The following is a 122,740-nucleotide window of genomic DNA, read 5'->3' as shown; positions in this document are numbered from 1 at the left end:
AGGATAAGGAAGTACCAGAAAATATATAAGAAAGGTTAGTGTATATAGGCAAAGGATGAAAAGATATGGGGAAAAAGAAGGGGTGAGCTGCACAACAACAGGAAAGGGTAAGCAAAAGAGAAAAGATAAAGTGTGTGTGGTAAGAAATAAAAGAAGATGAGATAGAAAAGGATGAATAGGAAACTGAAGAAGGAGCTAAAGGAAAGGTGAAAAAGGTGGAAAGGAGACAAGTAAGAGATGAGCCTGAGGTCGAGACAGATGTACACACTTGGTCAGTTCTCCCTGAAGCACTGACAGGTGAACATACGCATGCCCCAGTGGAGAGCTGCAAACTTGCCAGCCTTTTTATATCTCTAATGTGAGTCGGTGTCTCTCTGCTGGTGTGTATGTGTTGGCACATGTGTGCCTGTCTGAGTTCAGATGTGCAGGGACTCTGTCTGCGCTGTCTGGCCAGCTATGCTTCATTACTTTCTTTGTGTGCTTTTGAATCTGTTTATGCCTGAATTAGCTCTGCCAGTGATCCATGCGCAAAATGCCAGATTAGCCCACAGAGGCCAGTCAGGGCTCCATTCATCTTTACCTGCCTGTTGTCACCTTACGCCATGAAACCCTCACCTGATATAACAAAACTGTGACAACAGTGACCGAACAACACGAGAGAGCAGGAGGGAGGCAGCTGTTAAATGGGTAAAAGCAGGCAAGACACAAACAAATAGAAGAAAATTAAAACAAAATTCTAATTAAATTAAAGAAGAAGAAGAAAAAGAGAAAAACGCTTACAATTTAATTAGACCGAATGCCAAACTGGGACACAAAGTTTTAGGAAGAACGATCAGAAATCAGTCTGCTGTCCTCCTCTTGTTAAACAATGTCGGATCGAAGACGAAAACTGCTGCTATCGATTAATACCCAGTGAGCAGACGTTTCCCATCAACGCAGAGCCGGCTGTTCTTGTTTACTTATTTATTCGTGCTGATTTCACTTCTGATGTGAGAGACGTTCGCCTTGCTGCGTTTAAATAAACCCTGATGTATTCATCTGTTACAAAAGCTCACACAGTAAGGGAGTAATTGCAGTGCAGCATTTAACACTCTTTAATTCACTGTAATCATATTAGGTGCTGCTGGTATGTCTGTGTCTGTTTGTCTTGACCTGTCTGTTGGGAAAAATTGCTAAACACAGGGTTCCTCCCACTCTGCAGAGCAATTTAGTCTCCTTTGGCTCATTGTTTTGGCTTTCAAAACTGCAACTTTATCATTTCTGTTAAGTTTCCAATCATAAACAATAACCAGCAGGTGGGTGTGACTCCTAGATAGGAAAGACGTTTTGCCAGACTATTCACGATAAAAATCAAATGCCTTTAATACCCTAATACCCATTCCCCTTCTGCAATGAACAGCAAAACTTCCATATACCTTCTTAAAAACGTGATAACTATTGTGACCACCTACATGAAACATTTGACTTTTATCTACCTCAGTAATAGTGTTAGATTTTGATGAAAAGATTCAGTAACACAGAATAGTCCACCTGAATCATGTTCCGAAGATAAGCAAGAACATCCACTTCTAACTGATGTAAAAACGTTTATCTATACTGTTGCAAGAAGTATGTCACATGCTTCACTTTCAAGGCAGACTCACAGAAGGATCATATAATGGCTAAATCTGTGAAACACAAGCATGCGTACATACAGGAGGGACAGTTTGTGTTTCTAGGAGCATCTAGATAGGAGCAGGGGAGGTAATGAACATCTCTGAGGTTTGTAGCTTGTCAATGTGACTTCCAAACCCACTTAAATGTCTTCACGCTCTACATCCCTTCCCATCTCTCATGCCCTACAACCTCACGAAAAGAGAGAAAAAAATGGGTCTATGCAATAGCTTGAAAATGAAAGTCAAACTAAACTCTGCCCAAAGGAGGTTTCCCCTTGATATACCTGGACATTTCACTTGTCTGTGTGTGCTTTCTGGGGTAATTTTGACCAACTGTCTCGGGGAGAGTGCGTCTAATTAGGGACCAAAATTGATGTCCTCATTTGAGTTTTACCCCAGCGTTCAGCAGATGTAAAGTGATTTCTGTCTTAATTGTTAAGGTTAAGGTTAGTAATTGAGGTTAAGGTAAGGCTGATCCTCCAGGGAGAGAATTTAAATCAGTGCCCTTAAAGTAAAGTATGCTACACTAAGGTGCGATTGCAGGTACAGCTGTGGTCAGAAGTGTAGATACGCTCATCACGGATGGATGCCATTGTAATGTTGGCCTTCTTTAAATTGTTCGTTCATATTTGAATTGATTTTGCATGTTCTCTAGCCCACACAGGCTCAAAAGTATACATACATTCACTTATACCTTAATAAGTGGTGCTGAAAGTTCTAGAGTGTCTTTTAACTAAACAAGGCCAACGCCTGTTAACTTCCCATTTGTGGTCAAGATTGACTACAGCTAGTAGTAAAAGGCTTTTATATGGCAGCACTCACTGGATTGACCAGTAATCAGAGCATTGGGAAGGTTCAAAGAACTCAATGATGATCTAAGAAGAAGACAGATTACAGATAATTGCTTCTTTCTTAATGTTCATGCCATGTTTCAACATCTCACATGTGTCCATGTAACCTTTTATCATAACTAATCATATGTTTCGAACTATTTTTGATAAATACCCTTTAGTCTCTTTTTAAACAGCTTTTACTCCTGAACCTTTATTCATTTATACCTTGACAAGGCCATGAAAGTCTAACACAGAATAGCTCTGCTTACTATAAACAGAGATAAACACAAGAGCATAATTGCCTCTAAAAATAATCAGACGATTGAAACTGTCTGACCCTCAGAACTGCAGCTTTAAAGGTGCCGTCTTCTCCAGTGACTGACATGAAACACCTTCCATATCCTTTTTTATGAAAAGCAATCCGCACTAAATGAACATCGGTGTCTATCAAAAGCCACGTGTCGAGCCAGTCGGAGAGTCTGTATCTTTTGAGCCATCATCTACCATGCGAGGTTTCATCTTTATTCAAGTCATGCATCAATATGCAAAACCAGAGATGTGAGGAAAATGTTATTAATTGTTCACCCGCAGGAGATTTAGATCAAACTAAATCAGCATAATATAAAAAACTATAAATTCCCACGCCTTCCTGAGAGCACACTCTGTGCATGATGTGTGTGAGGATTGTAATATCACTCCTGCTTTCTAATGTTTCTTTCCTGTAGGTAGACACAGACTAATAATATTCAGACTCCACTCGTCTGTCCAGAAATGTACAGTGTCTATTACAGCTCGGTCTCTCTTTTGTTTTCCCTCCAGGGCTCAAATGAACAGAGCAGTAATGGGAATGGGAACTTCACTCGTCCATCTTTCTCTTCCTCTCCTCTTCGCTGTCGTTCTTACACTTCGCTTGGAGGGAAACTGAAAACTAAGAGGTTAACAAGGAGGAGGAAGTGTCGTCTGGCTGTGCCGCTGAGCACACAAACACACGCATAAATACGACACACACCACACTTCATCCTCCAGCTTAAAACTGAAAATGAGACAGTTTTTTCTTCTTTTTTTCTGAAAGGAGCGAAAAATTGTAAATGTAAATTAAAATGTTATTAATTTCAAGTAAAATGTCAAAGCAGCAACTATGACAAACCTGTCATATGTCACCATGACCAGCTAGTAAGGATTCGGATTGTCCTTTTTCTTACCAAACTTAATCCAAAACTATAAATATAAAAAAAAAACTTCTGTGAAAACTTTATTGTCATTTGTCCAGCGTGGTTATGGGATAGAGAATTGCACCTGCTGAAACGCCTGCTGTTGCTTTAACAGATGCAGTAGCCGTGAAAGTCAGGCTTCACAAGCACTGTCAGTTTTTTGTTGTTTTTTTTTACACCCCGAGAAATGGGGTCTTTCTTTTCTAAAAGTTCCTGTGACCAGTGATGATTTTTGATTTTCCTAATGATGATGAGCAGCATGAAGCAAGTCCTCCTTCATAACTGTTCACATGTATTTGAAGTGAAACATTGTTTCTCTTGCATGATTAATAATGACATTTGCAGTTTTACATTTAGGAGAGGTAATTTTTTTTTTTTATAAAGGGTATTGCTGTATTTATCTGTTTTCACAGATGTATTGCTATGCTATTGTGTACAGACACAGAGGATGAGTTCAAACAATGTAGAAGAATGCCTTTTCCTTTTCCTATAGCTGAGTGAAAACCCACGCAGGCACAGGAGAACATAACTACTAACAGTAGTTGTCTGCTTGGAAACAGTGCCTAGATGCCTGCCTTTTTAAATGTTCATTGTTTACATGCAAACTCCACACAGAAAGGCCCCAACTAGTCCATGAAACCAGGACTCCGTTGCTGTGAGCAAGACCGTGCAATGCAATACTCTACCCCAATGTCCTGTGCTTGTTAATAGTAGCATGCCAAAACTGACCTATGGTAGTTTTTGTAGTTCAGTGCATGACATCTGTAAGCCTTTTGCTACAAACCATGAATGCAGAAACATCTGGAATTTGTGGAAGTATTTTGCTTCAATGTCTGGAAGCAAAGAGATCTCCTGCTGTCTGTGAATGACCCCTTATATTATATATATTATTCTCAATAGTAACACTTATTTTTTAGGGAAATATTACTTGCTATAAGTAGATGATATAAAGATAATATTTTGTCCTGACTCAAATCTTTTATATTAAGAGCGCAAAGCATGGAAAAAGTTGTGAATGCAGAAATTGACTGAAATGGGATTATCTGCATAAATGACAAAAAATGTAAAAGAAGGACAGCATAAAATATTAAGTGGGAAAGCAAATGTTTTCTTGTTGCCTCCTGTTACCCACGGTCCAGGGACAATTTAACCTTGAAACAAATGCTGCATGTCTGTAGCGTGAGCGGAACACATGAGAGGTTAGAAGAGACTTTTTGTGTCCGCGAGACTGTCTGTCTGTGTGTGTGTGTGTGTGTGTGTGTGTGTGTGTGTGTGTGTGTGTGTGTGTGTGTGTGTCAGTAGTGGTATGAGAGGATATGACAGGTCAGTGCAGTACTGTGTAGAAGGGAAGAATCGACCTTGTCTGTTTTATTGAATTAAAGTTTTCGTTTCAGAATAAAACATGAGGGAGAAGAAAAGGTCAGTAACATTTTCATGAGCTTAATCTGGTACTACAACGTGCACTTTATATTGTTGATACAGGCAAACTGAGGCCAATTATGTGTTGTCATAGTACAGCCTTGTTTAAACAGTAGTAAGAGTTGTAGAGTTTCTGTTAAAGCTGGTGCCAGTGTTACATTCAGGGAAATGTTAGAGGTGTTTCTGCATTGTTCATGTTGTTATCACACAATTTAATTTATGAAACAAGTAATTCTTGCTTATTTCCACCACCTGAGCTATTTTAGTTGTACGTTTTTCTAACATACTCATGTGAAAACACCACAATTTCCATCAATTCCCAAAAGAAAAACATGTAGCACTCTCTCTCCCCCCCTCCACACTGTGTGTATACGTACTAACAAGCTGCTACCTTGCAAAAACTACAGTATAAAAGGGGCTTGAAACAGGAACAAACTGAGAGTAAAGCATTTGCATTGGTAAAAATGCCACAGCGATACAATTGAAGGGTGTTGTTTAAGGCTACACAGAGGGTCAAACACATTTGTAATGTGTGGATGAGCTGCCACAGAGCAGCACTACCGGGAGACTGGCTATATTTGCAGGAACAGGAGTCAAGCGAGATCACAGGGTGATCACAGGCTGGCAAGGGGGATGTGAGAGTGGAGCAGAGGAAAAGCTGCAGGGTAGGGGATTGGAGAGAAAATAGACTTTTAGACCTAACTGATTCAACTGCTTGTTATTTAATAGATATTAAATAAAAAAGGCAAACATTGTGACAGTGTTACTTGTGTTAACTTAAATATTAATACTGAACTATCATTAAATGCCCTGGTGAGCTCCAGAAGTAAACGCTGGGGGATAAATAGCTTATCATTTAGATCGCTAGTACTCTGACAATGTATTTAATGTAAAAAGTGGTTATGTACATATGCAGCTGACATTAACTGACTTAGTATGTGATACTCATACAGCACCACAGACAAGCTTTTCATGCTTGTGCAAATTTCAAGTTCCTTTTTTCCCTTTTTAGCACTTGAAGTGTTTGCACACAAGGGTACAAATAACACCATCTTCACCACGCTGCCGGAGCCAGCTGAGATGTGGCAGTGTATTCAGCTGCTTATCTGTGGCAGCTCTGCTTTCTTCGGGCTGCTCACAGCCAAAACATTTCCAAAACTGTCAGATATTAGAACTCTGAGCCTGATCACACACTCACACAAATATGTGTGGAACAGCGTCAGTATTCCCTCGAGGTGAGAGAAGTCAGCTTATCAACAGCTGAGGTGACTTTATCTGCTGGAAGTTTGGAGAAACTGCCACTGTAAAAGTTCCTGCAACAGCAGATGCAGAAGTGTGACTTTACATCGCAGCATGAATGCGATGAAGTGCGTTCTTGATTTTTACTACTGTACCTGCTGATTCAGCCTGGTTAAAAAAGAAGAAATAAATAAATAATTCATTTCAATGTAGGAAGTTTATTTATTTCTCATTTATGTTTCTGAGATTCTCTGAAGGCAATGCTTCACCCAGGCAGGGAAGAAAACTGGGCTTGTGTTTAGACTTAAAGAAATGGATGTTGTAAAGCTGTTTTTCCTAACCATGGAAATAATTCTGTCATCATCCACATTAACTGTCTTCTGTGGTCTTTAAGACCTTATGGAGTTACTGAGCTGCCCAGTGTAATTCTTCTCTTTTAAGAATGCACTTATAAAGTTCTTGTAATCTCTCAAGCAAGTTTGTTTTGATTTTTCAGCCTAATGATGGCCTGCTTAACTTGCACAGGCATTTCTTTGGACCTCAAAGTGAGCGTTTCAGTCAAAAGCTATAAAACACAAGCTCAAAACTTATAATCAGCTCCAAGACTTTTCTTTATTGAATCTGTTATGGAATAATCAAGGAACAGGCTCGCATGTGCATGGAACTAATAATCAAACTAGTCAACTGTCCGATTACTTTTAAAACCTCTGAAAATGGGGGGACTAATCTTAAAATCTTCTCCTGTATTCACATGGTCACTGATTGATTTAAAATTAATTGTGGTGCTGTACAGAGAAATTATTGTGCGTTTCCGTTAACTGCCTTCAGTTTTCTGGACGGTGTAACTTCACCTGCTCTCAGTCAGACAAACATAGTGGGTTCGTGGTAAAAACCTCCAAAGGTTCCCTTTAATCTCAACAAGTATTCTGAAAATGTCACATGAAATATTTGTATTTAAGAAGGCAAAAGAAAAAACAAAAATAATAAGAATGTAAAAAAAGTCACATTCTGGGGAGAAGAATATGCACATTTTCTCTGCTTTAGGTAGCAATTTTGCCACTGAAGACACGGCGTTCTCTAACTGGGGACAACAAATAGCCAGAATGACTGACAGGCATCCGAAAACTACATCAGAAACTGCAAAAAATAAAATATGTAATAACATAGTGGGAGTGTTAAACAGTAGCTCCTCTTGCCCAGATGACCCTTGAGTGTTTTTCGTCCCCGAAAAAAAAAAAAATAGCAAACCCAAAGCAGAACTGGAAGATGGACGTACTGACTACTCAGATTCTTTCACACACACACACACACACACACACACACACACACACACAGTCATAGGCAGTTCATTTTCTACAGGCCAGCCCCACAGTGTCCTCATGCAGGCAGATAGGGTATCAGTCCCGTTTGCAAGACAGTCGACACATGAGGACAACTGTCTCCCCTCCCTTCTGAATAAAACTCCATCTCAAACGTTCTCTGCATTCACTCTCTGTTCACTCACGATCTTCTAAAACACTGTCATGTTAAAGTCAGCAACTTTACAAACTGATAAATAGAACTGTGGCTTGTCTAAAATCAGAATAAATATATTCTTTAGGTTGTTTCTCATGTTCAGGGTGACGAGTAGTTATGTCATTTTTTCCCCCTGTGCATTAAATTTTCTTAACAATATTATGAAATTTAATTAAAAAATTAAGGAACTCACATCCACTGGACACATCGTTCATTGAGTGATATAAAGAGTTTCAGTTTGCTACACGGGTTTTATCTATCGCAGCACATCTCAGCCTCTGATGCTTTAAAGTCATTCAGCTATTTCAGCTCCCCCCCCCCACTACATTTTTCCTTCTTACAGCATGAAGTAACTTAACATTTCATCACTGAAATCACTGTACAGTTTGGAGAGATTTCTGCACTCCATTACAATCAAACTGAAGCTCTTAGAGAAATTGCAGTTTTATGCTGGAAAGCTCTCCGAGGCCGACTTAGAAGTCAGAATTCTTTGAAGCGTGTTACAAAAGAGGATGTGTAGCTTGTTTTGCAGATCATGGGACAGATTACTGCACAGACTTTTTGCTTTCTATGGCCTGAATCAGATTTTAGGTTATGTTTACAGATTATGGGACACATTAATTCCATTCACTGCCAGACAGATGGGAACCCAGAAGGGGGGGTCTTCCAAAAACAAAATCCTCCCACCTGTCCGGAGACATGACCTCCAACCTGGAGTCCACCACAGAGCTGTTGACTGATTGAAGCAGATGGGGAAGTTTTACATGATCATACTGATCTTTTAGTAAGTTTTACCTCAATAATCACAAATAGCATGATGACTTCTTCCACACTTTCTGATGCATTACATCTAACAGCCTGCATAAGAATTATTCCAGAGTTTTTAAAAGTGAGGAAGCTTCTCTTTTTCGTAATTTGAAAATCTGGAGTTCTGGATTACAAGAAAATAATCTGCGATCGTGACATGCATTTTCAACGTAGCGCAAAAAAGTAGAAGCCTCCAAAAATAAGTATATATGGCACTTGCAGGTTATGCATTTTAGTTTAACATGAATTGAAGTTTATGTATGTGTTTCCTTTAGAAGTCTGTTGTAATTTATAGAAATTTAAGCTTAAGTTTGAGCTTCAGTCACTTGATCAACCAAATCATTAGGACTCTGGGGAAAAGTCTTTAACTGCCAGTCTAGTAAAAAGTTTTAAATGCTATTGGGGCTTAGGGACTAGGCTGGGGATCATCACAGTCAGTAGGATTCTTCTGGGGATCATGAATGCCTGTACCAAATTTTTTCTGTCCAATTGTTGAGACATTCTTGTCTGGTTCATCGACATCCCTCGAGCCAACTGATGTCACTTCAAATAAAATGATTCTTTCGTTTGATCTTTAGATTTCAATTGCCCATCAGTTTGCCAGCCCCTTTAACTATCTTTACAATCTCTGCTCCTACTGAGACGTGACATCCAGCATGTGTTATCCACCAACACTGAATCCTGCAGTGAGTGTGACCCAGAAGAATGGACACAGTAAATCTTTTCCTGACCCTGGCTGTCCCACTTGAGGAATGGCTGTGCAGACACAGATAAAGTAAAGCTATCCTTCTCTCCCCTTTACAATAAATATAAACGTAAGTGCCAATGAATAAAATCTTTGCAACGAGAGAAAAAAACTAATAAAATGATGAAATATTGCCTTTTTTACCTGTCAGTCATGTGAAAAAGAAAGTAAGATTAAGTGCACCCGTATTCCCTCTGTAGGAATTTAAAAAATTGATTCCTTTTTAAAAAGGCAGGTTTTCCTCCCTTTGTAGAAAAAGAAGTTTTGGCAGTTTTGCTGGTCTGGAGCATTCAGGTTAACACATTGCCACTATCTTCTCAGAAGGGGGTGTCCTAGCCCATTTACCCCAAGGTCAGGCTGTGCAATGCAAAAACCCTCAGTTAACATGTTAAAGTTTGTGGCAGCATTATTAAGAAAGGAATGAACAAGTATGATTGGTTTAGAAGGGCTGCTGGGAGAAAAGCTCACTAAAAAGAACATGGCAGCACAGCTTAGGTTAGAATAGTTGCATCTGAGCAAACCCCAACACTTCTGGAACAATGTCCCCTGGACAGACGAGACCAAAGTTGATGGTGGGATGATGATTTTGTCTCAGTTGTCAGCCACAGGATCTGGGCACCTTGCAGTCACTGAGTCGACCATGAACTCCTCTGTATACCAAAGTATTCTAGAGTCAAATGTGAAGCCATCTGTCCAACAACTAAAGCTTGGATGAAACTAGGTCATGAAGCAGGATCCCAAGCAGAGCAGCAACTCTACATCAGAATGGCTGAAAATGAAAACCCAGAGCTGAGCAGGTGTCATGTGTCCAGATTTCCTATAAAAAGCAGCTTGTATGTTTTTATTGGCCAGCAGTGTAAATGTACAGCAAATGGCCTAAGAAACAAAGAAACCAAAGCATCTCAGCGAGTGCTGGGAATACGAAATATTTTCAAATATGGATTCAAGTCCAGCAGGGCTCTGTGGTGCATGTCCGTTTAGCACTTGTGTGAAGTCTTAAAGGCTCTGGGGTTTTATTTGTGGGCTGACTTTTAAAAGCTGATGCACAGAGTGAAAACTGAAAAGCTAATCATAAAAAAAGCTCCTTGTGAAAGGGACTGGGAGGATTGGAGGCTTTCTTTGCAACCTGTAATTTCAGCGGTGACACAACCCTGGTTTTAGTGCATAACAGCAGCTCTAACAGACAAACTTCAGGGTGCAGTTCACCTGACGAGTCACTATATCAGACCTCTACAGACAGAAACGGGCAGAGGTGGACTGCAGTGATGGAGTGGCAAAGCAGCAAAGAAAGAAGAAGCGTTTTTGCATAATTTAGAGCATTTTTTTTGGCTTTTTATGAAATTTACCTTCTAAGCACTTCACACCATCAACATCAGCTTGATCTGAAAGCTGCTTTAGAGGTCACCTTTCACAGGAAGTATTATTTCCTCTCCTGCTCTAGTAATGTTGTGAAAATCCAATTTCAGGCAGGGCTGTTTCTTTGCCGTATTCATGGAAGCTGTGACATTAAATATTTAAAGCATCATTATTTGACTTTTGACCAGAAGCTGACACGTACACAGCCTCTTTCAAATCCAGACTTATATAGAGTTGTTATGATCAACATGCTCGGTAACACACACAGCAGGTAGGGAGCAACATTAGCATTCAGTATGAGTGGCATTCCTCAGCACTGTCAGTTGAATATTGATCATTCTTTGAGTTTTTTATGCTTTATCAACTACATAAAATATCAGCATCTTTAGTAGCTAAATGTTCAGTTATGTTCAACACAATGTTATTCTACAACTTTGTGCATCACCTGTTTGGTCGTGTAAAGATTGTGGACTGCGGCTGCATGAGAACTGCGGGAAATTGTGCTTTGTGTTTTTGTTTGATTTTGGGATTATTTAGAGCTATTAGCTATTAAATTGCTGTTAGGTATTTTTTTTTGCGCTCTTACTCTTTCAAGACTTTCTCGTATAAGTGTCCTCACCTTCCCCAGAGTTTCCCTTAGTGTAAAATTGCTTTGTATATGTGTGTTGAACTTCTGCATTTAAATGTTTCTTCCTTTTTCATTTAATTTGTCCCCTGTGTGTTTAGTTTTACTTCCCATGGGTCATTAGTCTTATTGGTTTCACCTTGTGCCTCGTTACCATCCTGTTCCCAATTTCTCCAATTACCCTCTGATGATTTCCTTTCTCACTTTCTTTCAAATTTATGAGTGTGTTACCCGCCCATCTTTGATTTTTGGTTAGCTTGTGTATGGTCCTTCCTCTGTGTTCATGTGGACGCTTCTTTTCTTTTCTTTTTTTACCTTTTTGACTTTTTGTCTTATAGACTTTGCAAACAGCCACATTAAAGAGTTTACTTTCTGTTTAATCCTGCCTGCCTTTTGAGCCCACGTTTGGGTCCTTAACCTGCAAACCGTGACAGATACAGCTGCCTGCTGCTGCTGCTGCTGGATTAAAGACTGATAAGAGTTTGATCAGTTTACACTGATAAGCTACAGGATACCGTGAGGAAACATAAACCTGCAGAAAAAAAGATTATGTTCAAGCTACTGACTTAAGAGTATTTCTTTTGTTATTTCTGAGTGTTATGTTTTGTCACATACACTCCCATTCATTCGATACACCCTGCTTGTATTAAGTTGAACCATCTTTGTATTTAGAAGAGTCTTAATTTCTCATGGCATAGATTAAACAAGCTGCAGGAAACATACCTTTGTGATTTTGGTCCATATTGATGTGATGGCATCACAATGCAGTGTTTCATGTCCACTTTAAGGTCGACATAACAAAGTGCTGGAAAAGGACATCTATCGCAGTAAATTTCATCATTCTTTCCCGTTTAAAACAAAACTCCTAATACACGTTATTTATGCTGGTTCTCAATTTTTAAGTGGATGCCTTTACGACACTAACTTGATAAGGTAGTACAGTTACGAGGAAGCTTTTTAAACACTTATTTCACCAGCAGATGTTACAGACATTTGAAGTGCTGTTTACCTCTTAGTCCAACTTTCAAACTCCCCTCCCCATTTATCCCCGTAAGCAGTACATGACAAACACAATCTGAGAGTTACAGCAGAGATGCTGCTGTTAACTTGCTCTTGGTCTTACTGTTAATGTGCACAAGCTGCTGCTGCATGTCTACAGTACATACCCACTAGTATTCTGCATATGGCTATTACATCACCGTAGGGTATGGCACTCTTGCATAATGCTTTTTCTACATGAATATTCTACACCCGACATATGCTTAAGACTGCACAAAGGAATGTGGTCTCTGTTCGCCATTAATAATGTGCTGTTGTTAGAGATTTGCATCTGCCTCAGGTGAGCTTTGTGGTTCGGTATTGAGCAGCTTTAAAAACAGATTTTTTACATGTATCATTGCTATTATTAATGCAACACAGCACATCCCTCCCCAGCGTGCACACACACACAAACACATTCCCATAAAAGTTGCTAAAAGTTCAGAATTTCTTTGATCAGTTGTTACCAAAGCAATTTTACACTGAAATTACTCCTTTTCAGAAACCGTGCTGACTAAATTTCTCTCAGAGAGTTACCAAGAAACAATCAATAATGTGTAAACTCTAAAGCTCGATCTTCTGAATGCATTTTTTGTCCAAGCACACTTAAAAAAAACTGGGAAAAATTGAGCATTAATATTTGAAAAGTGTGTTTCTAAACAACATATAAAAATCACAAATATTACGCATCTCAGAAGATAATATTCAGAGTATAAATATGTATTAGCTAGCCAGTCTGATTTGTCGAAGTACTCACTGCAATGTTTTATCCCCACTGCCTCAGATTTAGATACAAAAGACACATTTGCAAATCAGAATCCAACTCTTCTCGTTCCACAAACACAGACACGTTTCATTGGCTCAAAAAGCACTCATTCACTCAGTCATACTATAGATATGAGTTATTTCAGTCATTGCAGGTATTATGTTTCTGCGCCTTAGGCAGTCTGCTGTGATTGATAACTCAGATGATTACGCTTCGCCAATGGGAGATGGGGGAAGAGCAGAATGGGTGAGGGGAGGAAGAGAGGAAAGGAAGGGACATAATGATGCTAATGATAATTACAGAATTGCTAATACCTGAAACTTCAGCAAAGTAGCTTTGCCTGCAGTCTTAGCCACAGCAAGATATAATGAACCCACCATATCATCACATTTAGCCAGTGTATAACATCAGTATAAAGGTAATAGCATACACTGTACATTTCACTAAGACTGATGTGGAATTACCACTGGTGATTTTCAAATCAGTTAGAACCAGCGTCATCTATCCCCCATAAACCATTGCGAACCATTTTTGCAGCATTTTGCTTTAATTGTTTGTGCATTGTGTGTCCATACGTCTGCTTTGTGTCAGCCTTCATTAGGAGGCCACACTGCCCTCATATATGCGTTTGACCCTGTATGTCACAGAAGCATATGGGCATTCATTTATGGAGAGTGACATTTTAATGAAGACGACCCTTTTATCACCTGTGGATTGAGTGGATATGCATGTGTGGGCATAGTGTTTGTCCAACCAAAAATAGACCACATAGTACTCACCTGTCTTTCACCTGTTATTGCTGTTAGTTGAAACACTGCTTCACCTTTCTGCCTTCTTCTTCTTCTTTTAAATGTATTTTTATTAAATTACTTCCTGTGTCACCCTTTGGTTATGTCACACCAAAGGGTGACATAAAATGTGAGGGCACACATGTAATCATATCTTTACAAAATAGCCTCAATGTCATGTGGCATACTGACAGTTCTTTTGATGTTATAATCAGACAAAGTCATTTTGACAGCACATTTCCATTTTCTGAACCTACCAGGACACCTGCAGTTGTTTTAGCTTTGACTTACCTGGTCCTAGCAGACAGTTTTCCAGCCTCCGGTTGAGACCTAGCACTCTTTTGAAGCACTTTTTCTCCCAAAAGGGATGTTTGGTTTTCGAATGCCTTCTTAGCTTGCTTGGTACCATACTCTCCCAACCTTTTAGGCTGACAGCTTCAGACATCTCAGGTAAAGCTGAAGCTATAAAACCTGTAGCTTTTGCAATACTGCCTGACATTCATTTTCCTTCTTTGCTTGAGGCGATAGGTCGTCTGTACTGATACTTACATGTTCTTTTCTGTGATCTGTTTTCCCTCTTATTAACCTTCTCACTGTCAATCAGAGCCTTTGATGTGTTGTGTCATCTCATACCTTCTGGCTGCTGTGTATAAGACGGGATCGTTTTGAGTGTGTTTTGAGTGTGCTGCTGCACTGGGAACAATTGGACTGATTTGTGTTTTTAATAAGATAAGATAAGATCATCTGAATCTTAAAACTACCTACTGTCCAAAGATATCAAATAAAAAAGATTAAGTTTAAAAAAAACGAGCAGATATAAGAAAGGATGTTAAAGGATTTCAAAAATGTAAATATAAACGTAAGCGTAAAGGCATGCATGCTCTCCCCTCTAGTGACACTCTTTAAATTTGCTGCTACAGCTGCTGTGTATTACTCAAGCCTCAAAACAAACACCAGCAGCCCAACAAATTAGTTTTCCCTGAATTTTTGCTGTGTCACTTTGGCAGCCCTGTCCCGACACCGTGCTTCTATAGCAGCTTGCTAATTACTGGACAGGGGCCTGGTTCTCCCAAACCAGACCTGACAGTGTTCTGTGGCACAGTCATAATGTCACAGCAGCTAAATGAAGAAAGTGAAGTCAGTGAAAAGTCCCTACGGCGTTCCCAGGTGGACAGTCCTGCTGAAAGCAACATGGTCTGTGTGTATGTTGGCCCTTGCGGCTGCTGTCAACATATCCTGCAAAGTCTGGACATCCTCACCCTCAATGAACTTAGCCTCTGCAAGAAAATTACTTTCAGCATGGCTGAAAATTCTGAGAAAAGTCACAGGAAGCACACACACACGCAGAATAATGTATCTGAGTGGGAGCATGTGTGCTCTGTGTGTATATTAGCTTGTGTGTTTGTTTCTTTTGATGGGATCTGGCTGTGTTCTCTGTTACTACATGTTTGTGTTTGTTGTTGTGTGAATGACTCACTGCAACCTGGTGTCAGTCACACTCCAGCAGCAGCAACAGGCTGATAAACAGCTTCCAATTACCAAGTCTGAGGTCAGATAAACCGAGAAACATGCATCCAAACACAAAACAACCACATAATGGGCTTAATCAAAGCATTTTTTAATATTGTTGCATCCAAATGACCTTTGTCCCTACTACGTACATGTCTTAATTTGTGCAGCAAAGGTCAAATTAGCATCCCGCAGGGTTAGAACATGCAGTGGACAGACTTTAAATCTGCAGGTATAATGTAATACCAAGCGGTGTGCGGAAATATCTACAGCAGTCTGTTTTTCAGTGAGATAAATCAATAGGAATACTCTGTTAATCCACCCACCTGTTTCGTACAGGGTGTAGGTGGGATAACTGATAGATATGAGACAGGATTTAATACAAAAATTAAATATAACACAGATTTCTGTTGAAAGTGTGATTAATATATATTTTATATAGTCAGTAAAAAAGGCTCATCAGTTTAAGTGAGACAAGGTGAGGCTTAAAAAGAGAGCTGGATAACTCGGCTCTCAAAGAAAGGGGAAGAATCGAAGACAGCACAGGGTGGGATAAAGGTAACAAAGGAGAATAATAACGGGGCGAAAGCAGACGAGGATGACAGAGAGAAGATGAGGCTTATTAACGGAAGGTGGAGAGGAGCTGTTTTTGTGCCACTCTGTGCCAGAACCGCTCCGACCAGTCCCCCTGTTTTGGCTGGCAGATGGGTCTTGTCATGGTGCCGCCTGAAGGATGGTGTGCCACGCCGACACCTTCCCGGGCAACACACACACATGCACACACACACTTTCACAATGTTGTCTGGCAATTTCACTTCCTTTTTTGCCAGAATGGCCACAGCCCTGACAGATTGAGAGCAAACAGGCAGGCAGGCAATCAGCTCAGACACCTGAGAGCGCCCTGAGGACCCTCACTCTCGCTGGCAGCCAGAAGGAACTGCTGGCTACGCTGCAAAACACCAATTAGGTTCTTAAAAAAAAGTCCCAATAATAGACCAATTAAAGCACTATTACTGAGTAATGAGAGGAATGATACCTGTTAGGTCTGAACCAGCCGGAATCAACAGAGATAAAGCAGACGCATCATGTGAGCACTGCTGTTTCATAGGACAGCCACATGTTGCTCAGCCACTGAGGTTGTACTGACAGGGCACAATGACAATACAAAGGGTTGCAGCTTGTTATGATATCTATTTCTACTAATTCGCTTTTATAAGTTAAACCTCATACTACCCCGAACCCACACACACACAGGCGAAGCAGATCTGCCAGAAAATAAACCTTAAATGAAGGCGTTCTTGTGACATAAAGTGAACCACAGTTGCAGTGGAGCACATCCAGGGAATGAAGAAAAACAGTGTCGTGCAGAGCAGTGATGAAGTGAGCCGCCACTGAATTCCCTTTTCTGTCGTTAAAATACGGTGGACTTCAGAAGGGCACGAAAAAGAACGACTCACAGACCGAAGACTGCAAAACTAAAATTGTTGTGTAATCACTTAACTATGTGATTACTTTCCATTTCTATCCACTCATGCGGCCTCTCTAGACGGGTGCCTGAGTGAGTGAGTGTGTGTGTGTGTCAGAGAAAGAGAGAGTGAAAAGACAGACAGAGACAAGTGTCCTTCTGCTTGATATCTCATCCTCCATCAGCACCAATCAATACAATCTCTCAGAATTACTGTCACAACAGAATGAATTGCCCTGCCATGCAGAGAATACTTACACACACACACACACACACACTCGCTTTCCCTCTCGCTCTCTCTCTCACACACACACTCAAATTTTGTATGTTGCTCATTTGTCCCTGAACACACACTGACATTTACTGCATGTGTATTGAAGCAAGACATTGTGTAGACCTGTTTGTTCATTTGATGCAACCCTGGTCTTAAAAAGAAGCATGTCTACCATGCGCTCTAAAGAGATGTGCAATGTGCTCCCACCTCCTCCACCTACATAAGCGAGAGCAGAAACTGCTGCCATCTTGTGCCAGTCGTGTCATCCACCAGAGTCTGCTCAGCAGTGACTGGGTTATGGACATGTCATCGTGGTCCTGCTTGTGATGTTCTCATACATGCTTTCTTTATTAGCCAAATAAACCAGAATTGATAAGAACAGTACGTGCTATGACAGAAGCTCTTCTTTTCCTTCTTCTTTTTCTTTTCTCTTTTTAGCGGCCACCACACCAGATCATCCTCCTCCTTCTTAGTGAGGATTCACATGTTTGTTATGGGAAAGATTTTACACTAAATGCCCTCACTGACACAACTCTCCCAATTTATCCAGGCTCTGGACTGAGACTAGTAATACCATGGCCTGTCGACCTCTGTGATATATAACGGAGCAGAAACCATGTTAGCAAACATGGAAGAGATGGGGTTCTTAACCTTACTGATTACCCAAACTGCCAGTCAGTGTTTACCAATGTTTACTGAAACTTGGAGTGTGTAGTAACTGTCTCAGAGGTGAAGCCAGAGAGGTCATCCATCGATATAGCTTTAGGTGGGATTGTAGCAGGTCTGAATGAGGGCCTTATCTGGGAATCTGGAGGACGTGGAATACTGGGTCCATAACTTGGAAAAATGAGACTAGAAATACTAGGCAAGCTTCAGTTTGTTTGTTTGTTTATTAATTTATTTTGATCATGTAAACAATATACTAAAATTAATTTAGTAAAGATACTACACTTAAGACTCTTGGGACAGTTTAAAGGTTTAAATCAGGGGTCCCCAATCTCAATCCACGAGGGCCGGTGTCCCTGCAGGTTTTAGATGTCACCCTGGGTCAACACACCTGAATCACATGATTAGTTCATTACCAGGCCTCTGGAGAACTTCAAGACATGTTGAGAAGGTAATTTATCCATTTAAATCAGCTGTGATGGATCAAGGACACATCTAAAACCTGCAGGGACACCGGCCCTCGTGGACTGGGATTGGGGACGCCTGGTTTAAATGGTGCGGAAGAAATCCGCTGATACTGGTGGAATCAACAAAATGTCACATTAGAATAACCTTTCTTGCAATACGGCATCTATTCATAGAAACAAGCAAATGATTTGACCTTTTAATGGTTATTTTTAGGAATTCACAAAACTTTTTCTGGTCTTTCTCCCCTACATGCACAGCTTTGGGGGAGGACGGGTGTGTAGCGATGGCCATTAGTTATCGGCATCTGTCTCCCCAATGCATCCCTCCACAGATCCCAGAGAAGCAGCCCTGCGCTGACATTGAGGCCAGCTGTTTCTACAAATTCTCGTGTGATTAAATCTAGAGGAGAGGTGGGATGGCATTTCCTCGGTGAGGAAAATATGATCACAGAAGAGATGGCTGTCAGTACTCATGGGGCTAACACAATACTTTAATCAACTCACACTCTCACACTCTCCTCCTGTCCCAGATGCCCAAAGCAGCCGGCCAACATCTGAAGATCATTTTTTATCTCTCCAGCTTTTCCTCCATTTTCTCTTGTCCTTCTGTGTCCTGTTTCCCTGTATGTTTCCTTCTTTTCCCGTCCTTCACTCTGTTTCCATCTTGTAGTCTTCTCCATTTATTGCTTATTGACCATCTCTGTGTCACTCTGTGTGTCTCGTACCCTTTTTCGGTGTCTCAACACGGTATCTATGAAGACAAATGCGACCCCAAGGATACATGATGTCTATTTTCCAGCAAAAGTCAATATGCCACCATGTAACAAGGACAGATCCTCCCCTCAAATTGGGAGAGAGGTGGAGACAGACAACAGGGAAGAGGTCGAGTGTCCTTATCTCAAAGGACAAAACAATCTTATTAAAAGTTGTGTCTTTGGGTTATAGCATCAACTTCACATCAACAAATTGGTCAGTGGGATTCATTTAAGTCAGATACAATAGTAAATGTATTTCAGATGTCAGTAATAATATTGTGTTGAAGAGGAAACATCTGTATAGAGAACTCAACTGATGCAATGCAAACAAAGTATTCCTATAAAACCAATTAATTTTCCCTCTCACATTGATGCAATTCACTTTTGGCAATGTTTAATTTACTCTTCATGATATGAACACCAAGAAATGATAGAGTCAACAGTGACAAGCTAAAGTTTTTTATTGTCATCCTTCCTGCCTGCATGTAGTGATACTTCAGTGTATGACTTGCATACAAAAGTAAACGCTATCACAGTAACGAGTGCAAGGCAATTACATTTGTTCTCATTAGACAAACATGAGTCAGAATGTGTTTACAAATGAACCCAACTGAACTGTTGGCTGTGCGAATGTGCTGTGCAAAAGTCTTGAGCCACATCTCATTTCTTAATGTTTTGCTAGAAAAATGGAAAATAGGTGGAGCAGTTTATTTAAGCGTGCAATACAGGACATGAGTCTGATAAAAATACTGCAAAACAATTAATTTCGACATACATTACAAATACGTGCAGTTTGCTCATGCAACATGTGTGACCAGTTGGCATGGATTACCTGCTTTCTTTAAGAATTTGGTAGGACAATGCGACGTCATTGACACATTGTCACAGCACAGTCACTCACTCGTTAGCTAGCTCTTGACTGAGTGTGGCCACTTCAAGTGCTGCTGAGACATTGAGGTTGTTTATTGAAAGATCAATTTTTAAATCAGGTACTGTACTTAGGTAGTTCAGGTATCTATACTTTACTTGAGTAGTTTTTTTTTACTCCCTACAATTTAAAATGAATATCTGTACTCTGTACTCTTTACATTTTCAAATCAGACTCATTATGTTTGAGGGGGAGTTACTATTTCATGTCACTGCGAGCCTTCGAACATCAAACCTATTTGGTCCTAAACAGTAACATGTGAAAGGCAATCCTGGTCGTGTATTAATCACCAGGGGATGTTGCATAAAAAGAAATTAAAGAGGGGGAAGAAAAATGTGCCATAGTCAGGGGTAAAAGTAGGCCGGTGTTAACAGTAAAGTGGCCAGACCAGGAGAATGAACCCAAATGCAGACACTCAATTATTGTTGAGTTGTGATTCTTTTTCTTTTCCCCGCACTGAGCCACTACAACTGTTTGTAGGGTTACCTCATTTGCTGTGCTCATTTTCCTGTTTAGAGGCAAAGTCACCCTCTACAATGTGGGCAACAGAAAACAGGACTATTTTTTATTTTCCTTCTTTTTCTCTGCTCTGCTTAACTGATTCTACATGAGTACATTTGTTAGAATTAATATTTAGACTGAAACCAGTTTGTATTCCTACTAATATTATTTTATTATTACATTAATGTAGCACAAGGTTCAGTTACCTTTGATAAAAATAGCTGGTAGAAATGTTGTTGTAGGACTTATTTTACTTTCTTACTTTGAGTACATTTCATAGCTGGTACTTTTTCACTTTCACTTGAGTAAAGAAGTTGAACTCTTACTGGAGCATTTTTAACACTAGTATCTTTACTTCTACTTAAGTACAGAACGCCTGTACTTTTGCCAACTCTGATAATATTTCATTGTGTGTTTTACTATCCAGGTATGCTTTACCTCATTGGGAGTATGCTATGTTGAAAAAACTAATCGTTATGCATGAATGATTCATAGATTAGTGTTCAGTGGATTAACAAATGGAGAAAACATTCCTCTGAAAATGTTCGGGCACAAGAACTGGATTGAAAATGAATGAAAAAGCAGAAAGAAAAACTTTGAAAGATCTCCAGAAAGAAATATACGTTTTTAAGACGGAGAAACTAATGACACTGCACACTTATGTGCAGCAACTTGACAATCAAAAACTGGTGAATGAGACCTTGGCACCATCAGAAATCCTTACTGAGATCACACATCAAGTAAGCAGAGTCATGTAGACTTTTTTTGCAACTAGAAAGAATGCAGGTTAAAGCCAACTGTGCATTGATTTCACTTTTATGTGTTCATGTTATATATTTTATACATCCCTTATTTTAATTGTGGTTGTCTTATATAAATAAAGGTGACCTGGCTTGATTTCATTAAATATACAGTCGTCTTTTTCATCCCAGCACATCCAACCTGGAAATAAACAAAATACCCTCCACAAGGCACACACTCACACTGACACACAAACATTATCTGTGTATACACAGACACAACAAGGTCACTTTGGGCATCTGTGTGACCAGCGGTGTTGAATATTTGGACTGTGTTTGGACTGAAAACTGGACTTGATGCCACTTCAAATAAAGCGCTGCACCAAACAATTGTCATCTGTATTTGCTTTGCAGTTATTTTTATTCACTCAGTCACTCGTGGTCAGAAGAGTTGCTTTTATTGGCTGAGGACTTGTGGGAGAAGTGACCAGCAGTGTGTTGTCTGTGTTTATTTGACGATGCTGAAAGCGGTTATTGACAAAGCACACAAAGAAGAGGGATGTAATCCAGGAGAAGTGAGGAGGGGAGGGCCATTTTTGGTGAAGACAGAAAATACTAAGAACAAATGGGGATAAAGAAAACGGCATTCAGAGTACAGTCAGCAAAATGTGTTCACAATCACTTCTTACAAAAGCCGACACATGTCTTGATTATGTATTCAAACTCTGCCTAATTGTGTTGCAACACTTTGAAAACCCCATTCAGACGTATTCAGTGGGTTCTCCATTGAAGTGCACTGGGATTGGACTACATTATAATTAGCATTTAATATGTCCTCTGATTTCATTTAAAGTCCATGTGCCATTAATAGACGGATGTAAGTACATGGCACGTATTTAGAATTGAGATGAAAGAGGATAAGGAACAATTAACAGGCAGACGACAGGGAAGAATAAAATCTAACTGTCGTTTTTACATACTTATTCGCCACCATGAGCACTGACACAGGCACAGACATGAACAAGCCTGTCCCATCTGTTTAGCTGACCATCAATCTTCCCTGACACATTATTAACCATGATAGCTCTGGTGGGTGTATCTATATTGAGAAAGGCTCTCTTTATTTACACAGAACTAATCACACGTGCTGATAAGCACACACATGTGTACCTCCCTTGTACTGTTGTGTTTTTCAAATCTCTTGCAGCTATCTGTCATGCTTTGAGGGGGAAACACATTTATAACTTCACATCTCCATCTGACTGCCTCAGTCTAAATGGAAGTCGCCTTGGAGGAGCATACCACAGGCAAGGCCAAAGATGTAATTTGTCAGACTTCACCAGCATATAATCCCAGTGAGAGTTATTACCTGGAAACAAAAATGTGGTAGTCCAATTCAAATTAGATGCCTTTTTTTCTCTCCTTTTCCTTTTTTTAAATGAAGATGAAGCTGATGTGGTACAGCTTAAGAGCAAGAGCTTTTTTCTGTTTGTTATTAGTGAAGCTAGTGCCAGGTTGGACGCCCTTTTTCCTTCAGAATGGCCTTAATTATTTATGGCATAGATTAAACAAAGTGCTGAAAAGATTCCTTAAATATTTTGATCCAGCTGACATGACAGCATCACACAGTTCTTGCAAATTCATGAGAATCTCCCATTCCATCATATCCCAAAGCTGTTCTATTGAATTGAGATCTGGTGACTGTGGTGGCCATTTGAGTACAGCGAACTTCCTGTCATGTCCAAGAAACCAGTGTGATTTGATTTGAGATTTGTGACATGGCCTGTTATCCTGCTGTAAGATCTCCAAGGCATTTTTGTCCAGATAACTGCCACTCACTGGATATTTTCTCTTTTTCAGACCATTCTCTATAAATCACAGAGATGATTGTGTGGGGAAAATGCTAGAAAATGACCACTTTCTCAAATACAAAGATACTCAGACCATCCCAGCCTGCGACGTTCGAAAATCTCTTTTCTTCTTATTTGCGTTGCTCTTTTTGGACTTTAACGGGTTGACTGAGCCATTTTGAGTTGCTGTCATGTAATTGGCTGATTAGATATTTGTGTTAACGAGCAGTGATAAAAGTGTACCACTCATGCCCCTGTCGCTGATTCACCATTATTCCTTCCTTGGATTACTTTTGATAAATACTGACCAAACTGGACAAAATGTTCACTTACGGCCTGCTAACAGGAGCCCTGATGAAGAGATAATCCGTGTCACTGATTCAATGGTCATAATGTTATGTTATGTATCACTTTAGAAAGCTTGACAGTCATAGACACATTTAAGATCCATCTTAAAACACCTTCCATCATGTCTGTGTTTGCCTTGAATGTTGTCTATTTATTATTTCATACTGCACAACAGCAGTACTGTAGTCGCTATGCTACATACTCAGTTTTAGTCTATTTTTAGGTTAATATAATATTCTAAATTTAGCATTCTGTCTTATCTTTAGCACTTTGAATTGTCTTTTTCTTGAAACGTGCAATAAAATTTAAATGCATTCGTTTTGCTGTCGGTAGAAGAAACAAAAACCAAAGACTGCAAGCCAGATTTTGTTAGGTCAACACATACCACTCCACTCCACTTGTGACTAATAGTAATCATGCTTTAAAAACACAATGCCTTTTACACCTACTTGAAATGTGTCTAGGTAACAAACCATGGGACTGCAAGTGATCTCACGGTTCCATTTACACTCGACTGTCGGTAATGAATTGCAATCTAATCTGCCAAAATATTTGAAGAAGCTACTTGACTTTTAAATATTACATCTGTGGTTGGCTTGTTGCAAATCACCTCTTGAAAAATGTTTATGGGCTCAGCAAACGTGACGAGAGCTACTCCTCTACTTCCTGAAGGCAAGCATGTTTTTGTCATTTTTGCAACAAAGTTACATTTCTATTTTGTTAGTAAAAGTCATTGCTAAAGGGGAAATTAATGCAACACTTGTTCCATGTCTATGATAGGTAGAGCATTTGTCTTTCCTGTGTTTCATTTGCTTTTACTTGTCTTTATTTCAGACTATCTACAAGATGTTTTAGATTCTTGTCTTTTAGATAAGACAAATGCAAACACTTTATTGTTTCACCAGGGGGAAAAATGTAGTTCAAGGGGCAGAGTGTGCTAAATCAGATTAAAGCAAAGAGACATGGTGCAACTTGAAGGTCAAACCTCATCCTGACTATTAAAACTCACATTACAACCACTGACAGCAATGCCAACATCCACATGTGAAGGGAGACTCCTTAATCTGTACAATATATTCTCCTCATGCTTCCCCTATTTCAGGAGACAAGGGGCCTCTCTTCATTTGCAGTGTGACGGGTGTGTTGCAGGGGGTGTCCCTGCCGGCTACAGATGACGGCTGCGTAGAGGCAGTGGAGTGACTGACGACTCAGAGATAGTCCGTCTGTCAGACAGAGTGATGGCTGGGAGACACTCAGTGACAGATCAGGCGAGACGAGAGGAAATAAGAGAAGAGGAGGAGGAGGGAAGCCTGGCAGCTTTGTTTTTCATTCTGGGGAGATATGGGGAATGGGGCAAGAAGGAAAAAAAAATCACAAACAGTGGGTGTGTTGCTTTTAGATGATCAGCAGGCACCTATACTTGTTGACGTTTTCAAAAGGGATAAAAGGCTAAAAGTGTGCTCTATTATGCTCCATTAAGCTTGTATCTGATGCTGTTCAACGTGATATCAACGTGAAAGCTGTCACCCTGGGACTAATCAGCCAAGTCTCTAATCAGCCAAGTATCTTAATTAGGCTTGGGAGGGTTGCTAGAGAGCAGCCCTGTGCCTGACTTTAATCAGTCAGACCTCAACTGGCAGCAGCTTTGGGGAAAAATGTATTGATAATGCCTTTTGATTAGCCTGAACACAGATGGGTTCTTCCTTGAAACTCTTTTGTTTGTTACAAAGGTGCCATTTGCTGTTGACGTTTTGTCAGTTTGAAGTAGATTTATTTCTAATTTTACATTTTTAGTGAAATACATCATCAATAATTGGACACTTTGGCACAAAAATTGAACACAAATCTTTCTTAAGCCCAGAGGATGACTTCTAATGGTTTTTGTAGTCTCCTGAGTTTAAAAAATCGCATAGTCCCCACACAATAATTTACTTTGACTTTGACCATTCTGAAACTTTTACTACTGCCACAGTTATGCCAACATTTGCACTTCTTGAGTGCAATCAGTGGACAGCACAGACCTTCGTTCTCTAATCGGAATGAATTTCAAGACCTTTAAAACTTTTGGCTGTGACTGTGTTTTAAATATATTGAGGTTTAAAGTTATTTGAGCGTCACAGTGAATTACAAATTCACCACCTTGTTAACCAACTGATATGCTGAGCTTGAGGTTGTAAGCAATGCGATTCTCTCGGTTGAGGTTTAATAATATAAAAGAGGAGCAAAGGTTGCCATATTGCCCAACAGGTTTGTTTACACTAGTGGCCACTGCACAACTACACTGCGTGGTCATCTAATCGAATCACTTTATCACTAAGTCACTTAAATAAATCATTTTAAGCATATTTGCACTGCACAAGACACTTACACATGTGGATTGCACAACCCTGGACATTATATTTCTTCATTACCATTTAGTTCTTGTACAGCTGCTGTTATTGTTCTATATGTCTTCATATATTCTTATACATTTCTATATTGGGTATTTGTGTATTGTGTATTTTGTTGTACAGTTATTTTCTTTTTAACTTTAATTTTTATATTTTATTTTATTCCTTCCTAGTTAAATTTACCCTTCATTTTAATTTTCATATTTATTTCCTATCCTATTCATAGTCTTTTTTTCTTTAGGTCATGAGCAGTTGTCTAAGCATTTCACTGCATATCGTACTGTGTATGACTGTGTATGTGACAAATAAAATTTGAATTTGAGGTATGCCAACAATATACTTTTCTCTCTTATGTTTAATTTTGTTTTCTCAGTTAATATTCACTTTTTGCCAATCGTCCATGCATCGCTGCTAAATCTGAACCTCGCTCCTTGGGAAAGTTAAATACATTTGCATAGCCCTTGCTGCAGAGCAGCCACTCCTCCCGGTGTCACACAAAGTGCTTCTCTAGGGGTCACATGTAGATTGCACTCTCAGGTTTTGCCGCCTCTCGGCCCCGATATTTTCCGAGACAGGAGCAGTACTAAGACACACATTAGCATAAACCCTTCCCTCTCCTTGCTTCTTTTTCTCCCTTAGTCTGCCCTTCACAAACTCCCTGACAAGTCCTATTTCCTCAGTGTTGAAACTAATTGGCCTGCCTCAGAACTGAGCTTTTACAACTCAATTACTTTCTTTTTTCCTGTTTGGGCTCTAGGCAGTTCAATCAGGAGTTTGAGTAGCATTTGTATTCAGAGCCATTGCACGTGAAAGATCCTTCAGTTTAAATAAAACACTGAAAGTTTGTTTTGTGGGGATAAGAGCCTCGAGCTTAACCGCTAAACTCCTGCTGAGTCACACGTACCAGGGAAGCCTTAATACTTCTAAAAGCGACGTGTTTCAACACTTCTTGCTATCTGCTGTTTGCTGTTTCTGCCACCGTATGAGCATATGTTTGCAGTGGGAAGTGTTTGTGAGGAGTGAAAAAGAGTTGTCCAAGGTATTGCCTGTCAGGGTAGCTGTAGTCATTATGAAAGAAAGTGATAGCCGTGCTTACTAACACTGTCATCGTTATTCAGCAGAATGACAGCAACACACACCATAATGCAGACCTGCAGGCTGAGGGAAATGGTGAGTGAGACTTTCACTGACTCAGGAAGGAGGAAAAAAATGAAATGGAAAAAAGGATGGTTGACAAGAAAGTCAGAGGACTATTGTGATGTTTTGTCAAAGTCAACTCTCTAGTTTCCTTTTTGTCTGATTGTTGCTGCTATATTTTCCTGTTTGCGTTTCGTGTCGTCTTCCATTCTGCCTCTTTGTCCTTCGTCCTTTTCTTGTTTTTCTGAGCACTGATTAAAATAACTTGTCAGAGGTCTCAGTAATAATAGGCTCCTAAAACTGTTTAAGTCAGCTTGGAGCTCAGCACACAGAAATACCATCACACAGAGAAACACATTTACAGTCCTCCATGATTCAGTTTGTCATATTTTGTATTCACAAAGGGGTGTACTGGTCATTTTGGCCTATAATCTCTCTCAGCTCTCAAGGTTGAGACTCTGAGTGCTCAGCTCTAAATATCATGATCAAATATAACTAATTTTGATTGGTCCTCCAACTGTCTGAGTGTCGCTGTCCCCTCCTCTAATTGACTTCCTGGTGTTTCCTCCCACAGTGATAATCTCCAATCAACCATCTGCCGTGTCATCTCTATGCGCCACTCCTCTGCCCTTCCCTCCATCCCTTCTTCATGTTCCCACTTTCCCCTGCTGGTAATGTCAAGATGCAATATTCTCTCAAAATAGCCATTAATAATAAAACCCCCATATGAAACCAAATACAGAATTGGTCTGTTTTTGTTCCTTTTTTATACACAATTTATGTTTCACAGTATGAGGTTGAGTGTGTCTTATGGACATAATAGGCCAGGACAGATGGTCTCCCCTCCCACCAATCCACTACGACACACACACATTTACATGCGCAGACACAAGCCTCAAGCTCAGCCTCGGTGTTTGGTCGTGGTTGTTGTTGCCTGTTCCAGTACTAGCCTTATTCTGTCGCTCAGAGCAGCAGGAGAGAGCTACATCTGTGCCGCGTTCGCTTGTGATGTCAGTACAGAAATAGAAGTGAAGGAGCCGGCGTTTGAGCCGACCATTCAGCACTCTGACATCCCCGGGTAAAAATAAGCTGCCTGGGACGCGGTAGGCTCTTTGGTGCTTGGTGTTCAGTTTAACATCTGCCTGTCATAACCCGGTAGAGCTTTATAGTGTGACAGGGCAGCAACAGGTGTGCCATCTGAGACTGGATGAAATTTCAATTTGCTGTTTTCACTGTTATCACAACAAGTCAAGTTCAGTTTAATTTTCCCCTTTATTATCAAGTTTGTCATCTTTTGATTAAAATGTTAGCATCTGAGTGACTCCATGCGTTGTAATAAAAGGAAAGATTTAATAGAAAATGCTGTGAAATTAAAACCTTTTGTCATGTAGTTGCTGTTGTGTTATAAGTGAAGGAACTAATGTGAAATGACACTGACATGTTTCCAGTGCAGGTACTGAAGCTGGGAGCAGAAAATTGCTAAGACTAGTCAATGGGAGACAACTTTTGGTTAAAAACGATACAGCAATCAGTGCAGAGGAGCGCTGCTTCTTGCTAGCAATTCATTTTGGTGTTTGTGGTGGTATTACAGTAATCTACTGACAGCTCAATATAGCAGCTTTTACTGACAGTTCAATAAGGAGAATAATTTCTCACAAATTCTCAAATTATCTATTTAGCAAAACTCAGTAGTTTTCATTCAGGAAGTCTCACTTGCATCAAGGTTTCATTAATAAAAATTCCAGGTCACACAAATAAAAACATTCACTAGCAGTCTTAGAAAAATTAGCAAGAAAAGCTTAAAACTTTCCCAGATGTCTCAAGCTTTGAGCTGTGTTATCAGTTACATACTAGCAGGAATTTTCTTAGCTAATAGCTAACTCATAGTGTAAACATTTCACTGTGCATTATACAGTCATCAGCCAACTTGTTATATGGCTGGTGAGTTATTCAGCTTTGCATTAATGCAAATATCTAATCAGCCAATGAGAGCAACTCAGTGCATTTAGGTATATAGACCAGGGGAAGTTCAAACCAAGCACTAGAATGGGCAGGAATAGGAAGGCAACAGTAATTTATCAAAACCATGTCATGCAGAAGAGCATCTTTGAATTTACAACATGTCTAACTTTGCAGACCACACTAGAGGCCACTCTTTTCAGCTAAGAACAGGAAACCGATTCACAGACTCACCAAAGTTGGATAGATTATTGGAAAAAAAAATCCCCAGTCTGGTGAATCTCAATTTTTGCTGCAAAATTTGAATGCTAGTGTCTGTATTTGATGTAAACAACATGAAAACATCAATCCATCCTGACTTGTTCATGCTAGTGATGTAATGGCGTGTGGGATATTTTCTTGGGAGCCTTAGTACCAATTAACCATCACAGAAATGCTACGGCCTATCAAAGTATTGATGCTGACCATGTCCAGGTCTTTATAACCACATTGTACCCATCTTCTGGTACCCATCTTGTCCAGTAGGATAATGTGCAATGTCACAAATCTCAAATCATCTCAAATCAGCTACTTGAGCATTACAATGACTTCACTATACTCAAATGGTCTCCACGGTCACCAACAGAGAACCTCTGGGATGTGATGGAATAGGAAATTCACACGATGGATGCGAAGGTGTGATGCTATCATGTCAATGCAGATCAAAATCTCAGAGCAGTTTCCAGCATCTTGTTGATGAACTAAGGCAGTTTGAATTTAAAAAAATACCGCGTTGTAAATAATACAGAGGCTGTATTTCTAAAATCGTGTGAAAAATAAAACTTGGAAGTAGAGACTCAATCAAAGAAAGGTCAGAACACCTATCGATTCTGGGATTCAAAACGTAGTATGTTCTTTATTTTTGAGGACAGACTCCTCAGCAGAGAGGATACCAGAAGTGCATACATCTCTGGAGGGATGTTTAAGGAGTTGTGTTGTTCTTTAGTTCTCTGAAGTCCAGCGACATTCCTTGCCAGGTCAGTGTTCCCTTCTCTCAATGCTCTTTTTTTTTTTTCAGAAACTCTTGTGTGAGGGGGGGTTTTTTTGCGCAGGTGCTTGGATCATTATCATGTTAGAATTTTTCCGTGAGGCTCCTGGAGACTGGGAGTCATCTTGTCAGCGAGTATTTTGGGTGATTTCATCTCATCTCTTTCATCTCCCCAATACCTTTTCCACTCATGCAGCCACGTATCATCACACTCAGCTCAGTGCTTCACTGATAACACCATGCATTCACTGCGGTATCCCTGGCCAGGTTCATGCCAAAACATGCTGAATCTTAGCTGAGCACATTTATTTTGGTCTCATCTAAGTTAACAATGACCTGCCAATATTCATCACATTCTAGCAAGTTTTGTTGTGCTTTTTTTAACTTCTTAGCAAGTTTTCTTTCCCCCTTTTTGGATACCGTCCATAGACATTGATTTCTGCAACTTGTTGTACAAATTCTAATTTTCATCGTCAACCCCAGTGCCAAGTGTGAAGCATTTTGCACTATCAGAGCTAGATAGTGCAAATAGTATCTTTGCTGTCATGTTAGTAGCATTGGCACTGTGTCTGTGAGTGCTGACACAATGGTTCATGTTTGCTGCTGCAACTGTGTTTAGAGTAATTTTTAGTTGGCAACAATCTTCCTGTTTCTTCACCGAGCAGCTTTATAATGTAATTTTTCATATTGTCTGGTCAAACTGCAGTTGGCCTCAGTTTGGATGCAGTGATCTCAGTTGTTATGCTTGCTGTCAGTAATCATAGGTGTAGTCACTTGTCATAATGAGTCTCTACAGTTCTGACTTTTTAAAGTATCTTGATTATTCATAACAGGAAGTACTCTAATTGTCAGCTTATGAATAATTCAACAATAAGCGGTGATACAATTTTGAATCACTTAACAGTGAAGTGATAATGTTTTCAGTACACAAACTGCATGTAGGTTTAAAAATCAGTCCTGTCAATACTACACAGCATCACTGGAAGAAATGAGTTGTATTTGTTATAGTGAATCTACCCAATATTGTACAAGTTCTAGAAAATCTGTGTGCCTGTTGCATTTTTTGATCTTCCTCTCCCAGTCAATCTGTGTCGATGTCACTTTCCCCTAGCTTTAGGTTTAAACCTCTTCTCAAACCTCTTGTCTAACTTTTCTGCTAACTCTGCGTTCATTAAGGTGCACAGTACAGTCGGTGGATTTGTCCAAAAACTCTCTTGCACTTGACAGAGGAATCGATTGGGTAATGCTAATCTGGACTCTCTGCTGATGAGAGTTGTCATCGACCTGTCACAAAGGTCCATAAGTGAGAATTTGCCTGACTGAAAAGGCAGCAGGGTGTCAGAGAGTGGGAGAATTTTGTTTTCTTATCTGCTTGACAATCAAACCTGTTATATTTAAAGACAAGGAGCAATCCCCCGAGGAAAGCTCTATCAAAGTGATTTGACCCATTGAGTGGCGGATGGACACCCAAGCATTGTGCAGATGCATGCAGATGTTTTTATGGTTTTGTTTTGCTTGTTAGTTTTCTGTAGTTATTTGTAGTTTGTCCATATCAAATGAATGATGCGTGTGGTGTCAGTCAGCAAGCTGTGTCACTGTATCTATCCCTTAAGGGTACTATAGGCCAACAATAACAGGGGCCACGAGAGGGAAATGAAAAAAGCCATAATTAGAGGCACAGTGAAATCCTAATGCAATTACATGGAGTTCTTTGTGCAGAAAACAACAGGATTAAAGTTTAAATGACTTATTTGCAAAGACAAGCAATATAACAGTCTTCAGCCATGTTATCTGGGTTTGAGGGTACAGAATGCAAAATTCATCATGCATTATTAATAAGTTTTATATTAAAAATAATATATGCACGCTTCCAGCATCTCCCATTACAGAGTAGAATTGGAGCTATTGATTAAACATTTCATGTGTGCAGCTCATCATATGTTTGTTCAAAGACAAAAACAAAAACTAGGAAAACAGATCTTGACTATTTTTTTGGCAGCTAGTCAGCTTTTACTTTTGTTATCCTTTGTCTGTTATCCTGTGGTATATGGAAGACTAATGTGCTAAAATTTACACAAAAACAATCAGAGAAATTTTCATTTAAAACACCTTTTCAGAGACATTTTTTATCTTCTGCCACTTGTCCGGCAGAAGATGGATCTGGTCTCTCTGTGACCAGCAGAGAAGCCCAAACCTCCCTCTACCCGGACTACCTCTTTGTCCTCTCCCGAGGACACAACAAGGCATTCCTAGCCAGCTGAGACATATAATCATCTCTCCAGTGTGTCCTGGGTCTGCCCCAGGGCCTCCTCCCAGTAGAACATGCTCCAAACACCTCACTTAGGAGGTGTCCCAGGAGGCATCCCAGCCATACCTAAACCACCTCAACTGGCCACCTTTCGACGTGGAGGAGTAGCGGCTCTACTCCCAGCAAATTCTAAGCCAGAGACTATTAAGAAGAAGCTCATGAACTCATTATTTCAGTAAATACTGACTGTAGAAAACATTTATTCAGTCATGGGTCACTACCCACAGCTTGTGACCACAGGTGAAGTTTCATAATGTCAGTCCCAACTAGTCACAAGCTTTGATTATATTTAGCTCAACAGCTGCCACCAAATTTACTAAAAAAGTGACTTTTAGCTAAGAGTAATTATGAATTATCATCCTATCACAGAACACAGAAGGCAAAAATGACATATGTTGTTAGCTATACAAGGCTCTGTATGCTTTAACTTACCTGTGCGCTACAGTTTGCATGTAGTACTGGTTTGCCTGTCAGTTTTTTGTAAGCACACAGGTTTGTCTGCTGACTGCAAAGCACCAGCTACGCATTTAAGGCAAACTTTAAACACACTCAAAAAAGGACAAGAAGAATGAGCAGGCTCCTGCTGGTATCTGTTTCTTTCTTCATTCAAGTATAATCCAAAGAATCCAAAGGACCAGGGCTCTCTCTGACAACTGCCAGTGTTCCCAGCTATAGCTTTATAGTTGGCCAAAAAGACCACAAAAAAGGAAATGTGTCTCTTTCTGAGGCCATCTTTCTAAACTAGCTAATAAAGCATATGGAAACAGAGTAACTAACCACTTACTTTGATGGTTGCTAATTAACCCCAAATCTTTACATCTAATCTAATTTTTAAAAAATGTATAGCCTGCTCAGCGAGTTTTAAAAAAGCTAGAGGGTTGTTTACAAAACCTGCTGTTTGAAAGTTTTTACAACTGTCCTCTAGCCATAAAGACTGCCATTATTATTTTTTCAACCAACTTGTTGTGTTGCAATGTGCAGAACGCTATTGGCTAAAAACCACAAAAACAGCATGCTGACAGAATTCACCAAGTAAAGAAGGTAGTCTGCTGCTTTAAATGAAATCCTATCTAAGAGCTTTTTCCACTCTTTTAACCTAGTTAAAACTTCTCAACCTTGAGGCCCTGATTCATCAGACATAACTTGACCAAGTGTCTTTAGATTTAGACAGGCAATCATGAGGTAATTATCCTAAGTAATGAGAATTAATAAATGGTAGCCTGTCTATTATCCTGTGTTCTTATGTAAATATCCATTTCATTCCCCCAAACAAGACCTCAGCTAAGCGGTTTTCACCATAGGGCAATCAAGACAGTCGTTAGTAACAGGTATGTGCAACTCTTGTCTACCTGTAAATAATTCCAAAGGCTCATCTCATCTCACATCAAATATTTAAGTGGTTCCCAGAGTAATAAAGTTAGGATTGATTAGAGGACGTGCCCCTGCGTTAGAACGCCTCAGGCGGGATGAAACCAATAAGAGAGGTAATTATAAGAAGAGAAATGGGAGAAAGATCGAGAAGCAAGATACACTTGACTACACTTGTGTCTATCTTTGTGTTGGTATTTCTAGTTAACAAATGTGCAGGCAAGGGATAAGCGTTCAGTTTAACTTAGGTACTGTCACAAACTGCTTTCATATCTGCAAAGCAAGGCAGACTAATTGAATCTATGTAAATATCTTTGCATACCCGGTGAGGTGTGCAGTCAAGCGGCTTGTCATTATTAAATTCAATCCATGTGTGAAGGCGTATGTTCAAAGTCAACAACTGCCTTTAAATTTATTCTATATTTAGATTATATGAATACTATACAGGTAACTCCAAAGCACATGTCTGCCATCTAGTGTTAAGCTCTAGTAATCACACTGTTTCTGAGAGGCTGCACATGGCTGTTTCAGTGTGGTAGATGCTTTCCCAGACATTTCCCCTGAACTCTAAAAGCTGCTTAAAATATATTAATAGTCCAGGAGCAGATATAGTGTCCCTGTAGTTTGAAGCTAAAAGGGTGAAAATACAGAGTAGGTGATATGGTGCTGGAAATCCTGAATAACATTGAAACAATGAATGAAGAAGAAAGCATAAATATGCAGGTGTCAGACATATCATCTTATTTACAAGAAACTTGACCAGCATGCACGAATGGGGAAGAAAGTGTATTTAAGTGACTTCAAACATGGTGTGGTTGTTGGCACAAGACACATTCTCCCACGTACTTCAGAAGCTGCAGGTCTACTGGGATTTTCCAGCGCTAGGGTTTACAGAGAATAGTCTGAAAAGAGAAAACATCAAGTGAGCACCAATTCTCTTGCTGATAAGAGGTCAGAATGAGTGTGAGATTGTGGCGAGCTTATAGAAGCTGATAGAAGGGCAATATTAACTCAAATAACCACTTATTGCAACCAATTTGTGCAGAAGAGCGTGACTGAAAGCACAGCTCTGAAGCAGATGGGCTTGAGCAGCAGAAGACCACACCACGTGTCACAGCTAACATGAAACTGAGACTATAACTCACACAAACTCACCAAAATTAAAGAGCAGGAATGAGGATTCTCGATTTGTGCTACGACATTTAATTGTAAGGTCAGAATGTGTCAATAACATAAAAGCACGGATCCATCTTACCCTGCATGGGCAGTTCAGATGTTATAATGGTGTGGTAAATATTTTCTCTGCATGTATTTGGAACCAACTGAGTATTGTTTAAACACGATGGATGGATAAATCTGCAGGAAGCGCATGTTCATGTTGATACAGACCCAGCACCTTGTTGAATCTGTGAAGAATTAAGGCATTTGTGAAGGCAACAAGAGGTCCAACTCAGTAATAGCAAGCTATAAATAATAAAGGGGCCAGTGAGTGCACATTTGTAAGAAAAAAAGAGAAAGAAACCGAGTATATATATTTAAATGAAAAATGGTCTGTTACTATCTCAATTTGCACTTAAAAATTTGCTAACAATGTTTCTGAATGTTCGTTATTCATGCTTGAAAGTTACTTTAACAATAATAATTGTGAAGTTTGACTTCAGCACAGACACTTACACACATAATTTGAAATTATTTTATTATTTAAAGCTTCCCAAAGATATCCAAACGTTCAAAGATTTAGCACAAAGTTGAATTAGCGATAACACATAGGAAAACAACATTATCAGTATTGCTGCCTTTGAATAGGAATTCACAATTATTTCAAGCACTTGTGAAATAATTCAACATGAAGAGCATCACTATAGAAAGTTTTAGATGTAACATGATTTATAGTATTTGTATTTTATTTTTTATCTAATCCTTGATTCACTTATTGCCCGAATTTAAAAAGCACAGTGTGGCACTAAAACAGCAGAATTGCCTAATCCGTGTCATGATGCATGTAGTTGCAAAGGTTAGAATTTCTGAAAATATACATATAAATAAATAAAGTTCCTTGATTGAACCTTATAAAGTAGATGCAAACAAAAAGAAGAAATCCAAAAATTCTGATTAAAGTAAACAGGAAGAGCCCAGAGACATTTGTGTGCATCCAGATTTCAGAGGAAAGTGTGGAACACACGGGTCTTCAGACTTTTCGTCCGTGGAATATTCCTTGTAGAGAACTTGATCAGCTTGTACAAATTTGAGCAGCTTCCAAAGCTGGAAAAGGGGGACCAGTGAGCAGTCCGTTTGTTCCCATGAAGGTTCCAGAAAGAGGACGAGCAGCGCTGGAAAACCTCGATGCTGACTGCGTACTGACCTGGCCCCCACTGAGACACACGCACCAGAGTCACAGAAGAGTCAAAACCACAGGTGTGAGGAGAAACGCCGTGAAACACAGACTCCCCCGGCCTCACAGATGCTCCTCTCTCCCACACCCTTCCGGCCTCCTCTGCTAATCCCATTCCACTGATGTTACAGAGGGCCTGAAGGCACACATCCCCCAGGGCCTCCTTATCAGGAAACTGGAGCAGGATGGCAACAAGACGAGGCACCGCACCTTGGCGTAGTAATAGTTCCTGCAGCTTAGCTGAAGGGGAAAGTGAGCACCGAATATTAAATCAATTTATTGAGCCAACTTTATTTATTTACTTTATACAGTTTGAACTAGAAGAAAACACATGGGACTTGTTTTAAACAAATTTCCTCACAATGTCAGATTTTTTGTAAATCAAACATTTAGCAGAAACCCTGTTGGCTGCTTTCTATTTTCCATAAAGAGAATGAATAAGATTGTATTTTCTATTTCAGTACTGTTTAACTAAAAACAATAAATGCAGGACATTTGATATATAGCATAAAGCAAATGTAAAATGTGTTGTTAACTTTGATAGAAGCTTCAGACTGTGTTAACTTACAGCTATCATAAGACATGCGTGAGACGGCCCTCGCTGCGTGGAAAAGCAACTCTTGGTCTGAACTGGTCAGGACCGACAACAAAGCTGCAACCAAGCCTGTGTCACCAAAACCTTTACGAATCACAGCTGATGGGAAAAAGAAACCTTGATAAAGTGTATTGATAAATAACATACAGCAAAGAAAGAAGACTTTGTATTAGACTAATAACTCTTGAATAGCTCTTTGCATTAAATAATAAACTGTACATAGATAAAGAACAATATAAGCACTGATTACTTACATTCCTTGGCAAGTTCAGCCACTAGTTTTGCAGTCAGCACACTCAGAGGCCCTCTGCTTCTCAGGCTCAGAGCAAGGATTGGCAAGATCCCACTGATCACCACCTGCTCAGCAGCACCTTTCTCTGGACACAAGTGGAATTGCATATTTAAAAATAATTCATATTTTTGACACTACCAACACTTGTTGGATTCCCTTTATATAGCCTTAGAAGAGTTTGTCTCTTAAGAGACTGCATAGACTGTATGTCAAGTAACCTGAACTAAATCTTGTAATCTGTTTTTTTTGCATGACCTCTCTGACCCTTAATTACCTCTGCCGCCTTCTTATCCCGCTGTTGACTTGCTGGGAGACACAAATATAGCTTAACCTCTTCTTAGTGCTTACAACTGCCTTGTACATCTCGCTTCATGGGGCCATTTCTTATCAGTGTGGTTTGCAACCTACGATATAGGTGCTGTTAAATATTCCCACATATTCGTATATATTGCACCCACCTGTGATATTAACCCCTCATTAGGTTTACGTCACACACAAAAAACAAACAAAAGCCATCAAATATTCTATATTGCTTTGCATAGTGTTATACCTAAAGCAACTAAAGGAACTTACTCTTCTCCTTAATGCTGGCCATCACTGTGTTCAGATGGGGTTTAAGCTCATCTTCAATGAGCTCCACACCGAGGACTCTGATAGCGCCTAAGGCATTGTTTAAGTTGTCTGCAGAGGCAATCAGGAAAATGGAAATATTAAAAATTATAAAAGGATAGCATATGAATGTTACAAAGAGCTGGGCAGGGCATGAAACAAAGCATGACACAAGAGAAATAATGTTTTACTGCATTTTGAACAGTAAATACAAGAATATGAAAAAGGTGCTCCTAGTGTAAAACCTCCACACACGAAATCTAGATGTCAGCTTCTTTCTTGTTTACATTCAACTGATAAGCATGCTGAACCATGTCATCCTATGAGAAAAGCTCTTTGAAGCTAAACTTGTGCCCGGTGCTGCTTTGAGTCACATGTTTAGCAGTTATACTGTTTACTGTTTATTAGCATTCTGTTTGTTAATGCTGTCACACAGAAAGAGAAAGCCAAGGATTAGCTTAAAGCAGGGGTGTCAAACTCATTTTACATCAAGGGGCAGACCAGTAAAACCACTGCCTACAGTAATGACCTAAAGAATACCTCCAATTGGTTCTGTCTTTCTTTATTTAGAAGTCTATAGACAAAAAAAGTACAATTTTACAATATGTTTCAGCTTTTCTGCATTATAAAGAAATGCTGCTGTAGTAAATGTTTTTTTAAATCCATCAACAAGACTTACTGGGTGAGTAGTAATAATAAAAAAGCTTTTATTTTTCTAAAGTAATGGTTTATCTGTTACTTACTCTTACTTACGGTCTTTGTCAGTTAGAAGACAAAATAAATGTAAAATAAAAAATAAAATAAATGAAAATACAGTTTATGCTCTTCTTCTTTAAAATTTCTATATTTTTCCAGAGTTATCCAATAGGCCAGACTGGACCATTTGGTGGGCCATAAGTTTGATATCCCAGACTTAAATAAAACAAACACAACGATTAACTCTGAACAAGCAGTGTCTGCATGGTGATATTTGATAACAAGCAATACGCGCAGGTGAGATTTTGGATGCCAAACTACAAAGATGGACAATTTAAAACTTAGAGCTAAATCGAAAGTTGTGGGACTGTGTTTGGAGAAGGGTTAGGGTCAGGTTTGTACCAGATGTACAGGATTCTACTTAGACCAACAAAGACAGTGCAAAGTTAAAAAGCATAAAACATTTTCCCTAGATAGAAAAAAAGACATAAAAAATGATCTGATTTAATACATAATCTGATGTATGTGGGGGAAAAAGTTTGTCACTAAGGATAGTCAAAGTTCATCCTTTTAAAAATAATGGTATATAACGGTACCAGCTTTATCACAGGTCATCTGAGTCTGTCACACACTGTGCAATGATGTTTAAAAAAAAGGTAAGCTGAGTATTAATAAGTAGGATGTATTATATATAACATTCAGAGAATTAAGGTCAGTTTTGTAAGCTCTCAGATATACAATGTCAGCATATTATATTATTGGTAAAAAAAAAAAGGTGTTACTGTGTTTTTGTAAAACTGTATATAAAAGGATGTCTGGACAAATACTGAGGATCAGCATCAAAGCTTACTAATCATAAGAAGATACTCAATAATATAATATAAATCTTTCATAAGAAGAGGTCTGCCATCCTTACCGGTTATAGCCAAACAATTTGGATTTGTAATTAGTTGAATTTACTAGACAACAGTCAAGTTTGTAGAATAATAATATCCAACTGCACCACCTGCTGAACTTGCATTAAAAGTTTTGTTGTGTATATATACACTACTATCGGTATATAGCCTGCATACACTTGTGCAAAGCAGAAAAAACAGGGTTAACGAAACAGTCCTACAGTAGAAGCTTGGCACACCTCACTGCTGACTAATCAAATCTGATTTACACACTCTCTTCTGCTGTGCCAATCAGTTCATGTTTGGATACAAAAATCATTGTTTGTACAGAAAAGATGATGATTCACTAAGTATAAAGCTTCAGTTAGAATGTTGCTCTTGTAACATAACTGTGATCAGATACATTTCAGCTTTGCTCACACTGTGAAATCCATTTAAGTGAAGACGTAATGGAGTGAAGTTATCATGCACTTAAACTGTATTACCACACTGCAGTGATGTAAATGGAAAAGAATCCGTGCCATTGTTGTTCATGGTTGTGCACTGTGAAGCTCAGTCTTAAGGATTGTGCAACTGTCACATTGCACAGAAATTAACAGCACTGATGGACTGATGAAAACGCATGTTGATGAACCTAAAGGTTGAACTTGAAATTGTTTTATGAAGATGGAATGGCCCTTTACAAATTCATAGAAACTACATGAGAGCTTGTTGGTTTGAATCTCTTCTTAGTTGTAAATACAACTAAAATTATTTCAAACAAGACATCTAACATCTTATTTACCTAAGTGAAGACAGTTTTATGTGAAGCACAAAAATAACCACCACCACCACCATGCAGGTGCTATTCCCTATTGTTGCAATCTCAACAACATCAAGAGCCAATATCTACGATCTGTGACTACTAACAATTTTCTTTACAGTGTAACATATTCAGTGAGGCCACTCTTCTACTCACCATTTGGTGTGTAAGGTTGCAGTCGACTGGATCTGTTTTTGTCCCTCTGGGAATGCAAGTGTTTGTGTGAGAGGGGCACATTGGGGTGCCCCATTGTGCTCCGTGCTGCCGTCTCTGGACCAGTCGTACCTATCTTAGATGGACATGTTTCTTAAAAGCTGTCGTCTTTTTTTCTTTTAGTGCCGTACGTTCGAGTCATTAGCTACTGCTTGGAGGACCCCCTATTTCAACTTACACGTCCTTTTGACGACAGCATATTTCATACCTCCCTGCACTGTTGCTTTTTTCCCTCTATTTTCCTACAGGTCTATCTACTCTGGCTTCCTTGTGCTCCAGCTGACTCTGTGTTCCCTGTCAGGGTTAATACAGAGCAAATCCTCACTAAAGCTGTTCTCTCTTCCACTCACTTGTGGATGTGTGTGCGCGTGCACTGTTAAGGTATTAGCACTTGGCTGACTCTGCTGAGTGTATTTCTATACTCCCGTAATGCCTTTCACCTTCTATAAAAATCTAAGTCAAAACAGCACAGACAGATGGGCATCTGTTCTTGTATACAACTCTATTATTAGGTGTCATTTTTCCCCGTTGTATCAGTTTGGATTAGAATTGAATCTGATGAGTTTATTACAACAACAGGTGAAACGCACTGAAAAGCAGTTATTCATCTGCTTATAAAACAATATTCTTTTGAGAGGTTTGAGTATTTATATGGGTTTGACTTTGGCTAGTACAGCTTTTCTAAATGTTGCTGCAGACTGCAAATTTGCAAAAACTACTTTTCTGGATTTCAATGAACAAGGTGAAGAGTGGAACAAACTGCATCTATGCAGGCTGAACCCTCCCCTGCCCCCCGGTGCCAGACACCACTGGATGGGACACGAAATAGGTCAGAGTTGAAATAGCCTTAAAATGGGGACCTACAAGAATGTTAAGCTGGTGGTTACAATTTTGTTTTCAATCTTTAATCCAACTCTGGCACTCCAATCCTTCTCTATTACATTATATCATTTTATTTATTTATTTTATTTATTTATTTAGGACAGTGCATGCTAATGAACATAAATGTAAAAACAAATTACATGAATGTAAACATGCCAGATTATAGCCAAAGGCTAATTTCCATCTGATCCATCCCTATCATCAGGGAACTGATTATTTTAAACTAGATTTATATCCCCCCCATGTACAACCAAATCAGCTCAAGCAGTGGGGTGTCCATTAGTGTCTGGCACCATTGGTTGCAGGTATTTTGGGATGTAGGGTAGGGTGGTGCCACCTCAATCTCATTGGATCAGATTGGGATGGGTTGGTTGTTTTGGCTCTTTGATATTTTCCTGAGCAGCACCAGCAGTGGTGGGCATTAACCTGCTTACCCATCATCGAATGCAACTGCCATAGCAGTGAGGGGGTGGGTTGAGACAGCAAGGCTGTTTAAACAGGTGGGGTGGTAACACTCTAGGTTTCCCAGATGAACTTTAATATTGCAGCTGATAGGGGTATTTAAAGCCTCTGTCAGCTCCTGCTCCGTTTATAAGATAACAAAAAGAACAACAGAAGACAATTCTTAAAACTAGATCATCCTGTTTTACTCAACTCAAGTAAAAACCTCTATTTCCATTATTCTAGTACAGATGTGAAAATCTAAGGAATAAATACAACATTAAAACAGGAGACAATGTACCACAAGCCAAAAAAATATAATCTATATTTGATATTATCCATGTACCAGCTCTTCTGTTGACTGAAAAAATAATGTATGATTGGATTCTAACTGATACCAAGAAACAAAACCTGTTACTGAAGCAGCAAATGATCAATTTAAAAAGATATCTAGAGATTTTGGAAAATGCACTTATTGGCTTTCTTGCAAAGGCTGAGATGAGATGACTGACACCACAGCTGTATCAGGTACACAGTAAACATGCAGCAATTTCACCAGATTGCCTAACTTAGCACAGAAAGTGGAAACAGTTTTCAAAAAGTCCATCCAAATGAAACAAAACATAAGGTTAAAGCCATATTTCATGTAGTTTGCTTTAATAAGATAAAAAAAACAAAATAAAACAACAACAACAAAAAACAAACTATTGCAGAGTGCCATGAAAACTTTGTCTTGTCACACTTGTTTTTGTGCACGGATTGAACAAATAATAGAGAGGGTTGTTAAATCCTATTGTGCCCATTTTCAGCTATAGTATTTCTTATTTCATGACTACTACAACAGCTTTGAAGAATTCACAGCTATCCTGCCTTTGTCTTGATTTTCTGCTCTTTGCAAACACAAGGTTTTAACAGAAGGTGGGTGCAAAATATTCAGTGCTTTAGAGTGGCTGAAGCCTGAGCTTTACTTGTAAATATGCTGACCTCTTTATTCTAAACTTTGGGCATGTTAAATATGCACCTTTGAAACAAAATATATATAAAAAAAGCCATCAAGCCTGTGTGTATTTCCAGCCTTACTGATAAGGTAGGTTAACCAGCTGTGGCTCTGACTACATATTACAACTTTCTGGAAGAAAGTGAATAGCTCCTTAAAGCCTGACACCAATATGTAACATGTTGTGATGATTTTGCGCTCATTACAGTGGAGAGCTTAATTTACCCCGACCTCTGTCCGATCGCTGAGAATCAGTTTGAATGGGTCTTTATACTTATCATGTGAGCAAGTATCAAACAGGTCCAACTGAACCGAGGCCGCTGGAAACAGTCTCGTAACCTACAGAGACCAGGGTGAGGACATTACTCTCCACACCATCTGGCTTACATGGCTCTGCCTGGGTCTCCACAGGTCCAGAAGCTACAGTTTCCTGTCTGATCTTCTTCTTGGCTCTGATTCGACCTTTGGCTTTTGAAATGAGCTTTCCTTGTTCTTTTTCCCCTCCAGACACCTTATGAAGCTTCTCATTGTCCATCAAGCGAGTTTTGCGGTGGCGCCTGCGGACACGGCGCATTTGTGGACCTGAGTCGGCCGGGTCAGATGCTGCGACACCAGACAGGATGCGAATCTGCTGTTCAATTACCATAACAATCATGTCCAGTGCAACATCAAGCATTCCAAGACCGAGGCCATGAGTGACGTTGTCGAAGGCACCACTGTTGACCGGGTCCCTAAAACACTTTCTCATATCCTCAAGATGGTTCCTAGGAGAAAAAGGGAAAGTGTTAATGTAAACTAGTCGCTTAATTATGATGTTTTATTTTCACAAGCACAGTAACCACGTTATACAGGACGCACAGTAACGAAAGACATACTTTGTTTCAATAATTTTGGACCAGTGTTGAACTGTATTTGTCTCTGGGATAAGCTGCTTTGCCATGTTGCCATAGTCAATGTAGTCATGGGCAAAATCCTTCATATCGTCACACAGAGCTCTGGTGTCGCCTAAAAAATTAAATTAACCAAATTAGCAGCCGAGTCTTTCAAACTCATTATCAATTCCAAACATGGCTCGACACACACGCCACCCCCCACACACAAACACCTCTAACCTTCAGTGAGTTTGGAGAAGGACGAGGATACAGAGGTAGTTGTGCTTGGCGTGAGGCCGAGTACATTAAGCGACTCCAGGAGTGTTTTCTTGCTGGCTGGTCCTCTGCTGACCCGAGTGTACGCTGCCAAAGACCGCAGGGACATCTTTTCTGGAGCCTGCAGACGCCTTTTAATTTCATCATATGAGATGAGATATTTCCCTGAAATTAGAGCAAAACAGAAGGACATAAATCAGCACAGCAGGATTAGAATGAAACAGCATCTGATCAAATCTGAACAGAGAAATTGTTTTTTTTAACATCTAACATTTTAAAAAACTGTAAGGGCTAGAATCAAGGAGACAGTTTACACATTTGCTGAATAAATGACTTCAGAGGGTTGTGGCAAATAGACAGCACAGCCTCTTTGAATTCTCAAGTTTTACATGTCAGGATATAGGAAAAATGCTCTGATCCTTAGAGTGTCTTAAAAAATAAGCATACTCTTAGTTTTTCTCTGGGAATTAACAGTATAAGTATTATTAAACCTGACCATTATTGAGTGTGAGCACCTGTATAAAAGCAGATGTTTTGGGAGTTTGGTGGTCTGGAGCATTCAGGTGCACGGTAACACAATGCTAAGAAGACCTCAGCAATGGTCTTAGAGAAGCAATTGTTAATGTCCATGGAAAGGGTTACAAGGCCATTTTTAAACAGAGCAATCACTGAGTCAACCATAAATTCAGAGGTGAGGTTATCTGCAAAGCAGCCAAGGCCCAAGCACAGGGGCAAATCTATAGCAATGGCCCAAAGTCCTTAGACCTTAATCAAACTAAAATGGTGTGGACCTTAATAGAGCTGTGCATAAACAATGACCTGCAGACTTTAGTCAACTAAGCAAAGTTGTAAAGAAGGATAGGTCAGAAGTCCTCCATAATGATACCGGAGGCTGAAAGTCACACAGTAAACAACTATTTCAAATTATTGCTGCTAAACGTGGCTCTACAAGCTACTGAATCATAGGGTATACTTAGTTTTTCACTGCTTCAGCATTTTATTTTAGTTTTTGTTAAATAAATAATAACACTGTAATCTTTCATTTGTAATATTTACATTGTTTTACATTGGTGTACTTTCTTTTTACGTTACTTTGCAAAATTTTCACTGCACTGTATTTTACTTGGAGCCATAAGTTTGAAAAACATTCAGATGGTGTGATTTCAAACAACTGGCTACTTACGAGCTTTTGATCCTTTCATGTTGGGATCCAGGAGTGATGAAACCTCAGCAAATGCGATCTGGCTAGTGGACTCTGTATTTTCGCTTGAGCTTTGTGGGAGATCCTGATTCACAGGTAAATCCTCAGTCTGGACTGGGGCAGAAACCTGCATCGGAGGCTGAATATGAGGCTGTATGGTGTTCATTTCCATCTGGTTCTGGTCTAGTGGAGGCTGACCTTGCGCCTGAGGGAGGACTAATGTGCTTTCAGCTAAACTCTGTAGACCCATGCTTCCTTGTGGAGCACTGCCAGTTTGCTCTGAAGACACCTGAAATATGCCCATAACTGGCTTTACAACTGTGAAAACCATGTTCCCCTGGTTATCCAGGCTCACCATCTGGGCAGATGGGTCCATGTCTTTGTTGAAATATTACCTTGCTAACTGCAGCAGAAGGAGAAGAGCTTTTAATTGTCAGTTCAGATTGCCTTAGAGCCCCATGTAGTGTTACAGTATACTCTTATGGGCTTAAATGGTTATAGTTAAAGCTGACCTTACAAAACGGGAACATATGCCAGCTGACTCCCTTATTCAGGTAAAACCTCCTAAACTTTTACTTTTCCCTTGTTTTGTCCTGCTGTGTGACACTTGCATTCACTCATGGCAACAATACAGCAGAAATGCCATTCTGTAGATAAGAAGAAAAAGATAAATTAGGACATATTAGTCTATCAGTAAATAGGATAACGTACATTTGCTGCAGTCCATAGAGTTAGATGTACAGGGGAGATGTATTCAAATGACATTTGAATAATTTAAAAAGCAGGAAATGTTCATAATAAACCAAGTGAACTGCGTTTTTACATGTTTCCAATTTTTTTCTGAATCACGGAAACAGTTTTATTTGTCAGTGTATTTTAGGAAAGTGTTGGAAATAAACTGGTTATATCAAAACTATCAAGCCAAATAATTGTTCAAGACATGTATTAGAAAATTGATTAATGATTGAAATATTCTGAGTGTGGGGGATACAAATTGCCTCCAAATTTCCTGGTTTTAGTTTCTTACATGTGATACTGGTTATGTTATTTTTGAAAAATAAAAATAAAAAAACATCAGATTTTTAGAGTCCCTGGAAAATTACAATACCACTTCCGAAGTGCTATAGATGCATATACAGTCACCAGCCACTTCATTAGGTACACCTGAGCAACTGCTTGAAGAATAAAGGCAGCTCTGAAGAGAAAAGGGGCTCCAACCCGGTACTAGCACTAATAATACAGAGGCTGATGAGTATATATATATATATATATATATATATATATATATATATATGTGAATCTAGAGATCTGGGACACAAGGAGACAATAAGAGAAAAAACAATGCTCTCCCAAGTCCAACCATCAACTTGAGTGTGTGTGTTTTAATTACTATTAATCGATGTGGAACATAAGTTATTAACAGGATAAATAAAATATAAAAAATCTCAAACCTGCGGCTTCACGTACAGTTTAGCAAATGAAAGGACTGCATCATCAGCACGTGCTACACCTTACAACGTCACTTTACAGCAGCTAAGTGATGGTGCAAGTTAGAGGTCACAGCTCGGCTGCTTTGTGAGAGGAGTCAAATCAAAACATCCGTATTTTAGCTCAAAGAGCTAATATGTTTCTGTTCAAGATTACGTAAACTATTAAACTCATAAGAGCTTTGAAAGGCAGGAACAATCGAGATGAATAAGTTTGAGTCTCGCGCCCACTCGCGCGGATGGGCAGCGTTGATGTGCAAACTAGTTTTTTTTTAAGTAACATAAAAAAGAAAAGTTTACTTCAGAAAGTTTAGAAAAAGTTAAAAACAACTGATACTTGATGTAGCAACCGCGCCTGACTTTTAAAGCTACCAGCTAAAGACGCCAATTTCATCAACGCGTCCGCATTTAAAGTGTCTAACATTCATCATGGCTGCCTTGCTCCCACTGTGTTTCTCTGTGTGGCGAGCCTGAAACGTTACACAAAGCTGGCGAAACTGAGGCGGACCGTTGCGTTTCTGGACGGGAGACACCAAATTCACAAGCCCTAACCTTGGGTGCAACTAGTGACGGCAGTCCCACTCACCGAAATGCCTTCTAGTTTTTCCTAAAAGGACACTGATCCTAGAACGGTCCGCGTCGAAACCAGCGACATTTTCCCTTCTTCTCTGCTGTTGCTTCAGCGGGTTGCAAATCAGCTGTGTCCACTACCGCCCAGGAGCCGTAATCCCCTCTCTCATTGGTCAACTCACACATCAATCACAGGACAAGCGAGTTATTATTGGGCAAGAATGTAGTCAGTAACCCACAGGGGGCGGTATTTCCGACTCGCTTTTTTCTTTTATCAAATACACATGTATGAAGATGTATTTGTTTTCTTCTTCTTTTAATATAATGTAATTCTACCACAAAACTATTTAGTAAAATATAGAAGACCAGGAGTTTTTATAATAACCTGCTTTCTTTTAATCTGGACGATATATTTAGTTCTCTGCTTTAGCTGGAAGCCAAAGTTTTTACAGTATGGTAGGTTAGTTAGTGGATTTTTCCCTAGTTGTATTACAGGTTGAACCATACATGAATGTATGATGGATAAATAATGTCCAAATACAGAGACACATCCTTTAGCATAGTGTTGGTTGGTCATGACTCAGTGAAAAGCATATTCTCCAGTTGTTATGTAAACTGTGTGTGTAATGGCTACAGTTTTAGGGTATGGCGAAATTATGAGATACACATAAGCATCTGAGAAAAAATAATTAACAAAATGAAGTATACATAATATTAACAATGTAGTATTATAATCTTTTTAAAGAACGGAATTATAAATACAAAATCAATTAAAGTCACCCGCATTTTCCAGGGGATGCATGCAAAGACTGGATTAACACTGGAGTATAAAAATAAAACGTGATTACACAAGAAAAAATACCTTACTGCAATTTAAATTGTCTAACCTTGGCCTTCGCGCCCCCCCTAGTGGACACATGTGAACATTACACAAGATATCACAAGACGAGTGTTACAGACTTTGCAGGCAAAAAAGCAAACGCACAACAAAAACACATGCTTTGTTTTTTGGATACTTCAGTTAAATTTATTTTGGTACAAATTAAAAAAAATGTACAAAATAAAGAATAGAAAGTTGCAATTATGAAAACAATATGAATGAAAAAAAAATAATGGAAAAGGCAACAGTTAAATAATTAATTGAAACAGCCAGGTAATTTGCAAAAAACATTGTGTGTGTATCTACACAAACATGACACTTAAAGAGTGTATTGTGGGTAGGAAAAGGCAGAGACCTGGGCTATACAACTTCAAGTTTCAAGAGCACAATGATCATGATGATTAAGTTTTCTTTTTTCTTAAATTTCAGTGTGTCATGTTGAAACAAACTCACTACGAAAAACATTGATGTTGAAACCTTTTTACTGCAGGCCATTGCTCTTTTTTTTTTTAAACATCGGCATTTGTGTAATATTGTCTCCTTCTAATCTTTTGTCCCATATCCATAATTTCCCTTGGATTCTTATGTATATCACTGCTGTGAGGCCCGTTAACACCAACCATTCACTGTTCATAATAAGCACTGAACGTTACAGAGCCATTACACTGATAACAAAGGGAGCTTGATATGTTCCTGACATGACGATACCACAAGTGATTCAGCACAACAGCGAGCTAAAGAGGAAACACTTGACCCTCAGCACCATCACAGTGAGACCTGTGTGAAGTTATCCAGCTCAATGTTGTTACAAATTTTGCGTAGTGACAGTCACTGAAGGATTAATTCTTTTTTTTATTGAGGCTGCATGCTCTCAGATCTCTGATAACAAGATGGTTCCGCCTCCAGGCTCAGCTGGGTTTGGTGTTAGTGCTGGTGTTGGGAGTCGCGGCCAGTGTAAGCTCAGTGTCTGCGTATACGCTGGGCGCCTGCGCCTGTGTTTGTAATGTAAAGGAGGGGCTGGGGCTGCCTAAGTTGGGGTGCTCGCTTCAAGTTATTCATATTGGTAGTAGAGGACTCAGCATTTGAACCTATGGAAAGAGAGGGAATAACAGAATAAATGCTCAGTACAGTGATGACGAAAGGTGAAAGAGGAATGCTGCTTAAAGATTCGAGACACATAAACATGAGTTATTTAAAGGCTTTGTGTATGTATAATGTAATGTATATACCTGAGGGGTGTAATCGTGTGAAGCTGAGCAGTAAAAAAATGCACTTTACATGTTTTGGATATTATAAAATGTACATAAGGAGGTTTCTCAGATCGTGCTCGGCAGCGTTACATCTTTAGGGAAGACTATCTCCCTCACAGGCAGTGAAAATGGTTTACCTGTTTGCTGGCTGCTGTGGGGAGGCCTGACTTTGGCGAGAGGAGGGACCCCTCGGTACTGAGGGCGTAGCATAGGGGCCTGGGGTTGACCGTTAACGTGGAGATGAGGGTCTGATGTGCTGTCCAGAGGGCGAAACCTCTGAGCTGTGCTTGTCTTGGTTTGAGGCACCTGGAAGTTAGATGAAGAACACTAATCAACTGATTGTCCAAGACACACGGCATACGCCCATACCAGTGACATATATATAGTAACATAGTACACAGAGGGAATAAATCTAATATACAGTCTATAGTACCAACCTGCTGCTTAAATCCTAAAGAAAAATTACCACAAAGAAGCCACCCCAGACCAGTAATATTAGTCCTCTTGTTAGCACAGACTACTAATAATCTACAGACATCAATATTATGTGACACCTTTCACATGTCTTGTGGCAGTTTGAAAAGAAAACCAAATACTAACCGCTTGACCTGTGACCTCGAAAGAGCGTGAGCGTCTCTTTTTGCGACGACCTTCAAAGTCTGCCTCGCGAGGCGTTTGGTTTTTGTTGAGCACCTGCCGGTTACGTGGGCGCGTCCAGGTCACATGGAGGCCAGGTCCCTCCCCGGTGCTGCTGGACAGGTTATCATCTGAAGTGGCGTGTCTCATCTCGGGGCTGGGCTGCCTGACGCGCCTCATTGGCAAACCTCTAGGGGGAGCCTCGCTTAAAGAAAGGCTGCTCTTCTGCTTCTTGGGGTCCAGGGGAGATGGTGCCAGAGGTAACCGCAAGACATCCACCTCGAGCGCTTTGGAGCGCCGACGTGCTGCTTTTACTGCAATGTTTTGGACCCCCTTTAAAATCTGCTGCCGTTCTGTGGAGACACAGGTAGTTTCTTTTCACTGTTATTTTTAATCTCCATTCACACCATGGAAAGAAAGCTGGTTAACAGAGAAACACTATTTTTTTTCCTTTAGCACTGATTTAATTGTTATAACTGAAAATCTAGCGTTCATATTAAATATGAAGGAGCTCTGCAGAATATTTCTGGTATCCTGCTTCAAAAAATACACTTCTAGGTCACCGTGAAATCTGAAGGCTTCATTCTGAGCATTGATGAAAAGTGCTTGAAAAAATCTTACATCATACAAACAAACAATCATCAGACTCAAGGGTTTATTGATTTTCAGTTACCTTGCATTTAAATACTTCCCCCTGTATTTAAACTTTAGTTAAAAACCCTGTTAAAATTCCCCAAAGTTCATATGTCCTCATTTGAATATCGTACCATTTAATGAGAGGGGGATATCGGCCCCTGCCTCGCTGCTCTCAGGTGATGAGTCCAGGTGGCTGCTGACACTGTGGCTGAGATGGCTGTAACTCAGAAAGCTCTCAGGAGCCAGAGGCTGCAGCTGCAGACGGGAGATGCAGAGTGCCACATTACGATATGACATTCACTGCGGTACTTTGCTTTCAGTCGGTCTGTCTGAGTGTCAGTGAGGATTAATCAATTCTATGGCTCTCCAAAATGAAATTTTAACTCTGGATGGGGCTCTGGTGGACTCTGGTGAACATAACTTTATCTTGCCAATGAGTCACATCTCTCAGATGCATTTACACAGGAAAAAATTATGAGCTTGAGGTGATGAAACAAAGATGTAATTCTGCTGGTCTGGGAATGTCATCATGGTAAGCTTAGTAAAAAAAGCCTGAACATAAGAGTCAAAAGTGAACATTGCGAATGTTGAAAAACAAAGGGTATTAATAGAATGAAGCATATGTGAGAGTCAAATTCAAATAAGAAGCCAAGTGAAGAGAAGCTCTTCTGCATTGTCTCACAGTATGAGGGATGGCTAACAAACTAAAATGCACAAAACCAGATGGTATTATAGTTGTGCTTACCTCTCTGTTGCCCTTCCCATTAATGTGGATGGGAGGTGGGGTCATTACTGCTGAATTTTTCATTTGCCTGGCATGAGGGCTGCTCTTGAAAACTCTGTTATTGTCCCTGAAGCGGGGAATAAGAGAACAAAACTGAGAACCTACAGTATGTATGCAGACAGTGTAACGAGTTAAAAAGCTTTAAGGCACAAATAAAAAAGATGTCCTCTTACAGATCAGGTTCAGGCAGAATGGGAGGCAAGGTATGTCTGCGTATTTTGGCTTGACCTCGCCTGTTTTCCGAGCACATGTTACGTATGCTCTCCTGGTCTGAATCTATGTCCTGCATGTTGTCACGACCGTGAGAAGGCAAGGCGATCTTAGGTAGCGAGACCTCCTGGAAGTAAGCACATAGGAGCTAGTTGTACCTTGTGTTCTTCTAGGCTTAATACTACTATAGTATCACTTAGTTTAGACTTTACGTGTCAGCTGTAGTTACCTTGATGGTCTGCCTGATGGTCACCTTTTCTAGGGCAACTGCTTTCTCCAGTTTCCTATCATCTAGTTCCCTCATGTACATATCATACAGCTCCTGGAGGTGTGGAGGTACGGGCAGACTGTGGTCTGTAACACGGAGGATAATTAGTGTCTTTAAAGCAGAAAATAATTTTAATTAAAAAAAACAAACAAATCAAAAACAGTTGATGAGCTCCTTCGTGATTATTCAATTGTCTAATTGTCTGGTGCAAAGTAACTTCATTTCATTTCATTGATATTCAACTGTAAAGGGCCTAATAACCCAGTTAGCAGTGCTATAAGTATTTAGATGATGTTTGTTTTTAACAAACTTTGGAGTCATAATGCTCACATACTCACCATCAATGAACTGTCTCTGCTGTTGAATAATCTCGTCACACAGGTGTCTGTGCTGTTCAAATCGCTGCACCACAAAGTTTTTCTGTCGGATCACGTTGTCTTTGAGCAGAGCGTGGGACTGCATCTCTGCGTTCTCAATCTCCAGCTCGTGGACCTTACAGAGAAGTCCTAGGACCTCGCGTTGCTCCTCTGAGCTAACCCGCCGCGGCAGCAGCTCCTCCAAACGCCGAGCCTGATCCCGAAGCTCCAGAAACCTACGCTCAAGCAACGCCTTTAAACAAAAGGTATAAAGGCACATTTTAAAAAGCAGACTGTATTTCAGACACTAAAAATATTATGTATGCACTACAGTCAAAGGTTTTATGAGAAAGATTCTGTTTTCCATTATTTTTCTAGTTGTAGACAGACATGCCCACCTTCTCCTTGTGAATCTTTTTCTGTTCAGCCATGAGTGCAACCAGATTTTCTCGAGCTATTGCCACCTCCTGAGTCTCCGTGGTGTCTGGAGGAGACTCTGATGAATCAGAGTCCTTCTCGCTTTCATCCTTATTGACACTTTCCTTCCTCCTCTCCGCACGCCACTTTCTCCTGCGCCTGCTGCGCTCCTGCTCCCAGCTAAGAGAAGAAAATTACACATTGTCACTGACAGAGACAATAACCTCTGCTTAAATTCATTATTACATTTGATTTATGTTGTTTTTTTGACCAGACTTACAATAATTTATATTTATATTAATCCACAAACATTGACACTTTCAGGAAACTTTAAGCTCGACAAGCACATGCTGTGAGTTTTCAACATATTATCAAATAGCTGGATTTAATAATGTTACAAAGAGAATTACTGGATAATTACTGTTGGATAAATAAGTGAGAAACACAACAAAAATGCTTGACACTGACTCTGTAATGGTTAAAAGATTGTTAGAGGTGGCAATCTGGATCTCCATGTTGTTGTTTTCCAGCTCCATCAGGCTCTTCCTGATCTCCATCTGCTGGCGGAAAGCATCCAGAAGCTGCTCCCTCAACAGATCCATCTCCTCTCGACTCTGCAGGCTGGAGTGGGCCTGGACCTCTGCTACAAGGGAAGGGATGGAGATTAGACTCAAAGAGCTCAAAAAGCAGGTGTTTTTCAAATATTAAAGTCAGCAGTGAGTGCGAGACTTTACCCTGAACATTGCGGATGTCAGCTCGGTCAGAATTGAGCTGCCGACTCGCCTGTTCGGCGATCTTCTTTTTCAGCCGCTCGATCTCGCAGCGCAAGTCTGAGATGATATTGGTGTACTGAGCAATGTGGTATGACACATTTATCATGTTCTTCTTCACCTAAAGCACAAAGATGAAAAAGAATACTTGAGACATACTTTGGATCTATAATTTATACAATAGAAGTTGGATTTATAACTGCAGAAAGTTGAGTTGAAGCTACAATAATTTATTTTTACTGCAAAATGAACTTCTGCTAGAGTGAAGCAATACTGAGACATATAAAATATTACTCAGCTCACCCGTGTTCGAATACTTTTGGCACGGTCTGCATATGTCAGCGTGTTACGAGACTCCTCAAAAGCTACAGAGGCAGGGCTAATATGGGCTATCATGACCGTTCTGCTGTTTCCGCCCAAGGAGTCCTATAGTTTAAAAAAAGATTGATAAATATAAACACACAGAACAAAAACCATCAAAATCATCAACACAGTTGGTCCCCTAAAAACCTTTAGAGGACTGTACCTTCAGGAGACGAGTCAACTTGCTGTCTCGATAGTTGACATACTTGTTACCATTTTTGTCACTCAGGGCGTTAATGCAGTTGCCCAAAGCCAGGAGGGAACGGTTGATGTGGGCCCCTTCTTTCAAACGCTGACCTCTATTTTGAGTCTGATAAAATAAAATAAAAATGGATGAGTAATGAGAAAACTTTAACTATGCTTTGAAAGAAGGAAAATATTTTCCCTTTTCCTTTACTGCTCTGAAGGTGATTTAAGTAATATAAAAATAATGATAATAGTAATAATATAACAGTAATATCATGATAACACTCATTTTTGGGGGGCACTGACAAAAAAACTGAATAAGTATCAACAGATTAACACAGTTTAAACCTATTAATAAATTATACTAAATAGAGGATTCATTAATGATGGTTATATTTAAACTATGTTTTCACAGGCTTTACAGCCCCCAGACACCAGGGGAGTGTCAACACTAGTAAGCTATTGTTGGCTCTTTTTTTCAGTGTGTAGCTGACATGTTTCCACTCCTGACCAATAGATGGCATTAGCTCCTATGCTTGGTCCATCTAGTACTAAAATAACACAACCTCGCCTTTTGCTAACTACATGGACGCCTCTTCTTTACAGGCAGAGAAAATGTTCTTTGCAGCTTCATGTGACTAACACCTGTGAGGTATGCTCAACCTTGCAATGTGCAACTCATCAATATTATGCCTTTGAATCATTCAAATAGTCTCCATGGCAAATAAGTGCTCTCACAGCCTGACCGCATGATTATCTCATAGTGAAGAAGAACAAGCCTGTGGTAAAATGAGCATCAGTGACAAGCTATTCAAATAAAGGAATAAAGCAGTCTCAACCTGAACAGCTGCCAAAAAGAAAAAAAACAACTGAAAAAATACTTGAGTTTTTTCTCACTTAACCGCTTGCAAAGAGAAGGTCAAAGCAATAATACATCCCAGAAAATGAATTGGCTCGCAGATTCTCTTAATCGCTGTATTGACAAATACCAGTGTGACAATACTCCTAACTAGGAGCTAAAACAAATTCCATGGACTGTTATTCGCTTTTAAATCTATGTCATTCTTATTTTCTTTGTAAAGAATGTGTTTCATTATGTTATCTTCCAGTTCTTTATTTTGTGTTAGTTTTCTGCAGAAATATCTAGAACATTTTTCATAAATTCCTGAAAAACAAAACAGTGTTGTCTAAAAAAAGAAAAAAAGTGCAGACATCAGATTTCATTCATGAAAAGAAATGAGTTGTGATACCATTAACACAGTTACGGGATTCATGTTTCTGACCACCTGTCAAATTTAAGTCCACTATGAACTGTTTTTGACTCTGCTTAGGTAGAGGTTGCAGGTACGTCGCTGCAACTGAATCAAAACATGTATCAAAAAGTTGACTGCTGTTGTAGCTGTTTAAGTCAGAGATACACCTTAATGTATTTCACCATTCACTACTGGGTAGTTGTCTATAACAGTGTGCTGTGATAAAATCTGTATTAAGTTTCTCTTTTTGTTCCTGTTTGATTATTAGCAGGGACAATCAAAATGTTTAAGATGAATGTGTGCCAACACTAGAGCTGTGCCTTTGAACAATGTTGAAACTGTTTACTTTTAGAATCAAATTGGAATTATTTAAGGATTCTTAGCTATCATAAGACAGCACAAAATGGGGGAACTCGTGTCACAAATATATGTTAAAATGAAAAAACAAAAACTGGTGGCCCCTGGTGGACATATCCTACTGGATCGAGGGACTGAGATTATATTATATTTTTTATAAGTCTCCTAAGATTTATGGTAACCTCCATCCTCTTACGAAATCATTCACTGTTCCCCATGGAGACACGACTCATGGAGCAAACCCTTGTACTGTATACAGACACGTCACATTAGCCACAGCCTTGAAACTTGACTTCAGTAGGTAAGCACTTGATAAAAGTAGCTTCACCCACACAGATACATACGATTAGACAATGTTTCAGCAATTTAAAGCCCTCCCTCTGAATACATATATATATATATATATATATATATGTGGTATGACACACACCTGTGCTGCTCGTTCGGAGCCGGCGAGGTCAATCATGAAGAGGCGTGCAAAGCGGACCTCCTGCAGAACGTCACGACAGCGGCTCTGCTGTTTGACAGCTACTTGCAGCACAGCGTGGGAGCGAGATGACGTCTGATTGGCGGCTGTTGGCTCCTGGGTGCGCTGTTTGTTACCCTTCATGAGGAGCTCCATGATCTAGAAAAACACAGGTGTGAGTTATTTCTGGTCCTGTGAGTGTTTTGATTGAAATAAATGGGTCGTGTAGTGCTTGGAAAGGTAAACTGACTCACCTCTTGAGCATTGATGGTGGATACCTCTGTGATTCCAGCAACCTGAATAACTCCCTTGGAATCTTCTCTTAGGTCTAAGAATCCTGAGGATGGATTCAGCAGGTCACGGATCATCTCATTGTAGATCTAATAACAAACAGAATATATGTATAAATATATATGAATGGATCTGCAATAAAGATCAAAAAGCTAGGTTACAGTCACACATTAACTGTGAACATCCATGGAAAAGGCTTCATTCAGCCTTTCAGGCCTCCTGCATAGACTGAAACCTGGTACAAAAACATCAAGTGCTACATTTTCAGCAACTTGTCATTAAGTAACCTCTACTTGTTGGGTGGTAAGCTGTCATCAAATTAACGTCAGTGCTGTTTTTCATGAAAGCAGAATTGAAGTGACTTCTCTGAACTGACAGTAATGGCGTGAACGTGAAGGCCCACAGCCACATAAAAACCCAGTGTAGGAAGTTACATCCTGGAAAGTGACCACTGGACGACAATCTGCCAGTGGGTTGGAAATGTTAAAGATGCTTTTTATTTGTCGAGCAGACAAACCCACAAACGCTAACAAGAGGATGCTTTTACTGCCACTGACAGCTGGGTGGTTGTTCTGTTATTTTTTCCATTGGTACACTATGATTGCTGGTGATGTTTAAACAAGCCCGAGTGTACAGCAACTCTGAGAGGTTCTACTGAATCATAGTGGTACTTTGAGCTAAATGTTAAAATACACTCATGGTAAACGTGCTAAAATCACTGTTAGTGCTCTGCACAAGATACAGCTAAGATATATGTTCACAATACAAAGTGTTGAATAAATTTAACACTTGACAAGATGATGGCTTTAAAAGAAAATAATGGAATCATTAAAGATTGCTGGATAGTCAGAAATATTACAGTATAATACATCAAAGCTAGCAAAGAGGATACAAAAACAACTGTCAGTGCAAACTATCGCAAAATCTACTTAAATTAATACCAACAATCGGCCTAATGCTGTGATGATATTAGAAATGGAATTGCTAGTGAGACTACCAGCAGAATTACATGATTCTTGATACAATTCGACACCAAAACAACGTGATTATTACATGTACTTAAACACAAACGTCTTGATTAAAATGTTACGCTGGTACTTTAGGATAACAGCACAAAGTACTTCCATGCCCAACAGTGTCCACCTGTCTTCATCAAAGGTATCCTAAATATTGGTTCTGTTGACCTCTGGTGACCTACAACAGCTCTAAACCCGAGTAAGTAACATGTCTGGAAAAATCTAATACTAACATGGTGCCAAGTAAATTGTAAAGGCTTTTGGAAATCAGACATCATTCATAAAGAAACCCATTTCAAAAGAGAACTGGCTTTATATTCTGAACCTTCAGATGGACAAAATAGTAGTTAGTTATTTGGACAAAAGCAGCTGCCAGAAACCAGCTTGCAGAGTTTGCCATCCTTAGAGGCTCACTAATGTAGCTAAAAAGGTTTCTCTTTCCATTAAGGTTTCTAAATCTGCCAAAACCCACAAACCAGAATAAACATGAACGAAAAAGGAGGACGGCTGTGTGCATCTGAATGGTACAGAATGGCTGAAGGTGTCCTTTTATCAGTACAGGCTATATTTATGTGCTCTGTGCACATGTTTAAGAGATTGCACATGTGAAAGAGATTGTGATTGGAACAAGGAAAGGAACAGATGTGTGCACTTCGCTCTGTAAGGCTATAAAATGGCGTTTAAACTCTTTGTGGTGAGGCAGCAGCGGTGACAGATTGCTCCCTGGAAACAGCAAACACACATGTCACGCACACACTTGTTTCAGGATTCATCCCGATGAGTTCAATACAGGTCAGAGAGCATCCAGACTCAGCGACTAGGTTTCCTAATAGGAACATTTTAACTTCCACCCACCGAGAGCGCCACTAAAAGCTAGGCTTCAATAACATTGTCAGTCACTGAACATAATGATAGAGTCTGGCACTGAAAACACAAAATGTCATTTTGATGTCAGATGCAAAGCCCACTCTGAGAGGTTAAATTTGTATCCAACAAGTACATCTATTGTGCCATTTTCATTTTGTGTTAAAGCCTCAATGCTCTTTTCATATTTACACATTTATTTCATTTTTCATCTCTCTGTTTGTATTCCTCATTTTGTTTCTTTGCCTGGAGCTTTTCCTTTTTGTTTTCTTCTCTAAATTTCTTTTCTTTCCTGACAGCCTGAACATTTCTGAATAAATCTGACACATTTATTTGTATTTTTGTGCTGCCATCTTTTGCAGATCTTGTTGCAAAACTATAACAGATAAATTGTTCACTTAAAATCATAGAAATAACCTCAATGACACAGTTACTTTCAAAGATTCTTTTCATGTGTACTTAAAACAGAAAAAAACCCCAAACCAACAAAAACATTCAAATAGCTTGCTAAATGACATGTGGTGAAAAGTGTAATTAGATCTCCTGAATGCTTACTGTAAGGCTATATTGTTTTTGTATTTTCAAAGTGAGGAAAAGCCTAAATGACCTCTTGAAGCCTGTAGCTATACTAATTCACACCAGCCAGGATAAGTTTCTTCTGTCAGAGTCAAGTGAACCAGCTCTATTGTACCCAGGGCTATTAAGGCTTTTGTTGCTGAACACACAGAGTGAGCTGTACCTGCTTGTCAATAATGAGGTGTGGAACCACAGCCAACAGTGAAACCGCCATCCTCAGCCTGTGGTTTTATCTGTGGTTCATCATCCACTGACAAAGGCAAAGGTAACAAACACCTAAAAGTACTGAACCTTTCTATATAAAGGCACATGTAAATCCAGTACCCAAGAATAGTTTCCAGTTACTGTTGTCAATTTATAGCAATGTGCTGAAGTAATGATGACAAGAGACAAGAATGGCATGGACTGAGCAATGGTCTCTACAATCGACCCCCGCCTATTCATGTTCAGTATTCGCAGATTTTTTCGTAGAGCATATCTAAAATATTTGCTAATCATTTTAATTTTATTTTTGTGACTAAAAAAATTTTTTATGATAGAAAAATGATTTACTAATTTTTAAATATTCATATTAATGTAAACACAGCAAAATATCAATAAAACGTCAAAATTCAAACACAAAGCTCCCAGGAAATAAAATGCAGCTTGGAAAGCTAAAATATATCAGCATTTTAAGAGAGGGTCTCAAGTATTTGAGGATTTCAGCTATTCACGGGAGCCAGTGGTCCCTACCCCCTGTGAATACTGGGGGTCGACTGTACTGTTATTCCCTTGTAATGTATTCAAATCTCAATTCACTCTAACTTAAAAAACAAACTTGAACTAATAGCCCCAACACCGGAAATCACTTAAAAAATTCATTCCAAAATTCAAAGAAATTATTTAATTGTTTGCATCAGTACTTCACCTCAATGTAGTTAAACTCAAAAGCTAATTAGGAGGTAATCAGCAGCACAAAAGCACATTTTGTATGTTCTGTATTGCCACAGGATAAATAATTAGTCAGACGTCGACACTGTTATTAAAATATAATCGCTCAGTAACTTTCGTTCACTCAGAAGCAAACGCATATTTGTTTTTTAATAACATTTAATTGATAATCTGAATTTTAATAGAATATCTACATAGGCATACCCAGGGCCATTTTCAGGAAACCATCAAACCTGTGCTCTAGTGCAAAACTGTTCAAAACTAATGCAAGTTTATTAGGTTAAAAAATAATTTTTTATGAATCATATAAGTTAGCACAGCTGAAAACTAAACAACCTCTAAACATTGTACTAGTTGAGCGACTCAGGCTTCAGCATTTGTATGTATTTACAGTCTAAAATTGTTCCCCAAAAAACAGTAAAACTCAAACTTCTAAGAAATAGAGACAAATTTATGTGGAAAAACTGCCACAAAAACTAAATGCAATGGTGTGTATTACTCCAGTGAGATAACAACACAGACTAAATCTAACCAAAACAGAAAGAGAGCTGGGAGTTTCCAGTACTCAACTGAGAAAGACATGTACGTACATAAAAGTTTCTAGTTTGACAAACAGGCGCCTCACAGGTCCTCAATCAGCAGATTCATTAAAAGATGCAAAACATGCTAACAGTGAAGAGGCGACTCCTGGAAGAAATATCTGAGTCTTAAAAATGATGCTGCATATCTGAGACTAAGCAATATGAAAATAAAATAAAATGAAAAATAAAACCTAGACACTGAGCATAAGAAGATTAAAAAACCCTGCAGAGACAGGCTGATCAAAATGAGATCTCTTTGGGTGAAAAAACAAACCCCAAAACAATTTGTGAACAGAAGAATAAATAAAAAGACCCAAACTACAACTTCCTCTGCAAAAACTATTTAGAAAAGAAACAGTTCCTTTTATTTTCCTGCACGTTCGGTGAACAGAACAGCTACCACATCCCTTTTTAAGTGCCCATCAACCAATTCAGTTCATGGGAGCTGTTTCAGGAAGCAAGGAATGAAATGTGTCCAGATGACCTAAACTGAATGCCAATTATAATTTCTATTCACACTGCAAATCATGTGATTAAGTTTGAGTTTTCATGAAAATTTTCTGGATGATCCTAAACTTTATAAATAAAGAAAGATAACACAGTAAATGGGAGAAATTAGTTTTTGAACATTTCAGACACTTTTCAGCCCTTCACTGCATTTGATGTTGTTACAAAAAGCCACATTTCAAACAATAAGAATCATTCGAAGATGCAAAACATACAGGCCAGTAACATACACTTATTAATGCTTCAACATATACTAGTCAACATAGTCGAAAACCCCCCACACAAAACACAAAAACAAAAAGGGTAATGCAAGCTTTAAGTCATAACTACATTTTCTATTAGTACAACATTTTAATCTCTTAAATACCCAAACATATTCTGTCAGTAGTTTTCAGTTGTGATGAACTGGTTTCAGTCAGTGGCGGGATTGGTGTGTTTACTGAACACAAATGAACTCTCTTGTACAGTCCAGAATCAATCAGTTTATTGTATTTTCAAGCCAATGCTCTCCAAACACAAAAGAACAGTGTACACACAACACTGTCATCAGTGCCACCATGCCGTGACTGACTGAAATTGGCTAAGGCTGAGCTACTGGCATGCTGGATGCTGACATGAGTGTCCAAGCTGTTCCTGCAGCCTCGCATATCCATGAGAGTACTATCACAGATCTGATTACTCTTGATGAAAATCGGAGTGGTGAGAGGTACCAAGCCGAGGTGTTAGATAGAGCTTGACCACTATAATGGTGGGACTCATATCCCTAGGGCTGATACATTTACATTTACTGAAATATCAGAATCAGCTTTTATAACAACAGATAAATGAAAATGTTAAAAAGTCAAAAGTCAAAACACCCTTCAACCCTGAGTGTTCACGCTGTATAATTTGTCCACCAAAGGGTACTTTGAAACTTCCCTGTAGGCCACACCTTTCGCCACAAACACAACAACTAGTTGATCTGAGGAGAGTCAGACAGAACTTAAATGAGTTATTCCCAAGTTGTTGTGACAAAAAAACAAGATAGTTTGTGAACTGCATTGTCATATTATCTTAGCAAGGATTCATAAATTTCTATGCACATCACAGGTTCGGGAAATCTGTTTAAGTTTCATGTGTTTGAAAGAAACAAAAAATATCAGCTCATACATTGAAGTTTTAAATCTTCAAATATTGCTACATCAGGTGGATCTGGAAACTTGCTTAGTCCATGTGCTGATGGGTGACTGCTTGTATCACTTCCAGAGGTCACCTTATTTGAAATGTTTTGTATATTTATACTGCATATACCATATGTGCATATACTGTAAGTTCCATTGCATAATATAAAGATGTATCTAACAATCTTATTTTATATTATTTATACATATACATACAGACATATATATATATATATATATATATATATATATATATATATATATATATACATACATATACATTATATATATATACATATATATATATATATATATATATATATATATACATACATATACATTATATATATACATATATATATATATATATATATATATACACACACATATATATATATATATATACATATATATATATATATATATATATATATATATATATATATATATATATATATACACACACATATATATATATATATATATATGTGTGTGTATGTATGTATGTATATACAAGCAGTCACCCATCAGCACATGGACTAAGCAAGGATGCTCAGCTCACTTCAGATGTGACATGGATGCCAGAAAAAAGTAAAGTGATAGCTGTATCTGCCTACTACGGGCATTAATTAACAACATCAAATGTTACAAGACCAGTGTGAAGGTGGAAACCAAAAAAAAAAAAAAGACAAAACCAAAAGACAAAATCCCATTTGAACAGTAGACAGAACCAGCAATGGATATCTAATGTTCATACCTCAAGAAATTAGTGGTAATTAGTGAGTGAGCAATCAGGGTAATGGATCTAACATTTTGGGTCTCACTGCAGAGCAATTAGATGTGTCATTACTTGAGAGTTCGTGATAAGAATACAGGTCTAGAGACAAATTCTTTTAAAAATGAAAAGCCTTACTTCCAGATAGGACATAGACACACTGTACAGCATGTCATCACTGGTCTCCTCAATGGCACGGAACAGGTCGTTCAGAGTTCGAACATAGATGCCTGGCTCCTTGTCAGTCCCTAACATGGTGTACGTCTTTCCACAACCTGAAAACAAAATATAATACCTCTTAATACCTCAGTCTTAACCACGTAGTGAGCATCCAGTGAAAGACAAAATTAGCTACAAAGGTGAATTCGTAAAAAAAACATTTTAAAGTATAAATAAATGCCAATCATTTGCTCCTAACGTGTTAACTTTGTAGTTTCAAGGAGGAAACAACATGCACACATGAGTGGCTACAACCTCTGTGCTTACTTTCCACCAGAGGAGGCAAAGAGTAGAGCTTGTGTGCGAGAAATGGCCGGGCAGAAGGCAAAAAATGAAAGCAAGAGAAAGGTGGGAAACTTGATGGAGCAATGGCTCTATACTAGTCTTTGACAGCCTGTGACTACCCACTGGAAATGTGGGATGCAGAGCATGACTCATTTTCTAATCAGACCTTTACTAAAATCAAAAGTGAAACAGGTGTTAATAAGATGTCTACCTTTTCCCAAGAGCATGCTGAATAGCTCTCTGGCTCAGGCTGACAACAGGTCAGGAGGGTTGCACATGTAATTAGTGTATGATACACCTATGAGCACTGAGACTGAGTACTAAGAAATATACTTGGTTCTTGTACAATGCACATACACTCGCACAAAACAAACCTGTGGGTCCATAGGCAAACACAGTGGCATTGTAGCCTGATATAAGGCCCTCAATTAAGCCTTTTGTTGTTGCCCGGTACACTTCCTCCTGTATAGGGAGGAGAAAATAAAGGGTTCAGGCCATACATAAACAGCTACACATCAATATGAATACAGTGCAAGATTTGCTTAAATTTAGTTTGTTTTGTTTTTTCTTTAACTCCTGACAAACCTGACTAGCAGAGAAGTCAAATGCTACATCAAACATGTAAGTCTTCTCCCTTGAGCGATTGGCACGCAAGATGTCGTCTGGGTCCTCCATGGGGTCCATCAGAACCACCATCTAATGATGGAGAAAATGGTAAAGATACAGGAAAGAAAGACAGGTTATTGCAGGAAAGGGGCTAAACAGTATTGACATCAGCGTGGCCATTTAACTTAGTAATGTGTTTGTTGTGTAGACAGTACGGTTTACTTTTAATAACCGTGGAAAGCTGTGCTAATGAGCAAATGGGCTCTCTATTCAGTGACACTAGGTCCAGCTTGAAAGTGTGGCAAAGATAAATGACCAGAAGGTCAGCTGAAAGGCTACTGAAGCATAATTCTGCTGGGATTAGATGGATGACTGTTCACTAATCATCACAGTATCTCATAAGTGCAGGAAAAAAATATAAACGACCACTCAGTTTCCAGGACTAGCTAACACAAAATAAAGATACGTCTCTTTGTGGCAGATCACTGCAGATTCAAGTTTCTCTTGAGCCCCTTACTGTGCTGTACATCTGGAAAAACGAGATAGCCATTTGTTTGATGTCCCCCTTCAGGCCAATGAGATGAGCTCCAGTACCTACTTAATGATCATAAAACACCATGCTCCAAGCGTGTCCATTTGGATTTATTTTACTACATTTATGTCTTTTTTTAAAGTAGGTTTTAGCATTCAATTACCTTTTGTGACTATTTTAAAGGGTCTAGTTCACCTTCTCTCCAACCTTTATAGTTTCCACATTTGCTAAAACACAGCTGTTGGTGTTAAATGACTGAATTGACTGTTTGTGACGGTGAAGGGGGATATTCTGTGTAGTAGTATCAACTTCACACCAATATGTAACAGCATTTCTGTATTTTCTTGAATTAAAGGTGCATGTAATTAGCACTAAATTATATGTGTATATACATATACACATACATACACACAAACTAATTACTTGAGATTCTCCATAATCTGTTCATGTGGTCACAGGGGCAAACATACTATTGTTTTTACCACAGATGGTATTTTAATATATTCAGATCCAAATTAAAGAGGCATGTACAAAAAAAAAAACAAGAAAATATGTCTAACAGAGAAAAGCAGTGTCACATGAAGGCAAAGAAAGGAAGGGAAAAGCAATTGTGTAACTTCACTTTTGTGCACCTTTGAGCCTAAATGTTAAAAGTAAAAACTTTAGTTAGTATAACTTCTTCCACCTATATATTATTAAAATTAATGGTAAGAAATTGCATGTGAAAGATGAAAATGCCAGCAGAAGCTATTTCCTCCAGGAAATGAAAGCCACTTCTTGTGACAAATACAGTCCCCTCTACACTCATTTCACAGCTTGTATGTAGAATATGCATTTATGGAAATGGGAATCCACTCAGGCCATCTGTCTGAATCATGGTCATAGAACATAATGACCCAAAAAGCAGCTCACATGGCAAAGACAGTCATGCAGTAAAGAGACAAACTTCAGTTTTTTAGGGAGAAAATTGGAAACACTGGTGTCAAAAATATACTAAAAATATGCTTTTGTGCATGTGACAGCCACGGCAGCAGAAATTACACTGAATGTGAATAAGCACTGAAATGTCACATTCTTCTAATTGTTCAGTTTGACAAAACTAGTCCATTATCACTAGTAAATCACATCTCTCAAAAAGAACATTTCAGAAACAATGCAGAAACAGAACATCACGACATCAGGAAAAATATATTACAATAAGGATGACAAATCTCAGGCTCAGAGTGGTTCCAACTGACTTGGTGTGCTTGTACACAGCTGAAGGAAAATTAGTTTTCTCACAGTATTGTAGGCTTGAATCTTGTGCAACTCACCTGGGAGAAAAATTAATAAAAACAGAGAGCACTTAAGTTTATTTTAGATATGACCATGGGGGAACTAGGGGTTTGTCAGCTGACCAGCTCCGTTCAGCAGTGGGCCTTGAGAGTCCTCTGAGGCCTGAAGCACCCGGCTTGTTTGATGACCCCCCACTCCCCCAACCCCACCAACCACTGAATCGCTCACTTTGAAGCCTCTCAATTGAAATTCAAGAGGGGGGGGGTGTTTCACTTTTAATAAACTGGGAACAACAGATGAAGGCGGGGAGCATGGCAGGCTTACACAGGTCGCAATCAGAAAAGAGGGGGACAAAGAGGGGAGTGAAGTATTAAGAAAAAGAAAGAGTAAACATTGAAGGCATACAACTATTTATTCTTTGAATTTATATCGTTACCTTTTCAGTCAGTATTTTTTCTATGGCATACACGTGAAGAAGATTAATGCCCCAATGTCCTTTCGACACAAAGATAACATGTCCAGCAACTGATGCCCATTCTTCCTCTTTCTCATCCTCCTAACTTCCTCCGTCTCCTGTAGCACCCAGATACAATGACGTACAAGCTCTGATCGCATTTCATAGCAAAGACACTGTGAACAACGTAGTACTTCTCTTAGGTGCTCTTAAGCCACTTAGTCTCAGTCAATGTGATGACCTTCACAGACAATGTGAGTGTAGTCAGAAAAATTACTCTGGCAAAGAGCAGCAAAGACAGAAAAAGTGTGTAATTGAACATCTAATAATAAAATAAATGTATCAAAGTGGTTGAGAGCAACAGAGGCCATGCCAGCTGTAGTTACACCCAAATGAGGGAGTGTTTTTGGCCACCTCTTAAGGGAAACCACTGGTCCCACTGGTGACAAGAGGTGTAGGCAGGAAGGCCCGGGATGGACAATCAGGCAAACAATAGTGACACTTTCTCACATTAACCTATTGTGACAATGGTAAAAATTTAACTTTAACTCTCCTCTTTCAGTCATCTTTCTATGATCTGTACTAAACCTGCCACAACATAGTAGGGAGTGAGTTTGTGTTTTAGGGAAAGGGAAAATTAAAATTTTAGTTCAATTGAGTTTTATTTATTTATTTATCATCATCTGAAGGCACTTAGTCTTGTAAGAAAAAGAGTACAACATTAAACATAGAATTGCAACAGTAAATTGATCCTTTATGAGTGAACATTTGGCAACACTGAGGAGAAAAAGCAATCTTTAAAAGAAGCAGCAGAAATTATCACTTTACTATAAAAAGTTTTTGTTGTTCTTGTACACAACAAATGCATAAAACGAGTGTTTTCACATTTTCTGCCCCCCCTGGAAAGACTTTTTGGAGGAGGGGGGTAAAAAGTACCAGTTCAAATGTAAACAAAAACTATAATGGAGTAAAATGTTTGCCTTTTTGAAGTTAGCTGGCTTTATGTTGAAAAGCGACATAGCTTGTTAATATATGCAAGGCATGCTTGTGTAATTTTGTTGCTTGAAAAAGCTGATGAGCACACAGCAGTGCTCTTACATAATAGCAGGTATCAAATGCGTGCTTTCACGCACAGTTCTGTCTCTGCGCATGCACTTGGGAAATCATTAGGGACCAAGGGTGTTGATAACACCTCTAGTCCCATCTGTCATCTGTGATCTTGAGTTACAGTATAGGCTACCTTCCCACGGCTCCACCCATGAACATCCACACACAGCATCTGCTGCTTGGAAAGATTCTATACTATTAATTTTCTTAAGTCTCCTGATAAGACTTTAAGGTGCTGGCTCTAGTGTCAGTACACTGTGTGGCAACATAAGACGGGATGTCTGGACATGTGCCTAACCTTCCTGGGTTTAGAAGTTCTTGACACAGACGGCCTTTACCGTAGGTTGTTCTCTGCATTCAATTAAGAGGCTTCTGAGAAGTGTCTGAGGTTAGGTACAGGTCAGTATTAGCCCTTGAGCACTGATGTCTAGCGAACAGAACAGGTTAAGAAACGCTTAGAAACGTAGCGTTCTTGACATTAGCTTTATACACATCCTCCCTCTTTCTGGTTCTTGCTCACAGTTACATGGAAACGTACTCAAACACTCACAGCGAAATAAGCATGTCGCTGAAGCCCTATCTCCCCACTCGTTCGCTCCGGTCAGCTGAGCAGCTGTTGCTCTCAGTCCCTAAATCACGGCTGAAACTGAGAGGAGACCGAGCGTTCTCTATCGTGGCTCCTAAGCTTTGGAATAATCTTCCTCTTCACATTAGGCAATCGACATCAGTGATGGTTTTTAAATCCAGACTGAAAACACATTTTTATTCACTGGCTTTTGACTCAGTGGTTGACTGACTTGTATTTACTTACATTTTATTGTCTTCACTATGTTTATTATTTTACCGTATTTATTATTCTTATTGTATCTATTATATTTCTATTGTTCAGCACTTTGGTCAGCCTTGTGTGTTTTTAAAGTGCTATATAAATAAACGATGATGATGATGATGAAGATGAAAAAGACTGAGAGTTTTAACACTCTTATGAACCACAGTATGTTTGAGCACAAAGAAATTCACCTATACAAAAGGTACGTAATTTATTTCCCCACAAGAACTGACTAATCACATTTTGCCACTATGAGCACATCTGGCAAATGTTGAGATCAATTGATGAAACTGTTAGCTGGCAAAATGAGCCTTAAAAAAGTTAATCAAACTCAGCTCTCTTGAGTTAAGCTTACTTAGCCGAGGCTGTGAGTCAGTGAACAGCTGCACAGCAACCATTCTCCAAACACAACTGCTACAATACAGCGAGCACATAGATCATTATAAGGGCCTATGTGTTTGCTGTTAACGAACAAAGTAAAGGACAGGCCAAAACTGTGATAGTATAGTAATAGTCAATTTGCCATCACGTCCATTGTTTGGCTTAACACTCTGATGATAACAACCAATTGAAGCAGCCAGTGTGTGATTTCTAAACCTCTGCCAAAATGGTCAAACTTATGGGTAGTGGTTGACTTTGAAACCATCATCTTTCAAAGATCCGGAAAGACACAATTTTAGATGTTTGACGTCAAAACAAGACTTTCCACTCGGGTCTAAACTGGCTCTTGTTGTTATTTCTACCAGGACCAATCGCCCATTTTCACTGGCTGCTGACTTATTCATGGGCACCTCTGAAGGAGACATCAATTTTGACACAAGTGGGCTAGAAGCCCGATGCGCCTGAGAAAAGCACAAAGTGAAAAGGAAAGCAATTTCCTGGTTGACAGCCTCTACAAGCATGGTGTCATTTTTAGCAGTTTTAATCATGGTGTCACAATGGACATCACATGCTACAGCCACTTTTCATTTGGATGCAGCGCGTGACTCATTTTAACTTGACCTCGGAGGCTGGCAAAAAGAAAATGGTCAGAGCGTGAATTTATACACGGTGGCTAAGAAAAAAAGAGGCTATAAAATATTTATAGTATCTCAAGGATCAGCCAAAGTCAGACAACAGCTTGCTTATGTGGCGACATGAACCCAATTAGCATGATGGCATTATCTATACACCTGCAATAAATAGTGTGGTGAGATGGAGCAGTGCTGCCTGGTGCTTTTCTTGGCTGATGGGAATGATGATCAGCAAGACCTGCTGTTGGGGTCATTAAACCAGCAGGATTGACTTGGTTGGCCATCCTGCTGACTACAGCACAGCTAGCCCCCACCGTAGATCTATAATTCAAAGCCTGGATGTGGTGCGGTTTCACTAGCCAGCCAGCCCTGGTTGCTTCTCCCTGACTCCCTCTGCTATTATGTGCCAAATGGAAAATGCTGCCACGACGGGGAACAAAAGTCACAAAAGTGTAGAGATCAACCAGTTTTCTAAACACTATTTCATTACACCTAGATAATGGTTAGGGTCACTAATAAAATAACAAAGCAAAGTCTGAAAACACTTTAATGGCACTCTACACTAGAAACAAAACCCTTTTCCTGTCTTGTACTAATCCTGTAATTATTTTCAGGCTTTGATGTAGTGCATTGCTAGCAGGTAAAATTAAGGAAAATCTGAAGAAATGTTGTGAGATATTTTAAGGTTAATTAGTAAAAACGTTATACATAAATGAAGCAGCAACAACTGACACAATAATCAAAGACAGCAGCGATGAGAAATCTAGAACTGACACCAAAAATGTTAAGATGCTGTCTGAGTGAATTGCCTTCAGTGGTGATGAGGTAAGATCCTTGAAGAGTTTGTAATGCATGCTTTTGTGATAGATTGTGGTCACCCTGAAAGAACTTTCCCACTATGAGAAGCAGGCTATTGGGAAAACATGGAAAAGATGCTATCTTGTTGTCTAATGAAATCCTTTAATTTGATTTAAAATTATCCCTACAAATCTATACGAGACAGATAAGTTAAAAGTGCAGTTGAAATGTCTGCTAAAATAGAGCTGCTAATATGTTTATAGACTCTCCCTGTTGACTTCAACTGAGCCACTGGCACAAAAGGAAATGCCACCCACATTAGGTCTACAATACAGTCCTTTTAATTGCATGCAGGTATTCATCTCTTTATTTATTTAAGGACAGGTACCCATCAGAATATGAAATAAATGTATTAATCTCTGTGTGACGACTCTGCTCTCTGCGTGTATTTCAGTAGTCCCTTCTATTATCTTCTGGCTGCACAATTACCTAACAGTAGATTTGCTTAACAATGCCTTCTGCATGCTGTGTCAAGAATACTGAAGAAGAATAAAAGGACTGAGATCAGAAAAAGAATGAAAGCGGGTCTAAGCTGTGACCTTTACAAGGCAACCTTTCAAGCTGCTCTGTCAGCAACGCAACCAAAGCTTTGGAAAATCCAACGGGCACAATTGCAGTTGGTTATCTGATAGAAACCCTCGGCACTGCCCTCTGCACCCCAACAATGCTACTGTATATCCCGTTTCAGAGGCTCTCCATGATTGGAGGTGCGTGCTGGATCACAGTATACCTGATACAGTGTGCCTGATAGCAAGGTCTGCTCTTCTATTTGATGTTATATAAGATGTCTGGCTGTGGCTAACGAAGGCCAAATCATTACAGTCAGATGTAATTCCGACTGAGATGTTCAATAATACACGCAATAGTACTTTCAGTCTCTTGCACAATGCAGCAAGATGTCTTTTAAGCTGAAGAATTGGATGAGAGAAATTACTTCATTTTGTCCCTTTTAAACTTCCAATTTTCCTCGCTTCACTCATCTCTCCCATTATTTCTTTTTTATGTGGCACAGATGCATTATTAAACAGCAAAGGCACGGATTGTTAAAAAGGACTGAAAGAACAATGCAGCAATCTGTCATCCAAAAAAGCAATTCACTAAATGTCCAGATTGCAATTCAGTGTGAAGATGTCAGGTATCTTCACACTGTCATTAATTATACTCTAAAATAAAACAATCAAACCCATTAATCACTTTTACTTTGTTTCTTGTGTTAAAAAATTTCATGTTTGTGAGATAACATGCAAGCTAACAGAAGACAACGACAAAAGAGTAAACTCCATGTCAAGAGCTAATTAGGCTGATTACCAGAAAATCTATTACATGACAACGTGGTACCATCACAAACAAACATGCAGGAGTACACCAGCTGGCAGAAACCCATAGTAAGGCCAGAAGTAAACTCAAGGCCAGGGGCCGGAGGTCTGGCATAACACACAAACTAGGGCAATCACCAATTATCCAGGCAACAACACAGACGCAGACTCATACACATACTACCCAGAATCAAGCTACAATCCTGAGGTTGATATGGGTTACCAACTGGCTGCAGATTTATAATGTAAGCTCCAGAGAAATTACTTAAGAGTCAACTGATAAGCAATCCTTTTGGGATACGAAGGAAATGCTTGAATCAAAATAAAGTCCAATTTAGCTGGACCCAGATTACTCTCTTTCTTTAATAAAATTATGACAAATGGTAAAAGTCTTCTGTGTGGCAGAACTCTGAAAAAATGCTGGCACATTGATATCTGAAATCCATTTACACCTTTGATGTTCTGCTTTTTGACAAAGATGAATATGAATCATCCATAGCAGATTAACCTCTAATAATAACAGACCAAACAACAGTGTCAAATAACTTCATTTTTTTTAAGTGTGTAAGTTTGCTTTGTTATTTGTTCCTTATTTGTTACATTGTAATTACTGCTACAATTATCAAAAGGAATTATCACAGTATAATAGAATAAAAGCTGAAAAAAACATGTTGGTGAGTAATGGCCTTTGGAGGGTCCTTTCAGATGAAGGCAGCAGCAAGCTGTGCAAGGGTCCATTTAGTACAGAGCAGAGTTAACTTCACACCCATGTTCACACGTAATGACAGTAATAGCAAAATGGTGCTCGACAGCATGCTATTTTCAGCCTTTCAGTGAATTTGGTACCATCATGACATGACAGAAGGAGATGTTGTCCGTGTAAAACACAAAAGAAACCATTACTTCTTCCAAGTCCTTTTTGGAGGCATGGCAGAAAAATCAACTTTCTCCAAGGTTTCAAAAATACACTGCACTCTCTTTTTTGAAGTTAACTGACAGCTCGAATGTACTAAAGAGGTATAGGCAAAAGAAAAGCTGCAAGCCACATAAAAGTGTTGAGTTCATTAAAAAAAACCAAACAAAAAAAAAATAAATTGGAGTTTGGAACTGACAAACCTGTCTAAATTGAACATCCTTTAAAAATGTCAGTATGCAAATTAGATTGTTAAGAGCTTCTGGGTGAGCTCAGAAAGCACAACTGTACTAAACCAACCAGTTTCCTAGCTTCCTCTATATTGGATTTTCAGTTGTGTTCCTAGGTAATACTTAATAATTAACAATGCAAATGAAAGGGTTTTTTAAAAAAATCCATTGTACTTGAATTAAAAGGAAAAAATACCGGTCGTCGTCAATGCTCATCATCCACCTAGTAGACAAACCTATGGTATCAATCTGAAAATCCTACATCAGCTCCCCCTCGATTTATCAAGTTCACAAATTTGGGTGACGGCAGGGTGACGACAATACCCCTTCAGGCTTTTATGGTTGAGGGGGGAAAAAATAATGTCTTTATCATATAAAATAAATTCTAAATGCAGCTCTTAAAGCTACACAATAAATGGAGATGTGACTCACCTACATCACCTGTTCATAATATACCACCCTTGTGGAAAAGGCAAGTTTTCTATTCTCTGGCTCAGTGCTGTGATTAAACATTTTCCCCTGATTCTTGTTTTAATTGTCCAATGTAGGCAATTTTCGGGAAAGGCAGTCTCATGGATGAGCCCCACCAGAGAGACAACATGTTGTTATGACTGGTGTAATACACTAAAAGCCCCCGTAGAGACTGATTCCCACTGGGTCATTAATACCCAAGGCATGCAATTCTTTGTAAACACCCTGTAATGGCTAGCTGAAAATCTGTCCATCTCAAATATAATCTCTTTTCTTCCCGGTTTTATTTCCCTCAGTCTTATTTGGCATACTTGTTGCTCTTCCCACTCAAAAATTTAACTCTTCATTTCAAAACTGATATTTTCAATTTATTTGATTTTCAGCTCTGGCTAGAGTTATCTTAGTCATTGTGTAAATGCTTTTTTTTTACCTAATAGTTTATCCACATTGGACAAATTCTTGCCTGTCACCTACGGAAGCGAGCACATCTATGACCCTGTGGCTGAATGTATTTCCTGCTTGAGTAAGTGGTATTTAAGTGCACTCCAGGAAGCAGGGGCAAACACAGGGAGATTCAGGACACAGGAAAGTGTCTTTCCTCACAATTTCATCATCTCCTCTACAGAAAGCATGCTATTCTTGCATGATCTGCAACATTACAAGTTGTGATAACAGTAAAAGCCCATTGGGTGGTTCTTTTCATTTCAAAAACTATGCCTGAGGACACAGAGTGGTTTGAACAATTGTTATATTGTGTGTATTATTTAACAGCTAGCATGTACAATATAGTCCATACTCCATAATGAACTATTTTAATTTGTCAAAAAAATTAATTGGTCCAAAAAAAACAAAAAAGCTGGAATCCACTCTAGACTTGAGTCTCCTTTAGAGAGCGCATGATGAGAGGGCACTGAGAGGGATCACTAACAACACACACAAACATGCACAGTCCAACCAAAGGAGGATGTAATGGAATCAGTGAGAAAGCTAACTCGGTCAGGTGTGAGAATAAGGAAAGCAAAGATTATCCACTTTTCTGGAACAGACTGTCTATTTGGATTGACACATTAACCCACATTTGAAGAAAAACAAAAAAGTAGGACTACTTTCCACGTCTGGCCCAAACTGCTTCCTCTCCTTCTGTGGTGCCACTGTTGCCATTTTAGGTTCAGCTCCTATGCCTAGCACTTTCGCTGTATGCTATTTGCATTTCCTTTCCATCTCTTGTCCAGCTGTGAAGCTATTCAAACAGTCTGCCTCATAAAACCACTCCACCTAGACAAAGTATGCCATTTTTTTCAGTTTCTGTTAGAAATAGGCTAGCAAATGGGCTGCTGGAGAGAACATTTCCATTAACAGAGGGTGGAGAAACATTAAGGGAGCAAGTTAATTAGGCATATTTCTTGAGTATATCTTGTGCATGGTACTGAGACTTGTAAGCATGCTACATATAGAATCAAATTTACTACATTTTTAATTAATCCTGCAGTCTGGTTTTGTATTTGTTTTGTTTTACTAGTTTCCTATTGTGTGTTTTAAATACTGTTTGTTTTTTAGCTAAGAACTACTGAACAGACGTCTGTTATGTGACTGCATAGTGACAATAAAGAATCTTGAATCAATGTCAGGACGGCTACCTGACCAATTTTATCAGTCACTGAGTGTCCTATGTAGCATTCTGATGTTTGCTGGCACTTTTGTATTCTGCAGTGCAAACCTTTTCTAATCTACACTACACTGTTTTCTAAAGGAGCTGCTTTTGCTAAACCGGGCTAATTACAGTACAGTCTCTAATGCAAAGGCAATTTGAATCTCCTTTCACTGACAGGCCGGTGTAGAGGATGTCGGAAACTCTATACTGAGTACTTGAGGTTAGGTGCTTCGTAGTTCACAAAGGCAGAAAATTTGCCAGTTAATGGGCATACTGTAATGACGTTGACCTGTGCTTGGACCAAGCTGAATGCTGCTTATTGTCTCAAAGGACGTGATCTTTACAAAGGAAGCAGGAGGTAAAAGGTTACATTTTTGTTTGCCTTCTGGCTGACATTCTCTCTCTCTTCAGGATAAAGATGAACATGAGAGAAAAAACCTGTCCCTGAGAATTTTTTTTCACAACACCAGATATATAAGTACATGGAAATCCCTTATTGTTATAAAAGATGGTTTTTAAGTCCCCTTTTACCAGCACGTTACAGAATTTTTACTGTCATAAGATACCCATGAAATACAGTGCAGATTGCACAGACACCTAAGCTGTACAGATGTCCCACTAATGAATGCAAGAACGTATTTGATGCAGACAATTCACCTGCTGATGTGAAAAAGCAACAAGGAAAAATCCACAGTTTTTGTGAACTTCTTCCAAATGGTTTCCTTTATTCTCACAAATGTTGGACTGTGATTTTGAGTAACAGAAATATAAAAACAAAAAACAGACAACAGAAAACAAAAACAAACAATGGCCCTGACCTTGTCTAGGTGTCTCTATGGAGACGAGGCCTCAACATAAAGCATTCCCCTCTGTGTGGTGACAGACTAGCCTGGACAAAAACATGCCTTACAACTCCAAAGGCTAAGACACATGCTGCGTGATGCAAACACTCAACTCTACTAAAAGATATTTTCACCTACACATGTCTGAATTTATGTACTAATATTCCTGATATTCCTTTTCTGGCTCTGTCTTTGAAAATGGATTCATTTTTTATTTAAAGAGTCTGTATATTTATAAGGTATCTGTGTAAAAGTTTTTTTTTTTAATGTACTCTGTAAATAATCTGCCTGTAAAGTGGAATTGCTGAAGAGAGCCACAGGGTGATGCCTTCTTTGCAGAGCTTGAATTAAGACACAGGACATAGGCACAGAAATAAGGCTTTGACTGAGATTAACATTTTCGATGAAAAACGAATGTAGCACTGAGGACACCTAGTATGGTATGGTCAATGTTAGGTAGTATGCCAGAGCGAATGTCTCCACTGCTGTGTCTGACAAATCCCTCAACTATTATAGGTAAGCTAGCTAAGTGCTACGTATTACTATCTCTTCTTGGACAAGGACACATCATAGGTGGTGATCCCTGATCATTTAACAGCATGTGTTATCCCACCTGTATATTTAGAGGCTGCACAGCAACCTTCATCTGATTAACTGAAATGGGTTCCTCAGTTTGCTGATTTTCGTTCGTTCGTTCGTTCTTTTTTTTTTTTTTTTTTTTTACAGTTTAACACAAAAATGACATTTGCAAATTGTACATATACCTCAGTAAATATATAACAAAGTTTGTTGTAGTGACAGGGCAGTGAGGGGTGTATAAGTTTAAACTATTGCCCAACCCTAAAGATAAAATACCTTTTAAAGAATTAAATGTATTTTAAATGACTCTACCTCTACCTACCACTTTAGTTTAATCATTAAAATGTCACATCAGACGTTGTTAAGTTAAGTGAAATTGTCCTGAGTAATTTTGTTCACAAGGCTGAGGGACCATCTTTAGACCTCATGGGCTAAACATGGCCTTAGTGTTAGCCTCTTAAGGACCGACCTCTCACCTCTGTTGGTATATTACATTAAGATGGTAATGGAAATACTGTCTGCTGGAGGTTCAGTTTCTTCTCAGTGATGTTCAGTATGTGAATGTAAATGTCAATAACTATTGATTAGAAATCTAAAGCACAACTGTTTTTTTAAAATATAGACCACGTGGCACTCTAAAAGCTGGTTTCCAACAGCATTTAAAAGTTGGTGCGTGCGTTCTTTTTTGCTACTCACCAAAACCTGTCTGAAAAAACAAAATCTTTGCAGATCATAGGAATTATATTATCATCTGTGGGAACAGCTGCAATCTTTTTTTGTTGTTGTTTTTCTTAATCTTTTTTGTGTTATATCATCATTAGCAAGGACCAATACACCTAGCCTTGTTTGCTAGGTTAGTCTTTTGAAATTGTTTCTCATTTTCTTTAGAAGTAACAATTATGTCCAATAGTCACTTATGCCCAATAGTCTCTTCAGAAGTAAAAATTATTTACAATAGTCACTTGTTGTTTTTAAGTTGAAGCAGGCTATTTATTTGCTCCCTCAACAGTTCAATGTTTCTTTGATCCTCAATGTCCATAGTGTTAGAGGCTACACCGGCTGCATTAGTTCAGTGGTCCCAAAATGTAATGGTTTACACATTTACCTAACAAAAGAAAGCTATCTGGATCAGTCCCGGGAGCAGACATAAATCCTCCCAAGGACACTGCATCAGGAAGGTAAAGTTAAAGTTCAAGATCAGATGTGTGGAGCAGCCTGCTATACTGATCCCTTGTGAAAAAGAGCTGAAAGTAGCCAGTCTTAATAATTCAAGGTTTCTTTGTTTCCCAATGGCCATTGTGTCAGGCAGTGATGGTGTGATGATACAGTACAGTAAGATAAATTACCACTACAACAGTGTACTTTTCTGATAGGGATAAAAGTCTCTTTTTTATGCTGAAACTTCACTAGATTATTATGCTCTTGAGTGCCTAAAACCTGCAACATTTAAGACCCCATTCACATATATTACCACCTGTGGCTAGTTTACTACTTACTCAAGGACAAGAAAAGCCCACTGAGTGTAAGTGCAACAGGTGGTCCATGAAGATCCCTACAGGCTGTCTCTGGGGGAAGAGTAAGCCTGAGAGAGAAAAAGAGCAGGTGGCACAAGGCTTAACCTGAGCTAAAACTCATCCAATGAGCTCATCTCCACAGGCTTAGCCAGCTTCCAAGTTGTCTGCTTTCTGCCAGGACAGCCAGATCTGGGTACTCTGACCCAGTCCGCCGAGTCAGCCACCAGCCCTCTGCTAATCTGTCTGAGCACTGCCTTTGGGCCATATGTTTACCATCTCATCAACAAAGTAACATATGCACTGTCTTGTTTGCTTGCAAAAAGATGCTGTCTATAAAGGATTTAAGATGTAGTGTAGACATCACTCTGTATTTCTCTGTATGTGATGACTACCACAGGAGTGACAGCTACAGGTAAACAGATTCAGCCCTGTCGTGCAATATAATCCCACCACATCCACTGTGATGATGTGACCTTATCTCACAATATCCCCTCCATTCATGTCAAGGCAGCCCAGGTAAGCCCACAGGTAAAAAACAGATCCCAACAATCCCACTGTCTCGATAACAAGTGTGTAGCGTAAGCTCCACTAATCCTTTGTTGTGAACGTGTACAAGTGAACCCGACATAACCTCAAAGAGGCCATACATCAGCACTCTCAATAAACTATGTACTGTGGTATTCAGGATTAAAATCAACACACTGAGTCAAGCTGAAGAGGAAACATTTCTTTTCTAGCTGAGGTTTGGTTGAGCCTTATTATAGTGGCTGTGTCAGCACCATATCTACCTTCCTGGTGTTATGCTCTAATCCCCTGAGTCCAAGCCTATTTTAATGATGTCATGCCAGACTGGTGCTGATGTTGTCCTTAAGCTGTGATTAAATTACTTATGTTAAAACAAACAAGTGATATACCAGCGCCGTGGATAATCAGTTTCTAGCAATTTCCCTCAAGAACATGAAAAAACACTAATCATACCCTTTATTGAATATAACATTCTCCACAAACACTTGTCACTGTTTTACTGTGGTGAGTCTGCGTCACTGTGTCATCTGTTGCTACTGTTAATTTTCTGGCTTTGTCTTGGTTAAGAGAAGCTGCCCACCACCAGCAGGCCCACAAAGCCTCAATCAGCCTACACTTCGTGAGGAGACACCTCAGCAGGTTCACAGTCACGATGTTCATTATCGTTTGCACTACCATCATCACCACTACACAATCTACTAAATGGTCTCGAAGAGGGACCTGCTCAAACGTGAGGCTTAATGGTGAAAATTGTCCTCAAGGGACTTGCACACGCAATGTGTCCTTCTCATATGAAAGGTCACATGGTAGCAACCTCATTAAATACCATGCTCATTGGGAAAAAGCCCATCTGCTCTATGACAGCAAACCATTTTTTTTCTATTCCACTGCCAGAATAAATGAATACAAAAATCAAGTTTTGGTTGTAGTTTATGAAATATGCTTAAAACTTGTTGGCTAAGGGGAACTGCTATGGCCATGATAGCCAGTCTAATTCTGTTCACTCTGAGTCATTCTCATCATGGTTTACTCTAATGGAAAACACAATTAGTGTAATAGCTCCATTCAAAGCTGCTTATTTGTCAGATAAATTGGAAAGTAATGTCAAACAAGTTGGTGGAAAACTGAAACAAGACCACAGTGGAAACAAACAGAACCAAGCATGAGGCTGCCAGTACTGGCTGTTTTCATATTAAAGTCAGATGTGTTGTTTTGTCAGACCAACAGTAAAAGCCAAAGAAATTCAAATTATAGAAACAACAAAACAGAAAAAGACTTTCCAATTAAACTGTTTGCCAAATTGCATCATGGGTAATGTAGGCGCTAAGTTAGCAAGATAAAAGTATTAGTGGAATAAAAATAGGCATAAGCATTTGTCCATTGTCCATTTGTCTGACACTACAGAAGACGTGCACTGCTAATTGGTGAACTACTCATTTCCAATGACTAGGTGGCTGAAAATTACTTCATAAGCATCAGACAGATTCAGAAATAGAAATAATTACTACTTGCTGCCCTAGCCGTCTCTCTCTGTTGCCATTCACGTCACAAAGTTCTTGCACCATTATGAAAATCAAAATCAATGCTTTTTATGACCTTTTCAAGACCTCAGTAATTGGAGCGGCACAGTCTTTATGTTATAACTGTGTGGGCACTATTGGACTTCAGAGATACTTTTTTCTGGACTTAAAAGATACCAGAGGGAAACTGCACCACACTTCTGTTAAAACATTTTTGTGTACCTGATTTATTTTGTACAACAGAAAGCAGATCAATACACCAACTATTTTTTTTTTAAATCTACAAGACGACCTGGTGTGGTGCGCATACATGACTTAGTGCAAAGCACACACTCACTGTAACAATTAATACAAAAAACAAGTCACACACCAGTCATATCCATACACTTACATTCACTAACTACTTTAGGCTAAATCATTCATGGTTAAATGTGAACAAGGTTAACCGTAGTTCACTCCTCTCTACCTGGTATTTTACTTTCTTAAACTAACCCTGTTTCTCTTTCAAACAAACAAATGTCAGTATTTACATTGCATGACTTATTAGAAGCTACTTTGAAGTTGCTGACAGACCAGTTTAGGTTGATTGCAATTATGTTATTGGGTTAGTGCCTGTTAGTGCCACAGTCTATATAACTGTATCTGAAAATGGGGGACAACAATGTTAAGCATGTGACATTAAAACCACACGTGTAATAATGATTTTTTTAAAATAAATCTTAAAGGTGAAAATTTTTAAATATGAAGCACATAAGGAGATTTTTATTACTTGAGTCTGAATCTTGCAGCATTCATATACATATGCAATATGAAATGTATGCTTTATAAATTAGTTGTTGTTTTTTTAAGAGATGCTGACGTTGCCAAGGTCCCTGTAGGCACCTTATTTGTGCAGTCTCATGACAAGCGGGAAGGAAGACAGTATCCCTCTTTCACACAAAGCCACCCCATCACTCACTCACATGCAGAGTGAAAAATTAAAAGACCAATGTCTCACCTGGTCGTCTACTCTGTGGGCCACGATTGTAGCCCCCTCCTCCTGCTCAGCATCGCTGAGGGGTCGGATCCTCAAGGCAACCTGCAGCAAACAGAGCAAACTCAGTCTTCTTTGAATGTAATCAGCTTGGAGATGTTCGGTTTCATGACATCATATCTAAGAAAATGACACTGACCACACACAAGACGACATGTCTAGGTTTTTATTGCCGTGGTAGTTTGTTCTGTCTGTAGTTTAAACTAAATTTTTGTAAATGCTTTAATGTCACTTGTTAGAGTGACTCTGCTTCAACAGAAAAGCATTTTATAAGAAAAAAAACTGGCTCATTTATCAGATGCAGCACACGCTGTGCTGATTTTGAACATTACAATGGTTTTGGGAATGAAGAAAGCAGGTGAGTAATGTTTAATATGGCTCAGGATTGGCTTTGTGCACAATAAAAAAAAAGAATCCCTTAAGATCAAATGTAATTTAGAATAATAAAGATGTGCGAATATAAGTAGGAAGGGGAACTATGATACACTGCTATATTGCATTAAGGGAGTTGTAAAAGATGTCTCCTAGTAATAACCCAAATTCATGGAAATGAAACACATAAATTGCATGAGTAATCTTTCAAATGTCAAGCACATTTTTTTTACCATTCAACTTAATAATAAGACATAATCACACTTAGAAGATCCTGCATTTTCCCCCTAATTTTTAAAAGTCACTTTTCTCTCTCACAACCCCAATTCAACCAGGGTAGGTAAACTGGAAACTCAAAATCATCACTTTAAATGCAGAGCTGTAGTTTTAGAGTCTAAATTATGAATACTGGATGGCACTTGGCAGACACATAACAACTTAATGAGTGGAGCATTGTACTACGACAGCATTATGCACATTCAGACTCCTGCTGTTAGTCTAAATCTGTCTGCATGATTTAGAGGTCAGCAGAAAAGCTCCGACTGAATTAAAATAGGATGAAAACAGAGTGTAGCAATACCAGCAGTGCGTTAGACCCACAGGGGTGGCCCATGAGCTGCATTCATATGCATTCAAACAAATGTGCTATGACGTTCGTGTATATAGGGGCTTTTATAGTGATGTGGATCCACCTTAGATTCACCTAGGCAACAAATGGAAATAATAAGGTCCTCTCTCTATCAGCACCATGTAGAAGGTGTATTACATGGGGGACAAGAGAGGCCAGGCAACTGAAACAGCCACTTCAATAATTCAGGTAAGGGCTGCAATGCAGGTGGTATAAAAGAAAATTGAACATTCACTATAAACGCCAGCAGCTTAAATGGTTAGGAATTCAAGAAGAAACCCCTAGGAAGAAGAACAACAACCTAAAAATAAACTATGCTTAGGCTAACTCCATGATGCCTCTAATGTGTTTTAGTTTAATTTAATTATATGTTTTAATACCGAGGTTACTCGGGGGTGAGTAGGCTGGGTTTTTTGTTTGTTTGTTTGTTTGTTTGTTTGCTTTTAAAAAATAAAGGGTGGTATTTGGTATCCAGTGTGAAGCCACCTATTTGTGCATATGTCATTCAACAAAAAATACAGGACACTTTAGGCAAACTGCACGGGACTGCAGCCTACCTACAGGTGTACTCTAATGAAGTGATCACCGAGTGTTCAGATAACTGGCCGCAAATTTATGGGCTTGTTTGTATTAAATGGTGATGGTTTTCTACTACTCACCAACAGCGCGAACTCATCTGACAAAGTTAATAAAGGTGTTACAGCTCAATAAAAAAATATATCATTAAAAAAGCATAGGTTGAAACTCACAGTTAGCTGGTGGTCCTTTGACTCTCCGGTGTCCTTCATGTTCACTTTCGGTCAGCCTGAAGGATAGCGAGCATCAACAGAAAACGGGGCACTGAACCATCCCGCTCCCCGTCGTTACCTGCATGCCACCTACTCTTTAAAAAAAAGCACCTGCAGCCCACCGCACACACCTAACAACTACTAATACACCCGGGTTCTGCCTTTAATGCTCACTGGTTGTAGCTTCTCAGTAGTAACAAGCGCGACTGGCGAGCTAACAATCTGTTCGTGTCGTTTTTACTCAACGACATAAGCTTTCCTACAACTACCGACCGACTCTACTCTCTCACTCGCTTCCTCTTTGTGTCCTCGAGAGCGCGTCGGTGGGTATCTTCCACGCAGCGGGTTGGGAAACACGGGAATAATTTAGCCAGACGAAAAGCTAAAGGTAGCGGCAGGTAACAGCAGCACCAGCAACAGCTCACCTGCTACTCGCACTTCTCTGTTTCTGTCCTCGCTCCTCTCCGCTCCTTGCCCTGTGTATACGCGCGCGCGAGTCTCTGCGCTCGCGCGTGCTGTGTTGTCCCTGGAGATTCGCGGAGCACCGGCAGTATCAAATCAGCTACTGTAAACACCAGTACATCCGATTATAAAGTAAAACCCTCTAGTCCGTTTTTTTTTTTTCATTGCTTTGGGTGAATAAATAAATAAATAATATGACATGGCATGTGTACTCCCAGTTTTGCTATCCTAGGCTACACAGTGATTGTAAAGGAAATTCAAACATAACCCGCTGTACCTTGTAAAAGTGCTTCATAGCAACCTGGGTCATATTAACATTATATAAGGCTTCTGAATTTCACAGGACAATAAAGTTGACAAAAAGTCACATTCAAGCGAGCATATATCAGTTATTGGACTGGATGTGTCTTTGTTATTAATTATTTTTTAAAACAAATCTTTTGGAGAGTTTCTGAAACACCTTTAAAACAATGGTGAATATTTTTAAATGGCTGCATGAGTTTATCCAAACCAGTTATTGTGCATTCAAATAGATCTGTGATCCTAATATCACACATTTTACAGACACGAATAGTTGGAAAATGGTAACCTTTTTTAAATGTCTTTTTCTGTGTGAAATACCCTTTCTGTGTCACTTTGCTGACATCTGGTGGAAATGTTAACAATTACCGTCTCAAGCCGTCAGCTTCAAGCGGATTGATGTTGACCAGAAATCAAACAAATACATAAAAGGGGGGAAAGGGAAAAGGCAGTTTAAAAATATAATATCATAAGCTGTTTTACGACCACAGAGCGTGTTTACAAAATTATCTGTAGTGAAAAAACTTTAGATCTTTAAAACACTAAACTACTCTAACATTTACTGAGATACCGTTTCCGCTGCACTCTGCTGACATCTGCTGTAGAAACGGTGCAATTACCATTTTAGACAGTCAATTTCAAGCGGCTTAATACTGAAACAAAAAGCAAAAACAAAAAAGGCCGGAAAAGGGCAGAAAAGGTAACATAAAATACCTACCAAAGTAAGTTGTTTTTACTTTCATAATGGTTACTTTTCTAAACAACGTAAGGTGGATTATAGTGTTTAAAAACAAACAAATAAACCAAACCAAAAGAAGGTTACAGGGATATTTTAAACTACCCTTTAGATCCCATTGTATAGTTCCGCCAAGCAGTTAGGACTTCTCCAGACCTGACCTTTGGGATATAAAATGTCATTGTTTCGTCATTTCTATCGTCATTTTATCCTTGTTTTATCCTTATTCTATTGGATATTTGTATGATATTTCCTCCTAAATCTGAATTCTAGGTTATTGGGTAAAAATATCTTCAGTCTTGCTATGGAGTGCTGTGAAAAAGTATCCTGTCCCTAATGTTTCAAATCATAAAACTAATTTTAAATTAATACATTTTAAAGACAACATGACTATACAAAATGCATTTTTTAATGATTATTTGATTCATTAAGAGAAAAATGCTATCTAAACCCACGTGTGAGAAAAAGTGATTTCGCCCTGACCCTTATAATTGGTTGTGCCACCTTTGCCAACAAGAATCAGATTTGTTAAATGATGAATTAAGTGTGATTTATCACATTTTTTCAAAAGCTGATTTCAATTTCATGAGCTACACTCAGCCCTGATTACTGCCAGACCTGCTAATCAAGAGAAAAATAAAATTGAAAAAAGGACCTGTTTGACGAAATGAAGTAGGCTAAAAGATCTTAAAAAGCAACGAATCAGGCCATGATCTAAAGAAACTCAAGAAAAGATGAGAAATAAAGTCACAGGGTTACAAAGACCTTTTTAAGCCTTTGGGGCTCAAGCGAACCCCGGCAACAGCCACAAGCTGGTGTAAACCTAACAGCATTTCATAAATAAATTAATAACGTTGATAATATGAAACATTTAGATTTGTGACAAATATGCAAAACTAAATATATAGAGCTCACTAAAAATGGGATAGCCATGTGGTCACAGCAACCTTCACATCTGACCTCAAAACACCAAAATCGAATAATTTCATCACTGAGTACAAGTGAACCCTGGTCCCTGCCTCTTCATCCTTTATTTGGGAAGAATTGTACATATTTTCAGCAGGCTTTAAAAATACTCAAGGAATCACTGCAAGTACATGATACACTAATTGCATGTGGATATGTTTCAGTTAAATGCACAGGGAGAATCCAGTGATTTTAGGCACAAACACTCAAAAACAAAATTAAGACTCATCGCGTTGTACTCAAAGCTGGTTTATTCAATTTACGATTAGACCCTGAAGTTTGCGTACACATACACACATACACACACACACACACACACACACAAACAAAATTAAGCACCACTCTCTGTGCCTGTACAGTGCAACATGCTGAAACAAACACACAAAACGTATTAATGACACGGCATATATCCAATCCACAAGAAAGTCATCATTAGTTGGTACAAACGTGTATTGTTTGGATTGTTTGCTATGGTGAAAGTAATTACCTGAATTCATTAATCAGAGAGCAGCACAGCTTCCCGAATCACAATAGGAATGACGACTTTATTGGATTAGTTGGATTAGATATGCAGGGAGTATGAATTAATGGCCCATTAGAAAATACAAAAAATAGTGGTCCTATGTATTGCTGGACAGAACTAGAAAAAGTATATAAAAATGGCACACAGTTTAAACAGAAAACAGAATAAGACAACAATCTGTTATTTTACAACTTATTTACAGAAGCCATGGTCTCAAGGTAGTCTCGTCTCTGTGGACTCCTAAAGCTTCACTAGCAGGCGTGTTTGTGTGTGTGTGTGTGAGACTGCAAATAAATTATACTGCTCCGCAAACTCCTGCTGTGTGCTGCCAGTGCTGGCTCTGTGCTTCACAAATATCACGCATGAAGCACACTACATAGAAAATAACGATGCATGAGCTATCGCGTTCACATCTTTTATCTTTGGAGACTCAAATATAAGATGTCAAAATTAGTACACATCTCCATTTCAAAGGCAGAGAGAGATCTCAACTGAATTTAAACTTTCTTTTTTACGTTATTGGGAAACAACTTTTTTTGTGTTATTTTTATATGTTTAAAAGAGCGTGTGAGGGTATCAAAGGACAAAACAGATTAAGAGCTTGTTAAGTTTGACAGCGCTTCTTGGAAATGTCTAGCACGTTCTCCAAGAAAGGATAGAAATGTCATGAATGAGCTAAAAGAACAGAGAGAAGATTACAGATATTGTTCCATTATGATTAGACTCCACACGCTGGAGTCCTGACAAACATGAAGCCACACAGTTTCCAATGTGAGTCTTCTATCAGCTGCATGTTGCTGTCTTGTAGATGGTGCGCGATGCTGCTTCTCTCCTCGGGCAAACAGGGAAGTCTATGCTTGGAAGTCGTTTCCAAAGTGTCTCCTCTGTTCTTCGGTCATGGACAGGCAGGTGGCCCTCATAGTGGGAGAGTACTATAGACAAAACACCAACACAGAGACATATATAGAGAATATTACAAGTCTGTTGTATTAGATTGTGGTGATGTAAACATGTAAAACTCATTTGTAATGGAAGAAAGTAGGGGAAATGGGCTTAAAGGAGACTAGGTATTTGTGTTAATGAGCAGTGGAATAGGTGAGTGTATGGCTGGCGAACGTATGCATATATAAAGACTACTGGCTGGTATATCAACAAAAATTCTGTGTTGGAGAGTGTGCAAATTTTTAAATGCCAGATTTCATTCCTACAGTGGTTGAATATTCGATTCTAAGACAGAGTTTCAGTGGAGTATTCTTTTAAATCATAAATAACAGACCATGTCAGGGTAAAATACTTTAGATATCACCTATAGTTTGTTTTAAAAGGTCAATCCTTTGTTCATTAAATACACACATAGCATAAAGTATGTGAAGCAGTTTCCAGGTAAAATCCATTTTATTGCAGTGCACAGAATCCCTACTGCTAATACTTTTGTGTCAGTGCTAGGTGTAAAACGAAATGACCAGAGAAAGACTGCATGCACATAGGAGCTGACTGTCAGGGTACCCAGAGAGGCAACTACAGTACCACCCTGTGAACACCAGGGGCTGAAATACCCTTGCTAAGTGAACCTGTCTGCGATGGGGACAATAGGTTGCGGATTAAAAGTCATGCTAAACAGGAGAACTGCACAGGAGACGAGATAATGTGAGGTGAAGAAGAAATGATAGAAGGAGATGGAACAGAGGGACAAGTGAGGGACTTTATTCCTGACAGAGAGAGAAGAAAAGACTTACTCGATTTCTGTACTGCTGAGAGTATATCTCCAAAAGTTGATTAAAAAAAGAGGGAATATAGAAATGAAAGATACAAACAAACATACACATGACAAACAAACAAACAAACAAAAAAATATATAAAAGAAGCTGTTAGCCGAAGATGACTGCATGATTCTGTACAGTTATAGCCATGAGGAAGAAATTAACATGCATATTATTTGGTTGTATTAAAGAGTCAAAAGACAGAGCATATCACATGTTTAGTTGGTACTTTAGCTGGAATTAAAGGCTGAAGGTTAATGATAATTGTGGCTAACTTAAAAAGAATTACATACATTAAAGCTGCAGTAACACATGTATAAATTTGGTTCAATTTAGATTCTAAACATATAAGCGATCTTTAATAAAACATCTGAGCAGGAAAAAGGATAAAAACTTATTTCTTTCCTATAACTGTAAGCAAAATCCAGATTAGAGATCTGTAAAATGGTGTACAGCATGCTATTAGGAGCGTGTGCTGAATGAAAACTTCATTTAAAATGTTTCTATTTTTATCTCTGTGATATAACAGGAGACGAGAGGCCCAGCAGGGTGCTGAGTTAATTCAGTGAGGAAGAAAAACTTGTGTGTCGACAGTGAAAGAGTTTATGGGTTACGGCCTGTGTCACCTTATCCTGAGAGAGAGGCTTGAGAGAGGCTAAATGGTGTTCTGTTCATATTAAATATTAACTAAATTACTTCTCCTCTCCTTGCTTTGGCACTGTAAGCCAGCCTCCTGTATGTTGTTCACAGCAGAAAATAAAAGCCACAGTGTAAAACACAAGAGTATCTGGTTAAATACTATAAAGAACCTTTTTAAAAAAGAATTTGATCTGAATTAAAATTTAAGTGATGTGAATGTAAAATGTAACAAAGGAGGTTAGCTGAGTCACCAAGTTAAAACAAAAATGGAAGAAATAATAAGCTGTTATTTCTAAGAAAACCACTTCCTGAGTTTAACTGAGAAAGAAATGACATCATAGGAAGGACTTGGCCTCTGGGACCCAACGCACCGATGGGGGTGGAGAGCCTCGTCCTATCAGAGGCACATTCTCATACTGTGGATTTCCCCCGAAAAGAGCTGTGTGGTTCCTGCAGGAAAAATGAGAGAAGTGACTCGGGATATGGCTCAAATTTCTGATGTCACTTTCCCCCCCAAGTTGTTTTTTTTTTTTTTTGACTCACATGTACTCAGACATTGGGGCATTGGAGACAGCCGGGCGGGCGGGTGCAGGCTGGTCTGGCTGCCCATGCTGCTGCTGTAGCTGCAGAAGCTGTGCATGTTGGTGTGGTCGGGGTTCTGAGACCCTAATCTCCTTGCCCGTGGGTTGAACGGGTCCTCCTCATCCATGTCATCGTAATCTTGTTCCCTTGAGTGAAAAATTAGGAAAGGAGCATCAGAGGAAAAGTTTACGATATTGCATTTCTTGGCTACGGTGCGAATGACGCCTGATGAAAACAAAACTTCAAATGGCAGTATTCTTTGGTATGTGCTGGGTTAGACGGTACACCGGGATCTACATAGAGATTGGTGCAGAATGAGAAAATGAGGCCGCTCAGGCAGGCAGACAAGCCTGAAAATGTACTGACCTGCAGGCAATTTGTCTCCATGCCCTGGGAATGGCACACAGCATGACAGTGAAGGCACAGGCTGCCAGAATGGAGAACAGGCAGAGGTACAGTACACCCTCCACTCCATCATAGCACACCCCCACCATTGCATCCAGGTAGTCCTAAAGAGGTCAAGTGCAGAACACAGATATGTGGCCAAACTGTTTGCTCATTATCTGTACTCTCGCTGCCATGTTTGAATACACGGCGGAACAAAATGAGCCAAAGATGAAAAAGCACTTAGTGCATCGGTGTGTGTCATCATTTTCTTCATTTATGTTTTGCACATTTGGTGTGACTTCAACATCATTCACGTAAACCGCATTGCAGTCATGAACCGCACTGTGCAAACAAACTTGCAAACAACAAGAGAGGTTTTTAAGAGCACTTTTATCTGCTCTGCTCTCAGTTCCACTTTCAGTTTTACTCTGAAATCCTGAATGGCCACTTACTCTCAAGTTGACCTAGTTGTGCTTCTCTAATGCCAATTAGGATGCAGTGAACAAACCTTGTTGAGCCCCCTGCAGTCCAGCAGGGCAGTCAGCTGGTGCAGACTGGCCTCCGAGGAGTTGAGCAAATGTTGTATACCCAGGAGATCTCTCTGTGGAGAGGTCAGTGTATCACTGAAAAACACTTCAGCCCTTATTTTATTTCTCAAACTACAGCATAAAAGTGTTTCTGTGTGCCATACCTCAGCCGTAGGAAACAGTGGTACAGCAAACTGCAACAGACCCTGGATCTGGATCTGCATGGTGGTCAGAGACCTCTGGAAGATGGCCAGAGGCTGCAAACAAAAGTACATTTTTAAACACACAAATGAATAGCAGGCAAATAACACATATGAATGCGTCAGGCTTCAGGCTGAATAATAGAGGTATTGTAAAATGTACAGTAATTTCTAAAAAAAAAAAAAAAAAAAAAAAAAACTATAGGTGAAAGCATTAATGCCATAATAATTGGCTTTATTTTTATCTAACTGAATTGGGTTGAATTTATTGAAATGGAGAATCCAGGCCTAAAAAACTGGCCTAAGCTAAATCTAATTTTCATTGGAGGTATTGGGTGTTTCCCCCTGTTTTATGCAGTGATTTCAGATCTTACAACTTTATTAAAAACCCCAACTTATTCTTATGATAATATAAATGCAAATAAAATTTTTATACTTAAGTCATATGTCAAAATGTCAGATTCTTCACTTCATTTTAACATGCTTTGATTTTGGTTACTTGAGATACAATCTCCCATCTCAACAACAGATCTATGTTCTCACCAACAGGGGGCAAAATAAGCATCCAAATTCAGCCCAGTGTAATGGGACAGTCTGTTCTACCTGAAACACAATCGTTCCTGCCTTCTGCCTTTTTTTTAAAATTAACATTCAAGTATGATCATACATCAATTAATCTGCCATATCTTCAAAGTAAATCTGTATCTTCACAGTCATCCAGCCTAACAAGACGAGCCTGGAAACCCCCACGCCTGGGGCACAGTGTTAAATTGAAACAAGATGTGGTCAATTACCTCAACTATCCATAAATGTAATTGCTTTCCTATGATCTGACATTTTTTTTGATCTACATGATCGTCCATGGCCCAGTAGCTCTCTGCTACACAGTCGACCTGCTTCAATTGATTTTTTTCCCCCAACTTTATCTTGGGTGAGTTTGTTCTAAGCCAAATAAAGTGGAAAAAATAGGACAAAGACAGTGTATGGAGGAGGACAGTAAAAAAAGGAGAAGAGATGATAAAAATAGATAAAGAGTTGGCACAGGAGTGATGCCAAAGGCAGTGTTACGCTGGGGCAGGAAGGTAGACCTGCAGGGCACTGCGGAGAGACAAACACCTAAGAGAGTAAGATAAACAGGGGGGAGAAGCTTGTTTGCTTGCCAATCAGTGTGAATTCCTGTATCTGCCAGCTTGCTTGTGAACTTTGCACCTGTTGGCTATCTGTGACAGTGAAAAGAGCGCTGACTTTGTTTACCAGGCAAGGTGACGCTTGTCTGCCCTCTGCCGCTGTGCTCGTGTGGTGTGCTCCTCGGGGCATGTCTACAAGAGCCAGATAATAAGATCTGAGGTCTGGTGAACCAGAACTTACAGAAATTGACTTAACTGCTGACTGATGTCAGCTGGGAAGTCAGTGAAGTGACCCACAAACTGCTTCCCTGAAGAGTAACTCCACGGATCCTCAGAAGAGTGGGAGGAGAAGAGATTCTCCAGGTTGTTTCATCTAACGTGCAATTTCATAGCCTTTGTCTCGGCAGTTTTGTAACACTAAGGTATGCTTTGTCATGCATCAAGGAAGCAAGAACAGAAAGAGAGAAAAATAATGGCGACAGTCTTTGATCCTTGGTGGTTTTATAACTCCTCTGCTAGAAGTTAGGATGTAACTCAGACAGACAGGGCTGGACGAAGGGAAAGCCTGACAAAGATGAAGCCTGAGGGGCAAAGAAATGAGCAAGGACTGAGCATCGCAAATTACAGTTCAAGAGACATGAAGGCATTTTGCTGTTAAAACGGAGCGACATTTGGTTTTTGTAGCTATTAATATCGATTAGTATCGCCACAACAACATCTGTCTTAAGTCTGTTTAAATGAGTCAGGAATGACCTTGCTCATATTTAAATGGTCTTTTAAATGCTGTTTACACAATTCACATTTCCAAGATTTAAAAAAAAAAAAAAATTCAGATAACAGTTTCTTTTTAATAAATAAAAAAAAGAATAAGTAACAGTTTCTTCTTTAAACTTCTAAGATGGAGTTTTGAGGAGAAATTTGGAGTCTTTTAAAGGGCTGATTATGAAAAAGAATATAATATTAATCCTGCCATAATTAAACTAATATTAGGTGATTGGTCAGAACATTGAGCTTAATCATGAATCTGTTTGATATTTCCTCATTAATACCTTTAAAAAAGTTTTTAAAAAATCAGGACAAAGCTTCTATTTGAATGTTGATGTAGTGGGTAGTTTGAACAGATCTGTTAAATTCAAAATAAACATACACTCACGAGACACTTTATTAGGTACACCTTACTAGTCTTCAAACTTCTTTAATTCTTCATGGCACACATTCAGTAAGGTGCTGGAAACTGCTCAGAGGTTTTGCTCCATACTAACATGATAGCATCACACAGTTGCTGCACATTTGTTGAGTGCACATCCATGATGCAAATCTCCTGTTCCACCAAGGTGCTCTACTGGATTGAGGTCTGGTATCTGGTGATGTTCAAGAAACCAGTTTGAGATTTTTTGAGCTCTGCGACATGATGTGTTATCTTGCTGGAAACAGTACCCATCGAATATCCTCCGCACTGCTACACCACCAGTAGGAACTTATATAATGATATAAGGCAGGACAGATGCTTTCATGTTGTTTTTGTCAAATTCTGTTCTCGCCATTCAAATGTCACAGCAAAAATAGAGACTCATCAGACTAAGCAACATTTTAATCTTCTATACTCCAGTTTTGGTGAACCTGTGTGAACTGTACTCTTTTTTATCAGCTGACAAGAGAGTCAGCCTGTGTGGTCTTCTGCTGATGTAGCCCATCTGCTTCAATATGTTGTACACTCAGAGATGCTCTTCTGCATACCTTCTGCTATGTTCCTGTCCTATAAGCTTAACAGTCTGGCCATTCTACTCTGACCTCTGGCATCAACAAGCCATTTTCACCCAGAGAGCTGCTGCTCACATGATATTTTTTCCTTTTTGGGTCATTCTCTGCAAACCCCTGAGATGATTGTCTGGGGAAATCCCAGAAGATCAGCAGTCTTTGAAACAATCAGAGCAGCCCATCTGGCACCAACAACCAACCACAACACAGTTCAAAGTGACTTAAATCGCCTTTTTTGTCCCATTCTGATGCTTAGTTTGAATTTCACCAGCCCATCTTGAGCATGTCTTCATGCCTAAAAGCAGTGAGTTGTCACCCTGTGACTCGTACATTTCTGTTAACTAGCAGATGAACATGTGTACCTAATAATGTTGATGGCAAGTGCATAGCCACCAAAATAACATTTAACAATGTTAAATTGTATCTGTAAAATACCCAGCAAGTGTCCAGTTTTACCTGCACATCATAAATCCTCATTTATGGATAAAGATTTAATTTCAAATGTCTACAGAAGATTTGTTAATCAAAACTCTTTTGGCTTAGATGTGTGGACATTTTATGACCTGCAATTTTTGCGAGGAGCTCTGCAACACATCCCGTTTCCTACCTGCTGGAAGGGGTTGGAGAGAGTCTGGTTGCAGTACAGATAGTAATGAACAATATCTGAGAAAACACAAACACAAAAGCAGACAGAAAATGTTTTTTCATCATCATTGTCCTCTCTTTGCTAAATATCAATTATCACCATGGCCACAAATTTATGGTCACATAATGAATCCATTAAAGGATCATTATTATTCACACTGAAGCTTACCAGCACTGATGACATCCTTTGTTTTACTCATGATGTATTTGTCAGGGGAAATGCAGAAATCACTTGTGCCCTAAAATAAAACAGAAGATGTGAGAGGAGTGGAAAGAGAGTGGGAAACAAGGACATATCAGAAAAAAAGATTGAATGGTTCACATTTCATGACTCACAAAAAAATTCATGACTCACATTTCAAAGAAGGAATGATGTGGTGTGTCAAATACCAAGTAATCACCTTGACAATTATTTATACATATTTTTTTAACTAAAACATTTTTCCAGAAACATGAATAGTGATTGCTATCATTTTTAGCGCTTTTTGACACAGTGGAGGGAATAAGGCTGTTTTTGTACCCCTTTAACACATCTTAACAGGAATGCTTTTCAATTCAATGCAACGTGCTAACAAGAAACCTGCCTTGGCAAAAATAACAAAAGACAAGTGGCAGTCTCCGCTGAACTGTGCCGTCTGAATGCTAAATGTCCCCGGGGCTCAGGACAAACACTGCGTGTAGCTTAACCTTCTCTGGGGTACACTAATGAGCCCCACACAGAAGAGATAAAGCAAACTGTGTTTCCCAGCAAACCTGAGCTAGTTTGTTAGAGACGAGGGATACCAAGGAGCTCTGCAATTCAGGAGCAAGTCTGTTAGAATTCCTGAAGGGACGACAGTGAATCTCAGAAAATGCAAAGTTCTGACTACCCGCTGTTGGTAATTAGGAGTTCTGCCAATGGGGTGTATTCATTATGCATTTATTTACTAAGTATTCAGCCATTAATTTAAGTGCAGTCTGCACACAGACAGGATGTGAAGATTATCTTGCAGGTCTGTCAGTCACACCTGTAAATATAGTCACACATGAAGCTGATCAGAAACTCAGATAAATCCAGATTCTATGTACTAAACAGTGCAGAGCTGTTAGTTCCCGTGGTTGCGGTGGGTGTTTTTGCATCATTAGAGCAGGGCAATGAAATTCATTCTTATTTAAAGTGGGACACAGCTGCGTGACTGCAGTGGCAAATCGATTTTCACAAGTTCAGCTCTCAGTCGGGGTGGAGGAGGTCGAAGATTTTCAGACATTTTCAGATGGCAGTGGTACGTGGTGGTTAAAGAGGTCACCATGTGTGTGGTGTTCCTGCACATACGCACAAATTCTCCATAGGTGCTAGCTGGCTCGGTGAGCTGAAGAATTGTGTAGAACAATTACATCTAAACAGGAATGTTGGCCTGTCCTGTGTTCAGTCTGTAGCACCTGAAAATGCTGTCAGTGATTTTATTATAAATGAGGTTTTTGCATAAATTCAATTGAATAGTAAATTCAAAAGAGATCTTTCAATTAATTAGTACTTTCACATCATTCTCTATGTTAAATTTTGTTTTTTGGAATTAGGGCTGAAAAGATCAAAAAATGCAAACAAATAAACACATTCTAACTGCTTTTGCCGCTTTTCTCTATTTTATATAAATTCTAAAAGAATTTGTTTAAAGAAGACACCTGATTAAAAAAGCACATTCTCCTAAATGTGTTTTCAACAATTCCCAGAATAAAGAATGAATCAACATTTATTAAAGATGAAATGCTTTCATACGATGACGTATGATGTCTACAAGTCTGTTATTAGAAACTAAAACCTCTTAAGTCCACACTGACTCACAAGCACCAACTGTCTGCCTAACATTTATGCAAGCAGTTTGTATATAACCCTCCTCCTGAAGGATTCTGTGGACTGGGAAGATTTTTTTCTGCTCTGCTCCCCCAAAGACTGTAAATAGTTGTGGCAGAAAGACCAGAACAATCCCTGATAAATCACACACCCAGTCACCATTTCCACACCCATCACTCAGCCATTTCCTACCAGCACGGTGGCCCAGATTCGGCCTTCCTCTTCAGCCGTTTCACCTCCTCAGATGACTAGGGCCCAGCCTACACCCACACCAGTGCCAGCTCCCAGGAGGAGGGCAGCTGCGACCCAGTCTACCTCCACACCCGCTCCTGTTTCTCGGGTGGGGGTGACTGGTGTCCAGCCACCTCCCGTGCCTGTCCCAGCGCCCAGGCTGAGGGCAGCCAGAAACTCCCTAAAGGCTCAGAAGAGTTAGCCGTCAGTCCACCACTTCAACCACCTCCTGATCCAGCCTTTCATGCCCTTGCACTATCCCTGGTTAGGCTAGCTGAGGTTTCCCCTGTTCAGGCACCAGCTTTACTAGCCCAGGCTGTAGCTTTATCTCCGTCACTAGCTCAGTCTGTAGCTCAGCCATTAGCCACACCAACCACAGCTCCGTCGTCAGCTTGGCCTACCTCTGTTCATCCCTTAGCATCCTCAGTCCAGCCAGTTCCCTCTCCTGCTGTTCAGCTCCCAGTCCAGCCAGTTCCCTCTCCTGCTGTTCAGCTCCCAATCCAGCCAGTTCCCTCTCCTGCTGTTCAGCTCCCAGTCCAGCCAGTTCCCTCACCTGCTCTCCAGTCTGCTCCTGTCCAGTCACCTGTAGCTCAGGCTGCTCCTGTCCAGTCAGTCCAGTCGCCTCCTGCCCAGTCAGTCCAGTCCTCTCCTGTAGTCCAGTCTTCTCTGGTCCAGTCATTCATCCACCATCCTGTTCAGTTCCCGGACCTGCAGCCACAGCATCCAGAGCCAGCTGTGAGCTCTCCCGCTCCTCAGCCAGGGTTTCTGCACCCGCTGGCCCAGCCGCTCCTCAGCCAGGGGTTTCCGCACCCACTGGCCCGGCCGCTCCTCAGCCAGGGGTTTCTGCACCCACTGGCCCAGCCTGTCTCCAGCCAGAGGCTCCCGCGCCTCCTGGCCCTGCCTGTCTCCAGCCAGAGGCTCCCGCGCCTCCTGGCCCTGCCTGTCTCCAGCCAGAGGCTCCCGCGCCTCCTGGCCCGGCCTGTCTCCAGCCAGAGGCTCCCGCGCCTCCTGGCCCTGCCTGTCTCCAGCCAGAGGCTCCCGCGCCTCCTGGCCCTGCCTGTCTCCAGCCAGAGGCTCCCGCGCCTCCTGGCCCGGCCTGTCTCCAGCCAGAGGCTCCCGCGCCTCCTGGCCCTGCCTGTCTCCAGCCAGAGGCTCCCGCGCCTCCTGGCCCTGCCTGTCTCCAGCCAGAGGCTCCCGCGCCTCCTGGCCCAGCCTGTCTCCAGCCAGAGGCTCCCGCGCCTCCTGGCCCTGCCTGTCTCCAGCCAGAGGCTCCCGCGCCTCCTGGCCCGGCCTGTCTCCAGCCAGAGGCTCCCGCGCCTCCTGGCCCTGCCTGTCTCCTGCCAGAGGCTCCCGCGCCTACTGGCCCTGCCTGTCTCCAGCCAGAGGCCTCCGCACCTACTGGCCCAGCCTCCGAAGCTGTTGCTCCGTCACCGCCGGCTCCCATGCCGTCGCCTGGTCCAGCCTCAGCCTCGGCTTCTGCTTCGCCTGGTCCAGCCTCGGCCTCGGCCTCGGCTTCTGCTTCACCTGGTCCAGCCTCGGCCCCGGCTTCTGCTTCGCCTGGTCCAGCCTCGGCTCTGGCTTCTGCCTCTGTGTTAGCCTCGCCTGGTCCTGCGGCTGCCACGCCGTCGCCCAAGCCACGTTCTGGACGCGGCCGCCCACCGGACCTTCTCAGTGGCCGCCGCCGTCTTCCTCGCGGCCGCCCACCGGACCACCTCCAGCGTCACAGCCGGCCACGTGGCCGTCCGCCTGAACTGTCTCTGTTTGGACTCCGTCCCTCCGTCCTGGGCCCCTCCGCCCGCCCTGTTCTGGTGTCTTTCTCTTTCAGCCGTCGGGTGCCTGCCTTTGAAGGGGGGGTACTGTCAGGGTTCCTGGGTCGGTGACCCAGTGTTTTCAGTTTTGTCACGTTTAGGTTATGTTTACATTATGTGGCCACATCAATGTTCTCTCTTCCTGCTTTTCCTGTGTCAGCTCGTCTCTTGTGTTATTAGCCAGATTATGTTCAGCTGTGTACTCACCGGTCTCTCATTATCATCCTCATCAGTCTGTGTATTTAAGTCCTCTGTTTCCACTCGTTCACGGTCGTGTCATTGATGTTATTGTGACGTTAATGTCCTCTCTCCGCATGTATGTTCAGATCAGTCAGCCAGCCATTCAGTCCTTCAGTCAGTCATCCACCCAGTCAGCCATTTCAGTTCATGTTCTGTTCATCCAACCTACCTACAATAAACCCCATTATCCTGCACCGTGAGTCCAGCGTTTGGGTCATCTCTTCCTCGCCTCCACACACGACACTCCTGACACGATCAAACACTTGCGCGGCTTTTTTAAGCCTTGGGACGATGAGAGAGGAAAAACACTGAAATTAATCACCTACTCAGTGTGAATACGGCAATTGGATTCGTGTTGTCATAATCCTTGAATTGGAATCGGGTTATTGAGCTCTGTATAATGCTGCTGAAAAGGTGTAGGTTTGCAATTTTGCTCTTTTGTCAGTCTATTTTTAATGGCGTGTGGTTTGACAGCAGAGATCAAAAGCTCATGACGTGGTAGACGGATAGCTGTGATCAGAAGAATTTGAGATTGGGCAGTTTTAGAACCTGTTTAGATGACTCTGTCCATCTGTGAGGGATCTCTGTCACTTAGACTGATTTCATAAATATTTTTGTAACCTTAACATCCTGATAAAGCTTAAATACTTGGCTTTTAAGCTTAGAACCACTAATTAGCAGCTAATACCTTAAATAGATAGTTTCTGCAAACTATCAAGTATCATAAGAGAGGTGACCAGTTTAGGGTATTTTATATCAAAGTAAGTCAGTCACTCAGGGGTATGAAAGCGAGGGAGCTTACCACAGCGGTTGCCAGGTCAGCTCCCAGTGAAGTCCAGCTCAGGACTAGCGTCAGCACTCCAAACACCATCATCCTGCAGAAATACAAAGAAACAACAGGGTCAGGTTGAAGCTCAGTGCAGTGATCTGTTTATTTGCTAAATCAAACTAAGATTAACTGAAGGCTCAGTGAACCAGGACTCAATGGCTCATTAAAGCTTGGTATTTATCCAAGTGAATGAGTCAGTGATTTAAGTACTTGACCCGGTTTGCATTAGGTTCATTCCAATTACTTGCAGTGATTACAGGTGAACACTATTGTAATCACACTGTTAGAAAACCAAGAAATACTCTGGGTTTGTCATACGAATCTGCAATTATTATATCAGTGGTATATCAGCACCTTCAATTTGATATGGTTCCTACATCAACATTCTTTTGAAGCTGTGTTTTTGAGCCCCTAATACAGGGGTCTGCAACCTTTAACACCGCAATCACGCCTCGCCGCCTTAAAGTCTGTGCTCTCTCTGCTATTGTGTTGTCGGGCTGTGAGCTGAAAAGCTGCAGCCGGCTGTATGCGTACAGCAACCGTGTGTGAAAAGTGGTCAATATAGAGATGCTGAAAAGCATGTTCATGCAAACATCGTCGGGTCTGCCGTGATATGTTTACAATGAGACTTCTGGTCCCGAACCTCTGCTCACAGCGTCTGCAAATCGGGGCTTTCATCTTTACACAGGACTGTAAGCTGTCATCTGTGAGGCAGGAGCGGTGTTTGTTTTTAACATAGTTCACGGTGGAGAACAGCTGCCGACATAATGTGGATCCGAAGATCCATAATTGGCCTACCTGGGGTTGAAAGTCTCGATAAATGCACAGCGTTTCGGCGGGTACACCGGCTTCCCCGAGTGTAGCGCTTATTTTGAACGATGAAAAAAATAATAAAATATTATTTTATTTTTATATTTCAAAATCACAACAATCTTCCAATATAGAACTACAAGTTTTTTAAAAAAGAACTAAACACAAATAAAATGCACTTCAGCTAAATACTTCTAATTTATTTTCCCAAACCACGCGGACTAAATAAAGACTAAAGAGCCGCATGCGGCTCCGGAGCCGCGGATTGCCGACCCCTGAACTAAAGCAATGTTTTAGAGAAGGATCATTCTGTGGATCAGAATTCCTCCTCAATGATGTGAAAGACTGATAAAGTCATACAGAAAATAATCACCACGAGTTATTGCTGCTGAAAGTGCTCCTATGAGCTGCTGAATAATGGGGTGCACACAGTGTGTGAAAACATCACATTATCTTACATCATTCATACTGGTGCGCCTCCTCATTTATGGGTGAATGTGGATTTTTTTCAGAGAATAATATAGTATTCTCAAAAAATGGATCACTTTAATCGCAGCAAACCTTTTTAATTATCATTTAAAGTTATCACTTTGATTGACTGCCATAAGAATGACTTGAAAGATAATCAGACAGAAATCCAGCACACGGTGGCTTCTGGATTTTACATGATACAAAAAGAAACAGATCGCATGCACAGGCATGTGGCACTCTGTCGTTTGTTATCTGATCACTCATCAATACATCTTCTTCTTCAAACTGATAAGATGGAATTGCAGATGAAAAATGAAAGCACATATCTGATCCTCGCCTCCTGTGTAAAAATCTGATCTAAAATGCCCAGGGAGACAGACAATCCAGCTAATCTCTCCTTCGTCTTGGTCTGATACTCACTGTGTGGGTTGATCCGCACCGATCAAGAAGATATAATTCCCCTTTTCCAGTCATCTCAGCCTTTATCTCAGACTGATGTTTTAAGGGCAAGGAGAAGTACTTTCTGCCTCACATCTTTTCTAAACAAACAATTTACAGTAGATTGTACTCTGTGCCTAGCTAGCTATTTTCTTGTGGGATATTCATTTCTACATGCCAGAGGGTAAACAACAAACAATAAAAAAAATCTAAAGAACCATTATATGTGACATTACTCTGATAAAATATACATAACCTTAAGCAGAGAAAAATGACAATGGGCTGTGAAGTTTCAAATGTAGATTCTCGCTTCAGGAAATCAAAAAAAATACAGATCAATGGGCATTATGTGCAGACTCTTATTTAACCATTTTAAAACCCGTGAGCATCATTTGAAGGGGAGAAACAGTTATGTAGTCTCAGATCCTACTTACAGAAAACCTTGCCATTTGCCATGTCCATCTTTCAAAATGCCATCATTTTTTCCAAAAAAGTATTGTAATACCCACGGGTAACTTAATCCATCCTGTCTCCTAAGGCCTGTACACATTTCAGGAACAGAAATGTTCCTTTCTTTAAGCCCTGGTCTGAGATTCTACAGAATATAAATACCACTTCCTTCACTCGAATTTGATCTCTATCTTTAAGCCAGTTCAGGCTGGTATGTCTCTGTGGAAGTGATGCCTCAGAGATGAGGGATCACAAAACAGAGAGGGAATGTAAAAGAACAGTTCTAATTTGAGGCACAAACCTCCTAGAAAGTGTTCGTCTCTGAGATGAAGCATGTAAAAAAGAAAAGAAAAAAAAAAGAATCATTTCTAATTCTTTGTAGTGTTTTCCTTTTTAAAAATTCAGTGCTGCTCAGCGAGCATCACAGAATCACATACAATCGTCCACTCTATTCTCGTAATTGTTTGATAAATGAGAATCGTTTGACCGTATTTATGAAATTTAAAAAAAGGATAAGATATGGGATCAGATCTTTTTTCTGCAACCCATTGTGTCTGTATGATAGAAGAGAAAAGTTTCTTCAATTAAAATTGAATGTGGGAGCTAGAGCGTGAAATGGAACATGGGTCTGAAGTGCCTTGGCAGCTCGGTCACAGTTAAAGATAGAGACCATCTTCACCACTGGGTACCGAAGCTCTGAAAACATCTCTTTAAAAATAAATTCCTTTGTTAAGTTTGATACTGAATGATCACGAAGCTTCTAGGAGGTCATCCTTCAGAGTGGATTAGTGGTGTTTATGAGTTTGTTGATGAAAGACTGAACAAGTTTTCAGAGATGATGTTTCTCCTTAAGTTTTTGCAAAACTGGTACTTCTTCTACTTCGACTATAAGAGGCACATTTTGAGGTAAAGCATCAGTTTTTCTGATAAAGATAAGTCTCACATCGCTGGTTTTCTCCAATTTAGATATTTAGACACAGAGTGATGCAGTCGACTGCCTCAGCAAACACCTTGGTTGTCTCCTTACTGTGGAAGAGCAGTTTTGCTTTCAGGCTCTTTCCTGTTATCCAAAATCCTCTCCCATTCCCTATACATGAGCAAAAACATCCACAGTTCAACTGTTTGTTCTAAATTAACGTGTACATTTTGGTGCTGGACTTTCAATTCCCCTTTGACTGCAACAGTTTATTACAATCCTCAAAAAGATTGTTTTGCTTGAGAAAATTTATGCTAAACACATGCGCATAGGCCTATAAAAACAAGCCATGCTTCTATTCTACTCATTTCCAATTACACTGAATGAAACAACATACATTTGCAGAAAACCAATGAATAGTCGTAAATTTAGCAAAGTTAGCATGTACCACAGACTCCATGAAAATCTGTACTTTGTGGCACAGTTTACTCAACTGGTGTTGTGGTAGTCACATCAATGGGAGTAATATGCTGTCATGTTGAACTACAAACTTCTAGGTAAGAGAACTACAGCTGTGAGCACAAATTCACCTTTTCCTATAAACCTGTATGTAAGTAGAATGGATGTAATCACCACGAAATTGCCAAAAGCTGTAGTTCTTCTAATAACAATGTGAAGCTGTTTAGATATTTTACATGAGACAAAAACAGTCTGGTGACTTTAGACATGGGAGTTCATGTGGACTGACTTGATTTTGCAACCAGCTTTACGTCGTTATTAGAAGAACTACATCTTTTGGTGATGTCATGGTGATTACATCTGTACAGACTGTTTTTGCCCCATATAAATATGCATTTACATATTTTACATGGGACAAAAACAGTCTGAGGGCTTACCGACATGGGTTTTGGAACCATCGTCAAGTTGCTGTCAATTGCTGTCAGTTGAGGAACATCTGACACTTGTTCGTCAATTTAAATTTTAATCCCCAGATGTTGATGCTTATGTCTAGGCCACACACATGTCAATCGCCAGCTCAACTTTACCCCTAAAAATACCCCAAGATACTTAAACTTCTTTGAGAAATGTCATTTCTAAGAGACAGAAGAAAAACCATGGTCAGGCTGTAAATATGGACATACAAGGCGCTCATAAAATACCGGGAGCTTGGCCGTTAACGCTCTTTCCCTACCCATGACATCTGTAGGCCTTTTGCTATAAACCATGAATGCAGAAACATCTGGAATTTGTGGAAGTATTTTGCTTCAATGGATGACCCCTTAAATTATATATATTATTCTCAATAGTAACACTTATTTTTTAGGAAAAGACTACTTGCTATAATTAGATGATATAAAGACTTTTTATATTAAGTGCGCATGGAAAAAGTTGTAAATGCAGAAACTGACTGAAATGGGATCGTCTGCATAAATGACAAAAATAGCAAAATGAAGGAAAGCAGAAAATATTAAGTGGGAAAGCAAATGTTTTCTTGTTGCCTCCTGTTACCCACTGTCCAGGGACAATTTAACGTTGAAACAAATGCTGCATGTCTGTAGAGTGAGCGGAACACATGAGAGGTTAGAAGAGACTTTTTGTGTCCCCGAGACTGTGTGTGTGTGTGTGTGTGTGTGTGAGTTTGCTTGTGTCAAAATTGGGGACTCCTCTCCCTTTGGGGACCAAAACCACCGTCCCCAATTAATTTACCTCTAACAGCGTTCAGCATGCTCTAAAACATATTTTAATCCAAAAATCTCACCTGTCCCCAAAAGTGACATTTTTTAGATTTTTTGTGTATGTGTATGACATTGCCCCCAAAATTTTTCACAATCTGTGTATAACTCTATGTTGCCCCTAGTGGAAGTGTGTGAAATTGCAAAAATTTCCAATGTCCCCAAAAGTGACATTTCTTGGATTTTTTTGTGTGTGTATTACCTCTCCCTAACCCTTGTATTATTATAATGTAAGATTTCTTTTAATATACTGATCTTTGTTGAAAATCTTATTCAACATTCTTTTGTATGAATGGTTTTATATAAACAAACATTTGTTCTCTTGACTAAATAATAGAAATCAGTAGACTATTTGTTAGAAAGTAGATTATGTTTTCAAAAGGTAAAGAGGACACTAGAAAATAAAAAAGAGTCATATTTCACGTAATTATGATATAAATAGCTTTAATATTTTTTAAAGAATTATTTGGCATGATGTGAAGCCGATGCATGAAATAATGGAGCACTTTAGGTTTATATTTGCTTTCTGAATTGCAGTGTAAGGAAGAGGACTCCCTTACTACATTTATTTATATTATATAATTTGTATAGCATTTTAGAGCACACCTTTCACTTTATTAAAAGCACCTTATCAAGCACTTTATTTAGCATTGCACTTTAAGCATGGATTTGCACAGTAAAACATTTGCACACAAGAAGTTTAATTATTTATTGAATATTTATTGGGAATTTTAAAATCAGTTGGTAGCCTTGTTTTAGATCCTGCACAGCTGCTCCTCGTCAAGGAATGTGGTGGTTGTCTGTGAGGAGAAAAGAATGGTGATTGAGATTGTGATTAAGGTTTACCAGTAAGGAAAACTAATGCAAATGTTTGTGTGAAATCTAGGAATAAAAGTGGTGCAAATAAGTGTTTGTAAGATAATGATTACTCACCTTTCTTGCCTGTGTCCTCTTCAAGGTATTTGGGCAAATGTTTTCCTGGGGGTCCAGACACCATTTAAAGGTTCCGGGAGAGACCATTGGTAAAGAGAGTGTGGTGAATCATTTTGTGCTTGGGTTTCTGGGTTTTTATAATATTGGGTTTGGTGTAAAATTAAAGTGTGAACTATTTGTTAATATGAAAATGTGAAATGTATTTATGTATTTATTTATTCTAATTGATATATTGTATACTGTGGAAGAATTTACCTGAGAGTGGAAGAATGGTTTAGTCTGTGACAGCTAAACATATTTAAGGCTGCCGGTTGTCATTAGAGAGGGTGGATTTGTGCTGTGAAGAAGCTCGATGAGTTAATTGCTGTAAGGAGTAGTGATGGGTCGTTCGCGAACGAAATGGCCCTTAGAGCCGGATCTTTGACGTGAACGACGCGAGCCGTCACGTGGGTTTTTTTTGTTTTTTTCTTTCTCTCAGCCTCTCGCACTTTTTTTCTGCTTCACTCAGCATGCAAGCCTTGTGCTTTACGCTGGGCAGAGGGGGGAGGGGCGGTAGTTACACTCAGTAGCACAGGAACAGAGCCAGAGGGAGAGAAAGAAAGCCAGGGACAACAACGTCACATTAGAAAGGTATAGTAATCATCCACAACTATTTTCAGTTGCAGATGATAAAGGATTCAGAAAGTTTATTCATGCAGGCCCATATGACAGAGAATGTGCATCTTCTTTTTGTTTTCATATTTTAATTTATATTTAATTGTGTTGTGGTTTGCAGTGTTTTGTGTTGTTTCACTTTAAATTTGTAAAAGGAAAAAGCTGAAAACTTAAATAGTTAAAAGTTGAAATGTGAATAGTTGATTTTTGTATTATATGATTTATTTATTACATTTTATGTGGAGTGAATAAATAAAAGTATATTTACGGTGGCCCCTAGAGACAAAGCACATACAAACTTCAAATCACGTACAAACCCTGAAGCACGTACAAACTCCAAAACACGTAAAAACACGTACAAACTCCAAAACACGTAAAAACTCCAAAACACGTAAAAACACGTACAAACTCCGAAGCACATAAAAATTCAAAACACGTACAAAAGACAACAGAAGTGCTCCAGGATGCTCGGCGCAGTGTTGAGCTTTTGTTACCTAGTGGCTACACAAGCCAGCAAGTACCAACGACCGGATTTGGTGTGTGGTAGTAACAGGTAAATGAACATTGTTTTTAAATTATGTGAATATATATGAGTGCCTGTGTATAAATACACAAACAATACACACATGCTTTCAATTGTGTAATTTAAGTGATCTAGTAGCTCTGCTTTGGAAGTTCAGTTCATGCTAGAAATGTGTTTTGGAGTTTGTACGTGTTTTGTCTAAACATATATAAATAAAACCACTTTTTTTATGTTAGTAATTCCTTTTGTGCATAATTTTATATTATTGTTAATAATAAATTAATTAAAGCAACAAAACAACCTGAAGAGCCGGTTCGGAGCTGAAAGAGCCGGCTCTCTTTAGTGAGCCGAACCGAAAGAGCCGGATCTCTAAAAAGAGCCGGAAATCCCATCACTAGTAAGGAGAGCTGTATAGCAAATAAATTCTTTTGTTCCACTACACTTGCCTTGGTCCATCTCACTGTGTTTCCAGCCGCTAAGGGCCGCCTTGTTACATGCAGCTTGACATAAATTACTCTAAATTCTTGATACTTGTATTGCAACATATTTAAGATGTTTCTTGAATTTCTGTTGAATGGTGATAAAACTTAATTCTCACCAAAGTCTCTTTAAGAGCTGATCAAAAACTGTGTAAGACTATGGTCATTAGATATGGATCATGACAGAAAAAAAATTATATCCTGGATACAAGCGGGAAAGATTAGCTTCTGTAGCGTGGTTGGACTGGGCCTTAGAGATATGTGCAGAGCTTGACTCAAGTCAAATTTAAAGTCAGCTTTATTGTGAAAACCCATATGTACAGATGATGTACACAGGAATTTTAAATTGTAATGCTCCCACGGTCTTCAGTGTACAGTGAACAACTTAAAGATAAAAACAAAACAAAAGTCCTATGTACAACACAATACAATAAACACTAGTGTCATACAATCAGAGTGCTTTCGGGCAAGAGTTTGTGTGCAAGTAGGGGTGGGGCAGTCAGTCAAAGGGCGATGTTTAGAGTTTTGTATGTCGGTCGGGTGGGGGGGATCAGAGGAAAGAGATGAACGCAGGTCTGGAGTTTGTGTGTGTGAGAGTCAAGAGGGACAGAGCAGGGACAGCCTAAAGGTAGGGGAGGTGAGGTAAGACCTCTATGTCACCATAGGCCTTGATCGCAGCCATCGAGGTGTGTGCCGGGAAGCAGCAGCATGTAGAGCAGCTTTAAAGGTATGAAAAGTGATTAAAACTTTTTTAGTTTCTTATACCTGTATCTTACGGTTTCTGCTGAAAAGTTTCACCATTGTCTGTTTGAATGTAAGAAAGTTATTTAGTAATAAATGCTAATATTGGTTTGCTAGATGTGCCCTTGATAATTTTGAAAAAAAAAGGCTTTAGCTAATTAACCCGAAAAAGCTAGCCAAGAATAAATTACACATTCAGAGCTGTCTTGGATTAGAAATCAAGGGATGTTTGAATGAACAAAACTTTCAATATTTTAGGGGATTTCAATTTTTTTCTGCTTTTATGATTCTAAAATAAAAATGGACATTTATTAGCAACCTTAAGTTTTTCATGTGCAAGCTAACAATGAGGATTAGCTTGTTAATTAAGAGAGGCTAATGAAACGGAAAAATTAAATAAGCTTCATAAAAAGGAATATTATGTTATTTGTTTAATTTATTTTTTTATTATTCTAAAACAAAGAAACATAAATAAGCTGCAGGATTTTGAATGTCCCCATTTAGGTTAAAGTGGAGTGTATTTGTGTTAGAAACGTCCCCAAAAGTCATAAGAATATGGTTGGATATGGTTTTGTATTTTTTTTAAAAAATAGTGTCATGTCCCTTTTTCTGTATAACTCCATACATGAAGTTCGAGAACAATTTATCAATGATCCCCACACTCAAGCAAGGGTTATGTTAAAAAAAACCCCTTCATTATGTCTAAGATTTAAAAATACGGAACAAATACCAATCAGAATAAGGACTAAGATAAAGAAATCTATCTGAAAAGTAGTTACACATACCTTAACATATGCAGATGTTTAATAATCAGAGTTCATTGTATTTACCAGTTCCCTAAGGAAAGTTTCCCATTGAATGTCCCCATTTGGGTTAAAGCGGAGTATATTTGTGTTAGAAACGTCCCCAAAAGTCATAACTATATGGTATACTAATGACTATAGTTGGATATGTTTTTGTATTGGTTTTTTTAAAAAATAGTGTCATGTCCCTTTTTCTGTATAACTCCATACATGAAGTTCGAGAACAATTTATCAATGATCACCCCACTCAAGTAAGTATTATGTTGTAAAACCCTTCATTATATCTAAGATTTGGAAATATAAAACAAATACCAATCAGAATGAGGACTAAGATAAAGCAATCCATCCCCCAAATCATTACACATACTTTAACATAAGCAAATATTTAATAATCAGCATATCAGTAACTTTTTTAGACCATTCAGTTTTAAAAAATTATTTAAGGTCTTGAGGGGCTGCTTTCCATTTAGTGTTACCAGCATATTTTACCAAAATATCTCTACAAATAGGAGACTGAAATAGGAGAAATGATAAATAATATAGTAGTCTTTGGTTTCTTTGTTAGAGTTCTGTCTTTTTGTTTTTGTCTCTGTGTAATCCTTAGTTGCTGTCTCCCCTGTCTGCTATATCCACTCAGTGTCTGTCTGCCCTGGTCCCATGTCTCTCTGTTGTAGTGCCTGCCTGTGAGTCTGTGTCTGTAAGTTCAGTCTGTGTTATGTTTCCTGTTTTACTTTGAAAGTCCGTGTCTTATGTTAATGTATCTGGTTTTGCTTCCCCTGTTTCGTTAGGCCTGATTTGCCCCAGCTGTGTTTCCCTCCTGTTACTCATTCCCTGATTGCTCCCTCTGTGTATTTAAGCCCTGTGTTTCTTTGTGTCTGTGGCCATTTCTCAATATGCGTACTTGTGTTCTCGTGATACGTCATCAGTCGGAGACCAAGTACTGTTCCAATTCGAAGTATGCATCAAACCGAGAACGCGAAAAAGTCCCGGATGTGTTCTCGCTCCGCCTGTTTTATTGAGCATGCATCGGTGGTGACTTGTGTGGACTTGTGTGGTACAGCTAAATATCCCAGAATGCATTTCGTCTGAAACTCAGACAAAGGCCGTTTCTCAATTCTCAAGTACGTGAGTACGTAGTCGCGTTCTCGGCGAGTCCGTACTCCCGTGTGTTCTTGGCCAGTACGTACTCGCCGAGAACGCGAGTACGTACTCACGTACTTGAGAATTGAGAAACGGCATGTGTCACGATCTACCCTCATCTTGCTGTGTGTTCTGTCCGTTTGCCAGTGTAAGTTTATTTTGTATTCCTGGATTTGTTACTTTTTGAGTTTAGCATTAAAGCTGCACACAGCCTACACATGACAGTAAGGTCCCCAAAACTGACATGAAATAAATTGTGTATGTGTGTGCTGCTGAAGACCCCAAATGGAAGTGAGGTCCCCAAAAGTGGCATAAGATAGTTTATCTGTGTATCGCTGAAGACCCCAAAGGGGACATTAAACATTCCCAATCCCCAATGGGAAGGTAAAAATACTGTCTGGACAAATGTTGCTTAAAATGAAAATCTCAAGTGATTTGTTATTTCTGTGGTCTTGGAGGAGTAAAACTCAGTTGCCAGCTTGCTTCTAAACCATACAGAAAGTGGTGTCCCCAAAGGGTGGGAGTTAAGACATCCGACCCCAAATGGGACTTAAGCGAGTATACGTGTGTGTGTGTGTGTGTGGCAGTAGTGGTATGAGAGGATATGACAGGTCAGTGCAGTACTGTGCTGTGTAGAAGGGGAGAATCGACCTTGTCTGTTTTATTGAATTAAAGTTTTCGTTTCAGAATAAAACATGAGGGAGAAGAAAAGGTCAGTAACATTTTCATGAGCTTAATCTGGTACTACAACTTGCGCTTTATATTGTTGATACAGGCAAACTGAGGCCAATTATGTGTTGTCATAGTACAGCCTTGTTTAAACAGTAGTAAGAGTTGTAGAGTTTCTGTTAAAGCTGGTGCCAGTGTTACATTCAGGGAAATGTTAGAGGTGTTTCTGCATTGTTCACGTTGTTATCACACAATTTAATTTATGAAACAAGTAATTCTTGCTTATTTCCACCACCTGAGCTATTTTAGTTGTACGTTTTTCTAGCATACTCATGTGAAAACACCACAATACCATCAATTCCCAAAAGGAAAGCATGTAGCACTCTCTCTCCTCCTCCACACTGTGTGTATACGTACTAACAAGATGCTACCTTGAAAACACTACAGTATAAAAGGGGCTTGAAACAGGAACAAACTAAGACTAAAGCATTTGCATTAGTAAAAATGCCACAGCGATACAATTGAAGGGTGTTGTTTAAGGCTACACAGAGGGTCAAACACATTTGTAATGTGTGGATGAGCTGCCACAGAGCAGCACTACCGGGAGACTGGCTATATTTGCAGGAACAGGAGTCAAGCGAGATCACAGGGTGATCACAGGCTGGCAAGGGGGATGTGAGAGTGGAGCAGAGGAAAAGCTGCAGGGTAGGGGATTGGAGAGAAAATAGACTTTTAGACCTAACTGATTCAACTGCTTGTTATTTAATAGATATTAAATAAAAAGGGCAAACATTGTGACAGTGTTACTTGTGTTAACTTAAATATTAATATTGAACTATCATTAAAACCCCTGGTGAGCTCCAGAAGCTAACGCTGGGGGATAAATAGCTTATCATTTAGATCGCTAGTACTCTGACAATGTATTTAATGTAAAAAGTGGTTATGTACATATGCAGCTGACATTAACTGACTTAGTATGTGATACTCATACAGCACCACAGACAAGCTTTTCATGCTTGTGCAAATTTCAAGTTCCTTTCTTCCCTTTTTAGCACTTGAAGTGTTTGCACACAAGGGTACAAATAACACCATCTTCACCACGCTGCCAAAGCCAGCTGAGATGTGGCAGTTTATTCAGCTGCTTATCTGTGGCAGCTCTGCTTTCTTTTGGCTGCTCGCAGCCAAAACATTTCCAAAACTGTCAGATATTAGAACTCTGAGCCTGATCACACACTCACACAAATATGTGTGGAACAGCGTCAGTATTCCCTCGAGGTGAGAGAAGTCAGCTTATCAACAGCTGAGGTGACTTTATCTGCTGGAAGTTTGGAGAAACTGCCACTGTAAAAGTTCCTGCAACATAAGATGCAGAAGTGTGACTTTACATCGCAGCATGACCGTGACAAAGGGTGTTCTTGATTTTCACGACTTTTCCTGCTGATTCAGCCTGGTAGGTAAGTAAGTAACTAAGTAAGTAAGTAAGTAATAATTCATTTCAGTGTAGAAAGTTTCTTTTATTTATCATTTATGTTTGTGAGATTCTCTGAAGGCAATGCTTCACCCAGGCAGGGAAGAAAACTGGGCTTGTGTTTAGACTTAAAGAAATGGATGTTGTAAAGTTGGTTTTCTTAACCATGGAAATAATTCTGTCATCATCCACATTAACTGTCTTCTGGGGTCTTTACTGAGTTACTGAGCTGCCCAGAGCCCTGAGCTGTAATTCTTCTCTTTTAAGAATGCAGTTTTTGTAATCTCTCATGCAAGTTGTTTTTTTTTTTTTTTTTTTTTTTTTTCCCAGCCTAATGATGGCGTACTTAACTTGCATAGGCATTTCTTTGGACCTCACAATTAGTGTTCCAGTCAAAAGCTAAAAAAAACACAAGCTCAAAAATTAGAATCACTTCAAGTCTTTTATTTATTGAACCTGTTATGGAATAATCAGGGAAACAGACTCACATGTGCATGGAACTAATAATCAAACTAGTCAACTGTCCGATTACTTTTAAAACCTCTGAAAATGGGGGGATCAATCTTGAAATCTTCTTCTGTATTCACATGGTCACTGATTGATTTAAAAGAGAAAAAAATTACAAAAGCTGTGTAACTGTCCAAAACATTATTGTGCGTTTCCATTAACTGCCTTCAGACTGTGGTGGCTGATCAGTTTTCTGGACAGTGTAACTTCACCTGCTCTCAGTCAGACAAACAAACATAACTGGTTCATGGTTAAAAACGTCCAAAGTTTCCCTTTAATCTCAACAAATATTCTGAAAATGTCACATGAAATATTTGTATTTAAGAAGGCAAAAGAAAAAAACAAAAATAGTCAGAATGTAAAAAAGGCACATTTTGGGGAGAAGAATATGCACATTGTCTCTGCTTTAGGTAGAAATTTTGCCACTGAAGACACAGCGTTCTCTAACTGGGGACAACAAACAGCCAACAAATAGCCAAAATGACTGACAGGCATCCAAAAACTACATCAGAAATTGCAAAAAATAAAATATCTAATAACATAGCGGGAGTGTTAAACAGTAGCTCCTCTCGCCAGATGACCCTTGAGTGTTTTCACACATCATAGCAAACACAAAGCAGAACTGGAAGACCTACATAGCGGGCTTGACTACTCAGACTCTCTCACACACACACACAGTCATAGGGAGTTCATTTTCTACAGGCCTGCCCCACAGTGGCCTCTTCTCAGACGTTCTCTGCATTCACTCTCTGTTCACTCACGATCTTCTAAAAAACTGTCATGTTAAAGTCAGCAATTTTACAAACTGATAAATAGAACTGTGGCTTGTCTAACATGAGAATAAATATATTCTTTAGGTTTTTTCTCATTTTCAGGGTGACGAGTAGTTATGTCATTTTTTCCCCCAGTGCATTTATTTCTCTTAACAATATTATGAAATTTAATTAAAAAATTAGGGAACTCACATCCACTGGACAGATCGTTCATTGAGTAATATAAAGAGTTTCAGTTTGCTACACAGGTTTTATCTATCGCAGCACATCTCAGCCTCTGATGCTTTAAACTCATTCAGCTATTTCAGCTCCCCCCCCCCCAACTACATTTTCCCTTCTTACAGCATGAAGTAACTTAACATTTCATCTCTGAAATCACTGTACAGTTTGGAGAGATTTCTGCACTCCATTACAATCAAACTGAAGCTCTGAAATTGCAGTTTTATGCTGGAAAGCTCTCTGAGGCCGACTTAGATGTCAGAATTCTTTGGTGGAAAAAGAAGCGTGTTACAAAAGAGGATGTGTAGCTTGTTTTGCAGATCATGGGACAGATTACTGCACAGACTTTTTGCTTTCTATGGCCTGAATCAGATTTTAGGTTATGTTTACAGATTATGGGACACATTAATTCCATTCACTGCCAGACAGATGGGAACCCAGAAGGGGGGGTCTTCCAAAAACAAAATCCTCCCACCTGTCCGGAGACATGACCTCCGACCTGGAGTCCACCACAGAGCTGTTGACTGATTGAAGCAGATGGGGGAGTTTTACATGATCATACTGATCTTTTAGTAAGTTTTACCTCAATAATCACAAATAGCACGATGACTTCTTCCACACTTTCTGAGGCATTACATCTAACAGCCTGCATAAGAATTATTCCAGAGTTTTTAAAAGTGAGGTAACTTCTCTTTTTTATAATTTGACAATCTGGATCAATTTTCTAGCTTTAACATTAATTAACAAACTACAATATTATATTATATATATATATATTATATTATATATTTCACAGAGTGAAAACTGAAAAGCTAATCATAAAAAAAGCTCCTTGTGAAAGGGACTGGGAGGATTGGAGGCTTTCTTTGCAACCTGTAATGTCAGCGGTGACACAACCCTGGTTTTAGTGCATAACAGCAACTCTAACAGATAAACTTCAGGGTGCAGTTCACCTGATGAGTCACTATATCAGACCTCTACAGACAGAAACGGGCAGAGGTGGACTCCAGTGATGGAATGGCAAAGCAGTAAAGAAAGAAGAAGCATGTTTGCATAATTTAGAGCATACTTTTGGCTTTTTATGAAATTTACATTCTAAGCACTTCACACCAGCATGAACATCAGCTTGATCTGAAAGGTACTTTAGAGGTCAGCTTGCACAGGAAGTATTATTTCTTCTTCTGACTCAGCATTTGAGCCTATGGAAAGAGAGGGAATAACAGAATGAATGCAGTGATGACCAAAGGTGAAAGAGGAATGATACTTGAAGATTGGCGACACATGAACATGAGTTATTTAAAGGCTATGTGTATGTATAATGTCATGTATATACCTGAGGGGTGTAATCATGTGAAGTTGAGCAGTAGAAAATACACTTTACATGTTTTGCATATTATAAAATGTACATAAGGAGGTTTCTCAGATCGTGCTCAGCAGTGTTACAACTTTAAGGAAGACTATCTCCTCACAGGCAGTGAAATTGGTTTACCTGTTTGCTGGCTGCTGTAGGGGGCCTGACTTTGGCGAGAGGAGGGACCCCTCGGTACTGAAATACATTAAGAAATACATTATTGCTCAGTCTGCAGTATCTTTCCCAGAACAAACACCAATTGCAAAAAAACATACTAAAAGTAAACCAAGCATAACAAGAAGTCCTGAAAAATCTGTTTAGAATAATGTACTATGTTTAGCAGTCTTTGCAAACTTCAAAAAGCAAATGTCCTAGATCTTGGTTCCACTTGCCTCTTACCCGTGATTTCAGTGGAATTTTCAAATTCAGGATCTGACACAGACTGATTCATGTTGTACACAGTTCTTGCAAGTTCATAGAAATTTCTGTTCAATTAGAACCAAATATTTGAGTTGATGTTTGAAATTGTTGTTGTAATTTGTGTTTTAAATATTTTTAGATTGATGTTTTGTTTCCTTTACAATATTATACATTAAAGTATAATATTGTAAAGGAAACAAAACATAAATCAAAAATTTGTCCTCTTTTTTTATTCGGGCTACTTAAATTTATTTTGGGCTACCAAAAACTGAAGAGTGCCTGCCCGAAGGGCTACCAGGGATTTTGAAATTTTGCGAGCCCTGTAGTCCCCTTGTTAACACAGACTACTGATAATCTACAGACATCAACATTATGTGACACCTTTCACGTGTCTTGTGGCAGTTTGAAAAGAAAACCAAATACTAACCGCTTGACCTGTGACCTCGAAAGAGCGTGAGCGTCTCTTTTTGCGACGACCTTCAAAGTCTGCCTCGCGAGGTGTTTGGTTCTTGTTGAGCACATGTCGGTTACGTGGGCGTGTCAAGGTCAAATGCAAACCAGGTCCCTCCCCGGTGCTGCTGGACAGGTTATCGTCTGAAGTGACGTGTCTCAGCTCGGGGCTGGGCTGCCTGACGCGCCTCATTGGCAAACCTCTAGAGGGAGCTTTGCTTAAAGAAAGGCTGCTCTTCTGCTTTTTGGGGTCCAGGGGAGATGGTGCAGGAGGTAACCGCAAGACATCCACCTCGAGCGCTTTGGAGCACCGACGTGCTGCTTTTACTGCAATGTTCTGGACCCCCTTTAAAATCTGCTGCCGTTCTGTGGAGACACAGGTAATTTCTTTTCACTGTTATTTTTAATCTCCATTCACACCATGGAAAGAAAGCTAGTTAACAGAGAAACACTACTTTTCCCCATTAGCACTGATTTAATTGTTATAACTGAAAATCAATCGCTCATATTAAATATGAAGGAGATCTGCAGAATATTTCTTGTGTCCTGGTTCAAAAAATACACTTCTAGGTCACCGTGAAATCTGAAGGCTTCAACCTGAGCACTGATGCAAAGTGCTTTAAACAAATCTTACATCATGGAAACAAACAATCATCAAACTCAAGGGTTTATTAATTTTCTGTTACCTTGCATTTAAATACTCCCCCTGTATTTAAACTGTAGTTAAAAACCCTGTTAAAATTCCCCAAAGTTCATATGTCCTCATTTGAATATCGTACCATTTATTGAGAGGGGGATATCGGCCCCTGCCTCGCTGCTCTCAGGTGATGAGTCCAGGTGGCTGCTGACACTGTGGCTGAGATGGCTGTAACTCAGAAAGCTCTCAGGAGCCAGAGGCTGCAGCTGCAGACGGGAGATGCAGAGTGCCACATTACAATATAACATTCACTGTGGTACTTAGCTTTCAGTCGGTCTGTCTGAGTGTCAGTGAGGATTAATCAATTCTATGGCTCTCCAAAATGATATTTTAACTCTGGATGGGGCTCTGGTGGACTCTGGTGAGCATAACTTTATCTTGCCAATGACTCACATCTCTCAGATGCATTTACACAGGAAAAAATAATGAGCTGGAGGTGATGAAACAAAGATGTAATTCTGATAGTTTGGGAATTTCATCATGGTAAGCTTAGCAAAAAAAGCCTGAACATAGGAGTCAATAGTGAACATTTTATTATGGACAGGCGAATGTTGAAAAACAAAGGGATTAATAGAGTGAAGTATCTCTGAGAGTGAAATTCAAATACGAAGCCATGTGAAGAGAAGCTCTTCTGCGTTTTCTCACAGCTGATAAAGTCTCTTCTTCTTCCTAGCGGTTTATATCCCGCGATGCAGGGTCCGCTATCTTGCATGCCTTCCTCCACTTCTTCCTATCAAGGGCGTCTTCTGGTGTAACATTCACAGCCTTCATATCATCCTTGATTCGGTCCATCCAGCGCTTTTTTGGTCTTCCTTGCGGCCTGTTTCCCTCCAGATCTAATTGCTGGGCTGTCTTTGCGATGGAATTTTTATCGCTACGGACAACATGGCCGTACCATCGAAGCCTCGCCTCTCGCATCTTGTCTGTGATTGGTGTCACTCCCCATTGTTTCCTGACATCATCGTTCCTCGCTCGGTCAAGTCGTGTGAGACCCAGAGGCCACCTCAGCATCTTCATCTCCACGGTGTGAAGAGCTTGTTCATGTTTGGTCGTCGCTGGCCAGCACTCTGACCCGTAGAGTGCCACTGGGCGCACAAACGACTTATAGACTTATAGACTTTCGCCTTAAGATAGATTGGTATTCTCTTGTCACATAAGAGAATACCAATCTATCTTAAGGCGAAAGTCTATAAGTCGATTGTGCGCCCAGTGGCTGATAAAGTAAAATGAACAAAACCAGATGGTATTATAGTTGTGCTTACCTCTCTGTTGCCCTTCCCATTAATGTGGATGGGAGGTGGGGTCATTACTGCTGAATTTTTCATTTGCCTGGCATGAGGGCTGCTCTTGAAAACTCTGTTATTGTCCCTAAAGCGGGGAATAAGAAAACAAAACTGAGAACCTACAGTATGTATGCAGACAGTGTATCGAGTTAAAAAGCTTTAAGGCACATATGAAAAAGATGTCCTCTTACAGATCAGGTTCAGGCAGAATGGAAGGCAGGGTATGTCTGCGTATTTTGGCTTGACCTCGCCTGTTTTCCGAGCACATGTTACGTATGCTCTCCTGGTCTGAATCTATGTCCTGCATGTTGTCACGACCGTGAGAAGGCAAGGCGATCTTAGGTAGCGAGACCTCCTGGAAGTAAGCACATAGGAGTTAGTTGTACCTTGTGTTCTTCTAGGCTTAATACTACTATAGTATCACTTAGTTTAGACTTTACGTGTCAGCTGTAGTTACCTTGATGGTCTGCCTGATTGTCACCTTTTCTAGGGCAACTGCTTTCTCCAGTTTCCTATCATCTAGTTCCCTCATGTACATATCATACAGCTCCTGGAGGTGTGGAGGTACGGGCAGACTGTGGTCTGTAACACGGAGGATAATTAGTGTCTTTAAAGCAGAAAATAATTTAATAAAAAAACAAACAAATCAAAAACAACTGATGAGCTCCTTCATGATTATTCAACTGTCTAATTGTCTGGTGCAAAGTAACTTCATTTCATTTCATTGATATTCAACTGTAAAGGGCCTAATAACCCAGTTAGCAGTGCTATAAGTATTTAGATGATGTTTGTTTTTAACAAACTTTGGAGTCATAATGCTCACATACTCACCATCAATGAACTGTCTCTGCTGTTGAATAATCTCGTCACACAGGTGTCTGTGCTGTTCAAATCGCTGCACCACAAAGTTTTTCTGTCGGATCACGTTGTCTTTGAGCAGAGCGTGGGACTGCATCTCAGCGTTCTCAATCTCCAGCTCGTGGACCTTACAGAGAAGTCCTAGGACCTCGCGTTGCTCCTCTGAGCTAACCCGCCGCGGCAGCAGCTCCTCCAAACGCCGAGCCTGATCCCGAAGCTCCAGAAACCTACGCTCAAGCAACGCCTTTAAACAAAAGGTATAAAGGCACATTTTAAAAAGCAGACTGTATTTCAGACACTAAAAATATTATGCATGCACTACAGTCAAAGGTTTTATAAGAAAGATTCTGGTTTTTTCTAGTTTTAGACAGACATGCCCACCTTCTCCTTGTGAATCTTTTTCTGTTCAGCCATGAGTGCAACCAGATTTTCTCGAGCTATTGCCACCTCCTGAGTCTCCGTGGTGTCTGGAGGAGACTCTGAGGAATCAGAGTCCTTCTCACTTTCATCCTTATTGACACTTTCCTTCCTCCTCTCCACACGCCACTTTCTCCTGCGCCTGCTGCGCTGGTTAATTAAGGCACATTTGAAAGTACATAGTTGAAAAAAAAAAAAGAAAAAAAATGTGGCCAATAAAATTCATTATTACATTTGATTTATGTTGTTTTTTTGATCAGACTTACAATAATTTATATTTATATAATCCACAAACACTGACACTTTCAGGGAACTTTAAGCACGACAAGCACATGCTGTGAGTTTTCAACATATTATCAAATAGCTGGATTTAATAATGTTACAAAGAGAATTACTGGATAATTACTGTTGGATAAAGAAGTGAGAAACACATCAAAAATGCTTGACACTGACTCTGTAATAGTTAAAAGATTATTAGAGGTGGCAATCTGGATCTCCATGTTGTTTTTTTCCAGCTCCATCAGGCTCTTCCTGATCTCCATCTGCTGGCGGAAAGCATCCAGAAGCTGCTCCCTCAACAGATCCATCTCCTCTCGACTCTGCAGGCTGGAGTGGGCCTGGACCTCTGCTACAAGGGAAGGGATGGAGATTAGACTCAAAGAGCTCAAAAAGCAGGTGTTTTTCAAATATTAAAGTCAGCAGTGAGTGCGAGACTTTACCCTGAACATTGCGGATGTCAGCTCGGTCAGAATTGAGCTGCCGACTCGCCTGTTCGGCGATCTTCTTTTTCAGCCGCTCGATCTCGCAGCGCAAGTCTGAGATGATATTGGTGTACTGAGCAATGTGGTATGACACATTTATCATGTTCTTCTTCACCTAAAGCACAAAGATGAAAAAGAATACTTGAGATATACTTTGGATCTATAATTTATACAATAGAAGTTGGATTTATAACTGCAGAAAGTTGAGTTGAAGCTACAATAATTTATTTTTACTGCAAAATGAACTTCTGCTAGAGTGAAGCAATACTGAGACATATAAAATATTACTCAGCTCACCCGTGTTCGAATACTTTTGGCACGGTCTGCATATGTCAGCGTGTTACGAGACTCCTCAAAAGCTACAGAGGCAGGGCTAATATGGGCTATCATGACCGTTCTGCTGTTTCCGCCCAAGGAGTCCTATAGTTTAAAAAAAGATTGATAAATATAAACACACAGAACAAAAACCATCAAAATCATCAACACAGTTGGTCCCCTAAAAACCTTCAGAGGACTGTACCTTCAGGAGACGAGTCAACTTGCTGTCTCGATAGTTGACATACTTGTTACCATTTTTGTCACTCAGGGCATTAATGCAGTTGCCCAAAGCCAGGAGGGAACGGTTGATGTGGGCTCTTTCTTTCAAACGCTGACCTCTATTTTGAGTCTGATGAAATAAAATAAAAATGGATGAGTAATGAGAAAACTTTAAATATGCTTTTAAAAAAAGGAAAATATTCCCCCTTTTCTTTTACTGCTCTGAAGGTGATTTAAGTAATATAATAATAATGATAATAATAATAATAATAATAATAATAATAATATAACAGTAATATTATGATTAGAGATGGACCGATCCGATATTACGTATCGGTATCGGTCCGATACTGACTTAAATTACTGGATCGGACATCGGAGAGAAATAAAAAAATGTAATCCGATCCATTAAATATCAAAAAAGCACCTCACAAAACTTGTGACATGGCGTAACTCGGCTCATAACTGTGGCACGTCGCTCCAGTATGTGTCACGTGATAGAGCGGCTGTGTGTATTTGTAGCTTCACTACCACCCGGCATTTCATCTCTGAGGAAGTGATCCCAGAGAGAAGTAAAGCAAGTGTGTAAGTTCATCTCTGAATGTTTGTAAAGCATTCCCACGTAAAGCTTAACAACCGATATATGGAGCGACTGCCTCTTCTCTCCCCCTCCCTCTCCTGTTGCTACTTCAGTCATGAAACTGATTAATGATCCGCTGATCGGCTTTTCTGTCGCGAGTCCGTCTCTCTTGTTTGTTTATTGCCCACTTCGCGCCAGAAAGAGGAAACCAGCGGCTGAACAACAGCAGCACGTTTAAGCTTGATAAGTTGTTGTTAGAATTTATTTACGTTCTACACCAGGATCCTTTTCTACGTAGCTGACGGCTGGTAACTGTGCAGGGGCGGATCTAGCAAAGTTTAGCCAGGGGGGCCAATAGGGCATGAACAGGGAAAAGGGGGCACAAAGACATACTTTTCTTTCTTATTCTCATTTAAAATGTCTAGTTTTTAATAAATAATTATCTGAATCTTACATCCAAAGTTTTAATCTGATGTAAAATGTATATTAGTCCATTACTGTATATAGTAACTATTAAGTCTAATATACCCTGGTAAGCTAGTACTTTTTTCTTTGGGAAGGTACCATCTGTGCAGTCTGCAATTCTGTTGAAGAAATATGTTGAATCTATTTAATTATTCTTGAAAAATAATTGATTTCTGTGCATTTTTTTCACACTGCATCAAATTAAAGTTGATTATGTCAATTAAGCATCATGAGGTGGAGGGTGGGGGGTGGGTCCCTAATTTATTTATTTTTTTGCTGGGAGTTTTAGAACCCGATTAGTCAGGTTGCTTACTCTTTAAAATACCAGAATAGGGAGGATGGAGTAGGTTTATGTTTATTAGATTGATCAGTATTGCTGAACTATGAAATATTTTGGGTGCAGTGTATTTTTTACATATAGGTATAACAGAATAGCTTTAGTGTTTTGTTTTTTTTAACTTTAGTATGAACTTATACAAAAAACAGCAAGATATTAAAAAAAACTGTTCGGTATCGGCAGATATCCAAATTTATGGTATCAGTATTGGTATCGGACATAAAAAAGTGGTATCGTGCCATCTCTAATTATGATAACACTTTTGGGTGGCACTGACAAAAAAACTGAATAAGTATCAACAGATTAACACAGTTTAAACCTTTTAAATTAATAAGTTATACTAAATAGAGGATTCATTAATGATGGTGATATTTAAACTATGTTTTCACAGGCTTTACAGCCCCCAGACACCAGGGGAGTGTCAACATTAGTAAGCTACTGTTGGCCGTTTCTTTCGGTGTGTAGTTGACATGTTTCCACTCCTGACCAATAGATGGCATTAGGTCCTTGGTCCATCTAGTACTAAAATAACACAACCTCACCTTTTGCTAACTACATGGATGCCTCTTGTTTACAGGGAGAAAAAATGTTCTTTGCAGCTTCATGTGACTAACACCTGTGAGGTATGCTCAACTTTGTAATGCGCAACTCATCAATATTATGCCTTTGAATCATTCAAATAGTCTCCATGGCCAATAAGTGCACTCACAGCCTGACCGCATGATTATCTCATAGTGAAGAACAACAAGCCTGTGGTAAAATGAGCATCAGTGACAAGCTATTCAAATGAAGGAATAAAGCAGTCTCAACCTGAACAGCTGCCAAAAAGAAAAAAAACAACAACTGAACAAGTACTTGAGTTTTTCTCACTTAACCGCTTGCAAAGAGAAGGTCAAGGCGATAATACATCCCAGAAAATGAATTGGCTCGCAGATTCTCTTCATCGCTGTATTGACAAATACCAGTGTGACAATACAAAAAAAAATTCCATGGACTGTTCTTCGCTTTTATATCTGTCATTCTTATTTTCTTTGTAAAGAATGTGCTTTAATATGTTATCTTCCAATTCTTTATTTTGTGTTAGTTTTCTGTAGAAATATCTAGAAAATCTTTCATAAATTCCTGGAAAACAAAACAGTGTTGTCTAAAAAAAGAAAAAAAGTGCAGACATCAGATTTCATTCATGAAAAGAAATGAGTTGTGATACCATTAACACAGTTACGGGATTCATGTTTCTGACCACCTGTCAAATTTAAGTCCACTATGAACTGTTTTTGACTCTGCTTAGGTAGAGGTTGCAGGTACGTCGCTGCAACTGAATCAAAACATGTATCAAAAAGTTGACTGCTGTTGTAGCTGTTTAAGTCAGAGATAAACTAATGTATTAGTAGATAAAAATGTATTTCACCATTCACTACTGGGTAGTTGCCTATAACAGTGTGCTGTGATAAAATCTGTATTAAGTTTCTCTTTTTGTTCCTCTGTTTGATTATTAGCAGGGACAATCAAAATGTTTAAGATGAATGTGTGCCAACACTAGAGCTGTGTCTTTGAACAATGTTGGAACAGTTTACTTTTAGAATCAAATTGGAATTATTTAAGGATTCTTAGCTATCATAAGACAGAGCAAAATGGGGGAACTCGTGTCACAAATATATGTTAAAATGAAAAAACAAAAACTGGTGGCCCCTGGTGGACATATCCTACTGGATCAAGGGACTGAGATTATATTATATTTTTTATAAGTCTCCTAAGATTTATGGTAACCTCCATCCTCTTACGAAATCATTCACTGTTCCCCATGGAGACACGACTCATGGAGCAAAGCCTTGTACTGTATACAGACACGTCACATTAGCCACAGCCTTGAAACTTGACTTCGGTAGGTAAGCACTTGATAAAAGTAGCTTCACCCACACAGATACATACGATTAGACAATGTTTCAGCAATTTAAAGCCCTCCCTCTGAATACATATATATATATATATGTACACACACCTGTGCTGCTCGTTCGGAGCCGGCGAGGTCAATCATGAAGAGGCGTGCAAAGCGGACCTCCTGCAGAACGTCACGACAGCGGCTCTGCTGTTTGACAGCTACTTGCAGCACAGCGTGGGAGCGAGATGACGTCTGATTGGCGGCTGTTGGCTCCTGGGTGCGCTGTTTGTTACCCTTCATGAGGAGCTCCATGATCTAGAAAAACACAGGTGTGAGTTATTTCTGCTCTTTGTAATTTCTGAGTGTTTTGATTGAAATAAATGGGTCGTGTAGTGCTTGGAAAGGTAAACTGACTCACCTCTTGAGCATTGATGGTGGACACCTCTGTGATTCCAGCAACCTGAATAACTCCCTTGGAATCTTCTCTTAGGTCTAAGAATCCTGAGGATGGATTCAGCAGGTCATGGATCATCTCATTGTAGATCTAATAACAAACAGAATACATGTATAAATATATATGAATGGATCTGCAATAAAGATCAAAAAGCTAGGTTACAGACACAAATTAACTGTGAACATCCATGGAAAAGGCTTCATTCAGCCTTTCAGGCCTCCTGCATAGACTGAAACCTGGTACAAAAACATCAAGTGCTACATTTTCAGCAAATTAATACCAACAATCAGCCTAATGCTGTCATGATATTAGAAATGGAATTGCTAGTGAGACTACCAGCTGAATTACATCATTCTTGATACTCAATTTGACATCAAAACAAAGTGATTATTACATGTACTTAAACACAAATGTCTTGATTAAAACGTTACGCTGTTGCCAGTTACTTTAGGATAACAGTGGCAACAATGTAGCTTGCCATCACCAGTGTGTGAATGTGTGTGTGAATGGGTGGATGACTGGATATGTAAAGCGCTTTGGGGTCCTTAGGGACTAGTAAAGCGCTATATAAATACAGGCCATTTACCATTTACCATTTAACAGCCCAAAGTACTTCCATGCCCAACAGTGTCCACCTGTCTTCATCAAAGGTATCCTAAATATTAGTTCTGTTGACCTCTGGTGACCTACAACAGCTTTCAATCCGAGTAAGTAACATGTCTGGAAAAGTCTAATACTAACATGGTGCCAAGTAAACTGAAAAGGCTTTTGGAAATCAGACATCATTCATAAAGAAACCCATTTCAAAAGAGAACTGGCTTTATATTCTGAACATTCAGATGGACAAAATAGTAGTTAGTTATTTGGACAAAAGCAGCTGCCAGAAACCAGCTTGCAGAGTTTGCCATCCTTAGAGGCTCACTAATGTAGCTAAAAAGGTTTCTCTTTCCATTAAGGTTTCTAAATCTGCT

The 122,740-nt window shown here is 39.5% G+C and overlaps 5 protein-coding genes across 9 annotated transcripts in view; all 5 read right to left on the bottom strand.

Annotated features, from left to right (window-relative positions):
• Positions 1–35,368: 35,368 nt before the first annotated feature.
• On the bottom strand, positions 35,369–41,129 carry si:dkey-21e13.3 (uncharacterized). The gene is made up of 5 exons (XM_003453416.4): positions 40,128–41,129; positions 37,542–37,649; positions 36,931–37,053; positions 36,650–36,775; positions 35,369–36,321 (listed from the first exon to the last, which is right to left on the bottom strand). The coding sequence occupies exons 1-5, from the start codon at positions 40,219–40,221 to the stop codon at positions 35,849–35,851; spliced, it is 924 nt and encodes a 307-aa protein (XP_003453464.1). The 5' UTR covers positions 40,222–41,129; the 3' UTR covers positions 35,369–35,848.
• A 562-nt stretch (positions 41,130–41,691) lies between these two features.
• On the bottom strand, positions 41,692–47,084 carry si:ch73-127m5.2 (uncharacterized). Of its 4 annotated transcripts, none has more exons than XM_019362263.2 (6): positions 46,927–47,084; positions 45,249–45,500; positions 44,836–45,142; positions 43,617–43,817; positions 43,380–43,509; positions 41,692–43,268 (listed from the first exon to the last, which is right to left on the bottom strand). In XM_019362263.2, exons 3-6 carry the CDS (start codon positions 45,101–45,103, stop codon positions 42,797–42,799), a joined length of 1,071 nt encoding a protein of 356 aa, XP_019217808.1. In that variant the 5' UTR covers positions 45,104–45,142; positions 45,249–45,500; positions 46,927–47,084; the 3' UTR covers positions 41,692–42,796. The 4 variants fall into 4 exon arrangements, with proteins under 4 accessions (XP_019217808.1, XP_005458248.1, XP_005458247.1 ...); XM_005458191.3 differs by having other exon boundaries at positions 44,836–45,256; positions 45,366–45,500; XM_005458190.3 differs by having other exon boundaries at positions 44,836–45,500.
• Positions 47,085–48,636: 1,552 nt separating this feature from the next.
• LOC100696121 (kinesin-like protein KIF19) lies at positions 48,637–82,556 on the bottom strand. 2 transcript variants are annotated; one of them, XM_019362264.2, is made up of 21 exons: positions 82,428–82,541; positions 81,964–82,019; positions 80,179–80,259; positions 63,532–63,642; positions 63,321–63,408; positions 62,581–62,717; positions 55,997–56,122; positions 55,707–55,901; positions 53,644–53,790; positions 53,421–53,543; positions 53,082–53,238; positions 52,816–52,990; positions 52,329–52,527; positions 51,913–52,183; positions 51,536–51,660; positions 51,270–51,433; positions 51,058–51,163; positions 50,444–50,567; positions 49,641–50,029; positions 49,178–49,346; positions 48,637–48,878 (listed from the first exon to the last, which is right to left on the bottom strand). In XM_019362264.2, exons 2-21 carry the CDS (start codon positions 82,000–82,002, stop codon positions 48,751–48,753), a joined length of 3,054 nt encoding a protein of 1,017 aa, XP_019217809.1. In that variant the 5' UTR covers positions 82,003–82,019; positions 82,428–82,541; the 3' UTR covers positions 48,637–48,750. The 2 variants fall into 2 exon arrangements, with proteins under 2 accessions (XP_019217809.1, XP_019217810.1); XM_019362265.2 differs by having other exon boundaries at positions 52,816–52,987; positions 81,964–82,556.
• Positions 82,557–84,699: 2,143 nt separating this feature from the next.
• On the bottom strand, positions 84,700–97,625 carry LOC100695860 (protein tweety homolog 2-like). The gene is given in 10 exon segments (XM_019362267.2): positions 84,700–85,921; positions 87,760–87,838; positions 87,932–87,962; positions 87,965–88,116; positions 88,337–88,479; positions 88,866–88,958; positions 89,049–89,141; positions 92,577–92,632; positions 92,784–92,853; positions 97,527–97,625. Coding segments are annotated over 10 exon segments (870 nt in total). The 5' UTR covers positions 97,599–97,625; the 3' UTR covers positions 84,700–85,840.
• A 12,585-nt stretch (positions 97,626–110,210) lies between these two features.
• The window catches only part of LOC102080367 (kinesin-like protein KIF19), a 30,372-nt gene continuing 17,842 nt past the window's right edge, over positions 110,211–122,740 (bottom strand). Inside the window, exons 2-16 of the mRNA XM_025909558.1 lie at positions 121,734–121,859; positions 121,436–121,630; positions 118,038–118,184; positions 117,815–117,937; positions 117,476–117,632; positions 117,210–117,384; positions 116,721–116,901; positions 116,313–116,583; positions 115,939–116,063; positions 115,673–115,836; positions 115,461–115,566; positions 114,281–114,404; positions 113,479–113,867; positions 112,770–112,826; positions 110,211–112,479 (exon numbers count right to left, since the gene is read on the bottom strand). Coding sequence (XP_025765343.1) covers positions 112,450–112,479; positions 112,770–112,826; positions 113,479–113,867; positions 114,281–114,404; positions 115,461–115,566; positions 115,673–115,836; positions 115,939–116,063; positions 116,313–116,583; positions 116,721–116,901; positions 117,210–117,384; positions 117,476–117,632; positions 117,815–117,937; positions 118,038–118,184; positions 121,436–121,630; positions 121,734–121,859 — 2,370 coding nt within the window. The 3' untranslated portion in view covers positions 110,211–112,449. The remainder of the gene's footprint in view (positions 112,480–112,769; positions 112,827–113,478; positions 113,868–114,280; positions 114,405–115,460; positions 115,567–115,672; positions 115,837–115,938; positions 116,064–116,312; positions 116,584–116,720; positions 116,902–117,209; positions 117,385–117,475; positions 117,633–117,814; positions 117,938–118,037; positions 118,185–121,435; positions 121,631–121,733; positions 121,860–122,740) is intronic.

Source organism: Oreochromis niloticus, linkage group LG8 (genome assembly GCF_001858045.2).
Source record: "Oreochromis niloticus isolate F11D_XX linkage group LG8, O_niloticus_UMD_NMBU, whole genome shotgun sequence".
Classification (NCBI taxonomy): Eukaryota; Metazoa; Chordata; class Actinopteri; order Cichliformes; family Cichlidae; genus Oreochromis; species Oreochromis niloticus.
The sequence above is the reverse complement of the archived record's forward strand: the minus strand, read 5'-3'. Positions and strand labels throughout refer to the sequence as shown.

Bases quoted from the DNA above. Each gene is read 5' to 3' on its own strand.
- si:dkey-21e13.3 (XM_003453416.4), bottom strand. From the start codon at position 40,221: ATGGGGCACCCCAATGTGCCCCTCTCACACAAACACTTGCATTCCCAG. The intron at 37,650-40,127 runs GTGAGTAGAAGA...TTGCCTCTGCAG, and splicing joins GCAACCTTACACACCAAATG to ACAACTTAAACAATGCCTTA. The intron at 36,322-36,649 runs GTAAGTTAACAC...TTTCCCCTTCAG, and splicing joins ACGCATGTCTTATGATAGCT to CTAAGCTGCAGGAACTATTA.
- si:ch73-127m5.2 (XM_005458190.3), bottom strand. From the start codon at position 45,229: ATGGACCCATCTGCCCAGATGGTGAGCCTGGATAACCAGGGGAACATG. The intron at 43,510-43,616 runs GTTAGAGGTGTT...TTAATTTTTTAG, and splicing joins CTTCTCCAAACTCACTGAAG to GCGACACCAGAGCTCTGTGT. The intron at 43,269-43,379 runs GTATGTCTTTCG...TTTTTCTCCTAG, and splicing joins TCCAAAATTATTGAAACAAA to GAACCATCTTGAGGATATGA.
- LOC100696121 (XM_019362264.2), bottom strand. From the start codon at position 82,002: ATGAAGGACACCGGAGAGTCAAAGGACCACCAGCTAACT. The intron at 55,902-55,996 runs GTGAGTCAGTTT...GTGTTTTTCTAG, and splicing joins CCACCATCAATGCTCAAGAG to ATCATGGAGCTCCTCATGAA. The intron at 53,239-53,420 runs GTGAGCTGAGTA...TTTGTGCTTTAG, and splicing joins CCAAAAGTATTCGAACACGG to GTGAAGAAGAACATGATAAA.